Source organism: Mchenga conophoros, linkage group LG14 (genome assembly GCF_057382185.1).
Source record: "Mchenga conophoros isolate Kocher_MC1m ecotype Shallow Benthic linkage group LG14, M_conophoros_male_GT1.1, whole genome shotgun sequence".
In the NCBI taxonomy this organism is placed as follows: Eukaryota; Metazoa; Chordata; class Actinopteri; order Cichliformes; family Cichlidae; genus Mchenga; species Mchenga conophoros.
In genome coordinates this window covers 652,195-796,373 of record NC_140539.1, presented here as the reverse complement: position 1 = coordinate 796,373, position 144,179 = coordinate 652,195, and the positions used below count along the sequence as shown (strand labels likewise).

Sequence of the window (144,179 nt, the reverse complement as noted above, 5' to 3'; positions counted from 1 at the left end):
GAACAAATTACCCTTGCTATCTTTACCATCGAAAGAGCTGATGCCAGCACTCCTCCAGCCGATGTGGGTATAACCATCTAGTGTGTCCTGCATGACCTGGAAGACCTGGCCTCTGCATGTGCACTCTTAATGGGTGGGATATATGCACTGAATCTCAGTTAACCTCAAGACTGAAAGCTAAGAGACAATCAAAAGTATTGAGATTTAAAGGATTTAATTGAGAGATGATACTGCACCAGAAATGTTGAAGGGTGGTGTGTATATTAGCGTTCAAGGCATATTGTTATGAGGTAGAAATATGTTCATATTCAGTTTGTGTTACATTGTGTGCATTGTAAAGGTAATTGCAATACATACTAAAAATAAGGGTAAGTTAGGAGGTTGATCTGATATCCTCGTGTTGGTGTTGTTCCCAGATCATCATACTAAATGTTGTTCCAGGATCAACATTGCAAGTGACCAATCAGAATGTTGTGACGTCATACTTTTGCGACTTCGGGAAAAACCGGCGTAAAACAAAAAACTGTACTTAAGCTGCGAGAAACCGCCTCTGTCCGCCGATCAACTGACCCTAACCCTAACCGTAACCCTTTAATAAACAGTAAGCAGAATTGATATTGTCCTTGCAACATTGGAATTTCATAAATGCACGAATGGCTTGGAATAGAATAACGTCACAACAATGTGATTGGTCACTTGCAATGTTGAACCTGGAACAACATTTTCATGATGGTCTGGGAACAACACCAACACGAGGATATCAGATCATCCAAGTTGGGAATGCAGGATGAATGTATATTTTGTGGACTTTTAAAGACGAACAATTGTTTCCATGTTAAAATGTTTACATCTGAAGTTTTTTGCCCAAACACTAGTAAAATAAATGTTGACAGTGGCGAGTGTTAAATGGTTACTGCTGTGCTGTTGCAAAAAAACTGAACGCTGACAAGCTGTTTTATTGTTAGACCATAATGTTGGCATGTTTTGTTAAAGTTTTATTTGGGATGGTGATGTAATTTTCTTTGATTGCTAATATCAGTGGACTATTTATTATTATTATTATTATTATTGTTGTTGTTGTTGTTGTTGTTGTTACATTTTTTTTTTTTTTTAAATTGTGGCTGTTGAGGTGGACACTTCACTTTGCATTGTTAAAGGAAAGCACTTCATTGGCATTGTGTTACTGGACTGACCCTAAGCAATCATTGCAAATAGCAACTTTGCTATCCATTTTAGACACTAAAAGAAAAAAAACACTCACAGACCTTACTAGCATCACATGTGCATAACTCAAGTGTCATCTTATCAATGTGTTATGGATCTTCAATGCGTTTTTTTTCTCTTCTATTTCTGGTAGATACAGACATTTAATTTAAAGTCTTGATGTTGCATCTGTCTACATACTGTTAATTACTAACCCTAATGAGCTGTTGTGTTTTATTTTGGACTGGGTTTACACAAATGCTCACTGAATGTGTTGGCAATAAAATAAATTTTAAAAAATAAGTTGGATGTACTTAATTCATTTGTGTGGAACCTGTTGACAAAATAGATTTATGTAAAACTAATTAATAAAGCACAAGGTGGCTGAAAATATAATATTTGAATTAATCTAACTTAAATTTAACATTTTACTGCCACAAATAAGAAATGTGTTGAAGTAACTAATCTAAACTATCTAACCTGAAAATATATCATCTATGTTCATACAACATAACTTGATTTAGTTAGTCTTAAATATGTCTTGTTAATCTTAAGTAGTTTTTTTAAATTAGATGAACTAAAGATTTTTGCTTTAAACTAACATAATTCAATTTCGTGGAACCTGTTGACAAAATAATTTTAATTAAAGTCAACGTTTCATTTTTTTTGAGTGTATGAGCAGCACTTTGGCAACAGTGGGAAGGAAAAACTCCCTTTTAACAGGAAGAAACCTCCGGCAGAACCAGGCTCAGGGAGGGGCGGGGCCATCTGCTGCGACCGGTTGGGGTGAAAGAAGGAAGACAGGATAAAGACATGCTGTGGAAGAGAGACAGAGGTTAATAACAGATATGATTCAATGCAGAGAGGTCTGTTAACACATAGTGAGTGAGAAAGGTGACTGGAAAGGAAAAACTCAATGCATCATGGGAATCCCCCGGCAGCCTACGTCTATTGCAGCATAACTAAGGGAGGATTCAGGGTCACCTGGTCCAGCCCTAACTATATGCTTTAGCAAAAAGGAAAGTTTGAAGCCTAATCTTGAAAGTAGAGATAGTGTCTGTCTCCTGAATCCAAACTGGAAGCTGGTTCCACAGAAGAGGGGCCTGAAAACTGAAGGCTCTCCCTCCCATTCTACTTTTAAATACTCTAGGAACAACAAGTAGGCCTGCAGAGCGAGAGCAGAGCGCTCTAATAGGGTGATATGGTACTACAAGGTCATTAAGATCAGATGGGGCCTGATTATTTAAGACCTTGTATGTGAGGAGCAGGATTTTGAATTCAATTCTGGACTTAACAGGAAGCCAATGAAGGGAAGCCAAAACAGGAGAAATCTGCTCTCTCTTTCTAGTCCCTGTCAGGACTCTTGCTGCAGCATTTTGGATTAGCTGAAGGCTTTTCAGGGAGTTTTTTGGACATCCTGATAATAATGAATTACAGTCGTCCAGCCTGGAAGTAATAAATGCATGAACTAGTTTTTCAGCGTCACTCTGAGACAGGATATTTCTAACTTTAGAGATGTTGCACAAATGGAAGAACGCAGTCTTACATATTTGTTTAATATAGACCAGAACGGCTTTATTGATGGGAGGCAGGGGTTTCACAATATACGGAGGGTCATGAATATCATTTATGAGAAAAAAGAGACCAGAGACAATGTGTTAATCTCAATGGATGCAGAAAAAGCCGTCAACAGGATTGAATGGCCATCAAGGCTGGACTGGGACAAAAAAATCGGCCCGGGCACTTTGACTAGAGACCGGCCCACCAGGATAAAGATTGAAAATGTGACGTCACTCAGGGGTAAAACCGCAAAGGATTCTGGGAACTTGTGGCAAGAGGTACTAGCGCACGCAGGCTTTCAATTGAACTCAGTTACACAGCGATAAAAAGAAACCCAAAAAATGGCAAGAAGCTGTTGTATTATTAACTGCAATAGCCGGTCGCATGACAGCCACGGGAAGCCGACGGGTAAAGAGATCGTTTTTTTTATCGGATTACATCGTTGAAGAGAAATTTTTTAAGCCATGTTTCCGAAGTAAGAGCCGACGGATGGTCTGGATATACCAAATATAACGTCCCAGAACACTCCAGCTCACAGGTTACTCTGCTCCAAGCATTTACACAAAGGTCAGTCTGCTGTTGTAGTTAATGCGTCATTTTTCTTAACATAATTGGTGATATAGGTTACAAGCAAGTCTGGCGCTGAACAGAAACTGTCGCGCTATGCTCCTTTGTTTATTGTGCATAAATAGTGAATTTTCCTGACACAATATTGCGTTTCGCTTCTGTTATTATGGTACATTGACAAAAACATATACTTTTATTCACAGGATAAAACAGGTTTTTTGTATCACTAATTGCCCAGTACGATTACAGCATACAGTATTATTGTCACTGCTACATTTCTGTGATGCTACCAGAAATTATTTCCACTACTAATTAATTACCGTTGAGCTCAAAGGTCCTATTAATAAACGGTTAACGAATGTGTATTTATGACGACGATTTGTGAGACTGGTAAACTTATGATACGTACGATGGTCTTTACTTTCTACACGGTGCATTTCAAGGTCCTGCACCCATCCGTCGGTAAACTGTACCTGGGCTCCTTGCAGTGACCTGAAGTTACTAAACTTCATGAGTGTATGCACTCACTCCAAGAACCGTATGATTATAAATATGAGCGTGGTGAAAGTTGGGCAGCACGCTGATGTCTTTTGTCCCTCTGTGTGCTCGTAAGGGTCTGACCCTTTCACTCCTTTGATTTTTTCCTCGTATCTTTTCTTTGTCTTTTCGTCGAGTCTGTCTTTGTACGGACCGGCATTGTTCTCCTTTTGTTTTGTACATACCTTTTTTGTGCGGCAAAGAAAAACAAGAAGGTATTGGAACCGAAGAATGAACGTTTTGCGGTGCTGCAAATGCTTGCATTTGATGCGGTACTTGGATTGTTTTGCCACGAGTTCCCGGCTTGCAATGCGCGAAAATCACATGATTGCCAAACAAGGGGGAGGGCTGTAATTGGTCCAGCCCAGAGTCGATCATGACCAATTGGCCAATCCAACACCTTTCATTATATATACCCTTCCTAAAAAAAAAACAAAACAAAACAAAAAAAAAATCCATCAGCCCATAAAAACAAAAAATCGCCATTTTCCCGGTGGGCCGCTGGCCAGTCCAGCTATGATGGCATTCTTATTTGAAGTTTTGGAAAAGTTTGGTATTGGAAACAGATTTTTTAAATGGATTCAGTTGATATACTCCAATCCTCAAGAAGAGATTTTAACTAATGGTCTTTTTTCCGCACCATTCAGATTATATTGTGGAACTAGACAAGGGTGCCCCTTGTCACCTCTCTTGTTCACCTTGGCAATTGAGCCTCTTGCAATGGCAATTTGGAATCATAAAAACATATCAGGAATTAAAGTAGCTACCGTATTGCCCCATATGCAGACAGTGTTGGGAAGGTTACTTTTAAAATGTATTCCATTACAGAATACAGAATACATGCCCCAAAATGTATTCTGTAACGTATTCCGTTACGTTACTCAATGACAGTAACGTATTCTGTATACTTTGGTTTACTTAATATATTATCATGCTTTTTACAACAACGTGAATGTACTATTGCTGTGTGATTTATTACTATTACTGAAGGTCCGCGACTCCGAACTGTAGTAAAGGGACCTCTGACTAATACGGCGGGGTCCCTGTCGGCTCGTAGCCGAAAAATAGCTTTACTTTGTTGTGTGGGTCAACTTTTCTTGCGAGAGACAGAGAGAGGCGTTGAAAGACTGCTCCAACGGAACTTATTGTTTCAGAGGAAAACACGAACACGGTGTACAGTCGAGTCTTAATAGCTTACTTACAACTGGGCTCGTCAGGCACTCTTCTTGGCTGAAGTGGTTATTATTATATTTACATGCTTCCAGCTCCCGTTTTTCCTCGATGACAACTCGTACCTTTCCACTCCCCTTTTTCTCCCTCCTCGCGCTCACAGACCCATAACGTGTATGGCAGTCCATTCTCCCTGCAACACGGACTATACTGCCCATGATGCTACATTCTTTAGAGCTATGCTTGTAGCATTCTGCCTGTTAGCTTAGCACAACAACAACAACGAAAAGGCGCTCTCTCACCCAGGAAACACGCAGAGAGAGAGCGTTGCCCTGTAACCATGGCAACCGTAATGCTGCCGCCTGGAACAACAGCACGTAGCTGTCAAACAAACCCAAACAGTCCTGACCCGCGACAAAATGAAACAGGAAAGTACCGCAGTGTAATCCATTTATTTCAACAAAGTAACTGTATTCTGAATACCACCTTTTTAAACGGTAACTGTAACGGAATACAGTTACTCATATTTTGTATTTTAAATACGTAACTGTAACACTGACGTAGCGCTAATGAATTAATACAGGCTAGGGATTGAGTGTAATTTTATGGTTATTATTAATCAGAAGATTTAGGGACGCTACTGGAGCTGATGGGCAGTAATTAATAAATACACACAACACAAAAAATGGTTTTGCAGGTACCATGTATTTAACCAAACCCCAAAAAAAATGAATAACAAGAAAAGGAAAACTTAAATAATCACTCCTGCTGCAGCTATCCAATTAATCAAAAACACAGTGAGGGTGCACAAAGACAACTAAGCAGATTTGTCTGGCTTATACCAAGCAATACAGGGTCTCAAAAAAAAAACCAGTTCCCCCATAAACAACACATGTTAATATCAAATCCACTGATCCACACTGAAGTCCATGAGTTTTATCTGAATGTCCATGAGAGATGTCCAAGCGCTATTGTCCATAAATGAAGGGAATGGTGTGTATGATTGCGGAAGTCAGTGTATTTGGAAAATGGGGAAAGAGCGTTGTCTTTGATAGCTTCCTACCCAACCGGTGGAAGCGTCAATTGCAGAATGTGTCCTGCTCCTAGCCATTCATTGGCTCGCCATCCTTTTTCATACCCCAACAAGGTTCACCTGGCCAATTCCGTTCTGTTCAGTGCACAACAACACTATGGCTCTGGCTCACAGTAATCAGCATCTAAGTTGCATAAGTTAGTTGGTGTTAAAAAAATGCATTAAAATGGGAAAAGCAAATGTTTGCCAATACACACCTGCAACAGCTCTGTCACCTGGCTTGCCTCCACGCATCTGACGGGAGGAAGCCGGGACAGGCTTACTATGACCTACATGCCATCCGATTGGCTGAGCAAAGTCATGTGGTTGGAGTCATGTATTTGTGATGCGTTCAATGGCAGGAAATAAGTGCAGGAAATTACTCAGGGTTACATAACGGCGGTACATGTATTCCGTTACTCCCCAACACTGTATGCAGATGATGTGATCTTGTTCTGCACTCATTTAAATAAATCAATACCATCCATATTGAGTCTCATTAATACATTTAGTATATTTTTGGGTTATAAAATAAATTTTGATAAATCTGAAATATTATTTTTGAATAAAAACGAACGACAAAATCCTCCAATTGTCATGGTCCTGGGTCATTTTGGCCCAGCGTTTTGTGTTTCCTTGAAGTTCATTTTTGTGCTTTGTGTTTATTCTGATTTTGTATTGGTTTAGGGTTGAACCTTTTTAACACCATAATTCCCTCCACACTCACCACCAAGCTGGAGCATCTGGGACTCAGCTCATCTATGTGTCAGTGGATCTCCAACTTCCTAACTGGCAGACCACAGGCAGTAAGGATGGGCGGACATGTCTCAGCCTCCACCACTCTCAGCACTGGAGCCCCCCAGGGGTGTGTTCTGAGCCCCCTGCTGTACTCTTTGTACACATATGACTGTGTGGCCACTACCAGCTCCACCACCATCATCAAGTTTGCTGACGACACCGTCGTGGTGGGCCTGATCTCTGATAACAACGAGACGGCCTACCTGAAGGAGATTAGGAATCTGGAGAACTGGTGCCAGAGGAACAACCTCCTTCTAAACGTCAGTAAGACAAAGGAGCTGATAGTGGACTTCAGCACTAAGCAGGAGAGGAACTACCAGACCCCCGTCATCAACGAGTGCCCAGTGGAGAGAGTGGACAGCTTCAAATACCTCGGAGTTCACATCACGCAGGACCTGTCATGGTCCTGTCACATCAACACCGTGGTGAAAAAGGCCCGACAGCGTCTCTACCACCTCAGACGCTTGAGAGACTTCCAACTGCCCTCCAAGGTGCTCAGGAACTTTTACTCGTGCACCATAGAGAGCATCCTGGCGGGAAACATCTTAACCTGGTTCGGGAACAGCACCATGCAGGACAGACGAGCTCTACAGAGGGTTGTGCGGTCAGCTGAGCGCACCATCCGCTCCGAGCTCCCTGACCTGCACTCAATCTACAGCAGGCGGTGCTGGACCAAGGCCAGGAAGATCGTGAAGGACCTCAGCCATCCCAACAACAGACTGTTCTCTCTGCTGAGGTCAGGAAAGCGATTCCGCTCCCTGAAGACCAACACAGAGAGACTGAGGAGGAGCTTCTTCCCGCAGGCGATACGGTCTCTCAATCACACCACCACACAGTACTGACCCACACATGCAGTTCTTACACACACACTGGACTTTCTGGACTTTGGTTTTGCACAACACTGGTCACTATATTCTTCATTTCCAGTTAATACTTGTACAGCTGCTGTTATTGTGTATATATTTATTTATATTTAGATTTCTTCATACATTCTTATATAGTTCTATATTGTGTATTTTGTTGTACAGTTATTTTATTTTCAACTTTAATTTATATATTTATCTTTATCTTATTCTTCCCAGTTAAATTTACCCTTCATTCTAATTTGTGTTGTACAGTTATTTCATTTTTAACCTTAATTTATATTTTATTCCTTCCTAGTTAAATTTACCCTTTTTAATTTTTCATATTTATTTCCTATCTTATTCATAGCCTTTTCCTTTTTTGTTCTCTTTAGGTCACGAGCAGTTGTCCAAGCATTTCACTACATATCGTACTGTGTATGACTGTGTACGTGACAAATAAAATTTGAATTTGAATTTGAATTTGAACCTGTAGTTTGGTGTGTGTATTCAGCCCTACCTGTGTCTGTCCTTGGTGCTCTGTTCATGTCCCCGTGTTGTGTTGTAAATCAGTCTGTGTGTTCCTGCTTTACTTTGAAGGCTCATGTTCTGGATTTCCTATTCTATTTTGAAGGTCTGTGTCTGTTGTCATTGTGTTCAGCTTGTGTCCTCCGGTCCTCATGTGTATTAGGTTCAGCTGTTCTTCCCTCCTGTGTGTGATTACCTGATTACCTTGTGTGTGTATATTTAGTGGGTTTCGGTCTGTGTTCATTGTCGGCTCGTCTGCGTTCTATGGTGTTCCTGTCTCTGTGTCTCTCTGCCCCGCACCCCTTTTGTATGGTCTCAGGTTTGTCATTTAGTTCTCCCAGTTTAGGTTTCTTCAGTTGTTTTGTCATGCCTCACTGCCTGTTTCTGCCATTGTCACTTTGTAAATAAACATCACTCGTATCATCAGTCACTGCTGCATTTTGGGTCCTCCCTTTCCTCCACACCACACGGCTCACTCCGCCAGCCGTGACACCAATCAATATTCCCTTTCTGCTATCTGAACATGGGTTTACTTATCTGGGTGTGAAATTATCTCATTATAATTCCTTGACGACGTCAGTTACTACACTTCTAAACAGATGGATGAAACTACCTATATCTTTAATTGGTCGTATTAATATACTAAAAATGTCAATTTTGCCAAAATATCTTGACCTTTTTCAATCAGTATCTCTCTCTCCATTGTAACAGTGTTTAGCTTATTTTAGAGTTTAGAAATGTGTTAACATAGAATGTAGAACTATTGTAGAGACATTGACACTGCCCTCAATATAATAAAGGCTGACTGTGTTGTGAACTTAGGAGTAGATTGTAGGAGATCTCTTCCCCACTGAGTGGAATTTCCCCAGAGGATGTTTGGGTGGGGGTCTCAACATTTGTAACTGGATAACTGTGGTCTGGAAGGGAGATGGGTTTTATGACCTCTAGGGAGTTACCTACACTCACAGTGTTTTAACTGTCACACACACACATCCACACGCACATTCACTCATGTGCACTCACACATACACACAGGTATGCATACACAGTCACACACGAGCACTCACATAGACACGTGGGAACGCGCACATGTAGGCATTCATGTGCTCGTGCACATAGACACAGACAGAGTTTGCAGCACACCGTAGGGGGTTTTATGATGGGGTTGCTTCTATAAAGCTGGCTGTAACTAACAAAGGGGTGAAGATTTGGAGAGGGACACCGGCCTCGTCTTCCCTTCTAGAAGTGCATGCTTAAATGAAGATGAATAAAGATGAATAAAGGTTTTGTGAAATGACTACTGAGTTCCGGTGCCGTCTCTGGAAGTTTCGACGAATAAAAGAACCGGGGTAAAACTGATTTCTTAACACCATTGTCAAGTCAAACCGAGTAAGAGGTGGAGAGCCCTGAGGCAAAAAAGTAAATGTGACAGTCACACTAATCTTGTGTCTGGGTTTCCGTCGGGAAGGATAAAGGCAAACTGGGGAGCGATAGGAAGTTGCCACTTTCGGGGAAAGCCCAGCAAAATTCTTTCAACAAGTTGTCGCCAACACGAATATTGTGTGGAACTGAAGTATCTACAAAGCCAGGGAGGCAGCCGGTAAGGGAATGGTTGCTGACTATGGTAAAAGACTTTGAAGTGAGCTGCTAAAGAATCGCGGCTGCCGCTAGCTTACGTAGTATTAGCGCTGTGCTGTGAGTTGGTCGCTTGTGCACGAGCGGCTCCATTATTTATTGTTGGTCCGCACATGGAAGACATATGGTTAGGAGAAGCTGATTACAAACACTTTTGTTACTGCTTAAGTTCGAATGCAGACTGATTACTTGACTTAGAGCTGTAATATAAAGCAGTATTTCTCAAGGTACATGTACAGTTGTTAGAGAATTACATAATTTGAGCGTTTAAAAATACTCAAGTAAATGTTGTATTACAAAGCTTACACACTGCATTGATGTGTTTAAATAAGGAAAATGTGTTTGGGATTGTTTACAATATTTGCAAATGTGTGGATGTGTGATAACAAAATAATTTGTATTCGGGGGTTTTGGGTTGTATTTAAAGGTTTTTCACCTATGGCTGATTGTGGCCGAAAAGAAGATTAAAGAAAAAGGAAAACAAAAAATCTGCCTGGTCATTGAGTGAAATCCAGTTAAACACCTGTGGTAGATACAGTGGGGCAAAAAAGTATTTAGTCAGCCACCGATTGTGCAAGTTCCCCCACCTAAAATGATGACAGAGGTCAGTAATTTGCACCAGAGGTACACTTCAACTGTGAGAGACAGAATGTGAAAAAAAATCCATGAATCCACATGGTAGGATTTGTAAAGAATTTATTCGTAAATCAGGGTGGAAAATAAGTATTTGGTCAATAACAAAAATACAACTCAATACTTTGTAACATAACCTTTGTTGGCAATAACAGAGGTCAAACGTTTACTATAGGTCTTTACCAGGTTTGCACACACAGTAGCTGGTATTTTGGCCCATTCCTCCATGCAGATCTTCTCGAGAGCAGTGATGTTTTGGGGCTGTCGCCGAGCAACACGGACTTTCAACTCCCGCCACAGATTTTCTATGGGGTTGAGGTCTGGAGACTGGCTAGGCCACTCCAGGACTTTCAAATGCTTCTTACGAAGCCACTTCTTTGTTGCCCGGGCGGTGTGTTTTGGATCATTGTCATGTTGGAAGACCCAGCCTCGTTTCATCTTCAAAGTTCTCACTGATGGAAGGAGGTTTTGGCTCAAAATCTCACGATACATGGCCCCATTCATTCTGTCCTTAACACGGATCAGTCGTCCTGTCCCCTTGGCAGAAAAACAGCCCCATAGCATGATGTTTCCACCCCCATGCTTCACAGTAGGTATGGTGTTCTTGGGATGCAACTCAGTATTCTTCGTCCTCCAAACACGACGAGTTGAGTTTATACCAAAAAGTTCTACTTTGGTTTCATCTGACCACATGACATTCTCCCAATCCTCTGCTGTATCATCCATGTGCTTTCTGGCAAACTTCAGACGGGCCTGGACATGCACTGGCTTCAGCAGCGGAACACGTCTGGCACTGCGGGATTTGATTCCCTGCCGTTGTAGTGTGTTACTGATGGTGACCTTTGTTACTTTGGTCCCAGCTCTCTGCAGGTCATTCACCAGGTCCCCCCGTGTGGTTCTGGGATCTTTGCTCACCGTTCTCATGATCATTTTGACCCCACGGGATGAGATCTTGCGTGGAGCCCCAGATCGAGGGAGATTATCAGTGGTCTTGTATGTCTTCCATTTTCTGATGATTGCTCCCACAGTTGATTTTTTCACACCAAGCTGCTTGCCTATTGTAGATTCACTCTTCCCAGTCTGGTGCAGGTCTACAATACTTTTCCTGGTGTCCTTCGAAAGCTCTTTGGTCTTGGCCATGGCGGAGTTTGGAGTCTGACTGTTTGAGGCTGTGGACAGGTGTCTTTTATACAGATGATGAGTTCAAACAGGTGCCATTCATACAGGTAACGAGTGGGGGACAGAAAAGCGTCTTACAGAAGACGTTACAGGTCTGTGAGAGCCAGAGATTTTCCATGTTTGAGGTGACCAAATACTTATTTTCCACCCTGATTTACGAATAAATTCTTTACAAATCCTACCATGTGGATTCATGGATTTTTTTTCACATTCTGTCTCTCACAGTTGAAGTGTACCTCTGGTGCAAATTACTGACCTCTGTCATCATTTTAAGTGGGGGAACTTGCACAATCGGTGGCTGACTAAATACTTTTTTGCCCCACTGTATATCAATCCCTTTCAAGCGGGGAAGCCGCACAAACTTTAAGAGCTTGACAACCATCAAACTCTTTCTTTTTAGCTTTGCAAAAACTATTCCGAAACTTTATTTGGAATAACAAGACCAAAACTCAGAGTCTCATTACTATACCTTCCTTATGAAAGAGGGGGTTTACAACTTCCAAATTTAAAGTGGTACTGTGGTGGACCACTAGAGGGCTCCACTCACACCCAGTGTATAGGAAGTGTGTTCCTGTGTTTTGTGGCGCGATATGCGCAGTTGATGTGGGAGACGAATAAAGGAGTGAGAACTGAGAGCTCTGTGTCGTTGATGCTTACCTCCACATTGGTGACCCCTGACTCGAGCATGCAACGGGCCACAGATAACACAGACTCCGCTATGGATGCATCAGCAGCCGCCGGACCTCCGCCTCCTGTTACAGTTACGTTCGCTGTGGCGCTGAAACTGCCGGACTTTTGGCTCCATGACCCGCCCGTCATGGTTTGTACATGTGGAGGCTCAGTTCGCCCTTCGCGGCATCTCGGCTGACGACACGAAGTATCACCATGTGGTGGCCTCGCTCGACCCGCTGGCCACCCGTCGCACGATGGCGCTTCTCCGGGACCCACCCGCCCAAGGGAAATACGCTGCCCTCAAAGAGCTGCTTCTTCGGCGCTATGCCCTCTCCGACGCTGAACGAGCCGAAAAGCTCCTCAACCTTTCAGGCTTGGGTGGCGGTACCACGCTCGAGCTCATGGAGAACATGCTATCGTTGTTCGGGCCGGATGACTGTGGTTTCCTCTTCGCCCACCTCTTCCTCCGTCAACTACCGGCCGCCGTGAGAGCTGTCCTCGCGAACTCTCCGCTCCTGCCTGCGAAGGATCATTGCTCCCCGGCTGAAGAAGCGGATCGCATTCTCCTGGCTAGCCGCACTTTTGACGTTCACGCCCTGGCTACGGACACGCCGGCGGCACCTTCCACGCCTCCACCTGCCTCCCCCGGAGCATCCGCCCCCTTGCTGACGGCAGGGATTGCTACACGCCGGCACCGCGGAAAGAGCATCTGTTTCTACCATCAGCGTTTTGGCGACAGAGCGCGTCGCTGCCTGCCGCCTTGCGCTTTCACGGCCCAGGGAAACGGACCCGCCAGCGCGCCGTAGCAGCCGCGACCGCTGGCAATACAGAAAGGCTGCTCTTCATAGAGGACTCGCGCTCCGGGAGACGTTTTCTCATGGACTCCGGCTCCCAGAAGAGCCTCCTTCCCCCTACTGCTGCCGACGGACTAGCAGCGAACCGTGGGCCGCAGCTCATTGCAGCTAATGGCTCTCCCATCAAAACGTTTGGGGAAAGGTTGGTGACTGTTTGTTTTCATGGCCGGGATTTCCAGTGGAACTTTGTTGTTGCCGTTAGCTCTGTACCTATTTTGGGTGCTGATTTCCTGTGTGCTCATGGACTGCTTGTCGATGTTGCTAACAGACGTTTAATTGATGCTCTCTCGTTTTCTTCGCTACCCTGTTTTACTCGGGCTGCCGAGCCCCTGATTCGGGCTAATTTAGTGACCACTGGGGATGCTTTTCAGCGTTTGCTTTTAGAGTTTCCATCGCTGTCTGTCCCTAATTTCTCTAGCACGGTAACGAAGCATGGGGTTAAGCATTATATTCCCACAGTCGGGCCCCCGGTGTTCGCGCGCGCGCCGCCTCGACCCCGCGAAACTGTCCGTCGCTCGGGAAGAGTTTGCAGCCATGGAGCGCCTTGGCATTGTACAGCGTTCGAACAGTGCATGGGCCTCTCCGCTTCACATGGTGCCCAAATCGGACGGTTGGTGGCGGCCTTGCGGAGATTTCCGCCGTTTAAATAATGCCACGGAGAATGACCGTTACCCCATCCCCCACATTCAGGATTTTTCTGCCAATCTCGCCGGAGCGTCGATTTTTTTCTAAAATTGACTTGGTGTGGGGGTATCACCAGGTTCCCGTGCGCGCCGAAGACGTTCCTAAAACCGCTGTCATTACCCCCTTCGGCTTGTTCGAGTTTTTGCGCATGCCGTTTGGCCTGAAAGGTGCCGCCCAGACTTTTCAGCGGCTGATGGACTCCGTTTTGCGTGGGCTGCCGTTCGTTTTTGTTTATCTGGACGATATATTGGTGGCCAGCTGCTCAGCGAGCCAGCACGAGTCTCATCTGCACCAGGTTTTCCAGCGTTTGGCAGCGCACGGCCTGATCATCAACCCTTCCAAGTGCCAGTTTGGGTTGCCTGTTCTGGATTTCCTCGGGTACCGCATTTCCGCTGAAGGTGTGGTTCCGTTGCCCGACAGAGTCCAGGCCGTTTTGGCAGTTAAAGTGGTTAAAGTGTTGCAGGAGTTCTTGGGGATGATAAATTTTTACAACCGCTTTCTCCCCAGAGCTGCCCACCTGCTACAGCCATTCTATGGTGCCTTAAAAGGTAAAACAGCCAAGGATCCGGTTGACAGGCTGCCGGAACGCGTCCGTGCGTTTTCCGCAGCCAAGTCTGTGCTGGCTGACGCCGCCCTGCTGGCCCACCCGCTTCCGTCGGCGGAGATCGCGTTGACCACCGACGCCTCTGACGTGGCAGTGGGTGGGGTGTTGGAACAGCAGGTTTCAGGTCTCTGGCAACCGCTCACCTTTTTCAGTCATACGCTCCAGGATGCTGAACGCAAGTACAGTGTTTTTGACAGGGAGTTGCTGGCCCTGCACCTTGCGACACGACATTTTCATTTTTTCCTCGAGGGTCGCAACTTTACTGCGTACGTTGACCACAAACCTTTGACGTTTGCGATGTCCAAGGTCTCTGACCCATGGAGCGCACGCCAGCAGCGCCAATTGGCGGCCATTTCAGAGTTTACCACAGACATTCAGCATGTGGCTGGTAAGTCCAATCACGTCGCTGACTGTCTCTCACGTGTGCTGGTTTCTCCGGTGTATGTTGGCATCGACTACGCTGCGATGGCCGCCGAGCAACGTGCTGACCCGGACGTCCTTGCCCTTCAGTCAACAAAGACGGGCCTCGTGCTGGAGGACACCCCAGTGTGGGACGGCGGTCCGCACCTTCTTTGCGACATTTCCACCGGCCGCCCCCGCCCGGTGGTTCCCCGTTCGTGGCGTCGTCGTGTTTTTGACTCGGTGCATGCCCTCTCTCATCCCGGCGTCCGGGATCTCGGTCAAGCTGGTCAGCGCCAGGTTTGTTTGGCCAGGCCTTCGCAAGACGGTGAAAGAATGGGCGGCGGTTTGTATCCCATGCCAACGCTCGAAAATCCACTGGCACACACAGGCACCCCTCAAACCTTTCCGTGTCCCGGGTAGGCGTTTCGATCACGTTCATGTGGACCTGGTTGGTCCCTTGCCGCAGTCACAGGGTTTCACGCACCTTTTGACTGTGGTGGACCGCATAACCAGATGGCCAGAGGCAGTACCCCTGGCGTCCACGACAGCGGCGACGGTGGCCAGGGCATTTTTGTCAACGTGGGTTTCACGTTTCGGCCCCCCTGACATTACCTCGGACAGGGGCCCCCAGTTTGTTTCTGAGCTTTGGTCTGCTATGGCTGACGGCCTGGGAGTCAAGGTCCACCGCACCACAGCATACCACCCGCAAGCTAATGGGATGTGCGAACGGTTTCACCGGTCACTTAAGGCCGCGCTCCGGGCTTCCTTAACAAGTGGCGACTGGGTCGACCGTCTTCCGTGGGTTTTGCTGGGATTGCGTAGCGCGGTTAAAGAAGACCTCGGGGTTTCCCCGGCTGAACTGGTCCTCGGCCAGCCTCTCCGGGTCCCTGGGGAATTCTTACCTGAGAGTCCTCCCCCATGTTTCGATACCTCTTTGTTGCCTTTTCGCCCCCCAAGAAACTCATTTCCTGTTCCTGGTCCTGTGCACCACTGCCTGCCTGACACTTTTGTTCCGAGTTCAAACTCTGCTCGTTTCGTTTTCATCAGGCACGATGCCCATAGGACTCCGCTGCGTCCACCATATGACGGACCATACAGGGTTCTTAAACCAGGCAACAAACATTTCATTTTGGACTTTGGCGGTCGGCAGGAAGTTGTCTCTGTTGACAGACTTAAGCCTGCACATGTTATGCAAGAGGATCAGGTGGTCCCGGCCCAGGCCCCAGTTGATGTGGGAGACGAATAAAGAAGGAGTGAGAACTGAGAGCTCTGTGTCGTTGATGCTTACCTCCACAGTACTTCTGGGCTGCTCAAATCAAAGCGGCAATGTTTTATTTTGTTAATGAGCAAACTCCAGTGTGGGTTTCTATGGAGTCTATAGAAATCAAAATTCCCCCTAACTTATATCTTTACTCAGCCGACAGGAAGACACTAAATATGCAAACTAAGAACCCCTTTTTAAAAAACACTATAATGATCTGGTTAGAAACACATAACTACTTGGGAGAAATGATCCAACTGTCTCGGTTTACTCTGATATTTGGAAATAACAGCTTTCTTCCTGGTAGGGCGGATGCAGGATTTAAATTTTGGTTCGATCAAGGTATAAGAAAAGTGTCTGATAAATTTAGGAATAATACTTTTATGTCTTTTGAACAACTTAGAAGTACTTTTTCTATTCCTGTCAAACATTTTTTTTAGATTTCTTCAATTAAGACATTTTATTTTATTTTATTTTATTTTATTTTATTTTTTTTTTCTCTTTTTTGGAAGTGACATCAGAAACAGCAGCATGTGACATCACGTGATGGCGGAGCTTCAGTTCATCCTTTGTCATCCTTTTTTTTTTTTTTTTTTTTTTTTAATAGGACAGGGGGAAAGAATGAAAGAAAGAGGGGGAGAGGAAGAAAGAAAACCAAAGGGGAGAAGAGACGGTGAGAAGGGGGGGAAGAGAGAAAAAAAAAAAAAAAAAAAAACTCCTGGGTCACCTGTATGGAGAGAAAGAAAAACAAAAAAAACAGGGGAGACAGCAAACAACAAAGAGCAACATAATAATAATAATAAAAAAAAAGCACCATCACAATAAACTAGCTAGTCATAGATATCAATAGTTACTAAATAGTAAACGATATTGTGCAGCACGCAAGATAGACAGCGCACAATGTGCTTTGAGGCAGCAGCCAAGAAAGCTGTAGTCCGCATCTGTGAATACCCATGTGTACACCTGTGTGCATACCTGTGTGGATCAGCATGCTTGCATTCCAAAGGTTTCTCCATGTAATGATCTGCTAGAGAGTGTGGGGAGCCACAGCCCTGTCCTCTATGGTATCAAGCAGGTATGGAGGAGATCAAAACTCCAGACATCCAGAGGCCCCCAGAACACAAGAGACCAAGGAAGACCCACAGAGGGGCAGCCGCGCCACTGTCCCAGTAAGAGCTAAGGAGAGTCCCAGATGAGGGCTCACCCAGCAGCCGCGGAGCAGAAGTCAGGGGGAGTTGCAGTGACGCGCCCGTGAGCTCCGCCGGCAGCCAGCTGTGCCTGAGTGACCGAGCCCCAGACCGAGAGGCCGGGGACACCCCACCTCCAAAGTGGCCCGAGCGAGCCCCAATAAGCGGCCGCCAAGGAGTGAGCCGGTGTGTACCCGGACGCCCACCCCCAGATACAAAGAACCACCAACGCACCGATACCTGAGGGAGTCCGCCACCGGCAGGGGAAGTGGTGGTGGGTGGAGATAGGCCTCCAAACCTTGGAGGGCCCGAGATGTCCCCAGAGAGGTGGCGTCTAAGACATTTTATTCTAACCACACAAGGTGACAGCTTAGAAATCCCCACCTCCTCCTCTCTAGAGAGCACAGTTATAAAGCATCTAAATGGGAGAGGCCGAGTTTCTGCATTGTATAAATTATTTATGGAAAATTCCAAAGAATCAACAGAGTCTATTTTAGAGGCTTGGAGGAAGGATTTGCAAATGGATATATCTGATGATGAGTGGTATAAATCATGCTCCTTGGCCCAGAGTCAGACATTTAATGTGCAATCTAAACTACTTCAATATAAATGGTTAACAAGACTCCGTCAAAAATGCATCATTTTAACTCAAACATCCCAGACTCCTGTATTAAGTGTGGAGTGGACAGGGGCACTTCATTTCACAGTACATGGGAGTGTCCACATGTGAAAATCTTTTGGGAAAAGGTAATAAATCTGTTAAGTCAAATCACTGGTGACGTGATTCCACTTCATCCTAAAATATGTATTTTAAATATATACCCGCATTGAGTTTTTCCTTTCCAGTCACCTTTCTCACTCACTATGTGTTAACAGACCTCTCTGCATTGAATCATATCTGTTCTTAACCTCTGTCTCTCTTCCACAGCATGTCTTTTATCCTGTCTTCATTCTCTCACCCCAACCAATCACAGCAGATGGCCCCGCCCCTCCCTGAGCCTGGTTCTGCCGGAGGTTTCTTCCTGTTAAAAGGGAGTTTTTCCTTCCCACTGTTGCCAAAGTGCTTGCTCATAGGGGGTCATATGATTGTTGGGTTTTTCTCTGTATCTACTGTACAATATAAAGCGCCTTGAGGCGATGTTTGTTGATTTGGCGCTATATAAATAAAATTGAATTTTGAGGTGTAACATCGCAAAAACTGAACGATTTGAAGATAGGGATTTGGTTTTGACTTGGAAGCTGGAGGTTTGCAGAGTTGAGTCTCCTGATTTGTGTTTAGTTTTGTGAAACTTTTTGTATTGGTTTTACATTTGACAACAAACTAAAAAAGGAAATCCACTGCAGACGTACTCATTGTTTTAATGTTTATAGTGTTATGTCAAACCGCGTGGATCCACTGGGCATAGGCATAAAAGGCACCTGATACCAAAGTTGCAGGTATGAAAACCCTGTACCAGAAGTGAAAAACTAGGTGGCTGTAGCTCAGAAGGTAGAGCAGATCATCTGCTGATTGGAAGGTTTATGGTTCAATTCCTGGCTCCCCCAGTCTGCATGGGTGTGTTGGATAGTGCTTTGAGTATTCCAGGAGAGTAGAAAAGCACTATGTAAGAATCAGTCCATAATGGTACAGGTTAGCAGCATGTTTGTACAAACACTGCAAGTTGACTGCAACATAAAAAAAGTTAGCACCTTATTCCTCTTGATGAAAACTCAGGAAATATCTGCATTTGTACTTTCCCCAATCCACCAACTTGCACCATTGAGTTTATTGGCGTATGGATTAAATACATGATGTGAAGCATGGAAGAACAGAGACCGCTTTTAAGAGCAGAATTCAGATCTATTTATTATATTTCCATCATGCATTCATTTCATGCTGAATATGTGCAATACATACACAGCTGTATGTTAAGTGTGGCACAATACCAACAATATGCTATTTGTATAAACACAAAAAAATATGGTAAAAGCGAAAGGATGTGAAATTATTCTGAAATTGATGATGACGTCAGGGTTTCTCTCTTCAAGCTGCAAAAGAAGCAATAATTTAGTGAAGCTACAGTAATTATTTGTTGCTTTTTCATTTACCTGAAAAACTGTATTAAAATATCAGGTTATTGTCAAATTGGTGCACATTTGTTGGACAGGCAAAAAAAAAAAGGCTTCCTGTAGGTGTTCCTGTTTGTAGTTCTAAAGTATTACCTCACGGGTAGAGGAATTCCCTCTCAGACAGCTGACCTTCTCAGTGTGGATAGAGGTATTCATCTTCAGCCCGGTTACCTGAGAGAGAAAAAGAGCCGGTAAAAAGACTGAGGGTGACTCTCTTTACATGTCCAACACACTTAAAACTTCAGTGCTTCAAGTCCTGTTAACTGCTCAGTTTGTTGTACAGCTCCACTAAGGAGCAACATGTGTTGGTGTGCTGTGCTCGAGTTTTACTTGGCTCATAGTAGTCATAGAGCAGGACCACAGCAGGCTTCAGGTTGTCCACTGGGAACTCCTCTATGAGGTCCAAGCTGTGTTCTACAGGTGTGTCCTTCACTAACTGCACAGGAAAAGACACAATGCACTCGTTAACAAGTACAAAGATCATCATCTGGTATTTCTCACTGTGATGTCCTCTCACCTCTCGTAAGTACACCACAACATGATCTTCCCTTTGTTCAACACGATCCACCAGCTGGGCACCTTTGAGCTGTGAAAAGACAATGTTTAGTTCAGTTATCTTCACTCTCACTGTGGGAATTCTTACAAAATTCCTGTGAGGAAAACGTCATAACTGACCTTGTCATAAGACTCCGGGTCTGGGACGTGTCCAGAGAGCAATTTGATATCCAGGATCACCATGTTTGTAGTGCTCTGCGTTCCAGTGTATCTGCAAAGAATCACTCATGTTACTGACTGGTGCTAAGCATAGGCTATCTGCTGATTTAGCATGCTGCTAAAACAATACCTAACCCTACTTCCTGGATAGGTTTCCAACAACTACGCCACAGCAGTCAGTTACACTTGCACTTTAATGTCCATCAATTTTACAGTATCTGCAGCCTGCTGTGTGATCGGTTAGCATAACTGAGACTAGCCTCGCCCTCCAGACCAATCACTATGTTTGTGATTGGAAAGGAAGGTTGTTGTTGGGGTTTGGAGTAGAAACTACTACATTTCTCAGATGCACATCCAGCAGGGCCTTACATTCCTCTACTGTAGCAGTAATGTGCTTACTGAGTACTTACTGGGACTTTATCAGCAGAGTGAGTTTGGGTCGGGAAGACTGACTGTTGTGGTTATACTGCACGTTAACCTCCACGCTCAGAGTTGAGGAACCATAAGGATTTGGGATGTTGTACCGAACAGCAATCTGAAACAAAGTTAACCAAGAAAGATTTTATATTAGGATTTCTGCTCTATTTTCCTATAAAATATGTTAGAAGAAACAGATGTAGTATGTAGCATAGATTAGGTGGCTCCTGCACAGGAGGTACAGGTCACCTACTGATCGGAAGGTTGGTGGTTCAATCCCTGGCTCCTGCAGTCTGCATGTCAAATATCCTTGGGCAAGATACTAACCCCAAGTTGCTCTCCGATGCATCCATCGGAGTGTGAATGGGTGTGAATGGCGTTAGAAGCGCACTCAGTTTAGAGACAGTGCTTGTGAGAATAGGTGTGAATGTGGCATGTTGTATACAATGCTTTGGGTACTAGTAGAAAAGCGCTATATGAGAATAATTACAGTAACACAGAGTAAACTTGGCTTAAAAGAAAAAAAATCGCCATTGGCTACAGTTTTGACTACGCTAACATTTATTTATTTAATTTAAATGACAAGTGAACAGTGACTTCATCTTTATTTGGAACAACCAGGTTGATATGGGCACTGACCTGCACAGAAACACTTGTGCTGCCTTTCATCTCCACGATGTACTTCCCTGCTATGTTTTCCACTATTATCTCCTCCTGGTAGAGCAGTCTGTTGTTTCGGTTGACGTGGAACGTAACCTGGCCACCAGGAGTAGCAACTGCCACTTTGCTTGAGCCTCCTTTTTCTGAGCCCTCTTTGCTTGAGCCCTTAAAACCGAACACCTCAGTGGAGTAGAATGCCAGAGCCTGAAGAGCCACCACTGTGTCCTATATAAGATGCAAATACAAAACAGAAACTACTTTGAATACGGTATATTCATATTAATATGAACATTCTCTCACTCACACACAGTAAACACTGGACTGAACATTGTTGCAATCATGGGCAATCACTACCTGGGCTGACCTAACTGAGGCTTTTATATACACTCTATGGGAGTTCACTACCTGTGTTGAGGAGAAGCCTCCATAATAGGTCTGCTGCTCAGTCAGCCACCTCACGATGCTGAAGGCATAAGCCAGTTCTTCACTGGTCGGGGAAGCACTGATTTGGGCCAACAGCACGTAGGAGCTGATCTCCACTGACAGGGAGGCGGACGTTTCTGTTGATTTCTGAGTCCAGTAGATGAAACTGCCTGAGAGCCGCACACAAACAGACACAGAGACACGACGTAAGCTGCATTTCTGATGACGAGGGATTGATGGGTTCCTGCATGAGGCACCTTCACCTTGCTTTTCTGCAACCTTGTCGAGGTACTCTAGAAGGTGAGCGCGGGTCTCCACGTCTCCTGCCAGGGTGAAGACGTACGCCAGCAGAGCTGTAGTGTAGGTGTTGCTGAGGTCATTCATGGAGTCTTTGAGGCAAGCCAGGCTCTTCTTCACCACAGAGTTCTTTAACAATTTTCACAATTAATGTGTCAGAACAAAATTCAGTATACTGATCAAAACAACAGGAACAAGTTTCAGAGTTACATGTCAGCAGTATGTCAGTGAACATGGTCTTATCTCCCTGCAGCAAAACAGAACAGATGTTGATGTCTTTTATGTGCATAATAGCAGTCAGTGAGTGAAATACTTTTTAATTATCACAGTGAAGAATGAAAATGTTTTTGTTATGAGATTTGTTTTTAAATAAAGCTGATAGTTGAGGCTGGATCAGGTGAGCCCTTAGTTACGTTGCAATTGGCCTTGATCTTATACTTTCTGTTGTGAACCCCTTAAAACTTCTTCTGTCATACTGCTATAAAATAATAACCACAAATGAATAGAAAAATAAATTCAAATTACACATCAAAAGACTAAAGTCAAACAGGGGGGAAAAGCCCCCAAAAGACAAAGGCAAACACGCCACGGCTCTCTGTCCACAGATGTCAGCATTATAAACCCGTGGTGTGACCTAGTGAGCTTTTCAGTTCAGCAGGATACGTCATCATCTCCAAAGGAAGAGCACACACATGTGAATTCTTTCAGCCACAGGGGCATCTACCTACTTTTGCATATTTCTTATTCTCCAGAAACGTCGCAGTGATGTACGCAGTGAGAGTGACTTCGTCCGACACGCCACCCTGTGGATAGAAAACCATCAAAGAAACTTTATCAGCAATGTGCCTCCAACGTGCAGGGATGTGAATTTCTAACCTGCGCATATTGTAGACGGTGTGAGTGTCGTGTTTCAAAAATGTGTCCTACATATTCTAATAAACAGTAGAGGTTTTAGATATGGGCGACATGGGCGGTTGCCCGGGGCAGCATCGTGGTTGGGGGCGGCATCACGGGCATCGGGAAAAAAAAAGAAGAAAATGCTCGTACTCATGCTCCCCTGACGTCAACCAGCGCATACTGGGAATAGCATAGGCACCGATCGGTTTCCTATCGCCCATTTGCTGGGAGTAAGGGCGCCCTCCGTTTGCGAGGTGCGCCTGCTGCTTGCGGCTCAGAGAGGAGAGGGCGGGGCTGCGGGGGAGTCTCTGACCGGCTGGAGGGGCATCTAATAACCAACTCGCAAAATAAAACAAAATAAAAACAAACACGAAAACACCAGACTTCATGATACAGACTTATAATTTGCACCGATGTTTTTTCGAAATTCTATATTAAAAAAAAAAAAAAGCGAGAGCCCTCGGTGCGCCTGCTCGCTGCTGAAGTCAAAGTAAACTTTATTGTCATCTCCGCTACAGACAGTCCAGCAAATAGAGAGACGAGACGACGAGGCTCCAGTTGCAGCTGTGCAAGTAAACAAACAACAAATATAAGAAGAGTAAGAAAATAAATATACACTTTAGGACTCGGGGTAAAGGATCAATAACAATTTAAAATTTACAGTTTGATGATTTAAAGTCTCACACAAGCCATCGAAAGGGGAGGGGCCAGCTGCTTCCAGATAGAGCACATTTCATTCATAATGATGTAAATCCAAGCCCACTATGTGTTCATGATCTGAATCCTGGGTTGTGTGAAATCCCAGAAATACACCTCAGACAAAGTGAATCTGTGAACTAAGGTGTAGGTGTGTTAGGTTATGTTGTGGTGATCCTCGAGTCCTCGAGGAGTTGTGTTCATACCGGAGTGCAAAATTCAAACCAATGTAAGATGGACAAGAAAAGTTCAAAGCCATCAGGTGCTCAGTTTAGAAAAAAGAGAAAAGAAGAGGAGGAGAAACGAGCAACAGATGCAGGTAAGCAGACGTGTGATTGGATAATGGCAGCTCATCCTGAACCAATCAGAGTCAGAATACTTTATTAATCCCTAAGGAAATTATGTGGGTTACAGTTGCTTCAAGAATAAATGGTAAAAATAGCAACAGTAACAGACTAAACTCCAAACAATACATCATGTTACAGATTTTAATATTAATTGTCAGTTGTTGATTTGTCCAGTTCTCATTGTGTGGCGAATTATGATGGCTGTTTGGTAGCTGTTTGCATACAATGCATACTTCATGTGTGTGTGTGTGTGTGTGTGTGGGGGGGGGGGGGGGGGGGGGGGGTGCCAGAGGGAGTGTTCGCCCAGGGCGCCAAACAGGCTAGGACAGCCACTGCTAATAAATGTAGCTTCTACCTCCAGATCCAGTCATTGTTTACATATTGTAATGTGATCTAGGCTGGTATTATTTATGGATTATTCTATGAGTAACAGTTTTCTAAGTTCTGACAGGCAGTTTCATGCTATACAAGTGTACCTTCATGCCAATGTGAATGAGTCTCCCTGACATTTTAAAACAGCCATTTTCTCGTTGTTGATTTTCCAGCCATGTGTTAGACTCTTCAATGTTTCTGGGATCGATGTGAATGAATTTCTCAGCTCGTGCAAAACATTTCACCACAAAAGCAGTCAGCCTGAAAACAAGTAAAAACACACAAAAAACTACAGTTTTATTACCGTTTAAATGTAATTTAAATATTTTTGGAAATGCGAGTGAGAATGATAACAGGATGAATCACATTTCATGAAGAGGCAACAAACTCACAGCAATTTCTCTTGTGTCTTAAATGTGGGACACCATATAACTGTGTGAATAACGAGTGATGTTCTCACCAAGTGCTTCCCTCCCCTGTTCCAAATGCACTGTAAGAACCATCAGTATGCTTGTATGTCAGCTGATTTTGGTAGCCTGTAAAAGAAAAGAAAACTGATGTACGTGACAGAAAAACAAAAACATGAGCCTCTGAGAAAGAGATACCACACTCTTTGGAAAACTTATTTTCTTATTTTGGTTTAGAAATTCTTATCTCACTGAGTGATTACTTCATACTAGAAGTGAGGAAAAGCAAAGCCCAAATGTAAGTGAAGGAGGGTGTAACATGGAGATTTCCCTGCAGACATGCTAACAGATATCAGGTTGTAAGCTGTTTGGATGGGCTTGAGAAAAAAGCATGGCTGATTGCGCTGGTCTGTGCAGAGTGAACAACATCAGACTCCATCTCGTTATTCTGGTGAACCACCAGTGCACAAGTGATCTACAAACCCTGACAGCAAGTAGGTGAATTCTCCCATTTCAATATCGCTAGCTATCAATAAAGAACAACTTACTGCTTAAAAAAACCGAATGAAAGTGAATGGTACATTGGTTTCTAACATAAAACTACTGAATGCAGTCAGCGGCAGTACAAAAGTGACCAATTTTTTAGTTTTAGTCTCTTTTTTTCCCAGTGAGTCGTCAGTTCTGAGATTAATAATTATCCCTCACGTCATACTGGGCTCTTTTTGTGCCACTTTTTTCATTCGTATGAACGCCATTTCCGCTGTGTTGGGTGTAGCATAGCCAAACTTGCCACCCGGTTTCGTTTTTGTAAAAAATTCAAATTTTCAGTCTGATTTTCTTACATCAGCCTAACACGGCTTAGCAGCAAAAATACTCACACTCATCACCCTAGGGACCGTTTTGTGCCCCATTGAAACCCATTATAAACGCTATTTTTCACGGCAAAAAAATTACGGTCAAATCGATCGTGATCGGTTATGTTTCCGTTTCCGTTTGCAGTACTGGCCTTAGAGTTGTAATTTTTTTATTTGTCCACCGGGTGGCGCCCTTGCTCCACATTTGACCCCGGGCTGGAAAACAGCGGACTGCTTAAACAGGCCTGCGGGAAACGAAGCCTCATTTCCGGCGTGCAGCAGCGGCTTCGCCCGCTGATCGGGCGGGACCATTTTCGGCCCCTAGGACCGTTTGAGGGTGCATTTTTTTTTTAATCAACAGGAAATGACGTATTTGTTGTGACGTGGTACCGGACGTGTGTGTTGGAAAAAGGGGTCCGACGCAACATGCCCCGGTCATCGTCGGGAGTTAACCCGGGAGGATGCACTGATTTCGGCCTAGAGGAGGAGCATTTGCTGCCTGGAGACCATTTTCTGGTCCTGAAAAAAAAAAAAAAAGGCGATCGAAATGAAGGTTGGTGCCAATCTTTAGTCCATCTAAAGGCCTAATTATAATAACAATCAAATATTACTTCAAATGTTTTTTTTAAAAAATATTTCGTTTTGTTTTGGGGGGCTAAAAAAAACGGTGCGCTCATGTAATTAAACTGCGATTAAAAGGGTTAAAACCCCCGAAATATAATTAAAACTTTACATGGATAGTTCAGGGAGAAGTAGTTTTAAAAGACTGGCTAATTTAAAGTGGAAAAAAATATGAATATATAATCTTTTTATAGCATTTTTCGGGCGTGGCAGAAAATGGTCCCCAGGGTGATGAACGTAAGTTTTTTAAAGGATGACGTGATTAATTAGCTAACATAAACCAATGCAAGCTGCAACCAACCACTGTACTGTCACAAGATGACGCTACAAAACCAGAACCAGAACTTTAAGCACTTATTTCTTGAATCCAGGTTCCTATTCAGAGTAAATATATCGCAGAGTAGCGCTCCATGGTGTAAAATAGGACAGGGAGAGACTAGCAAACATGTCTGAAGCACTACACTGAGGATACGTCATCATAAGCTGAAAGCTGCATGGCTTTCTGTGCTCTGCACACTGTGGTTGTGGTACTTTTACATATAAATGAGGATCTGTTACAGAGGAGTTCACACAATCAGACACATCTTGATGTTGCACAATGGCTCCTAAAAGAATATTTCGGAGTGCGGCTTGAGGAAAAAAAGATAAAAGTCTGTATGTATCGATTCTATCTGAATAAATTTGACAGTTGAGTTTCTTACCAGAAACTTATGTATGAACATACTTAACAGTAAATAGACACAGTTCATTTTAACCTGAGATAACAGATTTAAATGATGATGATGATGTTTCTCTGAGAACATGCTTGTTTTTTGTCAGCCTGTTCCCCAACTCAAGGGGAATTTTTGATTGATTGTATGGCTGGCATTAGTTGTTATCTACTTACCAATGTTTGTGTGTGTGGTTTTTGTTTGTTGTTTGTTTTGTGTTGCAATTTAGAGTTGGCTTTTAATTTTGAACAGATTCAATTTCATATACACACAGTAGTTTTCACCTGGCAAGCACTGGCTTAAAGTAATGAAGTTCTCCTTCATTTTAGCTGATGTGTTTGTCATTAGAACACGCTTTATTGGCTGTTTGCTTTACAGCATAAGTAGAACTGCAGCATCATGCATAATGATAAGAGCTAGTGTTTTTCTCACAACATTAAAAAGGTGTTTTGGTTTGCTATTTTAACATAAAACCTATGAAATGTCCAAATTGCTCAAAATTCTGCTCATATTTTATTAATATACATTTTAAAATAAAATAAGAAATGTAATTCATTTGCCTTTTTCTACTTTGTGTATATGTGTTCCTCTTCATCTAGTTATGAGCATGTGTGTGATTTGTATATAGAAAATCCTTCAGAGCCTTCAGTTTTCAGGCCCCTCTTCTGTGGAACCAGCTTCCAGTTTGGATTCAGGAGACAGACACTATCTCTACTTTTAAGATTAGGCTTCAAACTTTCCTTTTTGCTAAAGCATATAGTTAGGGCTGGACCAGGTGACCCTGAATCCTCCCTTAGTTATGCTGCAATAGACGTAGGCTGCCGGGGGATTCCCATGATGCATTGAGTTTTTCCTTTCCAGTCACCTTTCTCGCTCACTATGTATTAACAGACCTCTCTGCACTGAATCATATCTGTTATTAATCTCTGTCTCTCTTCCACAGCATGTCTTTATCCTGTCTTCCTTCTCTCACCCCAACCAATCACAGCAGATGGCCCCGCCCCTCCCTGAGCCTGGTTCTGCCGGAGGTTTCTTCCTGTTAAAAGGGAGTTTTTCCTTCCCACTGTCGCCAAAGTGCTGCTCATAGGGGGTCATATGATTGTTGGGTTTTTCTCTGTATCTATGAAGCGCCTTGAGGCAACTTATGTTGTGATTTGGCACTATATAAATAAAATTGAATTGAATTAAATTGATTGCAATATCTTTAGCTTTTAGTTTGGTTCACAAAACTTCAAGATTTTATTATCAACATTTTCTACTTAAAGTATGTTTAACTCAGCTGGTAGATCTGGCTTTGAAATGTCCTAACCTAGGCATGACTTTTGCTTTCCTTGCTTTAGCTTTAGAGAAGTGCTGCACTCACCAGTGATTAGATAACTGGTAGCCTTTTCCTCGATGGTTGAGGTGAGCTGCTGTGTGTCTTTCAGGTACTCGAGGATGAAGATGTTGGGGGCGAGGAGAGCCATGTTCTGCTCTCCACATCCACTTGGCAGCTGCAGCAGACTGTCGAGGTTCTTCAGAGCCCGACCGAGAATGTCACCTGATGGAAAAAAGTCTCACTAAAGCTGAACATGTAACTAACCCATCATCTAATTTCAAATGAGTGAAAACATGCCAACAACCTAGAAAAATACCAAATACATCAAATGCAGTACTTTGTTGTAATCCGATGGTACTTTGAGTATGCTTGCTAAGCTTAAAATCAACTCATGAACTTCTAATAGAGCAATAGGTAGGAAAAAACAGCCTCACAGCATAGTCTTTTAATATTAATTGAAACATTATTTATATATCATATGTAATTTTTCATGTAGTAGGTTTACCCAGGACTGATATAAAAGCATGGGCAGAATCTTCAATCACATTGTACGGAAGTTCAACCAGAACTTCTTCCCTCACAGTTTTTCCTGCACACAGACAAAAACAGCCACGTTACATGGGGAAGAGTACAAGTGTGGTCATTTCTTCTATTAGTTTAGTGAAATGAAGTTAACATTTATTGAAATAGTGGTATTAAAAGAAAACTGCTCTACTAGGCGATAGCCTTAGAAAACCATGCTGACCTTCTGGGAGTAGTAGCAAGTTGAAGGTCTTTGTCACCTCAACTCCCTCTGGCTGAGGGACATGAAGATATAGCATTAACATTTATACCAAGATGGATTGACTTTCTCCCCCCCAAAAACTAAGGTGGTGAACACATTAGCATCTTGTGTTTATGGCACCAACCTTCACTATGAGGGGTTTTGTCACCACGTCGATGCGACCTCTGTCTGGAACAGTTACGGCCCCAGAATCACATAAATCCACTGAAGCCACTGCCTCAGCAGACACAGTCACTTCCACAACCCCTAAAACACATCAGCGAAAATGACTTTCAAAATCCTGCAAACGATCAAACCCTCGTTATTCAAGGGATCTCAGTGTCTAATGATTCAAAGGAGAAGTGGTGGGAAAAGGGGCACATGGCTCCTTCACACTGAGACCCTCTAGCATTTGCTCCAAAGCTTGACCCTCACCTAAGGCCGATGGGGTCAAGCTCCAGCTGAAGGTCTTGCGCTTGCTGGCACACAAACAAGATGTGGTTTGGTCACCAAACAGGGAGGTGAGGGTGTAAAGTGAGGAAGATGCTGGTGTTACAGTGATCTGTTCCAGGGACAAACAATACATTTTAAATATAGACTCTTTTGAGGAACAGGTTTAAATGTGCTCAGTATTTTCATTCATCTCAGAAATACTGAAGTTTTTCTTTAGTAATTCTGTGATTCTTTGCTGCTCGTCAGAGTTTAACTAGCAGCACAGATTACCATCATGCAGCTGGTCAGGTAGCTGAAGACAGTTGCCTTCAGTTCAAAGAACTCCCCCCGGATGATAGAGTAGGGCATGGTGAGCTCGAGGAAGAAGGGCTGGAAGACTTTCAAATCTTCACGAGGAGCCAAACCAAAACCCTCAGAAGACAAGCAGAAAGCCTCCGTCTCCCAGGTGGTGATGGTGTCTGGGACGGTGAGGGTCATTTCCTCTGTGCCCGATTCTCTGAATCAGCCCAAACACACAAGAACATTCTGTCAGGGGCTAAAATATACTCAACAAAACGTTTTTGCAGTGTGTTTTAAATGATGCAGTATTGGACACATTTTTGCTGAAGAACTTCTAACAATAGCAGCACAAATGTTTAACCTCTTAAGCCCCAACGTCCCCTGATATGGGGGCAAAAGGCAGGAGATCAGTTAGGCTTGAGAGGTTAACTGAAGCTACAATTCCAAATCAGTGATTGTTAATTTATTTCAAACAGGTAAACAATATACAGGTACATTTAGAAAAGAAAATAAGAGAGAAAAAAATACTAAACAAAAGTCAGCACATTTCAATATTGCTACTGTTCTGATTCAGTTACATGTCGAGAGGGAAGAAGGAAACACTTATTTAATCCCACCCCTTTGCCATAAATGATCAGTTAATATTTAGTTGCTTCCTTACTGATATAACCTGTAACAACAATAGTGAACAGATTTCTGATATACTATACACTATAATATCACATCATGATTTTTTTTTTTAAATAGAGACATTCACTTAATTTCAATATTTTCCTTTTCTTTATAGTTTGAGAAGATCATATTTTTATAACTCTTTTTGAACAGTTTTATGTTTGGACGTCGCTTTAATTCCATATTCAGACTGTTCTACAGTTTCACTCCATGCACAGAAACACAAAAGCTTTTTCTTGTAGTACGGACCTTCCCTGTTTTGAAGTTGCAAAAACTCCTTAAATTATAACTTCCTTCATCATCAAAAAACAAAATGCACATAAAAATACTCCAAATCTTGATGGGAGAACTGGTGAATCTTTGGTTTCATTATGCACTCAAAGACTTTTCTCAAGCACTTAATGTTTATCAAATCAGTTTACAACACAAGCTCACCTAACGTCTACCAGATCCCATATCCAAGTCTCTGGGAAGAAAGTACGGACTGTTTTTATGGGTGAAATGTCAGGAGGAAGTGCCGGAGCACCAGAGGCAGCTGCATCTGGTATTCTCTCTAATATGTCCAACTTGTATACTTGATAAGGACCCTTCCAAAAGCACTGGTCTACAAAGAAAGCAGAAAAAGAGATTGAAACAACCATAAAGATAACTGCTTCATTTTTCTTTCAAATGATCAGCATCACTCTTCAAAGTCACCTCGATAGTATTCTCTTCCTTTGTACTTGAGGCATGAAGGCAACTGAATAACCAAGTTGGTTGCCATCTTCAGTCCTACACTCTACATAATCCAGCACATACAAATAGTTCATTACAGGAAAAACAACAAAAAGCTTTTTACTAAATATGACTTACAGGTACGTATGCAGATTACCTGGAAAACAGTGTGGGCATCATTTCTGCCACTCTCAGGAAACGGCAGAATTGATCTTTTTGGTCTCACTTCCATGCACTCTATAGGATCTTGAACCTCATATGGGACATAGGTTGCTTTCCTGACAGGAAGCAAGTCATAAATCTGAAAGAAAATATGTATGTATGATCTTTCTACTGTACACTCTTACTCTTGCCAGCTGTTCAAAAGAGAAAAGGAGGGGCTGTGCATTTGGTATTGAGCCTTCAACATCCAACATCCCACCTGACCTGGTGGTCGTTAAAAACGCTGTTACCTTTTCAGCATTCAGAGTCTTCCCCGGCTCCTTGATGAGGACACTCTGGTCGATGGCACTCACACCACACAGAGAGTGCGGCAGGGCCGTCACCTGGAAGTTGGTCTCATCTCCTGGGACAGCTGAAGGTGGTACAAAATGTACCGACACCTGATGCACACAAAACCCAAATGAAACCATCCAGATGTTAATATGTGAGGTGAACTCTGGTGGTGAACAAAGGTGAACTTTGAACAAATATTTGGCAAGTAAAATCATGTGATACAAATGGATCTGACTGTATTCTGTATAAATAAACACCTGTAATTCGAAATGACCTCAGGTTTTGTAATGTTTTGTAAAATCTAATCTAAAATAATGAACATGGAAACATTACAATTTGGCATAAAATGATAACAATAATCTTTTTGAGTTGAGGTTACTCACTTTGCAAAGTACTAAAAATTAGTTTTAGTAAAATTAGCAACATTTCAATTTCAAAAAATCTATTTTAAGTTGAAAAGAAGATAATTATTTATAGATTTTTTTCATCATTGTAATTTTCTGTTTGAATACTTTGAACATTGAGCTGGACAGGTGACCGATGGATAGGTACAGAAAACCATATAAAAAGTGTCACTTCATGGCCCGTGTGACCATGGTAACATGAAAACACCATGCTTACTCAATGTGTTGCTTGCTTGTGGAAAGTTAACTATTTAAACATTTATGGCCAAATTACATATTTGCGCATGAACTGGCGTACTACAGTCAAGTCTGATTTGCATGTGATGGCTCCAGAAATCTTTAACCATGACATGAAAGAATTTTTGCTGGTACACCTACGAGTAAATGTTATTTCAGGTTAGCCTTATTGGCTATCTTGATATTGATAATTTTGTAAAAGCGTCGACTAAGTAATCTTTACTGACCTTGTTAGTGAAGCACTTCTCAGTGGAGAATTCAGCACTGTGAGCGATCACATTCTCACTGGGGAGGACAGCATAAGCCACAATCTGGATGTCTGGTGTCATCTCAGGAGATACAGTCAACTTCAAGGACACCTCGCCCTCATTCACTGAAACACAGAGCATCAAAAGCTACTTTACTGGGAAAATTTGAAAGTCAAGATCAAAGCCATGTTTAGCACACCTGTTTGAGATGTAACTTTAAGCTCTTGATGTCCGTGAACGGAAATAACTCCTCTGGACAAGACCTTGATAATTTTGGAGAAAATGACACAAGGAGACAGTCAGCAGCAAATATTCACTTCCTTTCTTTTTGCCGTTCTGCTTTGGTTCTTTCATGTGACTTGATTGAGTAAACTAACGTGACTGTTAAAGCTATTCATCTTAAATTTTAATGAAAGCACCTACACATTAAAAAACAAACTTTTTTCAATGGTGTGACTTTGACTTTCTTGGTCAAGCGCTTACAAATGATCACACCTAAATAATACCAAAATGTTACCATACAGGTTCTTATCATGGTGTAACAGAACGTTCAAACTCCACGCTGTCATTGAATAACATTAAGGCCTTTGACATGCGTCTTTCTACTATGTATTTTCTCACCAGATACATCAGATCCACAGAGCCTGGGGCCTCTCCCACGATCGTGTACCAGATAGATATGGCTTCTTCTGTCTCACACGGAAGAGGTTTGTCCTTCGTCTTTACCTCCAGGAAGCTAACTGTTTTATCATCAGGAGAAGACGGTTTGACCATGGACAAAGTGTGAGTTCCAACCTCAAAGAAAGCAGTTCTATATCCAGCATAATCCAGAGTCGGCGCCAGGCTTGCCTGGTTGTGGAACAAAACATAAATGAACGAAGGAGGGGAACATTTGGGCAGAAAGTTTTAGCTGTTCATGAAATCACAGCTATTTTATATTATAATATATATATATATATATATTTATATTATAAATGTCAGTGCAGCTTTTCACTTACATGGAGTTGGACGTCACCTTTTAATTCGTTTGTGCTAAGTGAGAACACGGCAACACCTTTCTCGTCAGTTTTTACATTTTGTATTGAGCTCAGGGAAATGTCTCCCTCAAAGAGGTACACGATGCGGTCAGGAATGGGTTCACCATTATGATAAACAGCTTTGACCTGTTGAAAGGAAAACGATGATGTGTGGATCCACAGGATTTCAGCTGTATTACAAAATGATGATAACTGAGAAAAACACTTACTTTTCCTTGCACATTTGTTCCTGGTTCATAAATGTCGGGAGTATCAACAAAAGACACTCTTCCAAGGACATATGAAATCGTTATGCTTTGCTTTTGTGATATCAAAACACCTGAAAAAAAAGCAATAGATATGATATATTGTTACAATACACCAAAGTGCGTCGTTACAATAAACTAAATATGAATATAGTCTTGCCTGTGCCCTCCTCTTCCATTTTAACGGTGATGTCCAGGATATCGTTCAGTGCTGTTGAATCAACTTTGTTGAAGTTTGACATGTTGACGGTAAAAGTGGTACAGCCTTCCTTATCTGCCTAGAATATATTGTGAAAACAAAATAAAAGTTGATATTAGCCGTTTCTCAGCACGACAGCCATGGTGATACCCGTCATCCGAGTTTGCTCCAAGAGTTTAGCAAAGCAAATCATTCAGATCTGACACAAACATCACATATATGCACATTTAAAGCAGTGGATCAGACAGTCTTCAGACAAAACAAGCCTAGTGCTGAAGGCCCTAAATACAAGGGTTATAAGTTAGTCGGCCTTACACTTACTATTACTACTATCTTCTTTGCTTTTGCGTTAAAGTAATGACTGATAATATCTAAACACTACTGGTCTGTGCACACTTACAAGGACTAGTTTGACAAATGACTCTTTGAAATTTGCTGCTTTTCTTTTAGTGAGTTTGAGTTTTGCTTTGGGCTGTTGCCGTGAAGTCAAACAATTCAAAAAGGTCAAACCAAAAAATGTTATTAATATTTTTACAAGGATTTTAGAGATTAAAACATTTTAATTTGAAATGTGACTGACAATTTAAGAGAGTTCCCTCTGAAACACGGAAATACTGAAGAAGGCACAAAATACTCGGATACTTGTAGTCTGAGAGTGAGTTGTAGCTTTGCAGGGATACTCCACACCAAGTTTACGTGTGGTAACATTGTAGTGGTTGTATAAATTATGTATATAGTGAATGCGTAGTGCAGGAGTTTACACATTCCCAACAAAAAATGTTTCTGGTTTGCTTCCAGGAGGAGACATAAATCTCTTTGGGATTGCGCCAGGAAAGGCCTCGTGCCTTTAAAACATCACTCAACTAAATGAAATGTTTGTGAATAAGGGAGCAGTTATAATTCCTGCCTAATTTATTTTAATCGCACAAACAAACTTGAGCAGAAATTTGTAATAAAGAAGAAAACACCCTCTATGCGAACTTTGTTTCTGCAGTGATGAAACTGAACCTGTACCTGCTTCGTCTCTGAGTGACACACAGGATTTGTGTCATCATGTGAATTACTCTCATCAATGTGCTCTGCAACTCTGATCCACTCTGAACCGTGAAAATGTCCCAGAGTAGGTCGGCACACACCTACAGTGACCCTTCCTGGCACCGGCTGCTTAAATGTATACCTGTTAAAATTAAAAATAAATACATAAATAAAACAAATAAGAATAAAATCTAGTAGACATCTGTCAGTTTACTTACTTTGAACATATTTGAGCCTTAAAGCTCTGATCTCCAACACTCACTTCGTCAGGCACTTTTATAGTTACATCGAATTTGGGCAAAACTGGGGACAAAGTGTCCGTGTCAGTGTTTAAGCTTCACTGCAAATGGGAAGAGTGTAACAATCAGCCCAACTTACCATACTTCTCCACCGTGAAAGTGTAATATACTTTGGATTCACCCATGGTCACAGTGATTTTGTATATTCCCTCACGAGCCTCAGAACTCAAGAAGTATGAAAGCTGCAGTATTTTGTTATCTGAATTTGTCTTGAGCCACTGCCCGATCCTGTTCCCGCTTGGATCCTGTTACATGCAAAATGAAAGAATATAATTAAGAATATAATTAATAACCAAATACGTGGGTCAAAGAATTATTACTTCTCTCAATTTGACTTTGAAAGGTGTTAATCATACGTATATACAGTGTTGGGGAGTAACGGAATACATGTACCGCCGTTACGTATTTAAAATACAAAATATGAGTAACTGTATTCCGTTACAGTTACCGTTTAAAAAGCTGGTATTCAGAATACAGTTACTTTGTTGAAATAAATGGATTACACGGCGGTACTTTCCTGTTTCATATTGTCGCGGGTCAGGACTGTTTGGGTTTGTTTGACAGCTACGTTCTGTTGTTCCAGGCGGCAGCGCTACGGTTGCCATGGTTACAGTCTCTGCGACTGTGTGTTTCCTGGGTGAGAGAGCGCCTTTTCGTTGTTGTTGTTGTGCTAAGCTAACAGGCAGAATGCTACAAGCATAGCTCTAAAGAATGTAGCATCATGGGCAGTGTAGTCCGTGCTGCAGGGAGAATGGACTGCCATACACGTTATGTGTCTGTGAGCGCGAGGAGGGAGAAAAAGGGGAGTGGAAAGGTACGAGTTGTCGTCGAGGAAAAACGGGAGCTGGAAGCATGTAAATATAATAATAACCACTGCAGCCAAGAAGAGAGCCTGACGAGCCCAGTTGTAAGTAAGCTATTAAGACTCGACTGTACACCGTGTTCGTGTTTTCCTCCGAAACATTAAGCAGCCTTTCAACGCCTCTCTCTGTCTCTCGCAAGAAAAGTTGACCCACACAACAAAGTAAAGCTATTTTTCGGCTACGAGCCGACAGGGACCCCGCCGTATTAGTCAGAGGTCCCTTTACTACAGTTCGGAGTCGCGGACCTTCAGTAATAGTAATAAATCACACAGCAATAGTACATTCACGTTGTTGTAAAAAGCATGATAATATATTAAGTAATCCAAAGTATTCAGAATACGTTACTGTCATCGAGTAACGTAACGGAATACGTTACAGAATACATTTTAGGGCATGTATTCTGTATTCTGTAATGGAATACATTTTAAAAGTAACCTTCCCAACACTGCGTGTATATTATATGTATTCACACATTAAACTCTTTAAATTAATGCCATGATTTGTTAAAAACAACAATAATAATAAAAACATGAATAAAATAAACATAGTACTATGACTTGTGTGTTCATATTGTTTATTTATTTTTAAATGCACTACTGTGTTCTTACCTCCAGTTCGATGATGTCATACTGCAACAAAGGAAGGGAAAAAGGTTCAAAGAGCACAATGGTTTCATGTCATCTTGCAGTGTTACAGTTATTAGGCTTTTTTGTGAGTGCTCCACACTTTAAAATGATAGCGGCTTCAGATGAATTCAGATGAAGATTTATGTAAGCTACATAATGACAGCTGGGAGGTAGAAACCGCCTCTTACGACTTCACTGGATAAGTAATCCAAAATTCATGGAAGTAACTCATTTTCATTGCATTCATTCAAATGCATAAGCTGTCCGTAAATAGGACCTAACAAAGTTTAAACACTCACCAGTGTACTAGCAGGTCTCAGCTTGGAGTCCAGTGTGACAACTCTGAAATGCACTTCAAGACACATCCAAAGAGACTGCGTGAAAAATGATCTCTAGCAGTGTCACAAACCCTAAAGCTCATTATATTCATTATTAATTATATTATATAACTTCTAATGGCTTCTCTGAGTTTAAAACTGTTGATGTTTGGGGATACATTACTTATACTTCCATATCATGCTTATGCTGCATTGTTGGGACAGATAGCATGATTGCTCATTTTTACCTTGTTGTCCGGGGAGATAGATGGGTTTATCTGTTTGGATGAATGTCTGCGGTTTGTAGGCTCTGATCAGGACTTTTCTGACTTCTTCTGACTGAAACCCGCTTCCTTCAACCTTCACCTGAAAATCCATCACCTCTTCATTTGTCACAACAGGAACCTGGAAGCACAGGATATTTGTTTGGCTATATGTTTTAGCCAGTTGCTAAGTGGGCACATGTTTCGAAACTAACTTGGACCTCACACATTTCGCTCTCCAGCTTTTCTATTAAAGTCATGTGGATGATCAAAAGAGAGAAAAATTATTTCAAAAACAAACGGGCTATATATATATATATATATATATATATATATATATATATATATATAAATGCTTCTTTTGGGAAGCTCACCGAAAAAGCAATGCAGGTATGAACATCTTGAATGCACGTGTGCAGTGACATTAGGGTTGCGCTCTTCGCTGTTGATTTCAGGGTGACATTCACAACCACGGGCTCAGTGAGCTCCAGAACGCTGACACAGAATTTGGTCTCAGCTCCAGACTCAAGAACTGCAGGAACTGCCACTAGATATTGCCTGCAGACACAGAGATACACACATACAGCAGTTACCTCTATGGATGTGAAAAAGAAAAAATCTCAAATCAGAATTCATGTGCACCAGTTACAAATTTCACAGGACATAAAAAAAGAATCGATCATAGAGGCAAACTTACGGTCCAGGTCCTGCTTGGCCCACATGCGCCCAGCTGACAAAGGCGCACAACGCCCATGTCCAACTCAGAATCCCAGGTTGACCCATAACTGACTATGATGCTCCTCAGAGTCAGCGTCTGTTAAATAGCTGCCGATGCAGAGGCCCCACCCATCTTCAGCCACACCACAGACAGCACACACCTTTGTTCCCCGTTCCAGGAAAATGAGAAGTAAATATTTTACATATTTCATACTGGTTGACGTGTGCCTTCAACTTTCAGTGGTTTAAATAGAGTTTTTAACTTTTTCATTTGTGCTTTACAAAAGAACTGAAAGAGATCCAGGAGATTGTTTTCTATTTACCCTATCATACGTTACCATAATGATAATTGAGTGATTTGTATATATCATATTTGTATACATTAGAGCTATTTCATACATTTGTAAAATCTGTAACATATTTATAATAATAATACATTTTATTTGAAAACGCCTTTCAAGACACCCAAGGACACTTTACAATAGAATAGAACACATAATAGAACAATGACAAAATGAAGAACAATAAAAACAAAAGCACAAAATAGAATAAACAAACAATAGGTTCACAGTGAATATGCAGATTTAAATAGATGGTTTTGAGTGGGGATAGTGTATTGTTTAAATAGTTTAGTCTGTCACTGTTACTGTCCTGGAGCAATTGTAACCCACGTAATTTCCTGATTGTGATCTGGCTCAGAAATACAGATTTACCATGAAGTTTAGCTGACAGACCTCTGTCACTACATCTATTTTTAGATAGACGAGTGACGATTATCTGCACAAAGACAAGAGGAAAGAAAGCCAAAGGGGAGAGAAAGAGACGCTTTTCCACTTAAGCACTCAAAGCATGTGTCATTCACCCGTTCATATGAGCACTTTTTTCTATACCTGAGTGTTTTCTGTTCAGCATTCACACACATTCACACTCTCAGGGATGCAAACTGGAGACTGGAGCAGCCAGAGATTGAACCATCTACCTATTTTAAAAGATACAATTCTTTAATGCATTAATGTGTATGCATTCCCATTTAAAAAGAATGGAATTACACAAATAGTCATTGGATTGAATAATTTTCTGCTCATTGATCCAATCTAAACACAGGGACCTGGATGTCTGGCCTAAACAGAAGACTTTGGGCTTCAATCGATGGGACAGTCTTAAGCCAAGCTGCAAATGCAGCAGATCAAATTTTTTCAGAAATGAGCTAAGTCTGAAGAAAGGATTTACAGTTATCCCTCCATCATCTATCGCCCTTGGAGTTGTCTGATAAATTCACATAGGCTGTGCAGAGTGCACAAGAAGAAGATACCAAAAAGTCAGAGAAACCAAAACAAGAGTGTGACAACAACAAGGACACTGCTGGAGTTTGGCAAAAATAATGATCTACTTCATTCCCCTTAAATGTCAGCCGCTAAATAATAATTGTGAGCAGATAAGAATGGAGCTCAGCAGCCATCATTATCAATCCCCAAGGCTAAGCACGGCTTTCTGACAGGGTGAGCCACGTGGAGGCACCAGTGTCTGGCCCTTTTAGTGAGACACAACAACAACATCAGAGCCCAGTTTCCTTGACTCTGTGTCAGCATCTCTGCCTGGTCATCTGCAGGCTGCTGTCAGCTTCCTTTCAACTCCAGGTGTAATTTCAAGGGTCTAGTTCCCAAACCACCTACTTCGCTTCAGCTTCACTTCTGACATTCTCATCATTACCTCCAGCAGCAATAAAAGAGACAAAAACACTCCCTGAAGGCATTCAGAGAGCTGGCCTAAAGAAACAGTCAGTGGTGTCAAGGGGGTGGGAGGTGCAGGAGTGGGGATCACAGGGGATAAGTTTACCTTGACATTAATTCAATGAACAAAAAAAGATTTTTAAAGTGACACAGGAGAGAAGAAAAATAACTTTCTGAGATCTAATTTATCATCAGCAATGATCCTAATCCTAGTCCAAAGCCCTTAAACCAACGTCTTTAAGAAAATCAAACAGGACTTTATTTAACCTTCTTTCTATTTGTTTAGAAGAAAAACATATAGCTCTGCATGTGAGTTAGTTTTTTTTAAACATCCATAGTTTCTGATAGCATAGAGTTTGTTATAATTTTACTCCAATGCAAAACCTCTGAAGCCGTCTTATAAAGCACTATGCAAGAGTTTCTTATTTTCTTTCAGAAGTTTAGATTGCTGGCATGCTTACTCATTTTAAAGAGAAACCATTCTGTTTGCTACCATTTCTGTATTATAACTGCTGGGCTCTGTTTAGGGGCTTTGCATTATTTATTTTTCTTGCTTAGGTGCAGCCCGACACAGCAAATCCAGCATGTCCAAATTAACACTGTCAGATTTGATTTCAACACTATTAAAGTGTCTATATGGGTCCACACCAGAGAGTGTTAATTTAACTCTTTTTGGAGAGTTGGTACGTTAACTCTGATTTAGTGTTAAACACCAAATCTGTCTGGAGTTGATAATTTAACACTTGGTGTTAAGAGTTTATATATTAACTCTCAAAGAGTATTTTAGTTTAACTACGTAAGAGTTATCTTCTAATTCATTCTAAAAAGCAGGAATTTTACTGTTCTGAACTTCTAGACATTTCTTTTGGAAATAAACATTTACTAAAAAGACGCAATGGTTTTTGAAAAACATTTATTCTGAACTGTGCACCACAATTTCAAAACATTTTCTGAAAGATGTAACAGTATACATGTTCTCACTTTCATTAGAATTTTGTTTATCAAAAGGTCTGACATACGTGAGCTGGTAAATGCAAATAACAGCATTCTCATCACTTATTTCTTCTGTGGCGTGTTGGGGGAACAGCTAGTTCTCTCCCATCATGCCTTGGGACATGTGCTGCTGTTTAGATGTTCTTGTTTTATTGTTTATGGTGACGTTACTTTTAACTGTTATCTTGAAAGTTGTGTTTACGCTGTGGTGCAGAATCACTGACAGTTGTTGTTTTGTAGAGAGAGTGCTGTACCATGAGTGACTTCTGTTGTGCTGTTGTTGAACATTGAGGCACATTGTAGCACCAGCAAGTTTTTAGAGCTCCCCCTACTAGCTTGGGGTTGAATAACAAGTATTACCGCGGAAGCACTAGCTGGTAGTCTAGCTGTACACGTGTCTTAGTGCAGTTGAACATAATCCACAAAGTCCGCTTGTAGTCGAAAAACAAACAGGCAAACATTTATTTCCACAGTTTTGAAATACAGTGATCCATTTGAATGTTCCTGTACACAGCAAACACGGTAAGAAACTGGTTTTCTCCACAGCTAGTTAAAGCCCCCGTTGCTGCACACTGCCCGTCGCGAACGCTCCCCCCGTGCACAGTTACCGTGTGTTAAAGGAACAGTACGTAAAAATTAAATAAGGCAAGAAAAAATACAATTTAACTGTAAATCTTACGCTAAACAAATTATAAAGTAAAAACTGAAATTCCCCATTATCTTACACTTATCCTTATCCAAAATGATTCAAATTATTAACAAATATACACTCTGTGCAATCTGAGTAAACTAAGAGATGATTAGACCTTTATCCTATACAACAAGCTCAGTCGCTCTCTGTGAGCTTCTTTGTAAAGATTCCTCTGCATGCCACATTGGTGTCAGAAGTGGGATTCCAAGAGCATGGCCACTATTCTGAAAGAGGAAAATGAGCTAAGAAAGATTGAGGAGCTTATCACTCGCCTGGAAGCGTTGAATGGAGCATGATCGAAGAAGCGGGAAGAGCCCCGGGCAGCAGCAAGCCAGCTAGGGAAAGATCTGTGGGGCTCACCAGATGGAGCCTCACACCCCCGCCCACTGGGAAGCTGTCGGAGCCGCCAAGGCATGCTGCAGTCTCCAAGAGAACGAGCAGCCAGCCAGCCTCCACTCATGGTGATGCCTGGGAGCAGCACACCCTCATTGCTGGCAGCTGAGGGGGACAAGGCCAACTGTCTCCAGGACCAAGTGCAGCCGCCGCTGCCATCAGGGGCTCCTGTCCAGGGGAGCATGAAGCTGCCACGCTATAATGGGGAGGCACCTCCAGAGACCTATCTTATCCAGGTACAGCTGGCAGCTCAGCTAAACGGACGGTCAACAGAGGAGACAGCTGTCCAAGTCGCCCTCACCTTGGCAGGCAGGGCCCTGCAGATCCTCACAGATCTTCAGCCAGAAGAGTGTTTAAGTTGGCCTGCTGTTGCCAGAGCAATGCAGAGCAGGTTTGGCCTCCGTACACATGCAGATGATGCCCGAGATAAACTTGCTAGCCGCCCACGGAGACAAGAGGAGAGTCTGGGTGCCTATGCTGCCGACCTACATCTTTATGCACGTAGAAGGTACCCTGCTTTTGATGCTGCAGCACAAGAAGAGCTTGCTCTCCAGGCGTTTGTCTGGGGTCTCCAGTCAAAACAACTACAAGAGCACATCCGTCTGCATGCACAAGAAACCCTGGCGGCAGCTCTAACTGAGGCCGAAAGAGTGGAGCATGTGCTCAGCCCAGGTGCATGCAGCCCTGGCATAAGTCATCAAGTGCGCCAAACGGACTACGAAAGGAGCGACCAGGAGGAGGAGCCCCGCCAAACCACCAACACACCCCCCTGGCGATCTTGGCGAGGGAATAGACGAGCAGGAGGCCAATTCAGGGGTAACTGCCATCGGTGCGGATAACCAGGCCACATCGCACGCTACTATCCAGCACCAAGCCCACAAAGCCTGGCACCCCAGCCACAGCTGCCGTTAAACTAAGGCGGGGTGGCACAACGGAGGAACTGCCCCCTGCCACCACTCTGTCCTCCAAATCACACTTGCGGGTTGGCCGGCTCGGCCAGACACGGGGACTGTATCTGGACTGTGACCTTGCCGGCACCACCTGTAGAGCCCTGATAGACACTGGATCCACGCTTTCCTTGGTACAGGCTGGAGTCCTCCCTGGTACCGATGGCCCAAGACCACAGGATTGGCAGCCTACTCAGCTCCACATCACCACAGTCACGGGGGAGCGTGCCAAAGTTAAGGGGGAAAGATCCCTCCCGGTGACTGTTGGTAACTGCACTCTGGACCACCAGTTCTGGCTAGCCAGCATCCAGGACCAATGCATCATTGGTCTGGACCTGCTAGCCAAATGGGAGGTCACAGTGGACGTGTCCCGAGCAATCCTTTACCTGGGCACGGAGGCTGTGAAGCTCCACACCACAAAGGAAGTCCCGCTGCCTGCCTTCACTTTTTCAGCCAGCGTCAGAAAGCCTGAGGACCTGTCGCCGCTGGTGGGGGAAGGGGCCTCCCCTTCACCAGCAGTACCGCAACTGTCTACAGAGACCAAGCAAGCTGTCAAGGACCTATACCAGAGGAGCTGCGAGGGTCTCCGAGCTGATCAGCGACGGCAGCTGCGAGAGATACTTGACTTGTTTGCCGACATCTTTGCGGCCAAGGATGAGGACTGCATGCAAACCAGCCTGGTACAACTCGACATTGACACTGGGGTTGCACGGCCCATCCGCCTCCGCCCTCGTTGCCTTCCCCTTGCCAAGCGTGCCGCAGCAGAGCAAAAGATCAGGGAAATGGCAGAGGCTGGCATCATCGAACCCACAAACAGCCCCTGGGCAGCCCCGGCTGTACTGGTTCGGAAAAAGGATGGTACCTGGCGGTTTTGTGTCGACTATCGTCTACTCAACAGCATCACACGCAAGGACTCCTACCCATTGCCCCAGATAGACGATGCCCTCGACGCCATTGCTGGGTCCTGCTGGTTCAGTTCCCTCGATTTGCGCAGTGGCTACTGGCAGGTGGAGCTGACGCCAGAGGCCCGCCCAAAGACTGCTTTCTCCATTGGCCAGGGACTGTGGCAGTTTAAGGTGATGCCCTTCGGCCTCTGCAATGCCCCAGCCACATTCGAGTGCCTAATGGAGAGGGTTCTGGCTGACATTCCCCGTGACCGCTGTGTGGTCTACCTGGATGACCTCCTTGTCCATGCGACAGACTTCGAGAAAGCCTTGGCTAACCTGACTGCTGTTTTCCATACTATCCGCCAGGCTGGCCTTCGCCTCCACCCCAAAAAGTGCCACCTCTTCCGAAAGGAGACGACCTTCTTGGGTCACGTTGTGAGTGGAGCAGGGGTTTCCACTGACCCTGCGAAGGTGGCCGCTGTGAAAGACTGGCCCATTCCGAGCAACACTGCTGAGTTGCGGAGCTTCCTTGGCCTGGCATCATACTACTGGCGTTTCGTCAAGGACTTTGTTACCATTGCAAGCCCCCTCCACTGGCTCACACAGAAGGGCCGGGAGTTCCACTGGACTGAGGACAGTGCCGTGGCATTTGATTGGCTCCGATCTGCACTGGTTCAGGCACCGGTGCTAGCCTACCCAGACCTCCAGCTCCCTTTTGTCGTGGACACCGATGCCAGCAACACAGGGGTGGGGGCTGTACTGTCGCAGGAAGGCCCTGAGGGGGAGCGGGTCATCTCCTACTACAGCCATTCCCTCAGCAGACCGGAGAGGAACTATTGTGTCACCCGTCGAGAGCTGCTGGCCATCATCCTGGGTCTCCGCCATTTCAGACCCTACCTCTATGGGAAGAAGTTCCTCCTCCGCACAGAACATGCGTCCCTCACTTGGCTGTTCAGCTTTAAAGAACCGGAGGGACAGCTAGCCCGTTGCAAGATTACCACTTTAAGGTTCATCACCGGGCGGGACGTCTCCACACCAATGCAGATGCTCTCTCCCGACGCCCTTGTGAGGAAAAACAGTGCAGGTACTGCCAACGCTTGGAGGACTGGGAGGGCATGACTTCAGTGATCACGTCACCACAGGGTGGCCCTGAGAATGACTCTGTTCCGGGTGGGCATTGTAGCAGTCTTCAGGCCCAGTCCACCGCAGGGGATACTGAGAGTCTGGAGGCCATGGATCCCCAACAGCTGCAACACGACCAGAACCAAGACCCTGCCCTTTCCCAGGTTCAGTGTTGGATTGGAGCCGGTCAGAGACCATCATGGACAGAGGTATCTGCACTGGACCTCGAGACCAAGGCTCTCTACTCCCAATGGGCCAACCTCACAAACCAAAACGGCCTCCTCTATCGCCGCTGGCAGGCTCCCAGGGGTCACCGTGAGGTCTTCCAGCTCATGGTACCTCAACAGTTGCAGTCCAGGGTGCTCTAGCTGGTCCATGGTGCGGCGGGGGCAGGACACTTTGGAGTTACCAAGACTCTGCGGCGACTTCGGTCTCGGTTCTACTGGCCCGGGTGTCGCCAGGACGTAGAGCTCCATGTCCATCGGTGAGATGCCTGCACGGCTCAGAAAGGGCCTTCCTAACGCTCTCATGCCCCCTTGCAGCAGTATCAGGTGGGGGCTCCCATGGAGCGGGTTGGTGTGGACATCCTGGGACCCTTCCCCACCACTGACTAGGGGAACCGCTACGTCCTGGTTGCCATGGACTACTTCACTAAGTGGCCCGAGGCCTATGCAGTCCCTGAGCAGAGAGCTGTCACCACTGCTGAGCGTCTGGTCAACGAGATGTTCTGCCGGTTCGGGGTACCTGAGGAACTGCACAGCGACCAGGGCCGGAATTTTGAGGCTGCGGTTTTCAAGGAGGTCTGTCAGTGGCTGGGTATCACGAAGACCCGGACGACGCCACTGCACCCCCAAAGCGATGGGTTGGTGGAACGCTTCAACCATACCCTGGCCACCCACCTTGCTATCCTGACCTCCCGCCAGCAGCGTGACTGGGATCAACACCTTACCCTGGTCCTAATGGCCTACCGTTCTGCAGTCCAGGAATCTACTAAGTGCACTCCAGCGGCCTTGATGTTCGGTCATGAGCTTCGTACCCCAGTGGACTTGGTGTTTGGATCCCCCCCCCGAGCAGGAAGTGCGCGGGGACCCCGGGTTGGACTACCTCCACAACCTCCTTGCCCGGCTCCAAGAGGTGCATCAGTTGACCAGGCAGGCTCTCCGAGATGCAGGCTCCCGGCAGAAGCAAGCTTATGATACCCGCTGCAAGGAATGTCTTAAAGACATAAAGACCTGGATGGCCGCTAACTTTCTGCTTCTTAATTCAGATAAAACTGAGGTTATTGTACTCGGCCCTGAAAATCTTAGAAATATGGTATCTAACCAGATTCTTATTCTGGATGGCATTACCTTGGCCTCCAGTAACACTGTGAGGAACCTTGGAGTCGTTTTTGACCAGGACATGTCCTTCAACGCTCATATTAAACAAATATGTAAGACTGCGTTCTTCCATTTGCGCAACATCTCTAAAATTAGAAATATCCTGTCTCAGAGTGACGCTGAAAAACTAGTTCATGCATTTATTACTTCCAGGCTGGACTACTGTAATTCAGTATTATCAGGATGTCCAAAAAACTCGCTGAAAAGCCTTCAGCTAATCCAAAACGCTGCAGCAAGAGTCCTGACAGGGACTAGAAAGAGAGAGCATATTTCTCCTGTTTTGGCTTCCCTTCATTGGCTTCCTGTTAAGTCCAGAATTGAATTCAAAATCCTGCTCCTCACATACAAGGTCTTAAATAATCAGGCCCCATCTTATCTTAATGACCTTGTAGTACCATATCACCCTATTAGAGCACTTCGCTCTCGCTCTGCAGGCCTACTTGTTGTTCCTAGAGTATTTAAAAGTAGAATGGGAGGCAGAGCCTTCAGTTTTCAGGCCCCTCTTCTGTGGAACCAGCTTCCAGTTTGGATTCAGGAGACAGACACTATCTCTACTTTTAAGATCAGGCTTCAAACTTTCCTTTTTGCTAAAGCATATAGTTAGGGCTGGACCAGGTGACCCTGAATCCTCCCTTAGTTATGCTGCAATAGATGTAGGCTGCTGGGGGATTCCCATGATGCATTGAGTTTTTCCTTTCCAGTCACCTTTCTCACTCACTATGTGTTAACAGACCTCTCTGCATTGAATCATATCTGTTATTAACCTCTGTCTCTCTTCCACAGCATGTCTTTATCCTGTCTTCCTTCTCTCACCCCAACCAATCACAGCAGATGGCCGCCCCTCCCTGAGCCTGGTTCTGCTGGAGGTTTCTTCCTGTTAAAAGGGAGTTTTTCCTTCCCACTGTCGCCAAAGTGCTTGCTCATAGGGGATCATATGATTGTTGGGTTTTTCTCTGTATCTATGAAGCGCCTTGAGGCGACTTTTGTTGTGATTTGGCGCTATATAAATAAAATTGAATTGAATTGAATTGCAAGGGGGAAGGACTCTCGCTCGGTCAGCATGTGTGGGTCTACAGCCCGGAGAGGAAGAAAGGGCTTTCTCCCAAACTGATGAGCCAGTGGGTTGGACCCTGCACTGTTCTCGAGAGGCTGTCCGACGTGGTCTACAGGGTGCGGCTGGTCAAACGGAGCAGGGTGATCGTACTCCATCGTGATCGCCTGGCACCCTATCAGCCCTTGAGTCCATCCAGGGAGGAGTCAGGGTCCCAGATTCAACTGCAGGCCCCCAACCTGGCCTCAGAGGCAGCTGGGGGACCCACAGAACGCCCTCAACGAAGCCGTCGCCTTCCCCAACAACTCAGAGACTTTGCTATGGACATGCCAGTTGCTGGGGACAGCTAACCACTCAGGTGGGGGCTGTGTGGCGTGTTGGGGGAACAGCTAGTTGTCTCCCATCATGCCTTGGGACATGTGCTGCTGTTTAGATGTTCTTCCTGCGCGTCCAATCTCATTGTTAAGTTTGCAGATGACACTACAGTGCTCGGACTTATATCCAACAATGATGAGACAAACTATAGGACAGAGGTACAAAAATTAGAGTCATGGTGCCACGACAATAACTTGGTCTTAAACACCAAAAAGACCAAGGAGATCATTGTAGATTTCCGGAAGAGGGGTCATAACAACCATCTGCCTCTCTTCATTGGCAGTGAGGCGGTGGAGAGGGTGAGCAGTTTTAAATTCTTGGGGGTAACTGTGACCGAGGACCTGTCCTGGGGCAACCATATCACCTCAGTTGCACGGAAGGCCCAACAGCGCCTCTACTACCTGAGGAGACTGCGGAGCGCACACATTCCCAGATCTCTGATGTTGAACTTCTACAACTGTGCCATCAGCAGCGTTCTGACGTATGGATTTCTAGTGTGGTTCCCCAGCTGCACCAAGGCCGATCAGCAAGCACTCCAGCGGGTGGTGAAAGAAGCTGGCAGAATTATTGGAACAAGTCTGCCAGAGATCAGTAATATCTTCCCCACTCGCTGTCTGAGGAGGGTGCACAGTATCCTGCGGGACCAACATCACCCTGCGCGCCACCTTTTCCATCTGCTGCCCTCAGGGAGAAGGTACAGGTCTATACAGGCCAGAACATCCAGACTGGCCAACAGCCTGTATCCACAGGCTGTGAGGCTCCTGAACTCTCTGCCCCCCTCTCACGGACAATAACCATATCCAACTTCTTAATAGCAATGAACTGGTCTGCATTGGTGCATCATATCTTTGTTCTCTTCCCCCTCCTGCCCCCCCCCCCCTCTTTCTTAAATAGATAACTATCATATCTGATATCATATCTCACAGTACAATAATATTGAATGGGTTGCATTGTTGTATTTTGTCATGTTTCTCAGGTCTTTGTCTGAATTTCTACGAACATTATTGCTAAGGATTGTCTTATTGCATTGGAGTCACACTGGGTTAAATATGTACACTTGGGTTTTAAGGGGTATTTATTATTTTCTTCTTTTTTTTGGGTTGTATGGAAGCCCCAAACGCAATTTCATTGTTCTTGACAATGACAATAAATAAATACTACTACTACTACTTGTTTTATTGTTTGTGGTTACGTTACTTTTAACTGTTATCTTGAATGTTCTATCTTGAATGTTGTGTTTACGCTGTGGTGAGTCACTGACAGTTGTTGTTTTGTAGAGAGAGTGCTGTACCATGAGTGACTTCTGTTGTGCTGTTGTTGAACCTTGAGGCACATTGTAGCACCAGCAAGTTTTTTAATAAAGAGCTCCCCCTACCAGCTTGGGGTTGAATAACAAGCTCAGTCTCTCTCTGTGAGCTTCTTTGTAAAGATTCCTCTGCATGCCACACTTCAATACAATATGCATGTCCTTAATTCATCACTTTGTGGAACTTCAATGCACTTCTGCTCTCCCCCATACAGGGAGTGGAGAATTATTAGGCAAGTTGTATTTTTGAGGAATAATTTTATTATTGAACAACAACCATGTTCTCAATGAACCCAAAAAACTCAATATCAAAGCTGAATGTTTTTGGAAGTAGTTTTTAGTTTGTTTTTAGTTTTAGCTATTTTAGGGGGATATCTGTGTGTGCAGGTGACTATTACTGTGCATAATTATTAGGCAACTTAACAAAAAACAAATATATACCCATTTCAATCATTTATTTTTACCAGTGAAACCAATATAACATCTCCACATTCACAAATATACATTTCTGACATTCAAAAACAAAACAAAAACAAATCAGCGACCAATATAGCCACCTTTCTTTGCAAGGACACTCAAAAGCCTGCCATCCATGGATGAAAGTGTGCCAGCTTGCTTTGTGCCTGAATTTCTGGCCTCTCTACACTGGCTTCCAATTCCAATAGGATCCATTGTAAAATCCTTACAATGGCACCTGTATATTTGTCCGATTTGCCGAAGCCCCATGTCCCCCCGTTCACTCTGGTCAGCTGAGCAGCTGTTCTGAAATCACGGCTGAAACTTAGAGGAGACTGAGCTTTCTTTATTGTTGCTCTGAAGCTTTGGAATGATCTTCCTCTTCACATTAGGCCGTCTACATTTTTTTTTTCAATTCAATTTTATTTATATAGCGCCAGATCACAACAAAAGTTGCCTCAAGGCGCTTCATAGATACAGAGAAAAACCCAACAATCATATGACCCCCTATGAGCAAGCACTTTGGCGACAGTGGGAAGGAAAAACTCCCTTTTAACAGGAAGAAACCTCCGGCAGAACCAGGCTCAGGGAGGGGCGGGGCCATCTGCTGTGATTGGTTGGGGTGAGAGAAGGAAGACAGGATAAAGACATGCTGTGGAAGAGAGACAGAGGTTAATAACAGATATGATTCAGTGCAGAGAGGTCTGTTAACACATAGTGAGTGAGAAAGGTGACTGGAAAGGAAAAACTCAATGCATCATGGGAATCCCCCGGCAGCCTACGTCTATTGCAGCATAACTAAGGGAGGATTCAGGGTCACCTGGTCCAGCCCTAACTATATGCTTTAGCAAAAAGGAAAGTTTGAAGCCTAATCTTAAAAGTAGAGATAGTGTCTGTCTCCTGAATCCAAACTGGAAGCTGGTTCCACAGAAGAGGGGCCTGAAAACTGAAGGCTCTCCCTCCCATTCTACTTTTAAATACTCTAGGAACAACAAGTAGGCCTGCAGAGCGAGAGCGAAGTGCTCTAATAGGGTGATATGGTACTACATGGTCATTAAGATAAGATGGGGCCTGATTATTTAAGACCTTGTATGTGAGGAGCAGGATTTTGAATTCAATTCTGGACTTAACAGGAAGCCAAAACATGAGAAATCTGCTCTCTCTTTCTAGTCCCTGTCAGGACTCTTGCTGCAGCATTTTGGATTAACTGAAGATTTTTCAGTGAGTTTTTTGGACATCCTGATAATAATGAATTACAGTCGTCCAGCCTGGAAGTAATAAATGCATGAACTAGTTTTTCAGCGTCACTCTGAGACAGGATATTTCTAATTTTAGAGATGTTGCACAAATGGAAGAAAGCATATTTGTTTAATATGAGCGTTGAAGGACATGTCCTGGTCAAAAATGACAGTTTAGGAAAACTTTAAGGCTACATAGTCTTTCTCTTTTTGCACCACTTACTAGAAACCATATGTTCCCTCCCTCCTTGCCAGGTGGAGGCTTTCATTTCTGGTGTGTTTTTTTAAAAAAGAAAAAGGTATTCTGCATTTTTAAAAGGGGCACACCAAAGTGCTTCAGAGTAAGGAATAATGGTAAATGATTACACATAATAATAAGTAACACAAGTCGCAACAATAGTCGTCCCAAGCTGCTTTATATCGTAAGGTAGACTCTTCAGTAATACATACAGAGAATAACCCAACAATCATTTTTGTTTAAAACTCTCTTTTAACAGGAAGAAACCTCCAGCAGAACCAGGCTCTAGAGGGGCGGCCCCTTCATGTTCATAATGGATTACAGAAGTTGTGCATGTTAAACTGCAAAAGATGAGATGCTCCCTCAAAGGACCAACGTCCGGCTTCTACACCATTTCTGACATTTATTGAGAAATGGAAAGATGAACAATAGCTGCCTCTGCACAATTGGCTGCATGTGCATGTCTATAAATGTCAATTTTTTTGTCAACCTGCCTTGGTCAAATCCCCGCCCCTTCTTCAGTTTTAATCTGGCAGATGGGAGGGTGGGGTTTCAGTTTATATGTAGTATGCTCTTTTGCTTGTATGTTTGATTTGTTGTTGTGATTGTATAAAAATCAATAAAGAGACCTTGATTGCCACTGGCAGCCATGCATGCCTGAGCCATCTCTCTGCCTCTGCCGTGTTTTACAGATGATGTTGTATGCTTTGGATCATGAGCTGTTCCACACGTTCTCCATACTTTTTTCCAAAACTGTGTTGGCCTTTTTAGATGTTTTCCAAGTCTAGTCTAACCTTTCCATTCTTGAGGTTCATGAGTGGCTTGCATCTTGCAGTGAAACCTTTGTATTTACTTTCATACGTCGACCTCCTGCAGAGTGTTGCTCGATGTTTGGCTGTTGTGAAAGGGTTTTTTATATCCATGGACATTCTTAACAGTACCGTCAGGGACAGCTCTCCCCTTTGACCACATGTTGTCTGTTCACGGCTAACTGTTTTTCATGCATGCGCCACCAAGGAATAGCCCGCACCTGCTAATAAAATAGGCCTTAAGTCAATTGTCCTATTATTATTATTTTGGTCCATTTAAAAAGAGTGGCACATGTTAAGGAGCTGGAACTCCTAAACCTTTTAGCCAATTAAATTTGGATACCCTCAAATAAAAGCTGAAAGTCGACTTGTGTCAGTGTCCAAATATATATGGACCTAACAGTACCTTGGCTTCATTTGAAGCTGGTGATTTCTAAGGACTCAGGCCTGCTGGACATCATTGAAAACCTTGCCGTTAGTCCAAAGATTTATCACATGGTAGACTGATAAGGCACAAATTTCCCTTCCTATTAGTACATATCCTTCCCCTCTACCGTTACCTATCTTCTTCCTTGCACATCCATGTACTCTCCCTCTGATGCCTTCCATTATTGTTGACAACACTTTCCTCATATTAGATTAAATGTGAGCATGTCTACAACAAAGTCACTACCTTTCTGTACAGCTGGTGTTTGAGTTTAGCCAGTTCACAGATGTAGTTAACTGAAAGACAAGTTAGTGTGTGTGTGTGTGTGTGTGTGTGTGTGTGTGTGTGCTCCTGGGGTTGGATGATTTACTGGACAGCAGGCTCTTAATTGAATAAGCAGGTGAGCGCAGTAGTCCAGTCCTGTTTCTTTCAGTTAAGAAGGTAAAGCCTTACCTCCTGGCTAACATCTTTGAACGTGTCATTCACCTTTTCCTTACTTGTAGATTGGACTACTGCAATTCATTGTATTTTGGTCTCGACCAGGCCTTCATCCATTGTCTTCAGATGGTCCAAAATGCAGCTGCTCGCCTGCTAACTGGTACCAAACGGAGAGAGCTTATAACCCCAGTTTTAGCTTCTCTACACTGGCTTCCTGTCTCCTACAGGATCCAATTTAAAGTTTTACTTTCTGTTTTTAAGTCGCATAATGCCCGAGCCCCTTCTTACCTGTCTGGGCTCCTTTTTGTTTATGCTCCAGGAAAAACTACGAGGTCTAGCTCAAAACTAATGCTGTCCATCCCACGGACTAGTCTCACATCTCGTGGCGATAGAGCCGTGTCTGTGGCAGGTCCCAGACTCTGGAATGGTCTCCCCCTAAATATTAGATCGTCTTAGTTATTGTTTTAATTCTTTGATTGTCCTATCATTGTTTCATATTGTTATTATTGTTCTACACTTTTTCCTTTTAATGGCATTTTTATATTGTTAAACACTTTGTGCAGCATCGTCTGTGTGGAAATGTGCTATATAAATAAATTTGACCTTGACCTTTGACCTTAAACTCCAGCTGACAGCCACCTCGCCCCTCTCCTTGTCTCCGCTACTGTCAGGGTCCTGGGTCTGAGCGACCCAGGATCCCTGAGCAGTTATGAATTATATTATTAGTATTATTATATGCATTTTGGTGTTGCTTCCCTTCTCTGTGCTTGTGTATATATATGTGTGTGTGTGTGTGTGGCTGAGCACCTGTTTATAGGCGGCGTCAGGCCTGGAGGGTGTGGTCCTGCAAGGGGACTGGCCACACCCGAAGCCACACACCTGCTACTGATCAGGCCTCGTCGGGGGAGCTACTTAAGAGAGTCTTGGAGCTCCCACCGACGCGGGATCATTGCTTGAGACTCCACGTTAGTCACCCTGTCTAAGTTTAGTCAGAAAGTGTATGCCTGCCATTTCTGAGTGTCCTGACAGCTGCGCTATTGTTTCCCGCAGGAAGAGCGTGGAAGGCACGGAGAGCAGCGAGCACCGGGGGGTGCTGACACGGGAGCAGAGAGCACACGGACTATTCACGGGAGACACGACACGGGAGTCTGGGAGAACACGAGGATTTATTGTTACGTTGTTTTCACTCTGTAAATAAACACTGTTTGTACATAGAGCACCGCGCCTGGGTCCTCCTTCCCCACTCCTTCCACGGTGTGCCATGCCATACCGTGACAGCTACCAACAACAAAGTGCCAGTTGGTTCTCTGTAGTTGAGCTTTTGTGTGGAAAACCTGAGCTGCAGTGTTTTTGGAAGGTGTGAGCTGTCAGTAACTGAAACATCTTGTGCGAAGAGCACCTTCTGAAAATAGTTGTATAACCATTGCTTGTAATTTAGTTTTCATTGTATATACTGAGCACTGCAGCAGATTCAGTAGGAGTGAGAAGGCCTTTTTTGTTGAACCCTTTCCCCCATGTTTTTATAGGAGAGTAGGTTAGAAATGGTCTTGTTTGCTTTTGTTTTAATAGGGAAGCTTTTTGTTGTCTGTTGTGTTGTTGGTGGGTTTTGTTTTTTTTTTTTCACGGCTCACGTCTGAAGTAAATAATTTGCTGCTAGCTCCTTCAATTACCTTATTGCTGGCATTTCTTAGGAGTGGTTGGAGTGGGAAGTTGCAGCTTCATGTTCAGTCCCTGTTACCCCTGTGCCGGGTCGTAACAGAAAGAGCAAGAATGTAGTCCAGTGTCTGCAGATGTATCTTTGGTGTATAAAAAGTGTGAGCTGACAGCCTGATTATAGTTGTGCACGTCTGGGCACAACTATAATCAGGTGTTGTGTTACTCCTGTGCGTTACAGGTCAAAGTTACACTAACTGAGGAGTACTTTTGCTGTCATGTTGACAATGACAGGCTGCCTCCCAGTGGCCCCTAGAAATACTGCTTTACAAGGAGAGAATGCTGCAGGAAACTTGGAGCAGCCACAGATGTGCACATGCTGCAGAGTAAGAACTAGTTCCTGATGCAGTTTTTGGTTTTTCTGTGATATTTACTCATAAAAAATGGCTGTGATCATAAGAGACAATTTAAGGACTGCTTAGTGTTATACAAAGTGGTTTTCGCCACAGTGTTGTGGTGTAGGCATTCAGTTAGCAAGTGAAAGGTTGCTGCTTGAGTGTAGCCAAACAGACTGTGACAGAAATAGCATGTAGTGTCTAAAAATCCAAGTCAAGCCTGCTGAACTCTCTGTAATCACCGCCTGCAGCAAGGCAGCTGTTAATTATTACAATCATAATCCTTTAATATTGCAAAAGGTAATGAACAAGACATTACTGACAAAGTAGTCCTGCTTTGAATTACTTTCAACTTTTGATTTACTAATGTACAATTTTTTTCTTTCAAAATTTTGCAAAAGTGTGAATGACTGCTGAAAACACGTATCAGCAAATGTTTTAGACGTAACACATTTAAACCCATCTGGAAAGACAAATTTCACTCCAGCTGTTACTACAGGGTAGAAAGAGGGCAGACGGCAAAGACGAGCAGCTGCAGAAATCCTGATGAAAATGTAGAGACAGAAAGAACTCTTAAACAAAACAGAGGTTTGTTAAAATGTCATGCATTTATTCACTGTTGATTGACAACACAATGTCTGATTTTGGTGTAAAGGTGAGATAGGTCAGGATATTGTTCGACTCGGTCTGGTTGGGTGAGGGTTAAACTCCACACAAAAAGAAGCAATTTTTACCCTCAGTAAATATGAAGCAACTATTTTGAGTCATGAAACTGAAAAATATCACATCAAATTTTTTTTAGTTCAAATCCTTCATCTTTAATGAAATTGTAACAGTTAAGCCTTAATCTGAACATACTACATAGTACGTGGAAAATTCACATGTGGTTAAAGTTTTAGTACGAGTGGAATGTGGTCAAACTGACTCCCCGCGCCCCTGCTCTCCTTTGGGAAAACCTCACTTATCACACTCACACTCTCTGCTTATTCCTGGTGATAACGAAGAGGAGGCACTTGTGAAATGAGCATTTGGACAACAATCCAGGTGTGTTTCTATGCCTGTGAGAGCTGTGGCGACAGGATGAAATTAGCTACAGGTGCCTCCATCACTGGCAGGGAGCACGTCTGCTTGCACAGGTTCAGCTCTCAGCCTGACTATTAAGACATAACCAATAATATATGACAATTAACACCTGACTATTAGGTATGTCAGTGAAGAAGAAAGGAATGAGAGTGGAAACAGGAAAACACAAAAGCTGAGGCATCTGCCCCCCTAATGTACAGACCTATACACATTGCACTGTCTGTATTTGATTTTTGCACGTGTAGCTTTGGGAGATTAAAGACTTGAGCACTTTGACATTTCCTCCTTCTCCTCCCGAGACTTGCCGTTGGTCACGTCAGCAGACGTGCTTTGGTGCATCGGTGACGTGCTCTTCTGGTGGCCTCACAGCTTGGAGATAGGTGGTCTCATTCTGGCTGCTGCTCAAGCTGCTGTTCCTGAAGGTGGCCATAGGGGGGGCTACCTTCACACCTTTCAGAGTCATTGAGCCATCTATGGCTTTACGGAGCTAGATGAAGAAAGAAGGCAGGAATTGTTCAATTCCAGGTGAGTAACATCCCAATAAAGTTGTTTGAGCCATGCAAACACAAACATAACTCAAGGCTTTAAGCTCATAACAAATTTCCCACGTGTGGGACTAATAAAGGTTATCTTATCTTATTATTTTGGATTGCAGTTTAATTTATATGGTGCCAGATCACCACCATAGTCATATAGCATTAAAGGGAGAAAGAGGTGGTGACAGTAGAGAGAAAGAAACAACGTAGTAGTAGTGCCAGTTGCACGACCTGCTTTTTAAGGCTCAGAGTTTCTCATGCCTGAAGACTTTATATGTACAGCACATAAAAATTCATATCTAATAAAAGCAATGATGTATACATTTTATGTGCATATTAATCTATTATCCCCGCATTAAAGGAACATATGTAATGTGTTGTTCTGTCAGTACATAATAAGAATGCTTTTTTTTCAGCTGTATAATTTCTTTATTAAAAAGGGTGTACCTCAATGTTTTGGTCTTTCAGAGCTTTTCCTTTAATTGGCTTCTTTTAAATATGGGATGTTTTGGCTGTTGTGAGTAAAAGTGCTGCAGATCCTGTCAATGTGCTCTGAGAGTTTAGCCGTCCGTCGATCAGAGATGTGACAGTGTCTGTGTGAAAGACGGGCAGACTGGGAGAGGATGGGTTTATCTGCCCTGACTGGGTTTGTGTTTTTTCTTGCTGTTGGACAGAGGTGGGACATAATTCTCTCACCCCAACCGGTCGCAGCAGATGGCCCCGCCCCTCCCTGAGCCTGTTCTGCCGGAGGTTTCTTCCTGTTAAAAGGGCGTTTTTCCTTCCCACTGTCGCCAAAGTTCTTCCTCATAGGGGGTCATATGATTGTTTTTCTCTGTATCTACTGTACAATATAAAGCGCATTGAGGTGACTTTTGTTGTGATTTGGCGCTGTATAAATAAAATTGAATTGAATTGAATTGAACAAAGTACAAATACTTTGTTACTATACTTTAGTACAATTTTTAGGTATCTGTACTTTACCAGAGGACTTAATTTTCTGACTTCTTTTTACTTTTACTCCCTACATATTTAAACACAAATCTGTTCTTCTTACATTTTCAAAACAGGCTCATTGCTTTTGCTGTAACAGATATGAGTTATTATTTCACATCACTGCAAGCCTCCAAACACCAAACTGGTGTGAGTCTAAACAGAAACACATGAAAGGATGTCTGTTTGTTTATTAATCACAAGGAAATGTCATAGAGAAGTCAGGGCTTAAAAGTGGGACGGTGGTGAGTTTTTGGTTTGTTTTTTCCTTTCAACATCGGAACGACTGCAGGTTAGGGTTGCCAACTCCCTGAAAAATAAATAAGGGACACCTCGTGGCCAGGGCCGGGCGACCCAATTGTCTTCACCCTTCCCAGTGTGGTGAATTTTCTAGCTCTTTTTTTGTGTGTGAAATTATTTTTTTAACCATTTGACTTGAAGTTGATTTAAGTAGATGCATATTCTATTCTTTGTGATATGAACACATGTGAAACAAATGATCATTTAGCCGTTTATTTTTAGCTCAAAATGACAACATTAACACAGTAAAACAGGTCTCTTTCTTAAACAGAAGCCTGTCATGCTTAACTTTTGAGAATATAAGTAAATCTTTCTTTAAAAGCACTCTGTCCTGCTTAACTTAAAATAATAGAAAACAATAGAAAGAAAAATATTCTTGTAACAGTGCACATTTAGTGCATTTAGTACAATTGGCTTCAGTTGAGGTATTATTTCAGCTTTTCTAATGCTAATCAGCTGCTCCTGTTTGTAAACCCGCTTGTTCCCATGATTACGCATCATAACTCATCATCATTATTCATCTATGTATTACTTTTATGTATTAGTCATCTATTTGTTGTAATCATCTATCCTTGCAGTTGTTTATTACACAAAATAAATTATATTATCACACTTCTGGCCACATAGCGCTGATATTCACTGCACATGCCCATATTAACGTTTTCCAGCCAGGTGTTTTCCTTTTCCCATTCTTCCCTTTCTCTGAGGGGAACAAACATTGCTGCTCTAATGCTGGGCTCACACTGTACGATTTTTGGCCCATTTTGAGCCGATTTTTGAGTGATCGGACCGATTTTGGCCTTCATCGTGCGTCGTGTAGTATACGTGGGGTAACGAGAAGTGATTAACACCTCACGACCAGCTCCCGATCATCAATCGCTCGTGAGGGTGTCACCACAGGCGCTCACACTGCTCACGCGCAAACACATAAACGTTGGTGAAAAAGACGGAGCAGCACGGCAGTGCAGCGTGTGATCTGGACACAAGCGATGGAGGCACAACTTGTAGAACTTTGGAAAGCTCATCCGAGCCTTTTCAATGTGGCATCACAAAATTATCACGACCACAACAACCGTGAAAATAGTTGGATTTACACTGCTGCTCAATCACAGCTGCCTGATCAATGTTTTTCATTAGCAATTTAGCAAAGTTGATGGTGGTGGTGTGTCTGTGTGAGTGAAAGACAGAGAGAGCGAGCGACAGATTTTCTGTTATAACCTTCATGTTATGGAGGCACAGTGTGAGCACTCAGGTCGCATCAGAGCATCGGGCGGTATAGTGTGAGAGTACATCGTGACATACGAACTTCTAACCCCTGCGAGTCAATCGTGCAGTTTGAGCAGGAGCTGAATAACGTGACTGAAAAAAATCGCACAGTGTCTGCCCAGCTTTAGGTGTACTGTCATCCGAGACTTGCACCGCAGAGTCGGCGTTTGTTCCCCTGTTGACCATGCTTCTTGTTGTGGTCATCTGTTGTCTTCCGGTATTTTCTCCGACCTTTCCTCAACCAATGAGAGGAGCGGTAATCTGAATTGTCATACTCGAATTGTCATAAGTGTGCTGTCAGCTCATTGGTCACAAAGCAGGAGAGGGGCTGGGAATTATGTTTTCAAACAAAGTGTTAATTCCATAAACATTTATAGACTACTTTTGATTCTCACTGTATTACGGGACAAAGTGCGTCCCTTATTAGCTCAATACGGGACGTGTACTTTTGTTTCGAAATACGGGACGATTCCGTATTTTAAGGGACGGTTGGCAACCCTACTGCAGGTCCATAATTTGCGGTTGTGATACTTTGGCATCTAGCTAGCCCTACAGAAGAGGAGTGAGCATAAGCTTTTTTTTTAAATTGTGAAGTTATTGTGACTTTTCAACTCAGCAAACACACAAACTGTGTGCCGTTTGTCTCACAGTGTGTTTCAGCTAAAGTGCAGCTGCTGGATTTCACAGGGAGAGAAAAGAAAGAGCGCTAGCTTCACTCAGAGATGGAGAAAGATGAGAACGACGGGCAGACTAACTGTTGTCACTCACAGGTCAGTGCAGGATAAACAGGTTAGTTTGCTGCACTGTGATTGGTTTAAAGTAAAGAACAGTGACTGCTGCACAGTGGCTGTGTTTCGTGGTCACAGTTAGCTCACAGTGTAGCACAGATTCATTCACTGAATTCCACCTTCACACCAACTTCATCCAGTCTAACGTAAAGGCGGCATAAACAGTGTAGAGTCAGTGCAGGAAACATCTGGTTGAATCCAGGTGTGTCAGCAGCTCCGCTGATCACAGCCTGTACACTAAGAAAATCTACTGGAAATGAATGTGAGTTTGATTCTTTTCCCCACACTGAACCATTACAACCAGTTTAGTTTAGTTTAGTTTCCCCCACTTTAACCTCTGACGGTGCACATTTCCCTGTTTACAGTCCCCAACTATAATGTAGGCATAAGAAAATAGAGCTGCTTTCTATTTACTTCTTTTTTTCAGATTCAAGATGAGAATATTTAGAGTTTAATAAAGTTTGTATTAACATCTACTGATATTATTTTAATATTATGCTAATATAGCACAAGGTTCAGTTAGCTTTGCACAGAAACAGAAACATCCTCCAAAGAGCTTTTCAGAGCCTGTACGTTTTTACTTTTACTGGAGTAAAGAAGTTGATTCTGTACTTCAACTTTTACAGTAATATTTTTTAATAGTAGTATTTGTACTTCTGCTTGAGTACAGAATGTCTGTACTTTTACCAACTCTGCTGGTGGAGCGCAGCTGATTAAGTGATCAAACCCATACACCCCAAAAGTCCTGTAAAGAGAGACTATTACTTCTTTGATGGAAACCACCCCGATGAGGCGTCCGATCCTGGTGACGTAGGCGTGGTCGAGGCCCAGCAGAGAGAAGATGGTGTAGGTCTGTAGGAAAACAGCAGAGGTCTGTAGGTAAAAACTTTCTTCTTACCTAAAGTCCAGTTTGGAAAATGCACCACTGATCTTAATTATCCAAACTTCACCAATATCTAATCACATTTGAGTCATTCAACCTGTCACATTTTCAGCTAAATGGGATTTTTTTTTTCCACTGTGGGAAATTTGCGAGGGGGAACCGACATGCTTAACAAAGCCGTGTACACCTGTGGACAGAAGACTCTCTATTAACTCGACTTGATGGCTTTAAGAAATGTTTGAAGCTAATCAAAACACATTTGTTTAATCTGCACATGTGACCTGCACACAGGATTTTATTGGGTGTATTATGTGTGTTACGGAAGTAATATAGGCTACTATTTTGTTAAGTTTAGTGAGGCAGTAATATGGGCTGCGGTTAGCATACATACAACTGTGGTCAGTAGTTTACAACACTCATCATGAGCATGAATATCATGGTGGCTTTTAATGGTTTCTTTGAACTGTTGAATGATTGAGCAGCGTCTTTAAAAAGCAGGAACTGGGTGCACAAGTTCAGATCTGTTTAGGATTTTCTCCACACGTGTTCAAAAGTATACACCGACTTAAATCTTTAAATAAGTGGTGCTGAAAGTTGGATGATGTCTTTCAACTTTAAAAGGCAGAATCTGTTGACTTCTCAGTCGTGGTCACGTTTGTCTATAACCGAGGGCTGTTAGCAGACAGTTAAAGTGGCAGCTCGATGAGGACCATTAGCACACATCTGTGAAGGCACTAATATTGGTTAATGACACATGCTGGTTTTGGAGTTAGTAGTTTTCATAAGGACCTTCCTTTTTCAGCAAAACAATAGTTATTCTTTTTCCTTTTCTTTGCAGTTGATCTGTATCTGAGATGTATTTGTTTTTCCTTTGTTTTTTCACTTTGCTCTTATAACATCAAATCTTTGTTTTTCTCTGATTGATCATTGTTAGGACAACGTTGAGCCATCACCCAGTCGGCAAAAAACATTTGCCACAATTGCTTTGTTATGGAATACACTTATTTTGAAAGTAACAGAAATGGTGCAGTTTGAAATTGCAGTGTGTATATGTAGACATGATGTAATATTATATATGTATTATAATATTATATATAGGATGTAATATATACATTTTGTTCTGCCAAACTGTTTGTGGATCTTTTCATTTTAGGTCACCTTGCATTGATTTATCATTTTAAATCATACGTACGTTCTTTAAAGGATCAAATACAAGTCAACCGTTGTCCCCTAACCCTAAAACACTGGAAAATACTGCTGTCACTGTGACAGACACATACAGACTGACTGTCGCAGTATTCAGAATTCAAACCTTATGCAGTGATGTACACTCCAGCAGCTGGATCAGGGCAGGGTTAATCTTGCAGTTGTTGAAGTTGACCCTCTCATCAAGTTGCCTTGCCTCCCAGTCTGTAATCTGCAAGTCAACAAGAGTGAAACTCCTTTTCAGCATCCCGTGTTGGATTGATCACTTCATAGCAGTTAGTGATCTACATTATTTTCCCTTAAGATGACTTTAGTTTGTAATAAATGATTCGCTTACAGTAATACAACCTGTCATTCTTGGCCTAAAGTGTATTTTTTGAATAATTAGGCCTCATCTTATCTTAAACACCAACAGAGCAATTTGCTGTCACACTGCTGGCTAAGACTCGCCTCTGTCAGTGCGCCCCAGGGTGGCTGTGGCTACAATGTAGCTGCCATCACCAGTGTGTGAATGTGTGGATGACTGGATATGTAAAGCGCTTTGGGGTCCTTAGAGACTAGAAAAGCGCTATACAAATACAGGCCATTTACCATTTAAGACAATCTGAAAACAGTTCCATCACCTTCTTTTCAAACTCTTGTTTTTGAAGATGTTTCGCCTCTTATCCAAGAGAATTCCTCATTTCTAAATCTGAACAGGGGGCTGGGTGGAAACCTTTGTAGTCCCCCCATTTTCTCATGTCCCAGAGCAACGAACACTCTACTGCGACCGCTTGTGATCTGCTCATTGGTTGCTCTGTCTGTGTGGATTGTCTGAACATCTTACCTCACTAGTGGGATCTTGAACATCTCGATCATCTTGTACCTGAGAAGCAACAGAAAGCAACGATAGTCAGCGTGTACACTGAACCCAATAACACAACTCAGTGTGAATGCCACAAACACAGGTAAAGGCAAACAACAGCCCTCAGCAGGTTGTTACCTCCATAAACATTTAGCACTATGTCTGTGCACAGAAGATGGACAAAATGACATGAGTCACTGAATGAGTGACTACAAGGACATCAACATTGCAACTTAAAGCTGATGCTGTTTGATGATGACGTCCAGTGTCAAACTACCAACGCTGTGCTTTGCAGCAATCTGCCAAAATACTCCAGAGGTCTGAGTGAGACGGGCTATGTTAGGATACCTTTCTGCAGGGTGGAAGTGTGGGTGTGTGGGTGGGATGTCACTCTCTTACCTCTTCTGCATCTGAACTAGCACAGAAAATGCTTCTCAGTGTGACTCCTGATTCATCTCGTGAGCCTGCATCAGAGACAGAGACACAGACACACAGACCGCAACATAGTCAGGAGGTCCAGCTTAGTGAGCTCAGGGAGTGAAATTAGCTGGTTTGTCTTGTATTTTTAATCAGTGGCCACAAAGCAAACATTTAAAGTGTGAGCTAGAAAAACCAGTGTGTTTATACCTATTTAATTCAAACAGTTTCAGGAGCTGCTCGTCACATAAGGAACAGAGAGAGCAAAACCCACACTTCTATTGAATTTCTATTTCCTTTTGTTTCGAGCCACATCAATCTGGTCTTCTGAAACTCTGCTGTGTGCATGTATTTGCACAGGTAAGTGTAGTTCTTACTGTTGGAAAGCTCAGTGGGTCGCTCCACCACAGGCGGCGGGTTCAGCTCCTCATTAGTGACCTACACACACACACACAGACTGATTAAACAAAATCACAATCACGTGCACTACTGTGGGCTGATGCAACAGAAACACGAGCACACGAATGAAGAGAGCAAACCTGCAGCACCAGAGCTACACTAAGAATTCTCATATTAGTCTGGCCTCAAATGTATGACCTCAGTCAGTCCCCCTGCTGACTTTCCTTTCCCTGACAACATCTTCTCTACGTATACTGAGGATTTTTGAAAAGGCCAGAAAAAAAAATCATGTTTTGCCAAGAAAATATGCTTATCAACATATCAGACAATATCAAATCAAAAGCAGACAGTATCACAGCAGACTGCTCGACTTCCACATCCATGCCTGAGGACGTTCTGCTTAGCCACTCACTCATGTTACGCAATGCAGTGCAGCAGCTGCAACAAAACATCTTTCATCTATAGACATCTATCTGCAACCTGTCTGCCAATTTCAGTTTATTTCCTCTGCAAACACAGAAATGACCTCGTGCATTCATTCAATTCAACACTTTGATACACAACAATTGCTATGAGCAAGCAATGGACCAGACGGGGTGTGGAGCGAGAGTGAGAGATGAGGAAAAAAACAATGAAGCATGAGCAGGTGAATGGGTGAACATAACAAACATGCAGATAAGTCTAATGTTTCAGGTGAAAGAAAATGTTGAATCTGTCACTCATATTAGAGCTCCTTTCACAAAGCATGCGTCCTCCTGTGACCTCTCACCTGGATGTGGCCTTCCTCCGGGCCTGTCTGCAGGCTGCTGTTGTTATTGCTGGGTGGGTTCGACTCAGTGGAGAGGAGCTTCTTCGCCTCAGCGCCTCGTTCTTTGATGCACTGCAGACGTCTGGCACAGCTGAGCTGCTGCGAGAGCAGCGACTGGAGCTGGGTACGCTCAATGGAACCCAACAGGATCATTGACTCTGGGAGAGGAGGATAAAAAGGGGCGAAGGAGCAGGTTTTTATGTGAGATAAGGGAAGAGTGTGTAAACTTGTTTTAGAAATAAGGAGTGAGCTAACTGTGGCGATCCCAACCATGTCCTTGAGGCATGTCCTCTTTCTTAAGGTCACATATATATATTTTTTAGGCCTGCTTCTTTTTCTTTCGTCCTCCACTTGTACAGTTGCCTCTTACACTCAACAAAAATATAAACGCAACACTTTTGTTTTTGCTCCCATTCCCCATGGGATGGACGTAGAGACCTAAAATTCATTCCAGATACACAATATAACCATCCCTCCCAAACAGTGGTCACAAATCAGTCCAAATGTGTGGTAGTGGGCACATCTGCTATATTGAGATAATCCATCCCACCTCACAGGTGTGCCACATCAGGATGCTGATCTGACATCATGAGTAGTGCACAGGTGTACCTCAGACTGCCCACAACAAAAGGCCACCCTGGAATGTGCAGTTTTTTGCGCTATTGGGGGTCTGGGGACCCAGAACCGGTCAGTATCTGGTGTGACCACCATTTGCCTCATGCAGTGCAACACATCGTCGATTCTAATAGATAAAGTCATGTTAAAAACAGACGTATCTATTGTTCATGTATGTGTTTATTCATGGGGGTAGTGAGTTATTATATGAACATCACAGTGTGTAGCAGTGACTTACCAGCTGATTTGAGCAGGGGTAGAGCCTTTAGTCGACTTTTCATTAGGATGTTTAGCAAGTCTCTGTAGCTGCAGCTGAGTGTGATGTACTGCACGTCGCGCACCATAATGTCCTCCACACGAATGTTATACACCCTGAAATGAGAACGGAGAGGATTATTAATCTGCTGTAGATAGGAAGAGTAGGAAAAACATGAGCATGCTTTTAGGGAAATAAATGGCAGCAACAAAGTTCTGTAGGAAGATTTTTTTTTTATAGATTCTTGTTTAATTCCATGCAGCTCCATTTTAATGGGAGGAGAATCGGGCCCAATGAGGAGCAGCCAACCGCTGTGACTGACCAGCTTCGACTTGAACATCGAAGAAGACAACTTTATGAAATTTGTATCATTTCAGTCACCAAATACCTGATCAGATATTAACTTAGTATTGTTTATGTACATTGATTTCAAGCATTTCCAAATGTTCTTAATTACCTACGTAATACGTTAGTTTTTTGTTTGTTTGTTTTTTTGGGGGGCAGTTATTATTAGCTTTTAATAATTAAACAGTTAAAATTATTCTTGTTTGATGTTTCCCACTTCTAGTTTTTCAAAAGGCCAAAACCTATTTATCATGACAGTTGTGTGCTTGTGTTTCTCCAGTGTATACATACTCGTGCTGACCCCAGCCCAGCTCTGGGAGATAGGGAAGCTTCTTTATCTTGATGATGGAGTCATAGATGGAGGGCTGCAGGGACTGGGCCACAAGGTTGGCCAGGACCACTGCTATCAGGGCCGGCAGAAGGTGGGAGATCTGTCCAGTCAACTCAAGCACCATGACCACGGTGGAAAATGAGTGGCTGACTGCTCCGGACAAAGCTGCAGCACCTTTTGTTGGGAAGAGGAACAGCGAGAGAAATTACTGCTTAAATGTTTGTGTGCTACAGTTGTGCCAAAAACCCAGTTGCAGCATGGCAGACCAACAACTAGCCTAGCCAGTTGAGGCACTAGTTCAAATGGTGACCATACAGCGTGACTTTCGTGGCCTTCTGCAGGACTAGTCCAAGTGCCAGATGGATGTGGTGGAGAGCCTAGCTGTAGGGTTGGCTCCTTGCTGGCACCACCACTACTCCCAATGTGGAGGTGACTCTATACCACATGGGAGAGGGTGCACTTAAGGAAGATTGGACACTGTGGCTGCTGCCTCTGCTGATGAGGAAGCTCAGCTGGCGGCTCTCAGCTCACCTGTGATGGCAAGGGGTTGTTTTGCAGATGGCCAATGGGAAAATGTTGACCAGCTGGAGCTCACACTGAAGGACCACCTCCAACGATTCACAGGAGACTTGACGGGGCATGAGGACCGGCCGTACTCTTATGCCAGACGCCTTGTTTGGCGCAGTTGCCAGGTGACTACCGCCCTATAGTTGTGGCCCGGCCCTGGCTCTGGTGGAGACGGGGGTACTCGAACACTTTGTGGAGGGGCTCCCCGTAGGGTTGGGCGATATATCGAGTTTTTTTAAAAAATATCGATATATTTTCATACGAGATATAAGATGTGACAATATCGTTTATATTGATATAGTCTATGTTACGTTATAATTATACTTGTGGAGCTGCAGGTTTGCCTGTCTTTCGTCCACTTTTGTCTCTACGCAACGTTATTCGGCCTCGCCTCTCCTTCACTGAACACAACTCCCCCTCCCCCATAGCTTCACCTGCAGGCAATGACAAGATTCTCCAGCTGCCTCCCTCTTCCCGCTCCACCACAACCACCCACACATGCAGGGCCTTGGAGTAGGGGTATGTCACCAGGGTGCAGAGGAGGCTACCCCCCCCCCCCGCCCCCGTCCCCCGTCCCCTTCTGGCTGCCTCTGCCTCAATTTTATCCCACAACTTAGACATTCACATTACTCACACTCTCATTACACATACATATAGGATCTTGGGGGTGGGCACGATACACGGAGTCCAAATTACCATCAGGGTGTACACCTCACCCCTGGCGTCGTTGCCCACCTCTCAAGGTTAAATACACGTAGACATTGAGGGCCAGCAGGAGGGACTATGCGCTTACCTGCTGCTCTCTGGCAGGTAGCTCCATGCCCTCCTGGGTTTTAATTGCACCTTAGAACACACATGCATCAACACTACAATGAGCAGGTGGAGGGAGGTTTGGAGTCTTCTCTCACCCCCATTCTCTGCGACCTGCTGGAGCGGGGGGGCCAGGAGGAGGAGTTGGCCGTCCGACTGCGGTCTGGAGTGTGGGGCTGCTGCGGAGTCGGGGCGGTCTGCCTCCCCCCACCGCAGGGAAAAGGATAACACCACCTGGGTCTGGGTGCAGTTCCCCCCTCCAGGGGCAAGGGTACCTATACCCGGGGCTTAGAGTACGCTTGGGGAGTGTGATCGTGTGTACAGCGTCTCTTTATGTCTGTCTCCACGTTGGTTGAGTGTGGAGTAAGTGCATATGAGAGCATGAGGGAGGAATGGATGTTTGTATCTGTGTGTGCCTGTATGTCTGTGTCTATATGTCAGGTTGGGTATCAGACGCCACCTCTCTGGGGACATCTCAGGCCCTCCAAGGTTTGGAGGCCTATCTCCACCCACCACCACTTCCCCTGCCAGTGGCGGACTCCCTCAGACATCGGTGCGTTGGTGGTTCTTTGTGTCCGGGGATGGGCGTCCAGGTACACACCGGCTCACTCCTTGGCGGCCGCTTATCGGGGCCTGGAGCCTGGGGCTCGCTCGGGCCACTTCGGAGGTGGGGTGCCCTCGGCCTCTCGGCCTGGGGCTCGGTCACTCAGGCACAGCTGGCTGCCGGCGGAGCTCACGGGCGCGTCACTGCAACTCCCCCTGGCTTCTGCTCCGCGGCTGCTGAGTGAGCCCTCATCTGGGACTCTCCTCAGCTCTTACTGGGACAGTGGCGCGGCTGCCCCTCTGTTGGTCTTCCTTGGTCTCTTGTGTTCTGGGGGCCTCTGGATGTCTGGAGTTTTGATCTCCTCCATACCTGCTTCATCATTGTGATGTTGTTTATTCTATGACTCTTGTTCTCTTCTGCTTGTTTTCTTTTTTCTTTCTCAACAGGTGATCCAGGTGATCGATATATTTTTTTTTTCTGCTCATTCTGTTGGTTTTCTTTTTTGCCCTTCTCCCCCGTCCCTCTTCTCAGCTGTTTCTCTTTCCCTCTTTCTTTCTCCCCTTCTTTCCCCCAGTCAAGTCTGTCCCGTATTCAGCAAGTGAAAATAAAATAAACAATAAAAGGTGAATCAAATGGACCATTACGGCAAGGCTGGGATGGTCAATTTGGTAAAGTAAATCCGTTGGGCATCTTTCTTTGCCTTTAGACAACAATTCTGATGCAAAAGAGCCAAACGGGACAGGCAAAAAAAAAGAAAAAAAAGACAAGATGAAAGCGGAAAATCAGCGCGCCTTATGTATGAATTCTGGTTGTGCTTACTGACCACGAACCGATTTTATGTGGAACACAGCGCTCAGCAATCTGTCAAAAAATGTTTTAATATGACTTTGCTAAGCTACGGAGCTGCACCGCTTGATGGATTGTCGGAGGATTACGGCTACCGGGGAGGAGCCTCGCGGAGTGATACGTACTGTGTGTGTATAAGGACCATAAATGGCACCTGTTCAGAGACGTGGTGCAGCTGTGAAATCTGTCTCTTTGTTATTATGCTCAGCGTCTATCAGTTTACATTTTGACTGCACAATTGTGAGCTTTTTGTTATGCACAAAAACAACATTGTTTTCTTTTATTTATGGACCATGATTATTTAATAAATGCTGATAATTTATTTTTGAGTAATTTCTTCATGTACATCTACGCTGTATGTAAATAAAAGTGCCCGTGTGACAGCTGGGACACAGTGTGACTAGAACTCTTTTTGTTCTTAACTTAAAACTTAAAACTTAAAAAAAAAAAATCGAGATATATATCTTATATCGCCATCCAGCTAAAAAATATCGAGATATGAATTTTGGGTCACATCGCCCAGCCCTAGCTCCCCACTCGAACGTTGGAGTGGGCCTGAAGCCAATATTTCCATTTGGACAGCTACAGACCAGATCAGTTTTCGGCGGAGCATATGCAATGGAAGTCCATGGTCCTGGAGTGCCTGAGGCAGGTGGGGCTCTTAGCCAACCCAAAGAAGTGTACAGTTGGACAGAGGTACAGTATCTATCTGCAGGCAACCTTCAGATAGAGAAAACGACAGCCATCGTATCTTGCCCATGTTGCACGACCAGAGAGGAGGTGAGGTGGTGCTTGGGAGATGGAAGCATGTAAATATAAAAATAACCACTGCAGCCAAAAAGAGTGCCTGACGAGCCCAGTAAGCTATTAAGACTCGACTGTACACTGTGTTCGTGTTTTCCTCCGAAACAATAAAGTTCTGCTGGAGCAGCCTTTCAACGCTTCTTTCTCTCGCTAGCAAAGTAAAGCTAGTTACTGGCCTGGCCGAGGTAACAAGAGAGTGCAAACATGTTGAGGGCTGTGTTAGTTCAGTGAGAGATTTATTTGGAAGGAAAATTTTCACTTGTAGTCGAAAACTAATGTGTATGCTTATGCCTGCATTTTTATTTTGTTAAATACAAACAAAATAGCAAAAGTGCTGCCACGTGTCTGGCCAGAAAGAGCTGTTTATTTGAAACTACTGTACTATACTGTGCTATACTGCTGGGTGACTGTCTTCTACTCGTCAAATACATTTCATTGCAATGCTGACCCTGTGCTAACTTGCATATGACAAATGAAACTGAAAGGATTCAGATAGTTAAGAGTGAGAAAAAATTGTTTTCATGTTTGCAATTTTGTCTTGTTACACAATATTTGGAATTAAATAAAACAAACAACACACTAGATTTTAGGAAATATTAGTGGGTGTTTTTGTTTTTTTGTACTACTTGGACACTTAAGTGGCCCTCCAATGAGATGACGGTGCCAGAAGTGGCCCGCGGCTCATTTGAGTTTGAGACCCCTGCCTGTTTAAGGCCTTCCAAGTTGAGGCAGCTTTGTCCCAGCAGGTGAGGGGGTTTGACTGTCTGGTCATTTATATAAGCCAGAAGCTATCTGAGCGGGAAGGTAGATACAGCTCTGTGGACGAGCAGTATCTGGCAATACAGTGGTTGGTTGACCTTCTTCATTACTACCTCCTGGGCGACTCTTTTATCCTCTGTTCAGATCATGCGCCACTACAGTGTCTCCACTGGAAAGCAAAAGTGCTGAAACATTCACGAAACTCCCGAGGTGTGTGCATAGGGTTCTTTGTGAGCTACAAGGGTCTCCAAAATGTTAAGAATGTTATTTTATTTACTTTGTACCAAAGAAAGTATTTGTCATTTTAAGTAGAATGTAGTCAGGAGAGAGTCGCTAACTTACCCACCACAGCGTAGCCTCCTGGCACTATGGGATAGATAGCATGACCTGCATGAATGCCTTCCGGGAACCAGTATGCCATGCATTCTCCAACCAGACGCCCCAAGCTGGCCCCTGAAATGTGGAAGGAGATAGAGATTCACAATCAGTATGTGGCTGTTTATCAAAATCAGCAGTTCTTAGACTTGCAAGAATTTTCAAACATGTGCACAGAAAACTGAAATCACTGTGGCTTGAGCACCATCAGCCTGACAAAAATAAATTGCTAAGTCAAAATATAAAACTTATCTAAAACAAAAAAAGTATTGAGTTTTGAAATCATTATTGAATCAGTCACTACAGTAATCTAAAATAGGGTTGTCAAACTTTGGTTCAGGGGCCAAAATGAACCTTGCAAAGACTCCAATGTGGTCCACTGGAGAACTCTGGAAAATGAAGGAGTTCACAGATTTTAGTCTTGGAAAAGGCCGACTGGGGAACCAAGAACTCAGTCTCTACAGGACTGGAAACAGTGCGTTAAGTGTCACCGGGCTGGTGAACAGAAAACCCAGTGATATATTCTGCTGACTCAAAGACCTAAACGTCACCTTGAACATTGTCCAATTCTGAGACAATAATTTCACTTACTTTGCTGTCAGCTTCACAAACACCAAAATCATTGAAATAATCTCAGCTCAAAAACATTCTTGCACCCATTTCTGTTATTCAGGCGGGGACAGCTGACGCCCAGCTGTTGCCAGTGCTTGTCCTGTCTTCCAATGTGAGGGCAGCCTACTCCTGCACCCGCACCTACTCGGGTGGGATTGCCATTCAGTCTGCTCCAGTACCCATGCTGGTCCCCAGGGTGAGGCCAGCCAAGACACGGTTGCCTATGGCTTGCCCATCAGCTTGAAATGACGAAATGCAATATCCCAGAATCCATTTCGCCCAAAACTCAAACGAGGCAGTGGCGGAGGAACACAGAGTGGCAGAGTTTGAAAGATTACTCTGTCTGGGTCACAAAATAAACTTTTAAGATATTTTCATGCGAGAATGGTGCTGTGTAAACTTCAAATATCTGCTCGATTTATCAAGACATCACATATTTGCAAAAGTGCTCTAACGTTCTCGGAGATGCCTGTTGAAGGAGTATTGAAGGTCTCTGTTTTGAGGTTTCTTACCACTCTACAGTTTCAGTGCTCCTCGATGGGTAGTTGGCAAATGTTTGTAGGCAAGTCAATTTCTTCTTGACTATCATTACTGCAAACTACTGTCAACCCCAGCAATCTGCTAGTAACCAAATCATTCACAATGTTTTCTGTAGTATTGGCGTAAAAACCTCTCTGTTACCATTTTTGCATAATGACAGCAAGCAAGCAACTTCACACAACCACTAGCTAAACCCTTCAAGAATACTTCTTTTGTCCACTGGTGATTACTCACAGCTAGGCATGCATGACATTACTTGAACTTCCAGTAACACAGTGAGGAAACTGACTCAATGCACATGTTAAACAAAATATAGGTCTGCCTTTATTCACTTTTTAAACATGCTACACAAATATTTTGTCTGAGTGATGTTGAAAAACAAATTCATGGATGTGTTACTTCTAGGCTGGAATGCTGTCAGTCGTTATTATCTGGATGTCCTAAAAACTCCCTGATAAGCATTCAGTTAGTCATCTCTACTTTCAAGATTAGGCTTCAAACTTTCCTTTTTGCCAAAGCATATCATTAGGGCTGGTGACCCTGAATCCTTCCTTAGTTATGCTGCCTTAGGTCTAGCCTGCTGGGGGAGTCTTTCCTTTTTCCCATTTCTTTTCATTCTGTGTGTATATATACAACTACAATTTTTATTTATTAATCTCTGGCTGTCTTCAACTGTGCCTTTATCCTGTTTCTCTCCCCTCACAGTCATGGCAAATGACTGTTCACCCCTGAGCCTTGTGTTAACGCCTTCAAATGTGTTTCATCTGTTCTTCTTCACAGAAAAACACACATCTTACCAATGACAAGTACTGGCATGAAGGCTCCATAGGGCACTGGCATGGTGATGGCCAAGGCACACATCCAGAACTAAAAGAAGAAGAAGACATCAACAGAAAGAATAGGGTGACATTCCAGGAGCTGCATGGTATTATCTGGTGTGTTTCTAGATTCCAGCTCACCACAAGGCAGACCGCAGTCTAAACCCAGATGCTACTTTATACAGACCTTGACCTATTTGGTTTCAATGCGCGATTTCTGTTTTACTCTGCTCAAAGTTTTTTAGATTTACTGTAGGGTTATTTTAATTTGCACAGCTCTTTTCTATAGGCTTATTGTAGCCAGTGTGTGCACACAGGATAGGGCTGGGCGATATGACCCAAAATTCATATCTCGATATTTTTTACCTGGATGGCGATATAAGATATATATCTCGATTTTTTTTTAAAGCCATAAGTTAAGAACAAAAAGAGAGTTCTTAGTCACACTGTGTCCCAGCTGTCACACGGGCACTTTTATTTACATACAGCGTAGATGTACATGAAGAAATTACTCAAAAATAAATTATCAGTATTTATTAAATAATCATGGTCCATAAATAAAAGAAAATGTTGTTTTTGTGCATAACAAAAAGCTCACAATTATGCAGTCAAAATGTAAACTAATAGACGCTGAGCATAATAACAAAGACAGATTTCATAGCTGCACCACGTCTCTGAACAGGTGCCATTTATGGTCCTTATACACACACAGTACGTATCACTCCGCGAGGCTCCTCCCCGGTAGCCGTAATCCTCCGACAATCCATCAAGCGGTGCAGCTCCGTAGCTTAGCAAAGTCATATTAAAACATTTTTTGACAGATTGCTGAGCGCTGTGTTCCACATAAAATCGGTTCGCGGTCAGTAAGCACAACCAGAATTCATACATAAGGCGCGCTGTCGATTTTTGAGAAAATGAAAGGATTTTAGGCCGTGCAGCCCCTGTGGGCTGCATGTCGTTAGCGCGGTTAGCTCGTTAGCGCGGTTAGCTCGCTAACACGTTGACGCCGTCCAGCCCAATGCATGGGGCGATCCGCGGTAACTCGCTAACGGAGATTTTCCACTTTCATCTTGTCATTGCCTGCAGGTGAAGCTATGGGGGAGGGGGAGTTGTGTTTAGTGAAGGAGAGGCGAGGCCGAGTAACGCAGCGTAGAGACAAAAGTGGACGAAAGAGGCAAACCTGCGGCTCCACAAGTATAATTATAACGTAACATAGACTATATCGATATAAACGATATTGTCACATCTTATATCTCGCATGAAAATAAATAGATATTTTTAAAAAACTCGATATATCGCCCAGCCCTAACACAGGAGATGCACAAATTGGTCACATGCATTGTAGCTTGCATAGTAAATTGACTGAGGAAGTTTTCTCTGACCAGACATCCTTAAATTTCAGTTGAATACCCTTGGTCTAAATCACGGGTCGGCAACCGTTCTGATAATGCTACTCATTATCAGAACGTTTCCTCAGAAGTCAATGTGCCATATCAACCATTGCATTAGCAATCATGCTCAACAGTTCCACGCTATATAGAATAATTTTAAAGAACTATATTTGTTCGCAGATGTTGGCAAAGTGCAGATCAGCTGTTTTAAACAAAAAGCAAATAAAAAAAAAACACTTTTTATCCAAAACAAGAACTCTATAACAGCAAAGGAACTGTACGACAGAAAATACAAATGCTATTTATGGTCTACTCACAAAAGTGATAAGGAAAAATACTAAGGCATGTTTGTTAATACATGTTATTGTGGTCTATGGTCTCCCACTCAGAGACACAGGTCTCCAAGTGTCCGGCAGTCAGACGGCTATGGGAGGTGCTGAGAACATTATTTGTGTGATAGAAAGTCTGCTCACACAGATATGTGGAGCCAAACACTGTCAATAAGGCCTGTGCAATGCTCTGAAGACAGTTACACTTGTCAGGTAGTGATGTCCAGCAGGTGAAAATGCACGAGACAAATCCAGCTGCCCATTAAAGCTTTCTGGTTTAATCAGAAAAGAAAGCATTGGTCCAAACACCTGCATTGTGAATTCGTGGTGCTGATGCTGCGCTGAGCAGACAGCTCTTGAACGTTTGAAGTGTTGGAATGTGGAAGTGGCACAACTAATGTAAGCTAATTAGTGATGTGCACCAGTGGCCCGTCCATAGATTATTATTTTTTAATGCACCTTCTCAGATTAATTCACTGTGTGTCGTGCCATCATCTAACCCTTTGCGTGCCAGCTGTGGCACGCATGCCCAGGGTTGCCGACCCCTTTAGAGTCAAAATGATAGCCTAGCTGGATCATCTTCTTATGTTAAGATGTTTGGAACCATTAACCATAAAATAATCATTCAAAGTTTCTTATTCAAAGACAAGAATGCAGCTTATACGTTTAACATTGACATCAGCTCACTAGCAAGATCGGTGTGACAGAGCCAATATCAGTGTGCACCTGACACTCCTACACCATGATAGAAAATCATGTCCTACCGTCAGTGTTCTTTAAATGCATGTGTGCTGCACACGCAGCTTTCAGACCAACCTAGTATCAAAGCAAAGCATGTAATACATAGAGTAGTCCACTGTTTCCATTTCACACTTTGCCTCTCCAAAGCATGAAATGGACATGCATGCACTAGTTGCACTCGCAGTAAGCTGCAGCACCAGCAGAGGGACATATTTTCTTTCCAGCAAATAAAATTAACATGGGAAAGCTTTTAAAAAGACATTAATAACACATTCACATGTAAGTAAATGTGGACCTCTGGATTAAAAAGGGGGGATAGCACCCCGTGTATGTATAATAAATCCTGTCAGGAATTGTGCATGAATTTAACATACTTTACATAGAATGACAAATTCATTTTATACATTATGAAAACTTGCAGACAGACACATTTACTAGCATAAATCAAACCTACAGCTTTGTACACATATTTTCACCTTACTCTCATTATGGTGAAAAGGGCCAGTGTGCCGAAGACGGTGACTTGTGGGTGCATCCAGACTCGTGCGTTTCCAATGTAGTCAAACTCTTCAGCGATGCCGTCTTTAGTCCATGTGCGGTTGTCCAGTAATGTGACCAAAGCCTCGTTCTGTGTCAGCTGGAAAATTTGGAAAATTAAACAAATAAAAAAAATACAATTACTACGACTGTGACTGAGTCGGAGCTCTTTCACAGATAATAGAAACAGAAACACATGACAGATAGTTGGTGTCCATGTAGAGGAATGCTCAGACCTCTACATCGGAGAGACCAAACAGCCACTTCACAAGCGCATGGCACAACACAGAAGAGCCACCTCCACAGGACAAGACTCAGCAGTCCATCTGCATCTTAAGGATAAAGGTCACTCTTTGAGGATGCCAACGTTCACATTTTGGACAGAGAGGACAGATGGTTTGAAAGAGGAGTGAAAGAAGCATCTATGTCCACTGTGAGCGACCATCTTTGAACAGAGGCGGGGGTTTACGACACCAACTCTCTGCCATTTATAATCCAGTTTTGAGATCCTTCCCAGACACCTTAACGCCCACTCACATCCTGGGCCATCTGACCTCAGGACATCACATGATAAAGTGGGGCCAGGTTTTACAATGAGCTCACCCGAAACTCTGGCTGATTGGGACCCACGCCCAGTTTCACACCTTGGCTCAGGCGATTAGAGGATCATCAGGGGGTCCTTTTGTCCCTCTGTGGGGGGTCACTCCCACTAGGTTTATATCTGGGACTCTCCACCATTTGACCTTAGAACTGAAGAAGCTTCTTGGATGAGAGGTGAAACGTCTTCAAGCAACTTAAAGAAGCCCAGACGCTTTTCTTTGCAAGCTCCTTTGACTACGATGACCTGGATGACTGAGAACCTTCACAGACATATTTCATTCAAAATTCAGTGTTTGGCTTGAAACCCTAGAAGATAATTTCTAATGGTTTCAATATTATCCTTTTATTTAACATTAGCATTTCCATGATGTGTAATCCACAGAAAATTTTTTCATTTTTTTGAGTTAGTTGATGATGTATTTTATTATATAATGAATGACTTCAATTTAACAAGAACGGGCTGAATTTTAAGTCTTATTGATATATCAATAATTTGGTATATCAATAATTAAATGATTTAAGATGGATAAAGACTGTTTTCAAACCATACAACATGTATGATATGTAAACCATCTTTAGATACATTTCAAAATTAGCTTAATTAGAATAAAGAGAAAAAGCCCTGCATATTTTTTTAAAGAATTCTTTGATGTCTACTGTAATAACTGTAGAGTGATGAGTATATGTAATAAAAATAATATATGGTTCATGGGCTTTGTGAACCTACCTCTCCAGCCATAAACTGTCCAAAACCAGAAGGAAACAATAGTGACGAAATGAGGAAAGAGACCATCACTGGATACACAAGACATCTAAGAACATAGATATATAACAGAAAGAACAAGTAAGCAAGGGTAAAACAATGAAATGCTTTAAAACAATAACATAAAACAATAAACAGGGAATAATGCATGTCTAACAGTTACTGAGAAAACCATAGTTATTCACGCATGGGTGAAAAAGCAACGTGAAGCCAATCACTATATTATATAAATTTTTATAGGTACATTTTTTCCTTTATTTACTCAAGTTTGTTTAACTTAAAATAATACACTTACAGGCCACCTTGCTGGGTATACCTATGAAAATTATTTTTAAGGCAAATCTCAAATTATCCAATCACATGTCAGCAGCTCAATGTATTTATGCATGTGGAGTTTAGAGCTTTACCATATCATTCTGTCAATCTATGATTTGTCATTTATTCCTTTTAAATGAATATAAGAAACTGGAATTTTGTGCACAGGTTTGAATGTGTTTGGGGTTTTCTCTAATACACATAGGATCGAAAGTATGCAGAGACACAAATATACATATGCCCCTATTAATATTTGGTCGAATGTGTTTTAACAGTTGAACTTCGACTAGACTCTTGGTAGCTTAACTGAAATCTATAGCTTGACCACATGGACAAGCCAAAAGCCTTATGGAGAAAAGTATTAATTTCTGATGACCAAACATCGAACTGGCTGGCTATAATGACGAGCGGTATGTTTGAAGGAGTTAATGTGAACTGCACCAACTGTCAAACATGCCCTGGGTCTGTTTTGTACGGAGCCCCTCTGATGACATGGTCCAAAAAGTAAATAAATTGTGGCCACAAAATACTACTTTATGCCCTCGAAATAGTATAACGTGCCCGCGAAATACTTATTTGTGGCCACGCAATACTATTTCGAGGGCACGAAGTAGTATTATAGGTATTTAGTAGTAGTATTATAGGCATAACGTGCGCACGAAATGCTAATTTGTGGGCATGAATTGGGTATAACGTGGCAACGAATTACGCATTTGTGGCAACGAAATAGATAACGTGCGCACATCATATTGATACAATTCCTGGACAGCTGCGTAGAGACATAAGCATAAGAGTAGGCTAAACCTATGCACTGTGGACAGAGACAGTATGATTGAGTTTTATTTTAGGCTGGGGATGAGCTACAAATGCATTTTGAAAAGCCTGGCAATGCAAGGAACCATTATTATGGAGAGACATTTAAACAGGATATTGAAGGCCCAGTTGCTTTACATAGATTTTATTGTCAACCAACTGCAAGGGCCTGGGAAGGATCACGGTTATCAGTCACGTGTTTCGTGGCCACAAATAAGTATTTCGTGGGCATGTTATACCCATTTCGTGCCCACGAAGTAGTATTTTGCGGCCACAAGATATTTATTTTTTGGACCATGTCATCAGAGGGGCTCTGTACAGTAGTTTTGCTGCCAGTGGTACTGGTACATTATACAAAGTGAGTGGAATAATGAAGGAGGAGGACTACCTCCATATTCTTGAACTTCTTGAAATCAATAGCCAGATGTATGAAGTTATGAATGACATTCTTGTTGCTACTGATCGTGGTAAATATGCTGTGCTTGTGTTATTGGATATGACAGCTGCATTTGACACAGTGGACCACGACCTGCTGATCTCCCGCTTACATCACTGTGTGGGAATTTGTGATCTGGCGTTGTCATGGATAAAATCATATCTTTCCGAAAGGAGTTTTTGTGTCAAGCTGGGGCTGGCCGCTTCCTCTGTGGCCCCTCTGCTTTGGGGTGTGCCCCAGGGATCTATCCTTGGGCCATTACTTTTCTCGCTGTATTTACTCCCCCTTGGTGCGATTTTTCGTAAACACGGAGTGTCATTTCATTTGTATGCCGATGACTGTCAGCTTTACTTACCTTTTAGTCATTTGGATACCTCCCCATGTCAATCACTGCTTGACTGTCTTAGCGATATTAAATTATGGATGGCAAATAATTTTTTGAATTTTAATGGTCGCAAAACGGAAGTAATTTTATATGGCCCGCATCGTTCTACTGATTCTCCAGATGTTGATTTTGATGATTTGACCTCTCATCTGAAAAGTTCAATCACTAATCTTGGTGTTAAACTTGATTCTGCGCTTACTTTTGAAGGTCATGTAAGTGGGGTGGTGAAATCAGCTTTTTATCACCTCAGACGCCTGTCGAAGGTTAAGCCTTTCCTTTCCAAACCCAATTTGGAAACTCTTATTCATGCTTTTATCACCTCACGTCTGGACTATTGTAATTCCCTTTTAATAGGGGTTGGGTCGGGCACCTTGTCACGCCTGCAGTTAGTTCAAAATGCGGCGGCGCGATTTTTAACCGGTAGTAGGAAATTCGATCACATCACTCCGGTTCTGGCTTCCTTGCATTGGCTTCCTATTGAATTTAGGGTTCGTTTTAAAGTCCTTTTATTGGCTTTTAAATCTTTAAATGGTCTGGCTCCTGTCTATTTATCTGATTTGCTGAAGCCACATGTTCCTCCCCGCTCGCTCCGTTCAGCTGAGCAGCTGCTGCTGTCGGTCCCTAAGTCGCGGCTGAAATGCAGAGGAGACCGAGCCTTTTCAATTGCAGCTCCGATGCTCTGGAATAACCTTCCCCTCCAAATTAGACAAGCGTCATCAGTGCAGGGCCCTATTTCAGGAAGCCGGTTTAGAAAACTCAGAGTGAAAAAAACGATACTCAGGGTTGAGTAACCCCGAACTGTCCAACTCGGAATATTCGGTTTCAGAAAGGCTGATAACAATTAGTTCAATCAACGCAGAGTTGCTTTAACCCCAAGTTAAGCGCGCACACGAGGATACATAAAGCCCTGATTAGTGGAGTACAGATTAAGCGAGTCACCATGGAGACGGAGGGAAAGAAGGCGCGGTCAATGTATTTTACAGCGCTTGAGGCCGAAATTCTGATGGCAGTATAGGGCTTTGGAGCGTGATGTCACGGGGGTGGGCGATAACATGCAAATTTTGCGGAAAAAAAGTAACACAGCCTCAGCTGCAAAAGAAAGGGAGCATGCATGGCAAAACATGGCCGACAGAGTCAATGCGTGAGTGTTAATTTAAACATTGATCTAGGGATTTCCACCCATTTAACACGTTATTTTATTTTATTATATTTTATTTTATTTTTTATTTCATACATTTGATTTTGTGATGTGATGTGAGCGCAGGTGCAACCCAACAGGCCCCAAACGTTCCTGGCAGCAAGTAAAAATGAAATATAAAAATATAGTCCAAACAGGTAAGGTGTAATTGTATTATGAGCCATAGTGCTTGGTCTGTTTGTCCCATGTAAATCAATTGCAGTTAGAGGCTACATTAATTTCCCCTCTGTAAGCACTTATTGAAATTATCTGAGCACATTACAAGTACATATTTGCTTACTCTGTATGCTCAAATGTGACCCGTTATAGCCAACAGAAAAAAAGCGGAGGCCTGAAAAACAGGTGGAGGTCGTCCACCACCACCACTCACAGAGGCTGAGCAGTTGGCTTCCACATTTGTGATAATGTTGGCAGCATCACATATGATCTTCACAGTGCAGAGAACACAAATTAGCATCCATTACTATAATGAAATAATTTGTTAGTTTGAAATGCTACAGGGAACTATGTACCTGTACATTAATGCTGTGGAAAGACTTCCTGTTCACATAGTCTCCTTCATTTACTGAAGGAGCAATGATTGGAATGTGAGTGCCATCTATACAGCCAATCACGCCTGGGAACCGTGAGAATAAATGTAAAATTTAAGTAGTAGTTCAAGTATCACCACATCATGAATTAAGTTTCGTTCATCCTGCTACCTGCAATTTTGTGGCATCCCTCTTTGATAAATCTTGTGGGTCTATGACCGGGGAACACCACAAACGAGTACACGAGACGTTTCAGTGCAACTGTAACAGTCCTGACTGCCCGACAGACGGTAGCCTTGGAAACGTGCTCAGCGTCACCAATATTATACAGAAAGCTCCCGTTTGCAAAAAACTGAAGTGCAATACAAATAATATGTACAGAACTGAGAGAATGTCCGCGATGTGTCACATGAGCAATATTAGGCCTGAGGATGTTATTCAAATAAATTATAGATTGTGCTGAAAAACGGTAACGTTCACACAGGAAATCATCAGGAAATGATAAAATGTCCAAATGCGCTCTAATCACTCTCTCCCGGCGGAGAGCTCTGCGGAGAATTTGGGCTTCAACATCTACTGGCTCTTCAAGGAAGGGGCACGCCATGTCCGACACTTCCTACAGTCAGGTTTCTGACAAAGAGGCGGAGAAGGTCAGGGTTAGTTGTAGTAAACCTGCTAGGGGGCAGGTTAGCTTCACGGAGTGTGTCGTCATAGTAACTCGCTCAGAATTAATCTAAACTCGCTTTGTGAAACCGAAAACCCAGAGTTTTCGTTAACTCAGGGTATACTTACTCAGATTTTGCTCTAAACCGGCTTCCTGAAATAGGGCCCAGGTCTTTAAATCCAGATTGAAAACCTATTTTTATTCCCTGGCTTTTAACTCTGTAGGAAACTGACACCTTCTTATTTATTTTATTGTATGTAATGATTTTATGGTATTTTTAATTTGGTTGTTGTTTTGATCTGTGTTGTTCAGCACTTTGGTCTGCCTGGTGTGTTCTTAAAGTGCTATACAAATAAACGATGATGATGATGATGATGATGATGATGATGAAACCTGGATATAGCCCGGTGAACACACATCAACACTAGTTTTGGAATGGGTAAAGTGGGCTAACATTAGGAGGCTTCAGGAAATGCTTTCCTAAAGTCTCAGCCTATGCTTCAACGTTGGGTCCCTTTTATTATGTCTGACTGTGCTGTGCAGGCTTCTAGAGTTACGTAGTTAAATTAAGAGTAAATTACAAGTGAAACTATAAAATGCATTTTCTTATCAAATGGAAGTGTGGATGCTGATAGCTGAATGTTAAGTTAAAAATGTTAAATGAGCTGGAAAATACAGAATTTTTCACCTGAAAACAAAAGTGCAGAACTGTTGAAAGCTGACATTTACACAGAAGAAGTTGAAAAGTACAGGGTGGGCCATTTATATGGATACACCGTAATAACATGGGAATGGTTGGTGATATTAAAGTCCTGTTTGTGGCACATTAGTATCCACGCCTCCCGCTGAACGCGTAGCGCTACTTTGAAGTTTGTTTTTCGCGCTACTTCGTACGGCACTACGTTGCCTGGCGGACGGACATGTGACCAACATACCACTCTTGAACCCCGATCCTTCCGCCAGGCAATGTAGTGCCGTACAACAGCGGAACAAACAAAACAAATCGTCTTACGATATCACAAAAATCATAGACAATCCATAGAAAAGCCGCACCTGACTAAAAGCCGCAGGGTTCAAAGCTTGTGCAAAAAGTAGCGGCTTATAGCCCGACAATTACGGTAAATGAATACTGAATTTATTTATTTTTTAATTCCTTAAAAAAATTTGACTGGCATAGTCTGAGTGTTTCAGAAACTGCTGACGTAATAGAACTAAACCACACAAACATCTGTGGGGTTCAAAGAGAATGGTATGAAAAAGAGAAAGGTCTACAGAAAAACATGTCTGAATGCACAACATGTTGACTGCAGACTGAAGCAGATGGGCTGCATCAGTTTTCCTGACAAGTTAACATGCTTGTCATAAATTTGCAACAATGCTTTGCATTCACTGCCTCATATTAAAAAAATCCCAACTTACTTTTTCATGAGGAATGTGTTGAAGAGCTTCTGTTTCTTGATGAACAGGGCAATCCGTCGGTTTAGGTAGACAAACAAAGCCCCACCAAAACCACTGATAATACTGCAGAAAAAGAGAAAGAAGTTAATGCCTTGAAGACATTAAGAAATATGATTTTTATATTGAGGGACTAAATCTTGTTCTGCGGTTTTGCAGAACCTCTGCCCATCTTCACATCAGAGAAACTGCCTGGATGAGATCTTTTAATTCTTAAACTAAACTAATCACTTGTTTTTCCAACCACGGGAATTGAGAATTATAGCTGCTATCAACTTCAACATAAGCTATTGCTTAGCTACTCCATAACCAATGGCTAAACAACACACCAATAAACACATCAAATGCCATTCTGAGTTTGTTCTATTAATTTAACCATTACACTGTCCAAACCATGAATCAGTACATGGGATACAAAACACACAAATGCACAGACTGCACAAACATACCAAACTACAAACCAACAGAATGCTGCACCAATTATCACACCAAATTGCGACATCAACCCACTGAATCAAACTGCAGTCAGCAGAAGGTTTCACCCCATGCTCACCCTATCCTTTTCCTCATCAAACACCAGGCGAGGTGAACAGGTGAGTGCACCCACATGTACTGCGTAATACCCACCCATGAGTCATGCCTCACAACAGTTTACCCATACAGTGACACCCAAAAACCAACCACCCAAAAAAGAAACATGTTTCATGAAATATTAACATATATACATATAACATTTGATAACTTTCAATGTTATATTGTGAATAAAATATTGATTTGAGATTTGCTAATAATTGTATTTCATTTTCATGTGTATTATACACAATTCACAATTAGAAAATGTAAGTTTTTAAAATTCAGTTTATATATTTTTGGAAAAACTAATACGTTGTGTGATTTTTTTTTTCTTCATATGGGTTCAAATTCAGGTCATAAATATTTTGTACCTGTAAATCAGACTGTGCACTTATGAACTGAAATGTAAAACAAAATATCTAAAAGTTTTATCTTTGTGCATAACACTTCACGTTTTATGCACAAGTTCCTGACTTGACTGTGTTTGGCCTTACTGAGCTTCAGACAGCAACAGTGCTTCCTGGGCACAGATAAGCATTACTTTATGGTTTGGGAATCAACTGATTTTTTTGTAACCGGTTAAAACTGTTATAAATAGATATTAACCACATTGAAATCCATGTTAAAATGTAAAACAGTAATGGTTAAAGTATTTAGAAAGAATCTGTAATTATTGCCAAAGGAGTACAATGTGTTTAATACATTTAAAAGTGCATTTGCTTTATGTGTGGTTCATTTTTAATTTAGTAAGGTTGTTATCGTGTTTTATTGTGAAGAACTGTGTAATAGGAAGCGAGTATGTTTGTGATGGAAGTAGGACTGAGAGAAGTTGTGACAGAAAGTACAAGAAGTTTGCAAGTGTATATATAACCTTGACTATCTGATTGACGGTCTTTGTTGATGTGCACATTTGTAAACTGGCTGTAAGAAGCTGGGGATGTTTCTGCTCCTAATCCACCACGCAGCTGCACACTTTCTTCCTTCCTTTTTCTTTCCTGCCCTGTTTGTTTCTTTAGCTGTCAGAATATTTGTGTGAAGGCCAAGAAAGATACCAAACGGATTTACTTTACCAAGTGGATCATCACAGCCTTGCTGTATTGGTCCATTTCAACATTTGTTATTATTATTTTATTTTATTGTATTTTATTAAGTTATTACAGATGGGACAGACATGACCGGGGAATAGGACAGGGAGAGAGAAAGAGAGGGAGGCTAAGGAAAAAACAGAGGGGAAGAGGGACAGTGAGAGAGGACACTTTAAAAAAATCACCCGGATCACCGGTTGAGAGAAAAAAAATGAAAAAAGAGAAACAAACAAAAAGAGAGCAACATATTAAACACAACACTACTGCAACCCACTTAGCACTTAACCTAGCTAAGCGTAAATAACAGTAAATACTGAATTTTCAAAGTTTTTTGTGCAGCAGTCAAGACGGACAGCTCACAGTGTGCTGTGAGGTAGCAGCCAAGAAAGATGTAGTTTGTGTCTGTGAACACCTGTGTGGATCAGCACGGTTGTATTCAAAAAGTTTCTCCATGTAACGATGTGCTAGTGGGGAGCCATAGCCCTGTCCCCCAGGGCATGAAACAGGCATGGAGGGACATCTGTGCCAGCCTCCTGGGAAGAGCTTAGGAGAGCCTCAGACGAGGGGTCACTCAGCAGCCACGGAGCAGAGGCCAGAGGGGGTTGCAGTGGCCTGCCCGCGGGATCCACCGGCAGCCAGCTGTGCCAGAGTGGACTGAGCCCCCCACCCACGGTTGGAGCCTGACCGAGCCACGGGCGCCAGGCCGGGAGTGTGCCCCCATACCTTGGAGAGTCTGAGGTGTTGCCAGAGGGGCGGAGTCTAAGACCCGACCTGACATATAGACACAGACACAAACTTGCATGCACACATATACAATTACTCAGCACTCACCCAACGTAAAGACAAATGGACATTGTCACACAATCACACTCCACAAACAGCCTCTATACAAGGTACCCTCGCCCCTAGAAGGGGAATCCACACCTAGACCCAGGAGATGTTACCCTTTTGTCACAGTCCAGAGTTTCTGGTGCGAGAGAAGAATGGATGACTGGTGAGACGCCAAGAGAGACTGAAGAGGAGTGATAGTGATCCCCTGCTTTTCACTGTGGATTCCCTGGAGCCCTAATCCCTGCACGCTTGTATATAGCACTTAGTCACTGTCACACACTTCACCTGGTGTTTGTGAATAAAACCCTCTGTTCTTCCTTTGAGCAAGTAGTCCTGCGTTTGAGTCCCCCCAATGACCGTAACACCTTTTCCCTGCGGTGGAGACATTGGACATGGCAAGTAGCCCCTCCCTGTATGCTGTATCACTGTATGCTGATCACTCTGCATTCAACACATAACTGTTTCCCTACAGAAAACATGCCTCTGAAAACATGTGACTACAGAGCCTATGCATGCAGGAATATTAAACGTCTAAAATTAGTCTTAGTTTTGAGTTGAAAAGATCCACAGGAACCACATTTGGACTATAAATAGCCCGTATACTGAGGTCTTACTGATGTCACACTAAACGTATAAATATAAAGTGTCTGAGCGACCCAGGATCCCTGAGCAGTTATGGACTAATATTATAATATATATTTTGTATTGCCGTCCCTCGTTATCCCTGCTTGTATGTGTGTGTATGTGTTTCTGCGGGCGCCTTCAGGCCTGGTGGGTGTGGCCCTGCTGGCGGACTGGCCATACCCGAAGCCACACACCTGCTGCTGATCAGGCCTCGTCGGGGGAGCTACTTAAGAGAGTCTTGGAGCTCCCACCGACACGGGATCATTTCGTGAGACTTCCCGTCAGTTCTTCAGCTGGTCTGTTTGTGAGTGTGAGCTTGCCAAGTGAACTGAGGGTGCTAACTACTGCCTCTATTTTCCCAGGACGGATTGCTGGATGAGAGGGCAGCAGTCACAGAGTGCACTGGCACGAGGGAGCAGACACATGAGCACAAACACTGGGAGAAGACACGGAGTGGAAGTCGGGAGCACACGGGGATGTGTTATTGTTGTGTATCAGTTCCATCACTGTAAATAAACGCACTGCTTGTACATAGAGCACCGCGCCTGGGTCCTCCTTCCCCACACCCCCCACGGTTTGCCATGCCAAACTGTGACATAAAGTATAATAGACATGAAAAAAGGTCAAAGCCTGGCATTACAAAACAAAGCCTTCAGTCCAAATTTACTTATAAAAGATGTCACTTCAACATCACTTTACGCTCTCCCCTCACCCCCAAAGAGTCAGCAGGAAATGGCTGCCCTCTCTGAGACTTGTTCTTCAGAAGGTTTCTTCCTGTTAAAAGGACGTTTTTTCTTCCCACTCTTGCCAAGCACTTGCTCGCAGCAGGTCATCTGATTGCTGGGGTTTTCTCTCTGTTAATGTAGGGTCTCTACCTCATAATATAAAGCACTTTGAGGTGACTGTTGTTGTGAATACATAAATAAAACTGAATCAAACCTACTTAAGTAGTGCTCCTTAATAATATCAGAATATATGCGGCAATCATAATATGTTGGAATATCTTTCAGAACAAATGGCTTTTAAATGACTGCTAAAAACCTCAGTCAACAAAAAGTATTTCATATGCACATCTTTTTCCTGATGCTTAGCTGATGAGTTGGAACTAGTGGGTATTTTTCAATTTTACTATTTTTAAAGCAAATTTTTGCATTTCAAGTTTAGAGATGGAAACTTACCCAAGCAAAGCGAAGGCAGGCATCTCCTTGAGGTCAAAGGGAAAGTCTACCTGGAAATGGGTTCTAAAAAGGGCTGTGACGGTCTCTGGTGCAAGAGAAAGCAAAACCAAGAGGACAAGCTAGTGTATCACTGAATAGTCATCAAAACTTCGAGGTGCAAGTATCCAAACTTTAGCAATAACATTAGGTATTACAGATGTTGAATAACTGATGGAAAATGGAGAGTAAAGCTAGTTTCAGGCTGAGCATTGTGAACAGCTCTTTCTGATGCAACAGGCATGTGGTGTATGTCTTGTCCCAAAAACAAATTAGGTAATCTATCATTTGTTAGGTGAATGCATAAAAAATGATCCTGCTGAAGTTTATTGAGAAAGTACTGAGCAAACCTCAAAACCTAGCCATGTTTGATCATACTACACAAATAATGGGGGAAGAACACTAGAAACTGAAACTTGCAGCTCCACTGTGATTCATTTTGCTGCGTTTACTTTGACTTGTCTCTTAAATATACCATCATACACTTATTCTTCTCATACACTTATTCTTCTTTTTTATACTAAGTTAATATACTGTGTTGTGTTGTTTGTTACGTTGTGATGTGTCATATCGTGTCGTGTTGTGTTATATGTAGTGCCGACGTAGGACAGTTTTTCCAATTTCATTGTACTACTGTACTATGTATGACTGTGCAATGACAATAAAGAGTTATCTTATCTTATCTTAATATACAAATCACAGCTACATGTATTAGTAACGTGGAGACACATCTTCATTTGTTTATGCGTTCTGTGTTCAGGGTCTGGTGATTTACTTTTTAAATTGACATTTTTAAAGAGACTACATCTGTCAAATTAGGAATTCATAAGTCCCAACAAGCTTTGAGTCCACATTTTCCTGAATTCATAACTGCAAACAGCCTGCAATTTCATTCAACATAAATTAGCGCTGTTGTATCTATGAAAGCAGTAAGGTTTCATTTAATGATCAATGCTGTTTTTAGTATTAAAAGGTGTGACATTGTGAATTCCTTAAAACACCTGGTAAAAACATCTGGCCACACAGTCATACCTTCGTCTTTGTACCACACAGCCAATACCCTGAAAAAGAAGGCAGCGATGGTGACGGAAAAAAACCCTCTCCAATAGCTCCTCACAGCAAAGAATGTGAATGTTACTTCAATACTGAAGAGCACACCTGAAACACACAAACAACGCAAGGCATGAGCATTGGAACTGACTTTTAAAATATTCTGAAACTTACACTGACTTTTCAAAAACCCGTCTTGCACTTGTGCTGAAGAACAATATTTTCTTTTGTCTGTTGAATTTGCTAGCCAGCATCTTCACTCAGATCTCAGTGTCATTTACTTCCAGCTCATCTTGGATAGATTTGCTCATGGCGAGCTGTATATATACATGACTTAACAAGAGAGGCTCAAAAAAATCTTGAACTTGAAGAAATTGGCACTGATACATAGGCGTGAAAAAAGAAACCCTCAATTACAAGATAGCTTGTGAAACATTACTGAAACTGCTCCACAGATTTCAGCAACATAAAGCTTATCATATTACATGTTATATATTACACTGCTCAACTTAAAGCCTTAACAGTGTTTGCAGATTTAGCTTACTTCGGAGTGTTACCACGTCACATTTGATGAACCTCACCTCCTACGGGCGCAGCAAGAACGCAGCCTACTCCCACAGCACAGGCTGCTGCTAGCATCTCTCTGTACCTGGACTCATTCTGAAATCACACGGAAGTGATTACATTTCAGCTTTAGAATAAATAGATGTGGAATACAGAAATAAATAACCTACTCACCATTTAGGCAATATTGGATAGATTAGACTACATTAAATTAGCTACAATTACAATGTAACCGTAAGAAGGTGGAAGACCATTTTAAGTGTTTACTATGAATAGCGGTAATTCTCTGCTCAAAGATATGCTGTATGAAATTGTATCTTCTTTCGCTTTGAAGGTAAAAAGGTTCGAAAAATTAAATTGTAAAATATGATAATACTAATAATAATTCTTTATTTAAAAGGGACAATGGAGTGTAACATAGTCCAAGTATAAAACATGAAACTGATGCACACAAGTTTATAGCCATAGTATGTTATACTTTCTTACCCCCACACAATGAAGCTTTTTTGGCACATCTGTTTGTCATGATCCTGGCTTTTCTCCCAGCTATTTTGAAATTGCTCTTGTTTTTAGTCTGGATATACTTTTGCCTAGTTTATGTTTTCATTTTGATATTGTTAGTTATCAACTTTTTCTTGTCCTCCTATTTCTCTCAGGTCTAGTCTGTGTTTGTGTTTTCTCCTGTGTTTAGTCAGTTTTGTCATTGTGGTTTTACTAAATTTGTCAGAATCTCGTGGTGTTCCAGAGAAGGCATTGGAGCTGATCAACACTGGTAGATTCATTTATTCTTCAAAGAGCATGCAAATTATAGCTAAAATCTTCACCAAACCATAGATTGCTTCTGAATCAGTTTTCAGCTTATACACAGACTATGTTTCCTCAATCATCATCAGAAATTCATCACGACTTTGGAAGCTACACTTCTGCTTGTATTCTTTGATATTGTGCGCACAGTATGAAATAGATATGAAATGCTTTTGTATTTAGCCACTGTATACACTGACCGATGAATCAAGTCAAGTCAAAGTATATTTACATACCATGTTTTTAAACAACAAAAGGTTACACAAAGTATTCTTTAAATAGAAACAGTCACTAAAGCCAGTCTACGGAGGCCAGCATAGCTGCAATATGATCACACTGCTTATTTCCCGTGAAAAAGCGAGCTTCTGCATTTTGATCGACTTGGAGGTGACGAGGTAAAGATTGAGCAGAGCCAGCATGTAAAGAATTACAATCATCGAGATGAGAGCAAATGAAAGTCTGAATTACTGTCTCTAAGCCATGTGGTTGGAGGCAGGCCTTCACCCTGCTGAGGAGACTCAGTTGAAAGAAACTTGTCTTAACAACAGAGCTGATCTGTTTATTAAATTTTAAAGCACAGTCAAAAGTCACACCAAGCACTGTCATACCCGTCAAATGGGTTGGGATGCCCAAATAAAATAATTTCTCTCCATAAGTTTCTCTCCAACCATAATTGTACATCTCTGAGACAGTTCACTAGTGCCTGAATAGAAATATGACTGTTGGTATTTTATAGGCAAAAATATGTGTAGGACATTTGCAAAGCATTAAAAAAAAATAAAATCAACAGTGGATGAATTCAATAAAACATGAGAAAGAAAAAGATGTAAGACTCACCTCATAGATTCCTCGAAACACAGGCAACTTGCAGAGGAGAGCGCCACACAAGCTGGCGATGTGTACAAAGGGAGCCTGACAGAAGGAAAAAATAAAGGCATAAAACAGGTTCTCTAGCTGCTGTTTGACGGTCTGTCAACAGTTACACATACACATGTTGCGGTTTTTATGCCAGTTGCAGAATATGAGAAGTGATCTCAGGTGAAAATCTAATTTAAATTTAAATTTCATATAAGCACAATGGTGTTCCAGCACTTTGCTTCGATTTACTCTGTGTGGGTTTCTGAGGACCAGATGTGGTCCGAGTGTAAGCCTGTCTTCTGAGGGATCTTTACTCTTTATTTGGATATCTTAAAGCTGTCATTCCATATTAAAAGGGCTGTCTCTTCGTGGTGGTGTCTTAATGCTGTGACTCACTGAAAACGTGCAAGTCAGCAACAGTAGAATGTGGATCAAAACGTCAATTTTTTTTTCTTTTTGCCTGTCCCGTTTGGTTCTTTTGCATCAGAATTATTGTCTAAAGGCGAAGAAAGATGCCCAATGGATTTACTTTACCAAATGGACCATCCCAGCCTTGCCGTAATGGTCCATTTGATTCACCTTTTATGGTTTATTTTATAATTTTTTTTTCACTTGCTAGATACGGGACAGACTTGAATGAGGAAAAGAAAAGGGAGAAAGGAAGAGGGGGAAAAACAGCGGGGAAGAGGGACGGGGATAAAGGGCAAAAAACAAAAACTAAATAAGCAGACAAAAAAAATCCATCTATCAATCACCTGGATCACCTGTTGAGAAAGAAAAAGAAAACAAGCAGAAGAAAACGAGAGCAATACAATGAACAACATCACGATGATCTATGGGAATATGACAGTAAATACTAAATATTAAACATTATTGTGCAGCACATAAGATCAACAGAACACAGTGTGCTTTGAGGTAGGAGCCAAAAAGGGTGTAGTTTGTGGGTGTGATCACCCGTGTGTACACCTGTGAGCATGGACGCGCTTGTTTTTAAAAGGTTCCTTCATGTAATGATCTGCTAGAGGGTGTGGAGGGGCCACAGCCCCGTCCTCCAGGGCATGAAGCAGGTATGGAGGAGATCAGAACTCCAGACATCCAGAGGCCCCCAGAACACAAGAGACCAAGGAAGACCAACAGAGGGGCAGCCGCGCCACTGTCCCAGAAAGAGCTGAGGAGAGTCCCAGATGAGAGCTCACTCAGCAGCCGCGGAGCAGAAGCCAGGGGGAGTTGCAGTGACGCGCCCGTGAGCTCCGCCGGCAGCCAGCCGTGCCTGAGTGACCGAGCCCCAGGCCGAGAGGCCGAGGGCACCCCACCTCCGAAGTGGCCCGAGCGAGCCCCAGGCTCCAGGCCCCGATAAGCGGCCGCCAAGGAGTGAGCCGGTGTGTACCCGGACGCCCACCCCCAGACACAAAGAACCACCAACGCACCGATGTCTGAGGGAGTCCGCCACTGGCAGGGGAAGTGGTGGTGGGTGGAGATAGGCCTCCAAACCTTGGAGGGCCTGAGATGTCCCCAGAGAGGTGACGTATGATACCCAACCTGACATATAGACACAGACATACAGGCACACACAGACACAAACATCCATTCCTCCCTCATGCTCTCATATGCACTTACTCCACACTCAACCAACGTGGAGACAGACATAAAGAGACGCTGTACACACGATCACACTCCCCAAGCGTACTCTACGAACCGGGTCTAGGTACCCTTGCCCCTGGAGGGGGGAACTGCACCCAGACCCAGGTGGTGTTACCCTTTTCCCTGCGGTGGGGGGAGGCAGACCGCCCTGACTCCGCAGCAGCAGGGAGGCCCCACACTCCAGACTGCAGTCGGACGGCCAACTCCTCCTCCTAGCCCCCCCGCTCCAGCAGGTCGCAGAGAATGGGGGTGAGAGAAGACTCCAAACCTCCCTCCACCCGCTCATTGTAGTGTTGATGCATGTGTGTTCTAAGGTGCATTTAAAACCCAGGAGGGCATGGAGCTACCTGCCAGAGAGCAGCAGGTAAGCGCATGGTCCCTCCTGCTAGCCCTCAATGTCTACGTGTATTTAACCTTGAGAGGTGGGCAACGACGCCAGGGGTGAGGGTGTACACCCTGATGGTAATTTGGACTCCGTGTATCGTGCCCACCCCCAAGATCCTATATGTATGTGTAATGAGAGTGTGAGTAATGTGAATGTCTAAGTTGTGGGATAACATTGAGACAGAGGCAGCCAGAAGGGGACAGAGGGGGGATGCCTCCCCTGCACCGTGGTGACACACCTTTACTCCAAGGCCTGCATGTGTGGGTGATTGTCGTGGAGCGGGAAGAGGGAGGCAGCTGGAGATGGGGAGGGAAGGAAGGGAGGGGCAAGTGACCCCTCCCTGGGGCCAGCTTCAATTTTGTTGAAAATCATAAATAAATGGGATTTTGCCCCTCAAAAACTCACTGATAAAGACATGTAGCTCTTAGAATGTTAGATCCTTCAAACTACTGAGTAATTATTCCCAATTTGATGGTTTGGATGGTGACTGCAGACAGACACAGAAAATGGACGCCTACCCACAGCAACATACAACAGTACATGAAGACATTTAAAGAGTGTGCAGCTGATTTGTGTGTATGCATCTATTTTACCTCTTTGCCAAGGGGCATACCACTACCCAAGGCAAAAGCGAGACTGATGACTTTAGCCACGAAGGTCCTGAAGGTGAGATATTCTTTCAGTAATACTCCTCGTAGAATGGTCTTCATTTCCGAAATCCCTGAACCTGTAGGGGACAACAACGGACTCTTACAGCTGGCTGATTGTCAAAACTTTCTGTTAGACCCCAAAAGATTATTGTTTACATTACAATGAACAACAATGGACAAGATTTACAGATGTTATTTTAATGGAAAAAGTACTAGACATCACACATGATGCCAGGTGTCTCTTGAAAATGAATCTCAATGAGATTTTTACTTGAATAAAAAATGTATGTGTGCAGTTTGTCGCACAATGAGTTGCTAGCTAGTCTTTTAGCTAGATTTAGGTTACATCAAGTATAGCAGAGATGAATTTGAATTTAAGGTGATGATGCTTAGAGTCACTGAAATCCAACTTTATACCAAACCATATGTCTTGTATAAAAATAGTGGAAGCAGTACAGTGTCAGTGTAGGGGAAGGACATGAGCCAAGATCCTGTTGAATTCAATTGTGTACATCCACAAAAAGCAGCAGTTCAGCTGTACACTAATACAATCTGAAGCTTACATTAGAAATTATTGACAATTGTGATTCCTTTTCATATGCCGAGACACTACATAGATCCCAGTGTGCCTGCACCTGTTGAATCCCACTTTAACCACTGAATTTTCTTATTTTGTTGTGCAGGTGTGGAGGCAAAGTTACCCGCCACCATGTGGCCAACTGAAAATTATTTTTTTATTTCTTACATATCAAACTAACCACAGTCAATGGAAGTAGAATTTAGCTTTGAATAGTATTTGTATTCTTATATAGTAGTATTGTTTCATCAGTATATTAATATAGCACAAGGTTCAGTTACCTTGTACAAAAATGGTTAGTAGAATTATCCTTCAAAGAGATACTTTTACTTTTTTCCTTTGAGTACATTTGAGATCAAGTACTCTTTCACTTTTACTTGAGAAATGAACTTTTTTCAGTAGTTGAGTATTTTTTTTTTTACATTTTGGTGTCTGTGCTTCTGCATAAGTAAAGAAAGTGTGTACTTTTGCCACATCTGTTTACATACCAGCAGCCTGTGGGGAGACGATCTGGGTGAAGCCGGCAGAAAACACGATGAGAGCAACAGAATAGCCGACCCAGCCCAGGTACTGCAGGAACCCATTACTGTCCAGTCTGCCATATACCCACTTCTGTCCTGTGGACACACAAACCACACAGACCAGGCCCAATGTGTAAAACCATCCTCACAGATTTACAGTGCAGTTACAGACCTATACAACAAAACAGGAACTGGCAGGTCGAGGTTAGTTTCCCTTTCTGAAAGTATAAAACACGCAGCCGGAGAAATGTGTTTGAATTTCTCAACCTGTGAGATTTGACATTTCTGATGAATTTCAAAGGTTCAGGTGTCTAATTTCAACTTTCTGGTTTGCACAGTTTGCTTACTTATTTTTCCTCCTCCCTGGTCCCCTTTGCTCTCATTACTTACTTACTTCTTTACACCAAACTTTTTCCTTTTTACACTGTTAAATACCTCTTTCATTCCTGTCTACTGTACCTTCTAGTTTTTATCCCTTGGAGAACCTTTAACACACAAAAAAGAGTTACTGAGCTTGATTTGCTTTTTTGAATAAAACACACTGGTAACTTTCTTAAACTGAGTTCTAATAACACCGTGAGAAAAATTGAGTTCAGTTTACTTAATATAGATTACCATACTAGATTTTACAGCCGAACTATAGTCTGTATTTCAGTCAATTTTGTTGGCTATGAATCTAATGTGGACAGGAAACAGTGTTTTTTTTCTTTAGCTGTGCTAGTGGGCCTGCCCTGCAGCCTCGCTTTTGCCTCCTTTGTTTACATATTTATGTAGAACTGCATCTACATGTATGTCAGACATAGATTTTGTATGGTTGGGTAGTCTAGGTATAATAATAATGGATTGCATTTATGTAGCACTTTTCAAGAAACCTCAAAGCACTTTACAATTCCACTATTCATTCACTCTCACATTCACACACTGGTAGCCACAGCTGTAGCCACAGCTGCCCTGGGGCAGACTGACAGAGGCGAGGCTGCCATATCGCGCCATCGGCCCCTCTGGCCAACACCAGTAGGCGGTAGGTGAAGTGTCTTGCCCAAGGACACAACGACCAAGACTGTCCGAACCGGCAACCTTCTGATTACAAGACGAACACCCAACTCTTGAGCCACAATCGCCCCACGTATCATAACATACATCTGCCCAACAATATTGGGGGGCTCAGACAAAGCCCCCCCTTGGACTGCTGAGTTTCTGCATTTTGATCGACTATGCCCCTCCAATGTGTGCTCTGATGTACAGAGAGAAAAAAGGAAATGCAGAAATGTATATGTCTTTTTTTTTTTTTTTTTTTTTTGGCCTGTCCCGTTTGGCTCTTTTGCCATCAGAATTGTTGTCTAAAGGCAAAGAAAGATGCCCAACGGATTTACTTTACCAAACTGACCATCCCAGCCTTGCCGTAATGGTCCATTTGATTCACCTTTTATTGTTTATTTTATTTTCACTTACTGAATACGGGACAGACTTGACTGGGGGAAAGAAGGGGAGAAAGAAAGAGGGAAAGAGAAACAGCTGAGAAGAGGGACGGGGGAGAAGGGAAAAAGACAAAAACCAACAGAATGGGCAGAGAAAAAAAAATGCATATATCAATCACCTGGATCACCTGCTGAGAAAGAAAAAAGAAAGCAAGCAGAAGAGAACAAGAGTAATAGAATAAACAACATCACAATGATATATGGGAATATGACAGTAAATACTAAATGTTAAACATTATTGTGCAGCACATAAGATCAACAGAACACAGTGTGCTTTGAGGTAGGAGCCAAAAAGGGTGTAGTTTGTGGGTGTGATCACCCGTGTGTACACCTGTGAGCATGAACGCGCTTGTTTTTTTTTTTTTTTAAAAGGTTCCTTCATGTAATAATCTGCTAGAGGGTGTGGGGGGGCCACAGCCCCGTCCTCCAGGGCATGAAGCAGGTGTGGAGGAGATCAAAACTCCAGACATCCAGAGGCCCCCAGAACACAAGAGACCAAGGAAGACCAACAGAGGGGCAGCTGCGCCACTGTCCCGGAAAGAGCTGAGGAGAGTCCCAGATGAGGGCTCACTCAGCAGCCGCGGAGCAGAAGCCAGGGGGAGTTGCAGTGACGCGCCCGTGAGCTCCGCCGGCAGCCAGCTGCGCCTGAGTGACCAAGCCCCAGGCCGAGAGGCCGGGGGCACCCCACCTCCGAAGTGGCCCGAGCGAGCCCCAGGCTCCAGGCCCCGATAAGCGGCCGCCAAGGAGTGAGCCGGTGTGTACCTGGACGCCCATCCCCGGACACAAAGAAACACCAACGCACCGATGTCTGAGGGGGTCCGCCACTGGCAGGGGAAGTGGTGGTAGGGGGAGATAGGCCTCCAAACCTTGGAGGGCCTGAGATGTCCCCAGAGAGGTGGCGCCTGACACCCAACCTGACATATAGACACAGAAATACAGGCACACACAGACACAAACATCCATTCCCACCCTCATGCTCTCATATGCACTTACTCCACACTCAACCAACGTGGAGACAGACATAAAGAGACGTTGTACACACGATCACACTCCCCAAGCGTACTCTACAAACCGGGTCTAGGTGCTCCCGCCCCTGGAGGGGGGAACTGCACCCAGACCCAGGTGGTGTTTCCCTTTTCCCTGCGGTGGGGGGAGGCAGACCGCCCCGACTCCGCAGCAGCAGGAAGGCTCCACACTCCAGACCGCAGTCGGACGGCCAACTCCTCCTCCTGGCCCCCCTGCTCCAGCAGGTCGCAGAGAACGGGGGTGAGAGAAGACTCCGAACCTCCCTCCACCCGCTCATTGTAGTGTTGATGCATGTGTGTTCTAAGGTGCATTTAAAACCCAGGAGGGCATGGAGCTACCTGCCAGAGAGCAGCAGGTAAGCGCATGGTCCCTCCTGCTAGCCCTCAATGTCTACGTGTATTTAAAATTGAGAGGTGGGCAACGATGCCAGGGGTGGGGTGTACACCCTGATGGTACTTTGGAGTCCGTGTATCGTGCCCACCCCCAAGATCCTATATGTATGTGTAATGAGAGTGTGAGTAATGTGAATGTCTAAGTTGTGGGATAAAATTGAGGCAGAGGCAGCCAGAAGGGGACAGAGGGGGGGGTAGCCTCCTCTGCACCCTGGTGACATACCCCTACTCCAAGGCCCTGCATGTGTGGGTGGTTGTGGTGGAGCGGGAAGAGGGAGGCAGCTGGAGATGGGGAGGGAAGGAAGGGAGGGGCAAGTGACCCCTCCCTGGGGCCAGCTCCCCCGCTCACCCCAGTAGGCACCCCCATACTCCGCGACCCGCCAGGGAAAGGGGGCCCAGGCCCATCCAGACCGGGCCCAGTGCAGCAGCGCCGCCCGGCCCCACAGAGCCCGGGACAGTCCACCCAACCCCACCACAGAGAAAACTGCACCCACCCCACCATCCACTCATCTTCCAGACTACATAAGACAATAAACACCCAGGCTGAGATCTTCCTCCACCTCTCCTGTATCTCCCCCTCCTGCAGAGGCAGCTCCTGAGGAGAGGAAAGCTCCTGCAAGATGTGACAATCTCCCCCACCAGTTGAAGAGCCCCCCAGGTGGCTCGACGCACCGGCGGCACCCTGCTCCAGGGCTGGGCCCCCATGCACCCACCCGCCCACAACCCCGGCAACACACCAACCAGGACCCAAGCCCCCGAGGCCCGGTCCGGGTCCCAGCCCAGAGACGGAGCGCCCCCAGAACCTCACGCCCATCCCGGACCCACCCAGGGGCAGCCAGACTACCAGGTCAGTAACCCACGTCCGTCAGCACAGACCCTCCCCTAGCCCCGCTGCACGCAGCCGCGAGGAAACAGTCACCTGAGAGCCAACAGAGCCCCTAACCGGACATGACCGCTACCCCGGGTTGAGCCCCCCAAGGAAGATGCCTCCGGGGAACCCCCCGACGCCCTAAGCCTGTCCCTACCCCCACACCAATCACAACAGTGAAGGCGGGACCAAACTATGACCCCCCCACCCCCACTAGGTGATGGAGCTGATCAAAGGAGCCCAGAGCAATTGATCTGATGTGGTGGCAGAGGCTGTATCGAGACTAATGTAATCTAATAGATAATTTCTATATTGGTTAGAATTAAGATTATTATTATTTTTCCAGTTCATGAGGACTGTTTTCTTGGCTATGCATAGGGCAGTGAAAACCATATGGGCTATATTCTTTTCTGAAGTGACATTATCTAAGCTGCCCAACAAACACACTAAGGGGGAAGTTGGAATGTTACATTTCAGACACTTCGATAAGTCTTCACATATCTCGCGCCAAAACTTCTGAACTGGTGGACAGAACCAAAGAGCGTGGATATAATTGTCCGGTGAATTGGTTTGGCAGTGTGAGCAGTTGTTGGTAGACGTAAAGCCCATCTTGAACATCCGATGACCTGTATAGTGCACTCTATGTAATATTTTGTATTGAATTAATTGAAGACTGGGATTTCTAATTAGATGAAAGGTTTTTAAGCAAATCTGAGACCAGAAGTTTAGGTCTAAGTTAACTGATAAATCCGCTTCCCATTTTGCAATAGGAAGTGATATTGATTCATCTGTTTTAGAAAGCATTCTGTATATTTTGGATAGTAATTTGGGGGGTTTAAGAGTAAGAAATTGAACCACACTTGGTGGTGTTTGTAGTTCAACTTGACCCGGTTTAAATTTCTTTTTTACTATGGATTTAATTTGTTGATATTCTAAAAATCTTTTCTTGTTGATCCCATATTGTGTAACTAGTCCGTCAAATGAAATAAATTCTGTTCCTTCTAGTATATGTTCTAAATATTTGATTCCTTTACCACTCCAATCTGAAAAGTTTATCATATTATTGTTTTGTAATATGTCAGGGTTGTTCCAGATAGGTGTACGTTTGCATGGGATTAATGAAGACGCCGTCAATTTTAGAAACTCCCACCATGCTGTCAGAGAAGAGCTGATGTTGATGCTTTTAAAGCATTCATGTCGTTGGATGTTTGAGCTGATAAATGGTAGGTCTGAGATCTCTAGATTATTGCAGAGTGCTTGTTCTACATCTAGCCAAGGTTCATCTAAGAGGGTGTGTTTTAGCCATCCTGAGATAAACTGAAGCCTGTTGGCTAAGAAGTAGTGCTGAAAGTTAGGCAGTTCTAGTCCTCCTTTATCCTTGGTCTTTTGTAGTGTTTTTAAGCTTACACGTGGGGGTTTATTTTTCCAAAGGAATTTGGACATACATGAATCTAGAGATCTGAACCAATCTTGTGGCGGTTTAGTTGGGATCATTGAGAATAAATAATTTATTTTGGTAAGACCATCATATGTCTTACCATATGTGTATATGTCAAAAAACTTGAGAGGAGATTTGGCTGAAGTGATGGGGAAAACGAAGGTCGTTACATTATGCGTGCAGGAAACCAGATTGAAGGCCAGGCCAGGTACACTGGAGGTGGAGTCAAGCTGCTCTGCCATGGCATTGGATGGTAAGGAATTGTAATACTAGAGGAATGTGATACTGAACCCCAAATTGCTCCTTTGATGCATTTGTCTGAGTGTGAGTATTACACATAGATAGAAAGAACTTACGTGTAGGAAAAGAAGCGTGTGTGTGAAACATGTTGTTTAAGGTGCTATGAGTGCTAAAGCTATATAAGAACAAAGCTTTTTACCATTTATTTGTGGTTTCTAGTTTCTCTCAAATGCTTACCCAGTCTGGCTTTGCCCTATCACAGAGCTTTTTTCCCAATGCATCTACTTGAACACAAAGTTTCCTGCCAGGCATTTGTCAAATTCCAAATTTTTTTTTATGTCAACTTGGTTTAAGATTGGTCTCCATCACTAAGAAGTAAATCTAAAACCTTTCCAATATGTGCCACATCTAATGGTTTGCTCCAGTGTCTAATTCCATTGTATATTTTTCTTAATTTATTTTGTGTTTTCACTGTCCGATTTTAAAATTCTGAATAGATTTGTATACATTTGCATACATGTGATACATGTCTATTTGATGTGAACTAGAATGTGAAAGACTTCAAATAAATTCAGCCCTTTTCCATCCTTTGACCTCACCCTTCACCACTACCTCCATCCTATCAACTCATCTTTTCCTCTCACCATCAGTTTCCTGTAGTTGTTAGATATTACCAGTGTTGGTCAAGTTACTTGAAAAAAGTAATCAGTAACTAATTACTGATTACTTCCCCCAAAAACTAATCCCATTACTTTACTGATTATTTTTAAAAGTAATTCATTACTTAGTTACTTAGTTACTTTTTAAAAACACGATTTACAACCTGAGTAGGTGATAAAGTGATAGATCTTTCAGCCCAATTCTACTTTTTCTACATAATCCATCATACAAAATGTAATCAAATGGAAAAGTCTCTTTTTAAAACTTGTTTTATCAGTTTTAATCTTTTAACTTTATGCATCAAGCAAAAATTTAATTATATGCAACATTCTCTGACTGGAAGAAATTTGTTTAACATTTAAACCTATTTTCTGCACATTCCAGCACATAATTTTTTTTAATTTTGCGTTTACACTCAGTCTTTCAAATAGATGCAAGTAAAACACAGCAGAAAATAAATAAAGTCAAAGACTCAGCGGTCCTGTTGCTCTATTTTCACCTGTAAAGCAGGAGTGGGGCAGGCGGAGGTTTACCCTGGTGCAGGTGTGCCGCGGTCAGTGGAAGAATCCGCGAGTTTCTCTGTGAGTTTCCCATTACGTCGTAGCTACTCGGTGCTTGTTGGAAGTTTAGGGTTTTTTCGCTGTAAAAAGAAGTTTTCTTCCCACGCACAACAGACACTAATGTTTTTGTCACTTTTTATGGAATCAAACTCAAAGTAAGGTCAGTACTTGCACGCTTTGAACGCTGCACGCTCATACTCTCTCCTGCACTCGATATGTGATCCATTGTTGATCTGCACACAGCTGTTGTCACTAACGTCACACTCGCTTACGTCACTGTCGTGAGACATTCTCGCAAAAAATCACGGTTTTAGTAACGCAGTAACGCAGTAACGCAGCGTTCCTATGGGAAAGTAACGGTAATCTAATTACCGTTTTTGCAATAGTAATCCCTTACTTTACTCGTTACTTGAAAAAAGTAATTGGATTACAGTAACGCATTACAAATAACGCGTTACTGCCCATCTCTGGATATTACTTACCTCCTTCCTTCCCAAAATGTGTTATTATGTTAGTGTGTAGTGATGCTGCATTTTTAAAAACAAACAAACAAAACCAACCCAGTCTCTCTGTCACCTTTTAGGAGCATGTTGATGCCCAGTTCCATTGCCCAGCTGGCTAGGCCCATGAGGATCCCCAACAGGAAGAAGAAGATCCAGTCCTCCCCGATCAATGAGATCAGGAACCTCAGCCAGCGAAATGGGCCGACTAATGGGATATCAAGAACACAGCATAATACATTAGGACTACAGCACCCAGAGATTAGTACGGGTCACTTTATTCTACATTTTCCAATAACAGCTGTGTTTCATCACAATAGCTTTTGAAATATTGAACAGCAATAAACATGTTGTTAGCCCAAAAGACCACTGCTCTGTACTCTATAGCATTTTACAAGTTAGTAAACCAGAGATGCAAAAGTTTGTAATTTATCCCACATTTCTTATCTTTGGCCCAAATATAAACAGATCCATGCCCAATAACAAAGAAGCAGATCAGATAAATCTTTAATAATTTCTCAGGTGCGTTCCTCTGGGAAATTCAGTAATTATGAATTTGTTTTGGGGCATTTTTTGTAAAAAATAAAGAAGACATTTTCAGAAGTTTATATTCCTGGTGAAAACCATTTCTCTTTATTTCTTTCTTCCCACCCTTATCGTACTTGCAGGAAAAAGACGATTGTGTGCAGTAGGGATGGGTACCGGTTCTGACAAACGGTAGTAACCAGACCGAAAAGCAGCGCACATTTCGGTGCTTTATTTCGGTGCTTTTTTTTCCTGAGCTGTGATACACTTTAGATTCTAGCCAATAATTTTACGTTTCCGAGGATAGTAGGCGGGGCCAGGTACGTACGTTCTTTTAGAGCAGAGCTACAGATTAAAAATGTCCAAGGCGAAGCTGTCAAAAGTCTGGCTGTACTTCACAGCAAAAGATGCAAACTCAGCAGCAACAAGTGCTTTAAGCTGATACTGTGATACTGTCAAAGGAGGTAACACCTCAAATCTGATGAAACACCTGGCGACGCATAGCGTTTTTTTTAAAAGCCCAGAAATGCGCCGTATTTGATAGCTTGCTGCGAGACCTCACACCGAGCACATCTACTGCGGGTGGGTTGCCTGTTATCGGACCCGGAGCAACATCCCCCAAAAACCCGAAGAGGAGAGTCCTGGCCCCTAGCCCTGCCAGTGTAGCAGAAATGATGAGGATGATGATGCAGCAGCAGCCGTTCTTCTCTGCGCGAGTAGCTTAATGTTGTTCGTGTGTAATTTACGTTGAGTAGGCTAACCACGTTATTACATTAATGCATGTAAGGTGAACTAGCAAACATCATCATAGCTACATGCGGCTGTCTTCTTGTTTGATGGCAGATACTCCCTTCACCCTGGCCAAAAAGGCTAAAATGACCAAAGAAAAAGTGGAAAACAGTTAAACATGAGAGGTTTAGGACAAAGTTTGTGTTCTCCATTCTTTAAGCACCGGTTTGAGCACCGTTTGAGCACCGGCACCGTTTCAAAAGTACCGATTTGGCACCGGTATCAGATAAAACCTAAACGATACCCATCCCTAGTGTGCAGTCACTTACTTTGCTTTCATCTCCCTGCTTCCTTTTTACACTTGAGCTTGTAGAACAAATGCCGATGTTTTAATACGCCAAATAATTGTGCTGTGGCTGACTTTTATGGCATTCAGCCTTTTCATTTAAGCATATCCAAGAATTCCCTGTCAAACATTTATTTCAAAACCTAACTTATTAGGTCCTTCATTTGCTTTTCGAAAACTGCCCTGCATCAGCTGCCGGTAATCAGAATCACAGCTACTCCCAACACTGCAAACATATTGTTCTTTCATCAAATCAAGAACTGAAGGTAATAATATGTGTGTATGTGTGTGTGTATGCTGGCTGAGTGCATTTAAATGGAAGAGCAGTCCATTAACTGTACAAGTTACTTATTTGTTAAATGTAGTCCACACCGAAGTAAAGGGCATCTTGTATCACAATCCAATTGCCCACTCTCTGGTACGTTGCCTTGATGATATTTGAAACTTTTAAAATAACTAAAACGGGGACACTGTGACAATGTCAAAGATGCAGGACACGTTAGAGGGGAAAGCTGCAGTTAAATATGTTCAGGTAAAGGGTCATTGTGAACCACACTGCACACACTGTTATCACTTTGATGTGTTTATGCCTCTGCGTGCTCTCTGAAACCTTTCCCCACTACGGAGCCCCGCAAGGGACATGGGAGAAAAGAATTACGATGAACTTTTGCGAGATCTCGCAAAAGTTGAATTCCCACAATGGCGGCTGCTACTTAGTTGCAATATTACTCTTTCTGGGTCACAAAATAAACTTTCAAGATATTTTGAGGCGTGAATGTAGCTGTGTAAACATCAAATATCTGCTCGGTTTACAAGACATCATATATTTGCAAAAGTGCTACGACGTTTTCACAAAACTTTTGCGAGATCCCGAGTTTGTTTTGCGAGGTCTTGCGGGGCTCCATACCCCACACACTGATTCTATATTATTTATCCACTATGTTACATGTTGCTTCTCAAAATTGCAGAGAAATGTAGCTCTGGTCACCTTTTTGGGCACAGCTGCATATTCTGAGTTTGCATAAATGTCTGTGTGAGTGTTGGGAGTTTGTGATATCAGCAGTGAGAGAAAGAGACAGGAGAATTGAAGACCAACTGGTTTCATAGACTGACACATGGCTACAAAGATGGAGACAATGGAAGTGAAGTGAAGAGAACACAAGTGATGAGGAGGTGCTGGGTGGGTGTCCACTGCCATATACAGGAGGGAGAATTTTGCAATAAGTGTGGAGGAGTGGAGGAAGGTGGATTAAGATGTTTGTATACAACATTATGATCTAGTGAGAGTTGGGTGCAAGTGAATAGTGAAGCTTTAAGCATTAGAAAAAGAGAAAGTAGATGACTTTGAATACCTGGGTTAAACATCCAAAGCAATGAACAATGTGGTGGCGATAAGTGAGAGAACAAAAGTGGAAAGAGTGAAGATGAAGCACTAACTAAAAGACAGGAGTCCAAGCTGAAGATGCTTAGATTCTCTTTGGGAGTGAGTAGGATGGATAGAATTAGAATTAACTACAACAGAGAGACTGCTCAGGTTGAGCAGTTTGGAGACAAGGTTAGAGACTCTAGGCTGAGATGGTCGGGCCATGCTTACAGGAAGGATAAAGGAAATATTGGACAAACATGGAGTTGCCATGCAGTAGGACGGGAGCAAGATCACAGAGGAGGTTCATAGATGCTCTGAAGGAGGACACGGATAGGGTTGGTGTGAATAGGGGCGTGGCGTGGCGTGGTTCTTAGTTGGAGCCACCTAGTCAGGGGCTCTTCGTATGGATTTTGCATGTTCTCCCCGTGTTTGCGTTGGTTCCCTTCAAGTACTCCGGCTTCCTCCCACAGTAATTGGTAATAAATGCTAATTCCTAATTGCCCCTAGGTGTGAATGGTTAGTCTGCCTGTCTATGTTTGGCCTGCGACAGACTCAGGGTACAGCCTGTCCAGGGTATACACTGCCTCTCGTCCTATGACAGCTGGGATAGGCTCCAGCCCCCCTGCGACCTTCACAAGTATAAGTGGAAGAGAATGGATGAATGGACAAGTGGAAAAATGATCACTGACAGAAATTTATCCTGAGTTCAAACTCATCTGTAGGTGACTCAGATGAATTGGGCGTGAAATCCAACTCAATCCAGGCATACTGGATTTAGACAACATCTGTATCACTAAAGCTTCACCATGATTAGGACTGTCACAGCTGTCGACTCTCAGACTAAAACTGACAGTCTATGTGTGCCTTGGAGATTCCACTTGAACATCAGAGACTTTCCAACTTGTGTTTGTTTTATGCTTCAATGCATCCCATTTAGTCCTACATAATCTCGTTACTGTAGCTACCTGACAACACCAACAGTACGGTAAGAAAGGCAGTGGATCATTTGTATGAAATGCTGCAAGGAATGCTTTTGCCATGATTGCCTGACACTGCAGATATTGTTTAGCTTCTTTATCTAACTGTTCAGTAGGATCAATGCTTCCCAAGCAACACCTAAGGCACAGGGTTTAGTTTAGAGACATCAAAGTGATTGTAGTATTACATTTTTAACGGAAAGCTAATGTTCAAACAATTTCTCTCAAGGCTTGGATTCTGAGCAATTCACGGAGTACTCTTTGTATTTTTTCTCTGAACTGGACTCACAACAAAAAGAAATGATTGCCCTGAGCTGTGCCATCGCCAAAGACTGGTTAATAATCCTTTATGTTTTTCTACCACTTAAAATCCCATATGACCATGTAATGCATATTTGATAACAATGGAATTGTTCCATACTAGAGCTGTCAGTGGGGGTTTTGGTTCAGTCTGAGCGCCATCCAGTCAGTGTGCAAATGGCCAAACTACAGTAAAACATGACCATGTTCAATGATGTTTTCAGTACTACAGGAGGCTTAGTTCAATGGTCAAAAAGCAAACCTGAACAGTTAAGTCTTGAGCCTCATTCAGTGGTAATGCCAATATTCAAATGGCAAGATACACGGTGTGGATTTCTACCATATACAAATTGCTATGGTGACTCTGCTCTCTACCGCTACAGGAATTTAGACTGTGTGAACACTTTTGTGAAAGATGAAAAGGTCCAAATTTTAATAGGGTTTAGAAAATCTGTATCACGGCACTTCTTTTCTTTAAACTAATTTTGTTCATTGTGGTGTGAATAGGCATTTGTCCATCACATGGTTAGAAATGGTAAGAAGGTTTTCTATAAAATAACGAAACGAGCACTAATTTCAGAAACAGGAATAATAACACTTGCTGCTTGTCCTTCATATTCCATGCTGGCTGTGTGGTTTGACTCTTACACTTGGCACAGCGTCCATTGTCGTGTTCCAGTGTCCGGCTTCGCTGACTGACCTTCTCCCCACTTTCCTTCAGCCGAGTAGCCTCCTCTTTGGCATACACCCCGAGCTCCTGGGTGTAGCGCCCATACATCTGCGAAAAAACACCGGCATCCATTTAGCTTTCAAAAGACAAACACATTAAACATGTCCCAAAAATGGGCGGTGTGATGTAAATCAGAATTGTGTCTTTCTTCTGACTTCTTGTCTGAATTCATTTCCATCTGCAAAAATCCATATTTGGCCCCCGTGCATAGGGGCAGTGGCGGTTTTTGATATGGGCGACATAAGCCGTTGCCCGGGGCGGTATCATGGTGGGGCGGCATCATGGGCATCGGCAAAAAAAAGTTGCTCGCACCCATGTTGCCCTGACATCATGCCAAAGCATTTTGAGCACTGCATAGGCACCGAACCGTTTTCTTTTCAATTCAATTCAATTCAATTTTATTTATATAGCGCCAAATCACAACAAAAGTCGCCTCAAGGCGCTTCATAGATACAGAGAAAAACCCAACAATCATATGACCCCCTATGAGCAAGCACTTTGGCGACAGTGGGAAGGAAAAACTCCCTTTTAACAGGAAGAAACCTCCGGCAGAACCAGGCTCAGGGAGGGGCGGCCATCTGCTGCGACCGGTTGGGGTGAGAGAAGGAAGACAGGATAAAGACATGCTGTGGAAGAGAGACAGAGGTTAATAACAGATATGATTCAATGCAGAGAGGTCTATTAATACATAGTGAGTGAGAAAGGTGACTGGAAAGGAAAAACTCAATGCATCATGGGAATCCCCCGGCAGCCTACATCTATTGCAGCATAACAAAGGGAGGATTCAGGGTCACCTGGTCCAGCCCTAACTATATGCTTTAGAAAAAAGGAAAGTTTTAAGCCTAATCTTAAAAGTAGAGATAGTGTCTGTCTCCCGAATCCAAACTGGAAGCTGGTTCCACAGAAGAGGGGCCTGAAAACTGAAGGCTCTCCCTCCCATTCTACTTTTAAATACTCTAGGAACAACAAGTAGGCCTGCAGAGCGAGAGCGGAGCGCTCTAATAGGGTGATATGGTACTACAAGGTCATTAAGATAAGATGGGGCCTGATTATTTAAGACCTTGTATGTGAGGAGCAGGATTTTGAATTCAATTCTGGATTTAACAGGAAGCCAATGAAGGGAAGCCAAAACAGGAGAAATATGCTCTCTCTTTCTAGTCCCTGTCAGGACTCTTGCTGCAGCATTTTGGATTAGCTGAAGGCTTTTCAGTGAGTTTTTTGGACATCCTGATAATAATGAATTACAGTAGTCCAGCCTGGAAGTAATAAATGCATGAACTAGTTTTTCAGCGTCACTCTGAGACAGGATATTTCTAATTTTAGAGATGTTGCACAAATGGAAGAAAGCAGTCTTACATATTTGTTTAATATGTGCGTTGAAGGACATGTCCTGGTCAAAAATGACTCCAAGGTTCCTCACAGCGTTACTGGAGGCCAAGGTAATGCCATCCAGAGTAAGAATCTGATTAGATACCATATTTCTAAGATTTTCAGGGCCGAGTACTTTTGCGGAGAGTAAAGGCACCCTCTGTTTGCGAGGTGCCCCTGCTGCTTGCCACACAGGAAGGAGAGAGCGGGGCGGCATTCTCTGGCTGGAGCGGCATCTAATAACCAGCTCACAAAACTAAACTGAAATAAACCAACAAACTAGGGCTGTCAACGTTAATGCTGTCATCATGTGTTACGCCCCACTTAATGAACGGAGTGTCGACTGGAGTGAGGGGTAACACAAAGTGAAAGGGAACACATGAACTACTGGAGAAAGAGATGTCAGTATACAAGATTTATTGCCTAAAACTACTACAGTACAAAAACACAGGGAAGCTCTTTTCTTCAGGGTCTCCAAGGCCAAAACAATAAACAAAACACCCCCTTTTAGCTAGAAATCAAAACCAAGTACTCACTAACCAAAAACAAAATACAATGGCTGAGCTCCCTGTCTAACCAAACCAGGAGAAAACAGGTGAAACAAAAATGGCAGAGAACCCCTACCTGCTTCCACAATGACAAACTAATTATCACAATAAGGGCACACCTTCGCTCACAATAAAAGAAAGAAAAACCAAAGTTCACAGAGGGTAAGTTCTCACACACATACACACTAAGGCCCGCTGCCCAAAACTCTACAGCTCACAGCTCTGGCAAACATGGGGAAAATGGCAGGGGGTGTGGCAGTTTAGGATGGCAGCCTATATGCCGTGGCTGACGAGCTGGAACACACCTCAGCTGCGGCTCATGAGGCAGACCTGCAACACAAGAAAAAGGAGAAAAACAACTCATCTACAGAGGGAGAGCCACTAGAGGTCAGCGACCGTAACACCCCCCCACATAAAATATCACATACAGTAAACAGACACCTTTAACAACTGCCACCAGGTCCGTTACTGGGGTTAAGGGGTTAATACTGGGTCCTGGACAGTGCGTCAGCCACCACGTTGTCCACACCTCTCTGATGTCGGATGTCTATGTTATACTCCTGAGCAAGCAACGCCCATCTCATCAATCTTTGGTTATGATTGTACATGTGCTTTAGGAATACCAGAGGGTTATGGTCAGTATAAACCATGACAGGGGTGGTGGTTGACCCCACGTACACGTCGAAATGCTGCAGAGCAAGCAACATGGCCAGGGTTTCCTTCTCAATGGTGGAATAGTTGAGTTGATGAGGCTTGAACTTAGCTGAGAAGTAGGAAACCGGGTGACTGATGCCATCAACTCCATCCTGCAACAGTACTGCTCCAGCGCCCGTAGCGCTTGCATCCACTTCTAGCTTGAAGGCCTTGCTGAAGTCGGGAGCAGCCAGTACAGGGGCACTGCAAAGGAGAGACTTGGCACAGTCAAATGCATGTTGGCACTCAGCAGTCCATACGAAGGGTTCCTTTGGACTGCACAGACGAGTCAGGGGAGCCACCACTGTTGAAAAGTTCCGGCAGAAACATCTGTAGTAGCCCACCAGACCCAAGAAGCGTCTGAGCTCCCGTCTGGTGGTGGGCACCGGGTAGCTCAGTACGGCCTCCACCTTTGCATTCACGGGGCGCACCTGGCCATGTCCCACTTGTTTTCCGAGGTATGTCACTACCGCCTTGGCAAATTCACACTTTGCCAGGTTCAGAGTTAGGGAAGCCTGGGTTAAACGAGCAAAAACATCCCTCAGAGTACCCACGTGATCAGTCCAGCAAGAAGAATATACCACAATGTCATCCAAATACACATTACAACTGTGAATGTCTGCTAACACAAGGTTCATAAGTCGTTGGAAAGTGGCTGGTGCATTCCGCATGCCAAACGCCATCACTGTGTACTGCAAGAAATAGTCTGGAGTAACAAATGCTGAAATATCAGAGGCTCTGCTAGTTAGAGGAACCTGCCAGTACCCTTTTAACAGATCTAGCTTTGTTATGTAGGTGGCGGCTCCAATACTGTCTATGCAGTCTTCCATGCGAGGCAATGGGTATGAGTCAGGGACTGTGACTGCATTTACTCTCCTAAAATCAGTACAAAAACGAGGAGAACCATCTGACTTTGGTGTCAGCAGACATGGAGAGCTCCAAGAGCTATGGCTAGGTATCGCCAAACCATTTCCAAGCAGGTACTGTACCTCGTTTTTCATTAATTCCCTCTTGAGTGGGGGGCACCGGTATGCGTGTTGCTTAATAGGGCACGCATCACCCACGTCAATGTCGTGCTTTAACACTGGGGTTTTAGACGGTACATCCCCAAACAGACTAGGGTGCGCTTGGATCAGATCTTTCACATCGTCTCTCTCGTCATGAGGAAGATAGGAGAGGTACGTGTCTAAGGCACCAAGAACCTCTGAGTTTGCAAGCCTACCGCTCTGCTGACCTTCACTACCCTTCACCAAACCATCATCATGGTTTATGGGCACAGAAATGAGTGAGATGGAGCCCTCGCGATCGTCTTCCCTAGAGTGAAACAGTTTCAGCATGTTTATATGGCAGAGCCGTGTTTTACGCCTCCTATCCGGAGTGCGAACGATGTAGTCTGTGTCATTGACTTTGCTCTCTACCACATATGGTCCCGCAAATTGGGCTGACAGAGACGGACCAGATGTGGGCACCAACACGAGTACCTGATCACCAGGTTTAAAAGAACGCTGCACTGCCTTCCGGTCATACTGCCGCTTCATTTTCCCTTGGGCTGCTGACAGAGACTTCTTAGCTATTGCACAAGCATGGTACAAACGTTCCCGACACTGCGTGACAAACTCAAGCACATTTGATTGCGGCTGCACATCAGACAAAAACTGTTCTTTCAGGGCTTTTAGAGGCCCCCTCACACTGTGCCCAAAAACTAATTCAGCAGGGCTGAAACCAAGGGACTCCTGTTTTGCTTCACGAGCTGCAAACAGCAGGAATGGCAGTCCCTCATCCCAGTTCTTGTCAGTCACCAGACAATATTTTCGCATCATCAACTTGATGGTCTGGTGCCATCTTTCTAGTGCACCTTGTGACTGGGGATGGTAAGGGCTGGAAGGGATGTGTCTGATACCAAGTGATTGTAATGTCTGCTTGAACAGTTTTGACTGGAAATTGCTGCCTTGGTCGGTCTGAACAATTCTAGGCAGACCGAATGTTGAAAAGAATTTAAGTAGAGCCTTAATCACAGTGGGAGCGGTGATTTTTCGAAGTGGTATGGCTTCAGGAAAACGGGTTGTGGCACACATGATTGTCAAGAGGAACTGATTACCCGTTTTTGTTCTGGGTAGAGGACCCACACAGTCCACTAAAACACGCTCAAAAGGCTCCCCAACTACTGGGATGGGTTTAAGAGGAGCAGGTGGCACTGTCTGATTAGGTTTACCCACAATTTGGCAAACCTGGCATGTTTTGCAGAACTTGGCAACGTCTTTCTTCAGACCTGGCCAGAAAAAGTGCTGAAGAACGCGGTCATAGGTTTTAGTAATACCTAAATGACCTGACCATGGGTGTTCATGCGCAAGCTGCAATATGCCACCCCGGTAATCCCTAGGAATGACTATTTGGCGTACCACCCCCCAACCCTCATCACCTCCTTCCTGCTGTAATGCAGGTCTTGAGACCCATTTTCTTACCAGTAACCCATCCTCAAGATAAAACCTGTGTGCCTTTTTATTGTTTGCTAACTCGCTTACCTCTTTAAAACAGTTAGTGAGTGACTCATCCTTTTCCTGAGCCTGGCTCAAACACTCACGTGAGACCGGCAAAGGAAGAACCTCAGACAGAGTAGCCAGACCCTGTTCATCGAGCGCTGGTTTAGAAGGGCTAGCAGCTGGCTCTCTGTCCCCAGTTAGAACAGATCCAAGAACAGTCTCACTTAGGTTCACTTCCTCCAGCTTCCGAGCTTGCGACCTGGTAAGAACACTGACAGAAAACACATCAGGGTGGGATTTCAACAGCTCGTCCTCTTCCGGGATACAGCTGGGTTTATCCACCACCTCAGGAACAGGGAGTACTTTGTCCCCAGCAATATCATTTCCCATTATAAACTCAATACCCTGGATAGGAAATGAGTTTCTTACTGCAACCTTGAACAAACCAGAGGCTAACCTCGACTGCACATGAACACAATGTAGTGGTGCAGGTATGTAGGCCATCCCAATACCTTGCACTATTGTACTAGCGTTACAAGATGACTCATCACTGACTGGCAAAACGTCGGCCAATAGAAATGACTGCGAGCCCCCCGTGTCCCTCAGCATTCTCACGGGCTTTTGATCCCCAGGAAACCCTGTTAAGGAGACAAAGCCATCGAAAATGAAGGGTTTAAAACACTTATCAGGTTCACTCATGGTCACATGGGGGGGGGAGCTCAGCGACTTGACTAGGCCAACCCCTTTGGCTTGTTTTAATTGCTGGGGCACTTGTTTACGTTTAAGAGCCAAACACTCAGAAACTATATGCCCCACTTTGTGACAGTAGAAACATTGTCTATCAGACTTTGAACCCAAGGAACCCCTATGTTGTTGAGGCTTTGTGTCCTTTTCCAGTCGTTCACGATAGTGTGATTCGGATTTACCCACAAACACGCTTTTGTGCGTTAAAGCAAATTCTTCTGCCAGGACAGCTGCCTCCTGCAAAGTGGCCACTTTTTGTTCATTCAGGTACAGCACTGTACGATCAGGAACACAGTTTTTGAATTCCTCCAACAACACCAGTTCACGCAATGCGTTGAACTCTGACACTTTGCTTGCTTGACACCACCTATCAAATAGTGTCCCTTTTTCCCTTGCGAACTCAAGGAATGTTTGAGCAGCGGATTTCCTCAGGGTCCTGAAACGCTGCCTGTAGGCTTCAGGCACCAACTCATAGGCTCTGAGTATAGCGCTTTTGACATTGTCATACACAAGACTGTCCTCGATAGTGAGAGCTGCGCATACTTCCTGTGCCTTACGAATTAATTTGCACTGAAGCAAAAGGGACCAAACCTCCTTGGGCCAATGTAACGCCATAGCAATGCGCTCAAACGCATTAAAATAGGCCTCCACCTCAGTCTCCCTGAATGGTGGAACTAGGGCAATGTTTTTGCCCACATCAAATGCCGGAGGTGCAGGAGCAGGGAGAGAATTATCTGAAGGATTGCTATTGTTGTCTTCATCCTTCACTGTAGGTGGAGCAGAAGGCTCAGGAGACAATTTGTTAGCTTGCAACTCCAGTTGACGCAACCTAATAGATGTCTCAGCTTCTAGCTCCCGACACTTCAACTTGAACTCAAGCTCATCCTTACGTTCCCTTTCTTTGGCCTCAAGTTCAAGACGAACTAAACGTACCTTTACGCGTGCACTAACACTGGGATTACTAGATTCGACAGAGAAGGGCTCAAACCGTGGAAGAGAGGTTGGTGGCTTTCCCTCACCTGGTCTGACCACCGTAGGTGTCCCCGCCCCCTCCTCAGCACAAACCTGAGGATGACCAGAGGTTTCGAGGAGTGACGCGGCATCCCCCGAGTCCACCTCTAAGGGGAACACGCCTTGCCCAACCAACCCACTGACAACAAGAGTCTTTAACTCGCTCTTCTTCATGGACTTGGCCACAAGGATGTCATAATGCGCGGCAACAGCACACAAATCCTCCTTCCGACATGCATCAAGCTGGTCCAATGCAGGCCTAGCTATAAAATCACCCAGGCTAAACTGTGCCATAACCCAAACAATCCCGGACGAGCCCCCACTTATGGAAGAAAGCAGTCTTACATATTTGTTTAATATGTGCGTTGAAGGACATGTCCTGGTCAAAAATGACTCCAAGGTTCCTCACAGCGTTACTGGAGGCCAAGGTAATGCCATCCAGAGTAAGAATCTGATTAGATACCATATTTCTAAGATTTTCAGGGCCGAGTACTTTTGCGGAGAGTAAAGGCACCCTCTGTTTGCGAGGTGCCCCTGCTGCTTGCCACACAGGAAGGAGAGAGCGGGGCGGCATTCTCTGGCTGGAGCGGCATCTAATAACCAGCTCACAAAACTAAACTGAAATAAACCAACAAACTAGGGCTGTCAACGTTAATGCTGTCATCATGTCATCATCAAAGTGAGATCTCGAGGGAGAACAAAGGGAAGCGGCGGCGGCCTAGAGGGAAGCGAGCCGGCGTCAGGAACAGGCTGAGAGCTCGTGCACACCGCACACCTCTGCCTAGCATCCTGCTCGCCAACGTCCAGTCACTGGAGAACAAGCTTGACGACCTCAGGGCCAGGATAAAGTTCCAGAGAGACATTCGGGACTGCAATCTCCTCTGCTTCACCGAGACATGGCTGAACCCAGCGGTGCCGGACCACGCCATCCAGCCGGCCGAGTTCTTCTCGGTTCACCGCATGGACAGGACACGGGACTCGCGGAAGTCAAGGGGAGGCGGCGTGTGTTTAATGGTGAACAACAACTGGTGCAACAGTGCGAACGTTGTTCCTCTCACACGCTCCTGCACACCAAATCTGGAACTACTGTCCATCATGTGTCGTCCTTTTTATCTACCTCGGGAATTTACATCGGTCATTGTAAGTGCCGTTTATATTCCACCACAAGCGGACACGGTCACCGCCTTATGAGAGCTGCATGAGGCACTCACACAGCACCAGACACAACACCGGGACGCTGCGCTTATTGTGACGGGGGACTTTAATAGCGCCAACCTCAAACGCGCAGCGCCGAACTTTTATCAACACATCACCTGCCCCACCAGGGGTGAAAGGACACTGGACCACTGCTACACTACGGTCAAGGACGGCTACAAGGCACAATCCCGCCCCCCGTTTGGCAAATCTGATCACGCCGCCATCTTCCTCATGCCAAAATACAAACAAAGGCTGAAACAGGAAGTTCCGGTTCAGAGGAAGGTCGCGCGCTGGACGGATCAATCGGTGGCCGCGTTACAGGACGCACTCGATGACGCAGACTGGGGCATGTTCAGAAACAGCTCCGACGATGACGTCAACGTGTTTACGGAAGCGGTTGTGGGATTCATCGGGAAACTAGCGGATGATACCGTGGAGACAAAGACTATCACAACGTTTCCCAACCAGAAGCCGTGGGTGGATAAAACCATCCGCGACGCTCTGAGATCCCGCACCGCTGCCTACAACACGGGACTCACAACGGGGGACATGGACCCGTACAAAGCCGTGTCATATAACGTGCGGAGGGCGGTGAAAGAGGCGAAGCAGCGCTACGGGAGGAAACTAGAGTCACAACTCCAACAGAGTGACTCTAGGAGCCTGTGGCGGGGACTAAGGACAATAACGGACTATAAAGCACCAACAACCGGTATGACGAACGCGGCCGTGACTTTGGCAGACGAGCTGAACACTTTCTATGCTCGCTTCGAGGCTGCAGCTAAGGTCTCCAACAATGCTAGTGTTAGCGGCGCTAACGGCTGCAGACAGGAAGATACTGCCAGCACCAGAAACGTGCTCGTCATCTCCGAGCATGAAGTAAGGAGAGCCTTCAAGAGAGTGAACACCAGGAAAGCAGCAGGACCAGACGGCATCCCAGGTCGTATCCTAAGAGACTGCGCATACCAGCTAGCTCCTGTGTTCACTGAGATATTCAACATCTCTTTATCTCAGTCGGTGATCCCCACATGCTTCAAAGAGTCCATCATTGTTCCTGTCCCGAAGAAACCCCACCCTGCTTCTCTCAATGACTATCGCCCTGTAGCCCTCACCTCAGTAGTGATGAAGTGCTTTGAACGCCTGGTCAGAGACTTCATCATTTCTTCACTACCAGACACACTGGACCCACTACAGTTCGCTTACCGTCCAAATCGTTCCACAGACGATGCCATCTCTCATCTCCTCCACACATCACTCACTCACTTGGACACTAGAAGGGGGAATTATGTTAAAATGCTCTTCATAGACTACAGCTCTGCATTTAATACCATAATTCCCTCCACACTCACCACCAAGCTGGAGCATCTGGGACTCAGCTCATCTATGTGTCAGTGGATCTCCAACTTCCTAACTGGCAGACCACAGGCAGTAAGGATGGGCGGACATGTCTCAGCCTCCACCACTCTCAGCACTGGAGCCCCCCAGGGGTGTGTTCTGAGCCCCCTGCTGTACTCTTTGTACACATATGACTGTGTGGCCACTACCAACTCCACCACCATCATCAAGTTTGCTGACGACACCGTCGTGGTGGGCCTGATCTCTGATAACAACGAGACGGCCTACGTGAAGGAGATTAGGAATCTGGAGAACTGGTGCCAGAGGAACAACCTCCTTCTAAACGTCAGTAAGACAAAGGAGCTGATAGTGGACTTCAGCACTAAGCAGGAGAGGAACTACCAGACCCCCGTCATCAACGAGTGCCCAGTGGAGAGAGTGGACAGCTTCAAATACCTCGGAGTTCACATCACGCAGGACCTGTCATGGTCCTGTCACATCAACACCGTGGTGAAAAAGGCCCGACAGCGTCTCTACCACCTCAGACGCTTGAGAGACTTCCAACTGCCCTCCAAGGTGCTCAGGAACTTTTACTCGTGCACCATAGAGAGCATCCTGGCGGGAAACATCTTAACCTGGTTCGGGAACAGCACCATGCAGGACAGACGAGCTCTACAGAGGGTTGTGCGGTCAGCTGAGCGCACCATCCGCTCCGAGCTCCCTGACCTGCACTCAATCTACAGCAGGCGGTGCTGGACCAAGGCCAGGAAGATCGTGAAGGACCTCAGCCATCCCAACAACAGACTGTTCTCTCTGTTGAGGTCAGGAAAGCGATTCCGCTCCCTGAAGACCAACACAGAGAGACTGAGGAGGAGCTTCTTCCCGCAGGCGATACGGTCTCTCAATCACACCACCACACAGTACTGACCCACACATATGGTTCTTACACACACACTGGACTTTCTGGACTTTGTTTTTGCACAACACTGGTCACTATATTCTTCATTTCCAGTTAATACTGGTACAGCTGCTGTTATTGTGTATATATTTATTTATACTTAGATTTCTTCATACATTCTTATATAGTTCTATATTGTGTATTGTGTATTTTGTTGTACAGTTATTTTATTTTCAACTTTAATTTATATATTTTATCTTATTCTTCCCAGTTAAATTTACCCTTCATTCTAATTTGTGTTGTACAGTTATTTCATTTTTAACCTTAATTTATATTTTATTCCTTCCTAGTTAAATTTACCCTTTTTAATTTTTCATATTTATTTCCTATCTTATTCATAGCCTTTTCCTTTTTTGTTTTCTTTAGGTCACGAGCAGTTGTCCAAGCATTTCACTACATATCGTACTGTGTATGACTGTGTACGTGACAAATAAAATTTGAATTTGAATTTGAATTTGAATGATTAACGCGATTACAATTTTTAACACAATTAAACCATTTGGAGCGCAGAATGACTCAAAATCTCTGAAATGTCTCTGTCAACGCATTTCAGGCAGTTTGTCCAAAGTTTGTCCCTTCTGTGCTGCAGATAGGTTGATTGCGTTAAAAATTGTAATCACATTAACGTGTTAACATTGACAGCCCTACAACAAACACAAACACTGAAGACATTATGATACAGACTTATAATTTGCATTAATGTGTTTTCTAAATTCTATCACACACATATAATTGAAAAGTGAGCACGAGGGCCCTCGCTGCGCCTGCTGCTGCTGCTGAAGTCTCACACACAACCTGTCAACAGGGGAGGGGCGGGCTGCTTCCAAATAGACCACATTTCATTCATAATGCTGTAAATGCAAGCCCATTATGTATCAATTATTTTTCCTGGGTTGTGTGAAATCCCAGAAAAAAAGAAACCCTATACAAGGTGTAGGCCTATTAGTCTATTAGTGTATGTTGTGGGGTTGGGTGTTGATACTGGAGTGCAAAATCACTGATGAAAGATGGACAAGAAAAGGTCAAAGCAATCAGGTCCTCAGTTTAGAAAAAAGAGAAAAGAAGAGGAGAAACGGGCAAAAGATGCAGGTAAACAGATGAGTCTTTGAGAGGGAGTGTTCAACCAGGGCACCAAACAGGCTAGGACCGCGCCTGCGTAGGGTAGGAGGTCTCCCTTGCATGGATGGAGCTATAGTTGATTGTGGTGGTTAAGGTGTAACACTTCACCAGCCTAAATAACAAGAACCATAACTGTGTAACTATTTGAAAATGTAATATAGTGAAAGTGGTACAGTAGCTGCAGGATCACTAGGGGCCTGAGTCAGAGCCTGCTCCAGGCATTATTTGTGTAATATTCCCCCACATGCTTTCTCTGCTAAAAATAATCCAACCTCTAAGAACCCCAAAGAACCATAAATTTCATAACCATCCAGCAGGCTCATAATAAATATTTTCCTATGAAATATTTTGTGGTAGTTGAATTACAGAGCACGTTTTTCCTTGAACTCGTTACAGTCTGGCTCCGAGAAAGCAGAAAAACAAAAACATGAAGGATCGATCATGACCTTTGCACAGTACTTTATATTGCAGCTCACTCATTGTCCTGACAATACAGATCTGACTTATGTTCAAATTTGTCTATAATGCTCAAACCAGGGTTGCCTGAAATTTATAATGACAATTCAGGTAATTTAGTCAAAACTTAATAGATTTAAGTTTCACAAGTGTGTAAAACTCACTACAACCCTGTTTGTGAGTGGTTGTGCATGGGAACATTGAATATGAAACAAAGTATTGGCTGGTGTGGCAAAAGGATATATAGAACTTTCCCATTTACTCTGTGGCTGTCATGGTTGCATTGTGTGTTAGTTTGGCTTGTTTCAACAACTGAATGCAGAGATTTAAAGTACTTAGAATCTATACTTCGGACAGAAACGAAGTACTGTACCTGTTAAGCAGGTTACACATTTTTGGAAAGTGGGTTCTGCTCCTTCACAGAGAGGTTTCCCTTGATAACATACAGGACACAGCATGCACGTTAAATAACACACACACAAAGTTGTGTTTTCATATCTTGTTGGGGACATCTAATTCACATAATGCTTTCCTTACCCACCTACCTTAACCCTAACCATCAACAATGAATGCCTAACCCTAACCTAACTGTAGCCCTGACACTAAAACCACATAGTCCCCACAGATATATAAACATGGTACACACACACACACTCATCCATGAGTGTGTTTTAACCACAAACACACTCAGGTCATTTAGTTCAAAGAAGCTTTGAGTCACATTTGTTTGTTGACTCAGGTCCCATTGTGTCTATTGTTACATTCGTGTCAGGAAAAAAGTTGACTCCTGCTTTTTCTCCTCACTACAAGCTGAGAAGTCTTGTGCAAGTCCTGTTTATATCAAGGTTAGCCGCTATTGCCACATAGGTTTTGTCACTAAGTTCAGTAAAATTCCAGGAGGCTCAGTCATGTATGAAAAATGAGTGCCAATTGCAACTTGATTCAATGGATTTGGAATTGTGTAGACATGACCGATTTAGAGTATAAACCATTTCTTAATGTCCTATCTTATACCTGGAAATGTCTGTGTAAGGCATCAGACCAATGGCTCGATGCAGTTTTTGCTGTGGGTCACATTCACTGAGCTAGAAAGATGGGAACTGTAGATTTTGTTCTGAGCTGATATTAATTCTGCAGTGCGATCTCTGCATTATAAATTGGTGCTTTTAATTACAAAGAAAAGGTGAACTACTAACTGGGAATTGCGTAATTGGAAACCCATCTGCAGAAGAAGCTTATAACAGATATCGACTTGCACTTGGGGACTTCAGTGTGTCACAGAGTGATAAAAGAGCAGGAGAGGTGAAGAATAGGCCAACATTTAAAAGACAAGACAGAGTTGACACAATTTGAAAGGGATTTGGCTTCTAGCTAAGAGTCTTTTCTTTTCTTTTCTTTTTTTTACTATTATGTGGTTACATATTTACATTGTTCATTTGAAGTCTATAATTTTTCTATAAACATACTGCAGCAGTAATAAATACTCCAACAGTAGCACATTGATTCCTAAGTGGTTTTTGAAGAAAGAAATAATCTAGGAAAATAAATTCATGTTAACATTGTATCTGTTTTGTTTATTTATAAGTGAGCAGCAGAGCACATGATGTACTGAACATAAAACGCATATTATTAGCTAAACAGGTCCAGATTTGTGCCCAGCAGTGTTGGGACTAACACGTTATTAAGTAACGCGTTACAGTGACTATGTTATTATTGTGGTAACAAGCACGGTAACTAGTTATTATGCCAAAACCAGGAACGCGTTACTCGTTACTGGGATTTAGATAGGCTCGTTACTCGTTACTTCGTGTGGTGGCTATCGCGGAGCTTCCACAGATTCAATAACATTAGCAAGTGGTGGAGGCCAGCAGGTGGATGAAGGAAAAGGGAGGCAAGAGGAGAGACCCGAAGCAGCCACTGGTCCGAGAGTGTCAGGTGAACTGAACTCCAGGTAAGAAGTTATGACCTGCAGTGTATCTGAGTCACATATAAATCAAGTTTAGGGCGAGTTTATTTTCGTTATGCTGACTTTTTCGTACTGCGTGCTAGCTAGCATGACGGAGTTTCTATACAGCTGGGTGGTGCTATGTTACTGATGTTGAACTTTATTTTGTTCGTAGGTTAATTATTAGAGTTGCCAACCGTCCCGTAAAAAACAGAATCGTCTGGTATTCAGAGAAAATATTACGGGTTTCGTATTGAGGTGAAAAGGAACATTTTGTCCCGGACTTCAGCTACAATGAAAAAGACACAAAGCTGCCTCTTCTCCTCTCATTTTCTCCCCTCCCTCCCTCTCCTGTTTCTACTTCAGTCATGAAACTGATCAATGATCAGCTGATCGTCTCTCTTGTTTGTTTATCGCCCACTTTGCTCCAGAAACAGGAAACCAGCGGATGTCGCGCTAAACAACAGCAGCACGTTTAAGCTTGATCAGCTGTTGTTAGAATTTATTTAATATTAATTTCTAGTATCAGCTGATGTTTGCTGGAGCCACAGCTGTAAAGCTGCTGGTCATGATATGGTTTGGTTATCTGGTGAGAGGGAAACATGAAGATGAAACCAGGAGATGTCCTTACTGAACCATCAGAGCTGAGCAGGTGATGGAGAAACAGGTTTACCTTTTAGGTGACATGGATGAGTTGAAGGGAAGTTATGAACTGTTTCTGAGAGACAAATAACACCAGGATCCTTTTCTAAGTAGCTGACAGCTGGTAACTGTGCAGGGGCGGGTCTAGCAAAGTGTTGCCAGGGGTCCATGTAGGGCATTAACAGGGAGAGGGGGGCACAAAGACATACTTTTCTTTCTTATTCTCATTTAAAATGTCTCACTTTTAAAAAATAATTATCTGAATCTTAGAACAAACAATTGATAGATTGATGCATATATACCATCAGAACAGTGAACATCACTGTCACAACAGTGTTTGTTTTCATTCAAAGGCTTTATGATTTTTCCTATAATGGTGGGCCGGTCTCTAGTCAAAACGCCTGGGACGATTTTCTGTCCCAGTCCAGCCCTGTATGCAGCTCATCTGCAGTCTGGTGTTACCTACATCTTCCTATTCAGAAGGCAGAATTTCCGAGTTCTGAGCTGGGCTATATCATACCGTTTACGGTAATACCGGTATAATTTTGGGCAACAATAGGAAAATGACATATCGCGATAGAATATGGGTAAAATGCGCATGCGCAGTGCCTTTGTTTACATACGCACATGGCGGCGACGCAGAATGAGAAGAGCGAAAGTGGATCGATGAATGAAACGGATGAACCAGAACTGGTTTGTAAAAATGCTGCAACTTCACTGGTGTGGAACTGGTTTAGCTTTCGTCCGTCAGATACACAACAAAGCACTATTTTTGGTAGCGCATGCTAGCGGGCCGTCGTTATTACCGTGTTGTTTGGAAAATACGGGGCACTTAAAATCAATCCTTTGATTTCTCTGAAAGTCGACAGAGCCCCTTATAATCCCGTGTGCCTTATGTATGAACTCTGGTTGTGTTTACTGACCTCGAAACGATTTTATGTGCACGGCGCTCGAAAATCTGTCAGATGTTTCAGTACGACTTTGCTAAGCTACGAAGCCGCACCGCTTGATAGATTGTCGGAGCATTACGGCTATTGTAGGCGGAGCCTCGCAGAGTGATACGTACTGTGCTTCAACATAATGTTACCGTATTGTGTGTGTGTAACCTCTTTTTAAGTTCTGTGGATATTATACATGGTTATGCTGAGGATATGTCGGCCAGTTTCCACTGGAAATGCCTTTTGGTTAAACTGTCAGCAAGGAATTAGCACTGTTACATTTTTATATAACTTTTATGCACATAAAAAACAGCTGCTTGTTTAAGTGAAAATACATTGATGGGTTTTTTTCACTAATAAAGTTGTGGAGTTGTAAAGTATTTTGTCTAGTGTCAATTATATCGTTATCGCAAATTTTCAAATGTATATCGTGATAAATATTTTTGGTCATATCGCCCTGCTCTAGTATCCAGTTACGGAAGCAACACATTAACAAGAGAATTCTGAGTAAAACCAAAGTTACTTTCCCTAGTAACTAGTTACTCTGAAAGTAACGAGTAACTTGAAGTAACTGAGTTACTTTTGATAGAAGTAACTAGTAATGTAACTAAGTTACTACTTTAAAGTAACTTACCCAACACTGGTGCCCAGTGAGTACACAGCAGCACTAATGGACCAGCATCCAGCCCCTTTGAGTGCAGATAATATAAATTGTATGACAATCTTCAAATTACATAACAGTGTGTGTGAACGGTGTTAGTGTCATCAAAAACATTTTGCAAAGATTTAATTAGCTTTGGTGAAATTATGAGCAGGCATTGGTGCTGTAGCTGCAGTCTCAGCTATATAACTTGAAATTTCTTTAAAGAAAATATGTTCACAATGTTTTTTTCTTCTGTTTTTCAGCTCCTGAAAAGCAAGTCCACAGTAAAAACTCTGTGACATAACTGTCTCTGGGGCCCGGGCAGATATTTTTTGGGGCCCCTCTCTGCCACATTGTACAGGAGCAATCACACCATCTTACATTCTCTCTCTCATTCTCTGTCTCACTTACATTCACACTGTAAGAGCATAAATAAGATATAGCAGTTGTCATCATTCATGCTTTTTATCAGCACCTCAGTCAGAGGTTGCGTGAACGGACACCTTTAGTTACTCTTATGCTCTTAAACTCACACAGTCTTCTTCAAATAGGCTACCACACGCCTAAAACAGGTTGAGTCTTGCTAACAAACTGATTTCTAGAATTCCTCATTCAACAGTCATTTCCAATTTACCAACTTGTCGACATATCGCATGCATGTAATAAAATACGAGTGCATATTTTCAACATGAACGGTGCAACGTTTTAGTCCTTTACAAAAACACAAAGTTTGCTACTGCTTGCCAATCAGAACTTTGTAACTTTGGGCCTTGCAACACTGCTCAGATCCGTACACCTGGTGGTATCTTCATCCTGCTCTCTTGTCTCTTTACATTTTTGAGAACCACTTTTTTGCTTTGGTTTGCTAAAAATCATTTTTAATGTCACCGCACCAACAACGTAGGCTGTGAGACACTTGCTGGAAATGAAATTGCTGCATAGTTGATGTCAACAGGTTCATGTGTATTTTGCAAGAATGGCAAGTACTGTATTTCCATGGCGTACCCAGTTCTAGACAACTTTTTAGAAACATTACCTATTTCAATCAAATTATTTAGATAATCTATTAAAGTAAAAATGAATAAAGGAATATTTGCAGGGCTAAAACTGATTTCATAAGAAAAATATATGCTGCTTAAACAAAGTTGGGCTTTTGGTTCAGAAGATAGAACCTAGCCCTAAAGATATTAATGTCCATTTTAAGGTATGGATATATGCATACTCTCTAATGTAGAAGGACTCTTGTTTCTTCTGGCTCCTGTGCCATTTTGGATGTTATGCCTTTGATCCATTTCACTCTCACTAGTTAATCAAAGACCAGTTAATCTGAAAAAATGGACAAAATGGCTCCACAGACGTTTTACTCGAAAGCCAGAGGTGGGGCATCATTTAAAACTTATATTTTCTCAAACATACAATCACCCAGAAAAGTTGTCAGAATCACACAGACAAAAAGTACATGCATATACTTATTTTTCACAAGTTACGCATCACAATTCACTCATTACATCTCTAGTCCAGCTTTGATCACACTTTACTCACGTTTCACTCATAAGTGGATGCACTGTGGGAAAAGTGCACAAAGTTCATATGGTGACAAGTGAAAACTTACAAGACTTTGTTCATACTGCAGCACCCGATGATCTGACCGGTCTCCTGCCATGGTTCTGCTCGAGATTTACAGGTCGCAAGTTAGAGAAAAGCTCAACAATGCTTTCGAATGAAACAATGCTGTGTTCTCAATAATTAAAGCATTAAGCTAACTTTACTTGTAAAGGAGATCACCAAGCAAACTTAAAGAGTGTGCGCTTGTTACAGTTTGATCCTTCTTTTTATAGCCTGAAGTTAGCCTCAAGATATAAAGACTGAGGCGGAGCTTTTTGGTTCGGTAGCTCAGGTGGGTGTGTCAGGCAAGCCATATGAATGGCTTACTTGTCATGGCTTTTTACTCACATTTCTTTTACATTTATCTTTAATTCTTCATTGTATTCACTTAAAAAAAATGTTATTTTGATATCTAGATTAATGTTTTTGTTCTACATACAATCACAAATTCATCCAAGGTCAAACAATATGAAAACATTTCATATTTAACCCTTCTGAGCTCTTTAATGACTTTTTTCTTTTACAGTTGTACGTGACGTATCTTCTTTGTCTTCTAGAATTATGCAACCAATATTTCTATTGTTCTAGCTTATGTAAGAAATGGGAACAATATATGGGGAACTACAAGATGTCTACCACCAATGTTTTTTTGTTTGGTTTTTTTTTTTGCTTGTTTTTTAAAATGTTTCTCAATCAAAAGTCACAAAAATGAATATGAAGTGGTATGAGTCTACATACTGTGGCTCAGTTGAAAAAGAACAAATATAGTCTATACTCGAGTGCCACTGTCTCTACATAGATTGTTTTATTGTGAGCACATAATGAACAAATGACTGATAAATGATCAGCCTCAGGTCAATCAGGTCCCACACTTGCAGACCCACTAACAGCTGCTGCTCCATTCACACTGTTAACAAATACTACCCCCCTCACCCACCTTGCTCACCTATCTGACCCATGGTCTGAGTAACCATCATCACTGAGGCCACTCACACACAGACTCAGACCAAGTCCTTTTGCACTGCTTCCAAGGACTTTCTAACCTGTTCTTCTAATGTGTGCCCTTGTCTTGTTTTGTTTATATTCCTCCTGTCTGTATATATCTATTTTGTTTATATTTATATATATATATCTCCTGTTTGATATTTATTCCTGCTATCTTACTATTTATATTTTATAGCTGCACAGTTGGTGTGGAGCACGCACAATAAGCAGGCATTCTATTTTATTCTATTCTATTTTTCCTCTTTTATTATTTTGTTCATTCACTCAGTAAAAAAAGTCAGTTGAAATGTAACCAGGTTAAAAACATGTTTCTCTTGGTGGCTTTAGGACATTCTTAACTCTATCCTAAAACAAATAAAAATTAAATAAATACATAAAATAAAATACATAAACAGAAGCTGAAATAGTGTGGTGACTCAAAAAGTAGACAATTAAATAAAACTAAAATAAACTAAAACAAAAATAAAATTACAAAAAAAATGGGGGGAAGTTGTGCTTCTTCCCTTAAGGCAAACACAGTTCAGGTTTGAGGAGACAGATGATTGGAAATGTAAACGGTGGGGAAAATAAAGGATAAAGCAGCAAAAGTGAGAGCAAGTTAGATAAATATGGATGAGCACATGTAATTAGAAAAAGCTGAAAAACATGAGCAAGCTAAAATAGAGAGAAAAATCTATGTGAGGCTGCAAGATGATTACTCAAGCCCCCCCAGGCCTAAGTCTACATCTTGCCCCATACTGTTGCAGAGAACCGCCATCAGCAACCCTCTTAAAAACAGAGGAACAAACACCTGTCATGGAGCCGACCATGACAGTGCATACGTTTAAGTGAATACTGAGATCCGAATGCAGACACGGTAGGAGATGGAACTAAGATTAAACAAAAGGCGAGCCGTTTATTTGGCTTGACAAAATGTGAACACAAAAACAAACCAAGAGCGAACTGGGCAAAACCTAACTTGACACCTAAACTGGGAGATAACTAAATACTAGGGGTGCAACGATACACAAAAATCACGGTTCAGTTTGATACTTTGGTTGGTTGGATTGATATTTTTTCGATACAAAAAAATGTTCATGCCTTTTTAATTTGTCATTTATTAAAATTATAAATATATATGTTAACTCAAAAGTACAGTTTTTAAATTTAATGTTGCTGAAACAACAAAGTCATAAAAAATAAATCTATCTGATGGAGAAATCCCTCATCTTTGGAAAAGAGAGTTTATTACAGAGAAATGGCTCTTTCAAAATAAAAGCTCTACTATACGCTTCTTCTGGGCTATATTCTCAGCAGCATATTAAACATATCAGGTCCCCATAAGGAGAATCCTGTGCTAACGGCTGTCTAAATCACTCGGGTAAAGTTTGTAGCATGCCTGCTTGTTGTTTTTGTCTGCTTCCACTTGTCTTTGCACTAGGATGCTGTCGGAGTAAATGTGCAGTCATATTCGTTGTGTTCCCACTAGTGCTGTCAGCACTAATCTCATAAAATGACATTAACGAGCTACCGCGGATCGCCCAGTGCGTGAGGCTGGACGGCGTCAACACGTTAACAAGCTAACTGCGCTGACGCAGTAGTTCCCACCAATTGAGCATTGCGTGGCACATCCGACATACTGTTTTACTTTTGTTCATGACGCGCTTACCATCAGGGTCATACGTCACATGAAAACCAAAATAGTTCCAAACGCCAGATCTGAATGAGGGTGGGGGAGGTTCAGTTTGGGGTAGCGTTGAGGAAGTTGCCATGTTGCAACGAGCTTAGCTTCTGTCTTGCTAGCTTGTGCTGCGCTCAGTGGATCTGCACTCGACAGTGCAGCCTAGGCAGAGTAGTCGAGCGCATGTATCGGTATTGAACCGTTTGATACAGTGCTTTCGGTTCGGTACGCATATGTATCGAACAATACAACATTTTTAAATTTATTTTATCAACTTTTCTTCTGACGATGCTGTCTGTGTTGAGTGCTCAGTGGATCTGTTTTGTTGCACCCCTACTAAATAAATATGAAAACTGCAACAAAAGACATGGACATGGAACTGAACAGGAACATGAACCTGAACCTGATTAGTAAGAACTCTGAGACCAGCTGACTGGAATGACATCATGACACCATAGGGAAAAGTAACACCAAGCACGATGAACATAGAAACATAACTTTCAAAGTAAAATAGGAACAATGGAATACAGGCATGACATGAGCTTGACAACACAGGACACGCAGACATGACACGTGACAGGTTAGAGGAGACTTAACCACGGTGGTGATGAAATAAAGGGATCTTATAAACAAAGAACTATAACTGAACAACGGAGCTTAAGATGACTAAAGGAACTTAAACATAAACAATGAATATCTAAACCTTTACTCAAAAAGCCATCTCTAGACCCAGCAGTCTTAGCTAATTATAGGCCAATCTCCAACCTTCCTTTCATATCAAAAATCCTTGAAAGAGTAGTTGTCAAACAGCTAACAGATCATCTGCAGAGGAATGGTTTATTTGAAGAGTTTCAGTCAGGTTTCAGAGCTCAGCACAGCACAGAAACAGCTTTAGTGAAGGTTACAAATGATCTTCTTATGGCCTCTGACAGTGGACTCATCTCTGTGCTTGTCCTGCTAGACCTCAGTGCAGCGTTCGATACTGTTGATCATAATATCCTATTAGAGCGATTAGAACATGCTGTAGGTATTACAGGTACTGCACTGCAGTGGTTTGTATCATATCTATCTAATAGACTCCAATTCGTGCATGTAAATGGAGAGTCCTCTTCACACACTGAGGTTAATTATGGAGTTCCACAGGGTTCAGTGCTAGGACCAATTCTGTTTACATTATACATGCTTCCCTTAGGCAGCATCATTAGAAGACATAGCATACATTTTCACTGCTATGCAGATGACACCCAGCTCTATCTGTCCATGAAGCCAGATAACACACACCAATTAGTTAAACTGCAGGAATGTCTTAAAGACATAAAGACCTGGATGGCCGCTAACTTTCTGCTTCTTAATTCAGATAAAACTGAGGTTATTGTACTCGGCCCTGAAAATCTTAGAAATATGGTATCTAATCAGATTCTTACTCTGGATGGCATTACCTTGGCCTCCAGTAACGCTGTGAGGAACCTTGGAGTCATTTTTGACCAGGACATGTCCTTCAACGCACATATTAAACAAATATGTAAGACTGCTTTCTTCCATTTGCGCAACATCTCTAAAATTAGAAATATCTTGTCTCAGAGTGACGCTGAAAAACTAGTTCATGCATTTATTACTTCCAGGCTGGACTACTGTAATTCATTATTATCAGGATGTCCAAAAAACTCACTGAAAAGCCTTCAGCTAATCCAAAATGCTGCAGCAAGAGTCCTGACAGGGACTAGAAAGAGAGAGCATATTTCTCCTGTTTTGGCTTCCCTTCATTGGCTTCCTGTTAAATCCAGAATTGAATTCAAAATCCTGCTCCTCACATACAAGGTCTTAAATAATCAGGCCCCATCTTATCTTAATGACCTTGTAGTACCATATCACCCTATTAGAGCGCTCCGCTCTCGCTCTGCAGGCCTACTTGTTGTTCCTAGAGTATTTAAAAGTAGAATGGGAGGGAGAGCCTTCAGTTTTCAGGCCCCTCTTCTGTGGAACCAGCTTCCAGTTTGGATTCGGGAGACAGACACTATCTCTACTTTTAAGATTAGGCTTAAAACTTTCCTTTTTTCTAAAGCATATAGTTAGGGCTGGACCAGGTGACCCTGAATCCTCCCTTTGTTATGCTGCAATAGATGTAGGCTGCCGGGGGATTCCCATGATGCATTGAGTTTTTCCTTTCCAGTCACCTTTCTCACTCACTATGTATTAATAGACCTCTCGGCATTGAATCATATCTGTTATTAACCTCTGTCTCTCTTCCACAGCATGTCTTTATCCTGTCTTCCTTCTCTCACCCCAACCGGTCGCAGCAGATGGCCGCCCCTCCCTGAGCCTGGTTCTGCCGGAGGTTTCTTCCTGTTAAAAGGGAGTTTTTCCTTCCCACTGTCGCCAAAGTGCTTGCTCATAGGGGGTCATATGATTGTTGGGTTTTTCTCTGTATCTATGAAGCGCCTTGAGGCGACTTTTGTTGTGATTTGGCGCTATATAAATAAAATTGAATTGAATTGAATTGAATTAAATACCGAGTATTTCTCTGTAAATATCTGATTAGGCATGTAGGCAGTGTAGGAAGGAGCGCTACCGCAGGCCATTCTTACCAGCAGCTGTCAGACTCTGTAACACATGGTTATCTCACTCATCACTCACTCACTCAGCTTGTTTGTTCACTGTACATTTCACCAGAATCATTCACTCCACCCCCCACACACACTTATGTGCACAACTCTGTACTATTTTTATACATATTTCTGTACATTGTTATATGCATATATGAATTTCAGTTGCTTATGTAAATAGGACCACCTTGTTTCTTCCTTCTACATTTTATATTCCACTTGCTACAAGAGCTGTGTAACACCCACATTTCTCATTCGTGGGATAATAAAGGTTTATTCTATTCTATTCTATTCTATTCTATCAGTAATGGGCAAAGCAGGGCTTTGTGAAACACATAAACATTCAATGCTTTTGTGTAAAATTCTAATTCTGTTTTGGTCATCTTATTCACAATAAATCAATTTATATTCTTTGTGGTGGTGAATTATGTAACGGTTTTAACTGTTGAACACGAGGAAAGAAAACTAGAAAGCAGACCGCGTCAGAGCTGAAAACTACACTATAAGTTTACAGCACAGTATTGGCCTGCCTCTCTCTGCTCAGATGAGTCAGTGGAGCTCATTCTGTGTTTTATCCTCACTTTCTCTCATCTATATGACAGCAATCATTCAAATAAGATATTTGTGCATTGTTTATATAATAATTAAATAAAAACATAAATAATATACAATATTCATTTTTTACACTTGGAATTATGGCTATTAAGTTATTGTTAAAATGTGTGTAATGAATAGAAGCACAGGTATCAAACATTCATTCAGTAATTAAAGGGCCCAGCACAAATGACTCTGCTTGTATATTATATAATTCCCTGCTCTCCCCTGCAGGCGGTCTGTCCTCCAAGTTCAGGTCCTCTAACAGAGGCCTGGGAGCTTAAGTCCTGTGTAGTATCTTAGCTGTTCCTAGGATTGCTCTTGTGGACAGAGATCTCCAATGTTGGATCTGCTGGAGCCACTCGCCCAGCTTGGGTGTCACTGCACCAAGTGCTCCGATTACCACTGGGACCACTGTTAACTTCACCCTCCACATGTTCTTGAGCTTTGCTCTGAGCCCTTGGTATTTCTCCAGCTTCTCGTGTTCCTTCTTCCTGATGTTGCTGTCATTTGGAACCGCTACATCGATCACTACGGCCGTCTTCTTCTGTTTGTCTACCACCACTATGTCCGGTTGGTTAGCCACCACCATTTTGTCCGTCTGTATCTGGAAGTCCCACAGGATGCAATGTTGCCTTCTGGTAGTTTGATCCCCTCAGTTCTGACTACCTTCTCTCTGTTTGTTATTATCCGACTACATTTCTATTCAATTCAATTCAATTTTATTTATATAGCGCCAAATCACAACAAAAGTCGCCTCAAGGCGCTTCATAGATATAGCTCCATGTCATTGCTGTATATCCTGGTGTTTTGGATCAGTGAATCGATGTCTCATTCACTTCTGGCATACAGCTTGATGCCATCCATGTACAGGGGGTGGCTGACAATTGCTCCATTCAGTAGTCAGTATCTGTAGCCAGTCTTGTCAATGATCTCACTGAGGGGGTTCAGGCCTATGCGGTGTGGGGCATTGAGTCACAGGCCTTCTTGTTGGTCACCCTAGTCTTGCAGTCTCAGGGGACTGCTTTGTCTACCAGGAGCTGGTGTTTTGTGTCTCTGGTGATCTTGCCAATGCCTTTCTGTGCCCCGCTTATGTATTGAGTCATGTTCCTGTTCATCTTTGCTACTAGTTGTTTTGCCGTCAGTGTGGATGTTGGATATCGAAGATTCCATAGGTCACTCATCATATTCATGTAACCCCTTCTGCTGGGGTTACTACTTGTGTAGCGCACTCCAACAGCGCCCAATTTTTGTCTCTTGCCCACTGATGCCTTCTTGTTCCAGTAGCCCACTTCTCATCAGTCAGTCATTTTTTGGTGGCTGACAATTTAAAAGAAAAAAATTGTAGATTAGATTAATTTTCTTTGTTATAATCAATAGAGATTGCTGAATCACCCTCGGGATCTAGTGAAGGGGCTCTCTGAACAACTACATGCAACTTCTGAGATGACTTACCAGAATAGAATGGCATTAGATAAAGGGTGGCTGATGATGAATTTACTGAGCACTCAAGGCTAAGTGACCCACTCAAAACTTATATGGAACAGTTGGTGGAGTGGCTTTGTGTCTTCGGGACATGATAGAAAAATTAATACAATTATGCATCATGGTCCAAATTAAAGCTATACAACAATTTACAGCAAGCTGAAGAAATATAACCATCATCACTGAGGCCACTCACACACGGTCTCTACACTCAGACCAAGTCCTTTTGCACTTATTCCAAGGACTTTCTAACCTGTTCTTCTAATGTGCGCCTTTGTCTTCTTTTGTTTATACTTCTCTTATTTTGTATATATTCCTATTCTTATGTTTATATTTTTTATGTATATATCCTGTTTAATATTATTCCTGCTATCTTACTATTTATATTTTATAGCCACACAGCTGGTGTGGAGCACCTGAAATTCCTTCGTACAATGACAATAACCAACTATTCTATTCTATTGCTACTGTAGAACACATTGCAAATTTTCTACAATTGGAACAATAATGTACTTAATGATATCACTGGCTCAGGCAGCTCAAATACAGTACTCCACATTTTTTATGTTGATCACAATTTTACATTCACTAGACTGTGGTTGTTATCAGTGAAAAAGTACAAGTAAATAAATACAAGTTATATACATACAAGTTAAAATACTTTCTAATTACTTTCTATTTACTATAGCAAGATGTGTGCCTGTAAAAAGGGCCAATGGTGGGAAATAATCAAGTTGAGTATATGATTGAGAATAACACATCAGAAAAGAGGAAAATAGATCAGGTGGTAATCACAGTTTTTACTGGCATAATTTACCTTCAGCCCAAAGATTGAAGCAGTGCAACTATGGAGAGATCTGGGAGAGAAGACCCGGACTACGATAAGGGAGAGGAGACGTGCCCTGATGGCTTGCCTGTTTAACTCAGTACATTTTTCTAATTTATGGACTGACGTTTAGGCCAGCACGGTGGAATAATGGTTAACCCTAACCTCACAACTTTGCCTCACAGTAAAGAGGCTCCCATTGGCCACCCACCACTTTCTCCAGGTTACTCCCACAATCCAAAGACAGGAACTTAGTAGGGTTAGGTTGATTGGTGAGCCTAAATGCCTGTAGGCATGAATGTTAGTGTGAATGGTTCTCTGTCTCTCTGTGTCAGCCCTGTGAATTTTTTTTTTACTTTATTGATAGGGACAGTGAAGAACTGACAGGAAAGCAGAGGAAGACAGAAGAGAAGACATGGCAAAGGGCCGTGGGTCGAACTCAAGCCTGGGGGTGCTGCGCCCACATGCTTGCTCAACACAGTGAGCTAAACCAGCGTCCAGTCCTGTGGCAGACGGGGTCCACAGCATACCTTCTGTCTTGTCCAGTGGTAGCTGGGAAAGACTCTAACCACCTGCAAGCACCTGTGAGTCACATATACAGGTTTGACATGTAATTCTGTGCTGAGACAATACTTTTAAAATCAGTCCTGCTTCCTTATTATTAGAAGAGGTGGGAAGTAAGAAAGAACAAATACTTTGTTACTGTACTTAAGTACAATTTTGAGATATCTGTACTTTACTTTTTACTTTAGTACCTACATTTTTAAACAGACATCTGTACTTTCTACTCCGTACATTTTCAAAATAGGCTCATTACATTTGGTTTAAAGGCATTTGAGGAGACTTACTTATTTGTCACTCTGGGTATTCAAACATCAAACTGATTTGAATGTAAACAATAATGCATGAAAGACAATACTGTAAGAACATTAATCGCCAAGAGGTGTCACATAAAGAGAGATAAAGGAGGCAAGACTGTTTTCCATAGTCACAGGTTACAGTGGGATGGTGTTTTTTTGATGTTGAGGTCACTAGTCCTACAGAAGAAGGGTGAATATAAAGTGAACAATATTTTTTGTGAGCAATATTTCTACCAGCTCAACAAACACACAAACTGTTGCTATGGAGTTTGTCGCACTGTGTATCTGCTAGCGAAAGGTTCAGCTACTGTATTTTACATGGAGAGAAAGGAAAGAGAGCAAAGTTCACTAAGTTCTAAGTTCAGTATGTGTGACATTGTTTTTTTTATACCGTTAAACATTCTGCAAACCAAACTGAGGCAGTAACTGTGCAGCTCTGCAGTTTAGTGCAGGATAAACAGGTTAAACTTTATGTAACCTGTTTATGCTGTCTTTATATTAGACATGCAGTTGGTGGATTTCAGTGAATAAATCTCAGCATCATCAGCTTAACTTTAAATTCATCTCTGCTACCCTTTACATTGCCTAACTCTGAACATTTGTGTGTGCTTGTGTGACAGACTGTACAAAGAGGAGTGTGTGCGTGTAACCCCCCAGCCCTGCAACGCTCCGCTTGATCACTGTTTATATGTATATCTAACGCGATGTTGTAAATAAATTCCCTTTTTGATTGCACAGCTCTGAGTCGTGCCAAATCCTGCATGACTTGAGGGTTTAAGGTAGTTTCTGAGGTGGCTTTCGGCTCGACTTTGTCAAACTCAACATTTTTCCACAGTTTTCGTGTGCTCAAACTGTGAAATGTACACATTTAATTTTGATTCACAACTTTTGGCACTTAAATTCACCCCATCACAGAACAGAAAGCAACAAAAGAAACAGCCAGGTGTTTCGTTTAACCAATATGTAATCTCTATAGCAGTAGTTCCCAAACTAGCGTATGCGTACCCTACATTTTGCATTTTTCTTATGTTAGTTATGTTATTTCTTAGTTTCTTTGCAACCTGTGATGCTTTTATCACCTACAGAAGACAAACTCTCCTGGACATTCGACAAAACTCACAATCCGGACCTTCACAAACCAACTTTTTTGTGAATGGTGCTGACTCACCTTGGCTACCTGGGCAGAAGTAACGCTGGAGAAAAAGGGGAAAAAGAGCCGGGATTCTGGTCAGGCTGAGGAAAAGACAACATACACCCTGCTTCCCAGCATTCTTCTAGCGAACGTCCAGTCCTTGGAAAACAAACTGGATGAACTAAGGGCCAGGATAACTTTCCAAAGGGACATTAAGAACTGCAACGTCTTTGTTTTCAAAGAAACATGGCTAGACCCCTCCGTCCCTGACATGGCCATTGTCCTTGAGGAGCTCTCCACTCACCGCCCGGACAGAACAAGGGACTCGGGAAAATGTAGGGGAGGTGGTGTGTGCGTAATGACCAACAAATGGTGGTGTACTGATGTACAGATAGTTTCGTCGGGGTGCTCTCCTGACCTTGGACACCTTATGATCAGATGCAGAACCTTTTATCTGCCCAGGGAGTTTACAGCACTATTCTGTACCGTTGTTTACATTCCCCCCCACGCTGAAACCACACAGGCACTGGACGAACTGTCTGACATTATCGACCGGCAGGAAACGTTACACCCGGAGGCTGCTTTTATTGTGGCTGGTGACTTTAATAAAGCCAACATGAAGATAGTTCTGTTGAAGTTTTACCAGCGCGTAAACTTTCCAACTTTCCAAAAATGGTTTACTTTGTGAAAGCCAGGCTGCTGAACTCCCACTTATTTGCTGCGTTGTGCAATGAGATGGGCAGCGAGCATGAGACATTATTACTCCACACAGAGGTTCGCTGGCTATCTAGAGGGAAAGTGCTGACCTGTTTATTTGAGCTGAGGGATGAACTTAAAGTTTTCTTCAGTGACCATCCCTTTGAGCTGTCTTAACATTTGCATGATGAAGAGTACCTTACGTGCCTGGCTTATCTGTGTGATATATTTTCTTGTCTGAATGAGCTCAATCTCGGATTGCAAGGCATTTCTGCAACTATATTCAATGTTCAAGACAAAGTTTAGGCCATGATAAAGAAGTTAAACCTTTGGAAGGTTTTGGACACAAACAACACAGAAGTCTTTCTGTCTTTTCTTGCTGCACACTTTTCTGTTTAGTGTGATCTCACACTGTCAAGACTCTGATGCTTTTCACCACCACATACTTGTGCAAAAGGGAATTTTCCTCTGTGTGCTAGTGTATTGCTTCCCAGTGTAGTTTCTTATCAGTTTGTTTCGCCGTTTCCCTCCAGCAATAAAGCTGTGTTTTGAGTTCATTCCTGCCTCTGTGAGCTTGCGTTTGGGTCCACTTCCTGCCTGCCACACAGCCGAATCATGACAGAAGAATGCGACCACGACCTGGACCCAGCAGTTCACAGTCCCTCTGCTGAGCTCCGGGTGGATTTAATCTACACTGTCAGGAGTGGGTAGCGCTGCCAGGGGAAGAGTATCGGGAGATCGTAGCCATCCGGTTACAGAGGATGGTTTCCGGACTCCCATGGCTATTCGGCGCGCTACACCCCCACATCCAGGACTTCCTCGTCTCCACCGTACGCATTCGCCCGGAGCTGCGTCTCCAGTATGAAGAGTCGGAGGATGTTCAGCCCGGTCTGCTGGAGGATTCGCGGCCCGGTTCATCTCCTCCCCCTTCTCGGCAAAAACGCCGTTCACGCCGCCGTCGCTCCAGTACAGCTGAGCAGACTGCACCCGTTGGTGAGAGTGACTGTTGTTACGTTCTTTGTCTAGGCGTGTATTGAACGCAACAAGAAACTGGCCCCACTTGCGCACCACCCAGGAAAGAACACAAACAGTCGTATCTTTTAAAGTGCTAAGCAGCCATTTATTTGCTTCAGCAGTGAGCAGTACCAAAAATAACAAACAAAACTCCCTAATGGTCCCTACGCTTTCCTACACAAAAATGAAAACCAAACAAAAGACAATTCACTTACCTAACTTTCTAAATGAAAAACAGGAGAAAACTTAATCAACAAAAATGGCTTCTCACGCCTACTAGGCTGCTGCAGTGAAGAATATATACAAGGTGAACAATATACACAATTGCTACTTTACAAATCTATTTACAGCTATTTACAAAATTAAGATACTAACACCAGACACACACACAGGGTTATACTTGCAAATCACTGGGCACAGACACCCTACACAGCAACGACTCAAAAACACATGCTCTTTGTTGGATGGTGGAGGCTAGTAGAGAGGGGACCAGGTGGTTGTCATCCGGTAGTTAAGTACTGGAGGTGATTAGCCAATTATCCAATCCAAGGACAGGAAGAGACTCCACCCAACTACTCAGCAGGCACGCCCAGGTCTGTCCACCTCCTAAGAGAGAGAGGAAAAAACCCACATCCATCCTCTGGTGGGAGGAGTCACACATAAAACAAACACTGACAACATTGGATCATAACACTGTCTTTTTCTCGTTCCGCTCGAACATTCAGATCCTAGACATCATGATAACATACCCATCGAGAGTAAAGCCATGTTTTCCTCTGTGGATTACAATCTGCCCTCAGCTCAGCCATTAGCTTCGCCAGCCCAGTCAGTTAACTCTCCTACTGTTCAGCTTCTAGTCCAGTCAGTTCACTCGCTTGCTGTTCAGTTTGCAGTCCAGTCTCCAGTCCTCCAGTCCCCTGTGATTCAGTCTCCTGTTCTCCAGTCCCCTGTAGCTCCGTCGCCTTCAGTTCAGTGTGCCACTCCGTCGCCCATAGCCCAGTCTCCTCCCGTCCGGTCAGCACAGTCTCCTCCTCTACCACCAACTCCACTCTCACCACCACTAGCTCAGTTTCCTGTGTCCCAGCTCCCTGTAGCACAGCTGTTTGCTCCATCAGCAGCAACTAAGTTTGCAACAGAACCATTAGCTCAGTTTCCTGTGCAGTCACCTCTAGTTCAATCTCCTGTGCAGTCACCTACTCCACTCTCACCACAACCGTTGCTACAGCCATCAGTGCAGCCCCCTGTGCCAGTGCAGACTTCAGTGAAGCCCCTTGTAGTAGTTCAGCGCCGCAGTACAGCTGAGCTGGCTGCACCCGTGGGAGAGAGTGACTGTGAGTCACACACCCAGCCCAAGTTTTCTGATCCCGGACCCCATGACTGTTCCATCACTGTGAGTAACTCTGTTTTGCCTGCCATTGTGTTGCCTGACTTGGATAACTCCGCCACTGTGTGTTTGGACTCTAAAGACGTTATTCCGTGTGACACCTCGGTGCCAAGTTATTCACTGACCGTCCTACCTAGCGATCTTTGTGTTCCTGAGCAATCAGATTCTTGTAACGCTCGCAGCATTTCCTCTAAGTTAGCCAGTATGAATGTTTCACCCGTAGAGTTAGCGGAACCAAAGACTGTTTTTCTACACCAGACTCACCGACATACTGCTACACTGTAAAATCTAATTAGTTCCCAGAACTGAAAAAAATTGAGGAAACTCGTTGCCTCAAAAAAATTGAGTAAAGCTTAGCTAAAAATCAAATCAAATCAAATCATTTTTATTGTCACATCACATGTGCAGGTACATTGGTACAGCACATGTGAGTGAAATTCTTGTGTGCGAGCTTCACAAGCAACAGAGCTGTGCAAATACAATAATGTAAACAAGCAAAATACAAGAATGGCTACATCTGAAACTAATAAATATATGTACAATATATAATAGTATATGCATTTCTGGATGTGTATACTAAATATTTTTCTACGTGTGTGTGTGTGTGTGTGTGTGTGTACACATATTTTACAAATTAAATAGAGTAAACAATAAATAGAATATATAAAATAAATAAAATAAAATATACAGAGTTGAGACATGTGCAAAACAGTGGCATTACTGTACAGTATGGAGTGCATAATGTTAAAGTTCCAGTAGTGGAGGTGAGGTGTCTATGACGTGTTCAGCAGTCTGATGGCCTGGTGGAAGAAGCTGTCTCTCAGTCTGCTGGTACGGGACCGGATGCTGCAGAACCTCCTTCCTGATGGAAGCAGTCTGAACAGTTTATGGCTGGGGTGACTGGAGTCCTTGATGATCCTCCCCGCTTTCCTCAGGCACCGCTTCCTGTAGATGTCTTGGAGGGAGGGAAGCTCACCTCCAATTATCCGTTCAGAGCACCGCACTACTCGCTGGAGAGCTTTGCAGTTGTAGGCGGTGCTGTTGCCATACCAGGTGGTGATGCATCCAGTGAGGATGCTCTCAATGGCACAGTGATAGAAGGTCCTGAGGATGCGGGGGCTCATGCCGAATCTTTTCAGTCTCCTGAGAAAGAAGAGGCGCTGCTGCTCCAAAATGACTAAATTAGGACAACTTATTTATTTTGAGTACTCTGTACAAGCTCATTTGTTCCCAGAACTCAAAAAAATTGGATCAAGTTTACGTAAGATGACCAAGTTAGGGCAACTTACTCATTTTGAGTACACTGTACAGCCTTGTTAGTTCCCAGAACTCAAAAAAATTGAGGAAACTCGTTGCCTCAAAAAAACTAAGTAAAGTTTACTTAAGATGACTGTTAGGACAACTTACACATTGCAAGTCTGCAGTATTAAGAATAAATTGATATTTCTGACTGTACAACTTTAATTGTTTACCTACTGACAAACATTTCAAGTTCAACTAAATGAAAAAACTGTGTGGTAACCTGAATATGATTAAATATAATTAACAACACTTTTTGTAATTATGTTAAAATCAGCCCAACTTTTATTTTCAAACACAACAAAGTATAACAGCCAACATACTGGACACTGTTCTGCTGAACAACAAACAGTTAGATTGCCATCACTGTTATAATCTTACAATGAAACAAAGTCTCAGATTTAATTATTAAGAAAATAAGTTTAGGCCTACCACAAGTTTGTTTTGTACTTGCATTACTTATATAATCAAAATAAAATATTTGTTGTTCTGTCACAAGTGCAGTCTCTGATTTAAACAACACATTTGTTTTTCATTCCAACACAGGAGCTGGAATGTTGTAATATTTTAAGGATGGCTTGTTTCCAGTCCAGGCATTACTGCCTGAATGACTGTCATGGATCGAGGTGATCCAAATACACTCTAAAAAATGATTCATGGGGTTAGTAAGTAAAGCTTAAAATTAATAGCTTTTTCTGCATAAAAAATTAAGTTTGTTGCATGTACACATTGTAATCAGTTGATAACTTAATTTAATGAGTTGGTCGAAATGAAAATAAAGAAAACAGTCTTAGCTCAGTAATATATCGATTTTGAACAGACATTTCTGTGTTAACTTAACATGAAAGTGTATTCAGTTAATACAACTTAAAAATCTCGTAAGCGTCCTTTAAAAGCTGAGTACAAGGCTGGCTTGCCCGGACATGTTGTGCTCTCAGACCACTGATCGAAAGAAACGGAGGCAAAGAGAGAAAGCAGAGAAGCGGCATTTTGTACGGAACATTATCAAACGTTAAAGCTTTGTGGTGAGTACAATTTTTTGCCTTGTTTTATTCACAGCAGCTAATAACTCTAAGTTTAACTCTATCAACACGCACTGCAAGAAATCCTTTTTACACAACACTAAACTCTTCCTCGGCGAGTGGTGGTGATAAGCTAGTAACGTTACACTTCTGGCTAACTTGTGAAGTAATTCGACCGTAACATTAGTCTTTGTTAAGTTTTGTTTTACGGTGGCAGCCAAATGGTGTTAATTGACACTGAGCTTCTGTAGCAGTAGTTTTAACTCTGCAAAGACAGGGTAATACATGTTTTTCTTCTTTCTACTTTGAAATCGTTGCAGCGTTGATGAAGGTTTGACCAGCAAAAGGCTGGGCCATTTTACATTCATGACTAAACAAATGTAGGTTACTGAGTATACATTCGGTTTAACATCGATGCATTTTGATGTTTAAGTCCTAGAGTTATTTTTATGTGAGATTGAAGTTTGTTAATTGAGCCCTAGCTGAAGAACAGCCTGTGTCAAAGTTCAGTCAAAAAACGCGGGCGAGGAAGCGAACGCCATGTTGTAGAAACGCCACAGGAAAGATCTTAAGTAACATTCATAAACTAGTTGTTTTAATGACATTACATTGAGTGTGCATTAGCACATAAAATATAATTTTGCTCTTTTGGGTGTTAACTGCAGATACATAAGCGCAGTTGTATCACTTAAGAAAAAATATCTTTGATTTGGAAACATAACATTCTCCATTCGCAGGCAGGAAGTTGTCAATCAAGCACCAAAAATCAATGACCTGAAAGAAAGATGGCCTGCTCTTTTTGATGCAGTTCAGGTAAATATTTTTCCATAAGATAATTTGCAGTATGTATTCTTTTAAAGTAAATTGTATACATTAACATGTTGTGCCTATTTGTGCCTTTTTTTTTATACAGATAAACCAAGAATTCAGAAGGATCACCACTGTTAACCTGGAGACAACATTCATGGTAAAGCTGGACCAGTACTCTCAGAAAATAATGTCCTTGCTGTCCTCAAGAGGAGGGGCTGCAAAAATGCGCATTCGGCGCATCCAGAACATGCTGCTAGAGGTATGAATGAATGAAATGTAGTTTATTTCAAATAGGATAATCCACTTTTTTTTTCCAATAGGTGATATTGAGTCTTAAAAGGTAGCTGTTTACAACTCAACTATGTCAAATTATTGTTTAGAGCTTGAGGCACAAATATCAATTAAAACTATAAATACTTAATAATAAAACAAATTATAGGTGATGTGGATCATGATTGGCAGAGTAATTTGCAAGATTTTGCAGTTTTTCTATTTGTTACCTGGATTTTTCAAGTTCATGAATTGATCATTTCAGAGAAATGGCTCTTTGAAATGATCAATTCATTATTTTGATTATCACTGGAAATCTATAATTGGTACAGTTCAGGCCATATAAAGTCAATCCTTTTTTTTTTTTTTTTTGGATGTAATTATCAAAAACCCATCCTCCTCGAAGAGCAGTTCGACATTCTTTTTCTTATTCACAGGACGATTCTGTGGAGAGAAGGCGAGAGGTCGCTATCCGTGGCTTAGTGGTGTATCTCAGGGAAAAGGAGGAGGATCTCTTCAAAGAGCAGGTAAATCAGACATGACTATACTTTGTATTAGAGCTACGATCTAATCTATTATTAATTGATTTCTAAATTAATCGGCAACTATTTTGATAATTGATTGATCGGTTTAAGTAATTATTTTAGAAAAAGAAGTCCAAATTCTCTGGTTTCAGCTTCATAAATGTGAATCGTTTCTGGTTTCTTTACTCCTCTATGACAGCAAACTGAATATGTTTGACATTTGAGGTCATCATATTGGGCTCTGAGAAACATTGACATTTTTCACCATTTTCTGACATTTTCTGGACCAAACAACTAATCAGATAATCGTCAAAGGAGCTTGCAAAGAGAACCTTCACAGACATAATCAGATAACTAAAATTGTTAGTTGCAGCCCTATTTTGTGTTACTCTCATGTATAAGTATGATTACTTAAAACATTTATATTGATTCTGATCTACCAGGATGGTGGCGGCGATATTACCAATGAAGTGATGAAGATTGTAACCAGAGGTGCCACAACGTCTGATCCAGCCAGCGCAAGGATCATACTTGAAGGAACAGAAGTCCTAGCAGACCTGGATGTACCCAGAGCCTGTGCCTTGCTATTGGGGCTGATATATGCACTCAACCTCAGCTACCCAAAAGAACTGAAAAACACTTTTGAAAAACACTTTTGAAGTGTTTCAAAAGATATTCCTCGAGCTGGATGATCTGAAAGCCAGTCCTAAGGTAATGTCACTAAAAAGTAAACTGTTGTACTAAAAAATGTGAAGAGTGAGGCTATCCTCAAATTAAACGGGAAATGTTCCACTGTTGTTTGCAATGTGTTGTGTTACATACTGTACAGTAGGCAGTAGGTGTAAAGTTGAGCGTTGAGCATTAAGTACACCTAGTTAAAAATAATGCACTTTAAAAGGATAGCTCAGGTCTTTTGAAGTGAGGCTGTATATGAGGTACATATGTATTGTGAGTGTATTACACACAGTAGATGGCAGTCAGTAAGCTCCACCTACGGAGAAGCAGACGGGGCCACCGGCACGCAAGATGAGCCTCCATCCTAATAAAACTGATGTCAGTTTAAATGTACATTATATCAAGAATATGTTTACTGCTTTATTTTGCTATCAGACAGCCTTTTCTGTGAGGAAAGAGAAGTTCTACTGCTTGTTGTTTCAATCGCTCTGGCCCACCAGCGTCCATGGACAAAAACAGCAATTTTACCTGACAGCACACAGGAGTTGCTGGTCTCCTGCTGCCTTGATCAGTAAGTGTAATTGTGTTATTTGGTGACTTTGGTGTTAGTTCGGGTTAGTTCAGATTTACCAAAGTCACACAAACAAACTGAGCCTATCGTGCGTGTTGGTGGCAGGAATGTGCTGACTGCTGTCTACTGTGTGTAATACACTCACAATGTACTTCATACTTAAAAAAACCTAAACTATCACTTTAACACAAACAAACTTGAATCAGAGCATGACTGTCAAAATGTTCAGTCTTTTTGAGACAGATTTACAGGGGTGTTTTATGTCATTTATTTTATGGAGGCAACAATTTTGTCTGCTATTGAAATGTCAATGAGTCTGGAATGGTGGACTGGTGTTCTAATAAACAGTTTGATCATAAAACTGGAATTTCAATGTGTAATTTATTGTATAATTGTAAGTTATAAGTTATTGTAAGTTATTAGTACTCAAAAAAATTAAGGTAACAATTTGCATGGATATTTCTGAGTAGAATAAAAGTAAAAAAATAAGTTTTAATAACTAAATGGAGTAATTTTTTAAACAATTAAAATTAAGTTGGTTCAACTTAATTAAGCTTGTAGAGGACAAAGCAAATCATGTTGTTTGTACGTAAGGAATAGAGTTTGCCTAACTAGAGAACTCTTGTGGCATTTACGCTATAGTGGCTAAGCTGAAGTAACTTAAAAAGATCCATGCAAATTGTTACCTTAATTTTTTTACGTTAAGCCAGCAGATCTTTTTTTAGAGTGTAGGTGCAGAAGAAAGTCTTTAACTTCCCTTAAGTACAGTGGCAGTGGATGTGGGTTGGAGATGCAATGAGCTTGAACCTGCAGCATCTGTGACGGAGGACTCATCTCTCCTGGTGTCCTGCAAGCAAACAATCATATTTTTTGGAAGTAACAAAGAGGCGACTGGATTGCAGCCATTCAAAGACCAAATATAACGTCCCAAAACACTCCAGCTCACAGGTTAGTCTGCTCCAAGCATTTCCACAAAGGTCAGTCTGCTGTTGTAGTTAATATGTCATTTTTCATAACATAATTGGTGATATAGGTTGTGTGCAAGTCTGGCGCTGAACAGAAATTGTGGCGCTATGCTCCTTTGTTTATTGTGCATAAACAGTGAATTGTCCTGACACAATATTGCGTTTCGCTTCTGTTATTATGGTACACTGACAAAAACATATACTTTTATTCACAGGATAAAACAGTAGTTTTGTATCACTAATTGTCCAGTGCGATTACAGCATACAATATTATTGTCACTGCTACATTTCTGTGATGCTACCAGAAATTATTTCCACTACTAATTAATTACCGTTGAGCTCAAAGGTCCTATTAATAAACGGTTAATGAATGTGTATTTATGACGACGATTTGTGAGACTGGTAAACTTATGATACGTACGATGGTCTTTACTTTCTACACGGTGCATTTCAAGGTCCTGCACCCATCCGTCGGTAAACTCTACCTGGGCTTGTTGCAGTGACCTGAAGTTACTAAACTTCATGAGTGTATGCACTCACTCCAAGAACCGTATAATTATAAATCTGATCGTGGTGAAGTTGGGCAGCACGCTGACGTATTTTGTCCCTCTGTGTGCTCGTAAGGGTCTAAACCTTTCACTCCTTTGATTTTGTCCTCGTATATTTTCTTTGACTTTTTATCAAGTCTGTCTTTGTACGGACCGGCATTGTTCTTGTCATGGTGCTGGGTCGTTGGCCCAGCATTTTAGGATTATGTCCCTCTGTTCTAGTTATTCTGTGTCCTCCCTCCTTGTGTCCGGTTCGGGTTCTAGATTTCCTGTATTGTTCTGAAAGTCTGTGTCTGTTGTCATGGTGTTCAGCTTGTCTCCTCCGGTCATCATGTGTATTAGGTTCAGCTGTTCTTCCCTCCTGTGTGTGATTACCCGATTACCTTGTGTGTGTATATTTAGTGGGTGTCGGTCTGTGTTCGTTGTCGGCTCGTCTGCATTCATCCATGTATCTCTGCGTTCTATGGTGTTCCTGTCTCTACGTCTCTCTGCTCCGTTATGATTTCAGGTTTGCTCTTTAGT

At 43.0% G+C, this 144,179-nt stretch overlaps 2 protein-coding genes and 1 long non-coding RNA gene across 5 annotated transcripts in view; 1 reads left to right on the top strand and 2 right to left on the bottom strand.

The window, feature by feature from the left end:
• The window catches only part of LOC146559032 (uncharacterized), a 5,529-nt gene extending 3,693 nt beyond the window's left edge, over positions 1–1,836 (top strand). For 2 of the 3 annotated variants that reach the window (XR_014888278.1, XR_014888279.1), the window contains exon 5: positions 1–1,836. This exon is cut by the window's left edge and continues 23 nt beyond it. This is a non-coding gene — a long non-coding RNA (uncharacterized LOC146559032). The other variant, XR_014888277.1, reaches the window with a different exon arrangement.
• Positions 1,837–19,207: 17,371 nt separating this feature from the next.
• Positions 19,208–38,214, bottom strand: LOC146559031 (alpha-2-macroglobulin-like protein 1). Its single transcript, XM_085244640.1, has 36 exons — positions 38,077–38,214; positions 37,754–37,937; positions 37,365–37,521; positions 37,099–37,151; positions 36,782–36,802; positions 35,390–35,555; positions 35,230–35,314; positions 34,991–35,153; positions 33,938–34,055; positions 33,742–33,851; positions 33,494–33,658; positions 33,117–33,344; positions 32,695–32,758; positions 32,475–32,620; positions 31,564–31,713; positions 31,269–31,412; positions 31,094–31,175; positions 30,833–31,001; positions 29,717–29,942; positions 29,429–29,555; positions 29,139–29,260; positions 28,976–29,027; positions 28,736–28,819; positions 28,276–28,452; positions 24,781–24,856; positions 24,425–24,581; positions 22,737–22,811; positions 21,975–22,137; positions 21,694–21,881; positions 21,268–21,513; positions 20,622–20,746; positions 20,173–20,263; positions 20,015–20,083; positions 19,828–19,933; positions 19,591–19,668; positions 19,208–19,416 (listed from the first exon to the last, which is right to left on the bottom strand). Exons 1-35 carry the CDS (start codon positions 38,160–38,162, stop codon positions 19,631–19,633), a joined length of 4,413 nt encoding a protein of 1,470 aa, XP_085100766.1. The 5' UTR covers positions 38,163–38,214; the 3' UTR covers positions 19,208–19,416; positions 19,591–19,630.
• Positions 38,215–55,233: 17,019 nt separating this feature from the next.
• Positions 55,234–123,897, bottom strand: LOC146559030 (chloride channel protein 2-like). The gene is made up of 24 exons (XM_085244764.1): positions 123,879–123,897; positions 123,722–123,776; positions 105,954–106,083; positions 101,139–101,270; positions 93,868–93,996; positions 92,746–92,879; positions 90,106–90,180; positions 88,482–88,560; positions 87,883–88,008; positions 86,815–86,899; positions 82,488–82,589; positions 76,692–76,776; positions 75,309–75,464; positions 72,346–72,415; positions 70,364–70,474; positions 65,652–65,865; positions 64,998–65,131; positions 64,106–64,302; positions 63,315–63,375; positions 62,920–62,984; positions 62,503–62,541; positions 61,783–61,887; positions 60,353–60,439; positions 55,234–56,194 (listed from the first exon to the last, which is right to left on the bottom strand). Exons 2-24 carry the CDS (start codon positions 123,770–123,772, stop codon positions 56,024–56,026), a joined length of 2,538 nt encoding a protein of 845 aa, XP_085100890.1. The 5' UTR covers positions 123,773–123,776; positions 123,879–123,897; the 3' UTR covers positions 55,234–56,023.
• Between the last annotated feature and the right edge of the window lie 20,282 nt (positions 123,898–144,179).

What these genes read in the sequence shown, in the direction of transcription:
- LOC146559031 (XM_085244640.1), bottom strand. Translation starts at nt 38,162, where the DNA reads ATGGGTCAACCTGGGATTCTGAGTTGGACATGGGCGTTGTGCGCCTTT. An exon ending in CTATCTCCCCGGACAACAAG is followed by an intron (nt 37,152 to 37,364) that starts GTAAAAATGAGC and finishes TGTGTCTTGAAG; the next exon opens with TGCATTTCAGAGTTGTCACA. An exon ending in AGGAAGAGAATACTATCGAG is followed by an intron (nt 31,002 to 31,093) that starts GTGACTTTGAAG and finishes CTTTCTTTGTAG; the next exon opens with ACCAGTGCTTTTGGAAGGGT.
- LOC146559030 (XM_085244764.1), bottom strand. Translation starts at nt 123,772, where the DNA reads ATGGCAGGAGACCGGTCAGATCATCGGGTGCTGCAGTATGAACAAAGT. An exon ending in CATGCCAGTACTTGTCATTG is followed by an intron (nt 70,475 to 72,345) that starts GTAAGATGTGTG and finishes TCCACATTTCAG; the next exon opens with GGGCCAGCTTGGGGCGTCTG. An exon ending in CGGAGGAAGGCCACATCCAG is followed by an intron (nt 63,376 to 64,105) that starts GTGAGAGGTCAC and finishes GTGTGTGTGTAG; the next exon opens with GTCACTAATGAGGAGCTGAA.